Source organism: Chanodichthys erythropterus, chromosome 7 (genome assembly GCF_024489055.1).
Source record: "Chanodichthys erythropterus isolate Z2021 chromosome 7, ASM2448905v1, whole genome shotgun sequence".
Classification (NCBI taxonomy): domain Eukaryota; kingdom Metazoa; phylum Chordata; class Actinopteri; order Cypriniformes; family Xenocyprididae; genus Chanodichthys; species Chanodichthys erythropterus.
This window is the reverse complement of record NC_090227.1, coordinates 13,321,467-13,465,645: the sequence shown is the minus strand read 5'-3', so window position 1 is coordinate 13,465,645 and position 144,179 is coordinate 13,321,467. Positions and strand designations below refer to the sequence as shown.

At 39.0% G+C, this 144,179-nt stretch overlaps 1 long non-coding RNA gene across 2 annotated transcripts; it reads right to left on the bottom strand.

Annotated features, from left to right (window-relative positions):
- Nucleotides 1–137,027: 137,027 nt before the first annotated feature.
- LOC137022620 (uncharacterized) lies at nt 137,028–141,237 on the bottom strand. 2 transcript variants are annotated; one of them, XR_010895411.1, is made up of 4 exons: nt 140,695–141,237; nt 140,436–140,556; nt 139,254–139,333; nt 137,028–137,368 (listed from the first exon to the last, which is right to left on the bottom strand). It is a non-coding gene; the product is annotated as an uncharacterized lncRNA (long non-coding RNA). The 2 variants fall into 2 exon arrangements; XR_010895412.1 differs by lacking the exon at nt 139,254–139,333.
- Between the last annotated feature and the right edge of the window lie 2,942 nt (nt 141,238–144,179).

Sequence of the window (144,179 nt, the reverse complement as noted above, 5' to 3'; positions counted from 1 at the left end):
ACAAGAAGCATAATTGTTTTGGGCTTTGACTAAACTTAAGGTAGTTTTTGTACGTGAAGCCCTGCAAGACCCATATGTAAAAAATAAACTGATGTAGCATTTATGTCACGTTTTTCATCATATTTACAGCAGATTCTCACGATTAAAATGAATCCAACTTCAGCAAAATCCAATAAGTCGATCACGAGATATTCATCACGGAATGACACATAAAACACATACCTTTTGACTCTCCTTGCTACAGAGTTATGAGTCATTATTTTTGTGCATGGCACTCTGAAAACAAAAACAAAAAAAATGCCTACCTTTGTTCCAAATTATGTAACTTTTGATTACTTTATGCTATCAAAAATTTGAATCAGATGCACCTCACATATAGGGTAACATCACCAAAAATTATCCCCCTACCTTATTTCTTTCTTGAAATATTGCATGTCAAATTAGAAAGATATGTAACATTTCCCTTGAACACATTTTTTTTTTTGCCTTTTATTAGCAGTTTCTCAGCATGAGAATGCCCAAATTTATTTAATTTTATTAAAACATTTAAAAAGTTTTCTTTCAAACTATACCATCCTTTTGACTCTCCTTGCTATAGTTTTGAAGTAATGAGTCTTTACTTTTTTTGTATTCCACTCAGAAAAACAACTCTGAAAATGGCTTCAGGGCTTAAGGGGTTAAAATATGTGTTCCGAGTTTGTCACACCACAGAAAAATGTGTTCTTAACCACCAACCAAATTTGAATTATTAAAAAAACGGCAAGTAGGCAAAATAAAATAAGTTACCAAAATATTGAAAAAATAAGCAGTATTCTCTGCTCTCAAGTGCTGAAACCACGGCTACTCTCTTTCAACGAGTAAAACATACTGATGCATATAAACAAAAGAATCACATTAGAGAGTTGCAGAATTTAGTAGAGTCACTGTGGACTACCTACTAATTATAATATAAACACAAAAAGCAATTTACAATCATTGGTGGCATGTACTGCCGACTGTGGCAACAGATGTTGGCGCCGTGAGACGGGAGGATGAAGGCAGGGCCCTGGACGGAAGATAGTCTATACGAACCCATATCATCGGTTGTCAGTGGGTCGGGAGGATGAAGGTCGAGGCAGGAGATAGTCGGTTCAGCCCCATTCACCAATAACAGTGGAGCCAGTTGTCTCTGATGAAAGTTTGTATAACTATCCGGTGTAAAATTATCACTGCAGAGGCGGGAGTTGATAATGATTGTCAGCTCTCCATCAAGATGGCTCTTCACAAAATGAATCCAGGAATTAATTTAGGAGATTTAAATAAGGAGATCGAACTGTTTTGTATATTATCACAACCAGGTAATATGCATTTGCGTGATGAAGGCACAGCTTGCTAGAAAAATGTAGGCTGTATAACTAACAGTAATGACAGTAACTCACAGTTGAGCCACTGATGCTTATACGCTGTAATTATCGTGTTAGGGGCAGGGGCATGCTCAGTGGCTCCAGTGTGTCATCGACAGTTATAAGGCTTGTTCAACTTGATGCAGCGCTGCGCAGACTGATAGGCAGCTGACTTGAAGCAGTGCATGCCAGTAAGAAATTTTGTCCAAAAATTTGGTGCCGACGCCATGTGACTGTGACGTATGGCATCAAAGAACAGCAAGAGCGATTCCAGAGCAGTCGGATGAGTCAGCCAGCACAGCTTCTCAAGAGCAGCTGCACAAGCTCTGATGACGACACAGCTGTTTCACGATTGGCCAGATTCACCGCATGACAACAATTACATGTGTTTTGTGTTTATTCTGAAAACTTTAGTTCCACTAATGCTCACAAATCTGTATTTTTATAACAGGGAAAGCTCTTTTCATGTAGTCACGATGCTATATTGTGTCATGTTTATCAAAATAAAACGGATAAAAAACACTACCCTACTACACTGGTATTTAAATAATATATGCTTATGTTGAACTTTATTCTTGTACAACCAGAAGCTGTAAGCAGTACATAAAGTATTGAATGAAATGTCTCTGAAACATCAGTGTATTAGTCAATTACATTTATTTCACTTAAGCTGTGATAAAGTTTGCAAACGCAGTGCAAGCGTCACTATGAGAAGCAAAAAGTGTTCGACTTCATGTCTCCGTATTCAGCTCCTCCTTGCCTGCATGCGGCTACTCTCGCCAATCGGTTGCATCCAGCCGCAGCCAATGTCAAACACACCTAATATAGTGTTAGGAGAAGGGCCATGCTTGGTGGCTCCAGTGCGTCATAGAGCCCAAAAAATCCTGACATTTTAGTTTAATGGTCTACTCCACAATTCAGTACTACATAGTTCACAGACTTTGTAATGTGTTTCAGCAATACATTCGAAACATTTATAATGCATTTAGAAACAATTCTCAGAATTGACTACACAGACTTTAAAGCTGTAAGAATAAAATATCAGGTAGCCTATATACCTTCGGCGCCTTTCTCTCTATCTCTCTCTCTCTCTCTCTCTCTCTCTCTCTGCTTTTTTTATTCGTTTTTAATGCTCGAATGACAAAAACATTGCCAAGGGATTACATAAATAGCCTACATGAATACCATCAATAGATGGATTCTACATAATTAACAATGCACACACACCTTACATCAATTTGGGAATAGTTACAGTTAAATATAAAAAGGGGTTGAAAGAAAAAGATAACTGAAGGATGGCATTATAAAAAAAAAAAAAAAAAAAAAAAGATGCCTTTTTGTCTGATGCCTTTTAATCTGAGGGTGTTTCATCTGATGCAAAATTGTACCAGACCTGACACCTGACGTTGTTTTTCCTGAGATCCGAAGCCTTTCAGTCTGAGGCGCGATGCCGGTTTGTCCAATGACTGAAGCCTTTTAGTCTGAGGCGTGACGTCTTTTTGTTGTATGAGGATGTTTTAAAATGTACACAGTACATAAGTGTAGATGTCATTATTTTTACAATGTAACAAGTACATTGGGTGTTATGGGAAGTATCCCGGTTCCGGTTGACATAATTTATGCAGCCTAATAATCCTTTAATGTATTTGAATTTGAAGTAGTTCAAACTTGAACATCATGAATGTTCATATACAGTCAGTTTCTCTTTTACAGATCTACACACACTAGCCTCCACCAAAGGGTGTTTTAATGTCTCATTTTCGTTGTAACCCACTCATTGACCCGAACACGGGCCAGCCATTGTTTTTTGTTCAACAGATTGAGATCACTCTCAAGTGAACTTACTTGCTAGCTCTGTGGAACATAAGAGAAAATTATGACAGGGTTACAGAACTGACACAATTCTGTATGTCTAATTCATGACTATTTTCAAAAGGAACCCACAAAACTGGGCTACACTGACATTTGTAAAAGCTTTCACTGCATTTTGCAACCCAAAATATTACTAACATAGTCAGCTAACACGTACAGACTGTGTTATTATTTCAAAGTAAAATTCTGAATATACTGTATTATTTGTAACAGTGCTGTTAGAGTAGAGACTGAAAGATAAACCTACGTAGAGACATATTGGAAGGGGGAGGGTTTTAGTGATACAGACATATAAGAAGAACAGAAGTCCAAGTAGAGTGCCAGAGAAGTCTGAAACTGAAAATAAAACTATCTCAGCTGACTTGTGTGCAAGACTGCGTGGTGAGCAGTGAAAGCACGCCATTGCTTGTCCATTCACCTCCCCTCACCCCCACCCCCATTTTCAGGATCATTGCCTAGAAATAACATGTTTATGCTGTGGTGTACAGATGTGCTCTCTTCTCTCCAAACCCTCACATAGCCATAGCCTGCACTCTCAAAAGCAGGCTTTTCCCATGAGATCCCACTGTGAAGATGATCCATATTGTTGTCATTGTTGTTATCATTGCTATTGTTGTTCCAACAAGATTTCCCATAGCTAGTGCCACCCACCCTAGGCTGGGGTCTCACTTCCTGGGCAGAAAAATGGATGTCCAGACACTCAGGATAATCCATCATGCACTGAAAGCAGAGGTCACACAGGAAATGAATGCAGGTAAGACCTGTCTCCTTTATGGAGATGCTTTCTGCACCCAACAGAAAAAAAAAAAAAAAAAAAAAAACAGGAGGGCTTCAAAATGAGTGTTGAAGTTGTTGGATCTGGAATTGGACTGGGAAGTCCCACTCTGAAATCACAGAAAGTTTTGACATTGCCACAAGGGTGTCCTGTGTCTTTCAGGGAGAGTCAGTTTGAAATGTGCCTTTGTTCTCTAGTTGAAGGACTATAGAGTAGACCTTATCCTTTTCATCTCAAACTGAATTTATTGTCCCTGGAAACACTACAGGCATGTGAAGAGAAAGAGGCAGTTTTTTCTTTATCTTTTTAGCTCTTTTAAACACAAAAAATGTTATATTTAAATATATATATGTTCAAGCTGTTTTTTTTTCAATGAAAGTAGATGGTGATGTAAGCAAAAAAGACAACAAAAGAAACACCAACAAAAAAGCTCAGAATCTCCTGTTACTCACATTTAATCTTTACTCACTCTTTCTGACAAAAAAAAAAAAAATACCCATAAATGTTTTTAAAACATTCAGTTAACACAAGCTGTCTTTTGAAAAAATATGACAACTGTCTGTGATGAACATAAATGAGATGAAGTTTAAAACTGAAACTCTATTCTTTGTTTCAGAAACCTGTTGCATGAAGCTGGTTTCATTCGCTACCGCAGGTAAGTTTGAGATTAGTTTGTTTTTTGGGGGCTCAAAAAGGTGGATTAGTTTTAAGCAGTGTTCACTGCCATGGTAACTTGCGCTACACGACTAACCTGCTATATAAACACACACACACACACACACACACACACACACACACACACACACACACACACACACACACACACACACACACACACACACTATCATTCAAAATTTTGAGATCGGTAAGATTTTTAATGTTTTTAAAAGAAGTTTAGTCTGCTCATCAGTCTGCATTTATTTAATTAAAAATTCAGTAAAAACACTAATATTTTGAAATATTATTACAATTGTCCGGGACAATCACATCACATCACAGTCAACCAATAAAACCTGCTCTGTTTTGTAGAATTCAGTCAAATGTAAAAAGTAAGTGACCTATAGCAGTGTTTCCCAACCACTGTGCTACGGTACACTAGTGTGCCATGACAGGTTGTCAGTTGTGCTGTGGATAATTACCAAATGCCAAAAATAAATAAATAAATAAATAAAACATAAAATAAAATTAATGCTACACAGTTAAGAATATATCGTCGATGTCAGGCAGAATTACACTATATTGCCAAAAGTTTTGGGATGCCTACCTTTACGTGCACATGAACTTTAATGACATCCCATTCTTAATCCATAGGGTTAAATATGGAGTTGGCCTACCCTTTGCATTTATAACAGCCTCAAATTTTTGACCATTCTTTTAGAAGCTCATTTGTGAGGTCAGGCACTGTTGTTGGACGAGAAGGCCTGGCTCGCAGTCTCCATCCTAATTCATCCCAAAGGTGTTCTATCCGGCTGAGGTCAAAACTCTGTGCAGGCCAGTCAAGTTCCTCCACACCAAAGTAGAGGTCTGCGCTGGACAGTTTTTTTTGTCCCGCTCCCGCAAGGTTTTATTTCCGCATGCACCCACTCCTGCCTAAAATTCACTCTGTGTTCACCCGCTATCCATATAGTGACTTTCTTCCAAACCCAATGGGTCCTGCTAAATTTAGATCATTTCCAGAATCTTGCATTTAAACTTCCCCCAAAGAAAGAGAGTGATTGGTGATAACAAATATAAAACGTTGCATAGCATATTGTTATTTGTCTTATGATGCTGTTAACACCCTAAAAAAATGTCAGAGAAAAAATGTCACAAAGAATAATAGGCTAAATATCACAGAGAAAATTAGGTTAAATTAAATAGCCTACAACATGTCCCTCAAAACTATAGGCAAAGCCAAAAATACATAAATGAAAACTGTTGGTTTACTAGCTATACTGCAAAATGAAATATTTTTTTAACATCCACGCAAGAACAGAATAACCTAGAATGAAATCAAATCACAAAAGTTGAATGTTCTCTGAAGGTGCACTCACGCAGACCTCTAATGCAAAGAACATATCTTGCCAGGTTTCTCAGGAAAAGGAACTGGGACTGTGTGAAGGCCACCACTGCAAGTTTTGTTCACTTCAAGTTCAAGCACAGATGCGCTGATGTCAAAGCATCTCGGGAGCAACCAGGTTATTGTCAGACCACCTGCTCCCGCCTAAAGTACATTATAGTTACCGACCGCAATCCGCCTTTCATTCAAAATTTACTCCCGTGCAGCAAGAAATCATATTGGGTCCCTCGAATACAGACCTCTTCACCAAACTCACTCATCCATGTCTTTATGGACCTTGCTTTGTGCATTGGTGCGGAGTCATGTTGAAACAGGATGGGATCATCCCCAAACTGTTCCCACAGTTGGGAGCATGAAATTGTCCAAAATTTCTTGGTATGCTGAAGCATTAAGAGTACCTTTCACTGGAATCAAGGGGCCAAGCCCAACCATTTAGTAGTGAGGAAATTTCACAAATGGACTTGCACAGGTGGCAACCTATCACAGTACCACGTTTGAATTCAGTGAACTCCTGAAAGCGACCCATTCTTTCACAAATGTTTGTAGAAGCAGTCTGCATGCCTAGATGCTTGATTTTATATAACTGTGGCCATAGAAGTGATTGGAGCACCTGAATTCAATGATTTGGAGGGGTGTCCCAATACTTCTGACAATATAGTGTATATTCCCTCATTTTTGTTCACCCTTTAGGCCTTTATTTGGGTTTTACAAATATTTAACGAATGAAAAAGATTTTAAAGAGAGTGTGTCAAAACCTTGTAACTCCATTGGATCCTTAAACTGTCAGCCAAACCTCATAAATCTGCACTACCTCTATCGTGAATGAAGTGCCGCATGCAGTTTGTAGATCTCTGCTGCTCTGCAATGCAAAGGCAAATAAAGATCTGATGTTTGAAAAAAAAAAGTACAATGTTTTGCTCAAGAAACACTATGTCTATAAAGGCTAATGTTTTATGTATTTGAAGAGCAGAGAAGAGTCTTCATCTGATATTTTCCATCTTGTTGTAGCCAATATGCTATGCTATAGAGGATGTAAATTAAATATAGCCTTAATATTAAATAATCAAATTTGATTTGCTATAGAATAAGTAATAGATTAATAAGACCAAAGATTGCCCGTTTTATGTACCCAAAATGAATTATATCTTGTTAAACCATTAAAGACACAACGGCATTAAAGACACAGCACTGGCCAAGATTAAGCTGTTCTCTGCGGTTACATGACCCATGAACGGCCACAGATAGCCTGGAGCTCACATCTCAGAAAACGTCTAAACAAATTGTAAAATAGGTGCTATGATTAAATATAAGTCACATATTTCAGGTCTAAACAACTACATTCTCGCCTAAAAAACTCACAGTTCATGGTACAACAAGTGTAGTATACGCAAAAATTATGGAGGATTTGCTCGACCGCCATGACAGTTGCTTTAAGCAGAGTGATACAAATGGTGAAAAGGTAACCAATCAGATTATATATATGCGAAAGGATGCGTTTTTTTTTTTTTTTAAGAAAAGTATCCATATTTAAAACTTTATAAATTCAAATAACTAGCTTCTGGCAGATGATGTACGCATACTGCGCACGTCGATTCAGGCGGAAGAGTAACCTTTGACCCCACGCAATGACGAATGCGGAGGCACAGAGGAAAGAGCAAAACAAAACACCAGTCACAAATTAGAAGTCTAAAATTAAATTTTAAAGAGAAATATCGGAGGATTTCGATGTAAGAGGAGCATGAGTTTATTACACAGCCCTATTTGTTTGAACTGTGAGAGGCTCCGACATCCTGCGTCATACATTGCGTCACGGGTTACTCATTTGGCGCAAGTCAACTTGCGCATTCTGCGTACGGTCATCTGCCGGAAGCTAGTTATTTGAATTTCTAAAGTTTTAAATATGGATATTTTTTCTTACAAAAACGCATCCTTTCACTTCAGAATGCCTTTATTCACCCTGTGGAGTATTTTTAAATATATCTCAGATTGTGTTCGTCTGAAAGAAGATAGTCATACACATCTAGGATGGCTTGAGGGTGAGTAAATCATGGGATCATTTTCATTTTTGGGTGAATTAAGGCCTAATTCTGGCTTAGGCTAAGCCCTGTCTTACCCCTTTTCCACCAATGTAGTTTGAGTGCTGGTTCAGAGCCAGAGCCTAGTTTCAAATCAGTTCTTTGTCTTTCAACGTCCAAAGCACCAGCTCTGAACCAGGAAAAGTGGTTCATAAGCTAATCGAGCTAATAGCAGCATGACTGTAATCTCCGTCTATACAAATTACAACGACCTGCATGAATGTGTTGGATTTGCCGTGTTTGCATGCCAATGTAGGTTCGCAAAGCCATGAGCATCAATAGTAACGCACCATCCACCATTGTTGATGGAAGGCTTGCGGACCGATTAGCGTGTGACATCGGAGTCCTGCGGTTGTGCTTGTAGAGCATACGACTCCTTGTGCCTTTGGATTGCACTCACGGTGCGTTTATGTCATGCGCTGATCATTCTGCGAGAAGCCGATGCACCTTGAACAAGCTTGGTGTGTTTGACCAAGCTTGGCGTTGCTGTGAAAGATGAGATGAATACATTGACGTATGACCTGACTCCATGCTGGCTCTCTAGCCCGTGGAAAGGCAAACCGGTTCTTATAAGGCTTGTCAGTTGAACCAACCCAGAACCGGCAATAGCACTGGCTCTGAACTAGCACCCAGTTCGTACTGGTAGAAAAGGGGTATCTGTGAAACTGAGCCTTAATGTTTTAGAAATAAAATGTTGATCATTGAATGTTTATTTAAGATCAGTATCAAATGCAAAAATTTGCATTTTTGCTCATATTTTTGCATTTTTGCATGAAAGCAACTCACTTGCTCTTTTGATATTGCTTATTATATCACGTTATGATATAAAAAATCAGCATCTCACAAGTACAAGTACTTTTTTGCAATCATATCTTGAATTTTGTAGGCATTTGTAGTAGACTTGTAAACTTTGTTCAATTGTTTGTTCATGCAACAGGACTCAGGAAGCCACTTTTTTTGTAAATTCTCTTGTCAGATTGTGTCAGAATTGTACGTCGTGTTTGACTGATTTTGTTTAGATGGGCAAGCAATTTAGGAGATGTGTGCCACCGTGCCCCACTTACGGGTGATGACTCACACAATCTATGTGTTGTTTATTTTACGATGGCACCGCTAATGGCAGCCACAGTGCTTAGCTCTCCAGTGTTTGTACTTTTTTTGTTAGTTTTTCCTATTTTTTGTTTTTCAAACATGATCCTTTTTACCAGGGATGAACTGCTGAACATTCGGCAGTACACACCACAAAATCTTTTACCAGATTTCTTTTATTTAGATGTTTTGTTGAATGTTTTAGTCGGCATAGCGGCAGCGCTGTTTAGATACTTCAGGACGCGCAGACAGGTGAAGTGCGCCGGCGCCCTCGTGAAGCTCAGACAGCGCTGATTAACACTAGAACCGCCACGGGGTAAATTTTACCCGTGGCTGTTTTTCAAATGTGCATAACTCATTGACATTTACTAAAATTGTGTAATTTAATTACAATCCCTTGGTGTTAAAGATTGTTTGGATAAAACCAGATCAAAAAACGGGGCATTTATACCTATAAGCGCTGTGCGGGTCAAATTTACCCGCTATATAATGCCTGTATTTTCGCAGTTATTTTCGCGTCCCCTTATGTTTAAACATTGTATATTGCTTGGCAACGCCTTTCACTCACTGAATTAGCAGTCATCGGTTCATAAATAAAGTTCAATCATGACAACTCTCGGAGTGAATTAAATTCAACCAGCATTTATTGGCATGGGGTATGAAGTATACATGGCTTGATTTTGGCATACGAGATCTGCTACGCTAGTGCTGTTGCTGCTGCTACTGCTGCTGCAGTTACTGCTGCTGTTGCTGCTGAGCAAATACAATTTGTTTAGCTTAGTCAAATAAAACAACAAGGAAAAGGCTGCTGCAAGAATGGTAGAACCCCCGTAGCAGATCTCTAAAGGTGGCGCTGGGGAGGAGGAGGGATAACAGCGCTTCACATTGCGCAGTTTCTCGATCGCAGGCTAAGGTACGATATATATGGTTGTGTGGATATGGAATTACTTCCGATTGGCTGATGCCATGGCGTAGAAAGACCCAATCAGCGCTCGGTTAGAGTTTCATGACTGAACTTTGTATTTCAATCATGACAACTCTCGGAGTGAATTAAATTCAACCAGCATTTATTGGCATGGGGTATGAAGTATACATGGCTTGATTTTGGCGTACGAGATCTGCTACGCTGCTGCTGTTGCTGCTGCTACTGCTGCTGCAGTTACTGCTGCTGTTGCTGCTGAGCAAATACAAATTGTTTAGCTTAGTCAAATAAAACAACAAGGAAAAGGCTGCTGCAAGAATGGCCCCTCAAAGCAGTGGACCGCGTGGTCCGTGCTACCCAAGTTAAGAAAGTGGCCGAGTAGCTTCGGCCTGATACCCCCCACACAGCAGATCTGAACGTCAAAATATGTGTACTGCTGCTCCGTAGAGCTATAGGCGCGTATATGACTATCTATGTGATCCTGGACCTGCTCTGCCGAGTGGCTTAACACTATTTAACTTACCTATAAATGTGCATCTGACCTAGTGGCCTAGGCTAGAATGATACTGAGCCATAGCTCATATGCATAAATGACATGCCTATAAAATGTGATTAGTTTTATCTAATGCAGTGTATGGTATGCTTTTTTTTTTTTTTTTTTTGGATGGTGACCGCTCCGAAAACATTTGTCCCTGGTCCCCTGCATCAAACTTAAATCTCGCAGCCGAGATCCTCCCCTCCACTACTTGAATAATTAATACCAGAATGCCCAGCGCCACACGATAATTTAAATCAGAGATGTTTCTTGTCCTTTCAAGTCTTTGAAATTATGTCTGATGTAGCATTTGTGGACTGCCGAATTCCAGTGGCCCATTTCTTTAAGGGTAGTGGATGGTACTCTTGGAATGCTGACATTGCTACACCAATCTGGATGAGTGGTCAGTGTAGACTCTAGGTTTAAGCCACGTGAATGACATGGGTGTTTTAACGAACCAGGCCCTGGTCATCAGTTTCCATGAGCTGTAAGGAAACAGTGGATCTGAGCAGCTGCATCTCCAAATTTGCAGGTATTGTTACATGAAAGAAGAGCAAAATACAGAATTAATGCTAGATAATAAAATGTGACCTGTTAAATCTGTCGTTTTTGAGTGCTTAAATGTAAGACAAACAATTTTATGTATTTATATCATACAAGCTGTGAGAACTGCCTCTAGAAAAGTATGGAATGTGGATCAAGAGCTTTCCTTCTGAGTGGTGAAACATGTAGCGCAGGTGTGTAGGAATAGCTTTGGTTGTTGGGAATGTCTTTACTATGCTGTTCAGTAGACGGTTGCAGGGACTTGGAGAGGCTTGGTGCGCTGGGGTCCAGAGTCAAACCAGGGGTCCGGGATGAAACTGTGAATTGGAGAAGCAGATTTTTATTTTATTTTTTTAATTATTTTTTTAATTTTATATATATATATATATATATATATATATATATATATATATATATATATATATATATATATATATATATATATATATATATATAAATATTTACTGGTAGTTTGCTTAAGCTTGGCTCTAATGCCTTTAAGACTATGTATGCCTGCTACACTAAATACTTAACACCGAATGCCTAAACCTAATGGCTAGGTACAGTCAAAAGGTGCAAATGTGTCAGATTAGAATGTGCATAATTGCTTTAACAAGATGGACGCATTGCAAGCTAAGAGATTGAAAAAAAATCTCCCGGACCACCTGAGCAAATAGTCTGAAGATTTGGCAACCTTTATCATTGGAAAATCGTATAGTCCCATTGAAAGTTTATGTCATTAGAACAGAGATAATGGAGCAATATCCTAGCGTGCTTCAGCTGAACCAGTCCGAACACACTAGGTTGACTGAACTAGCCTTGGAGTGTGTTGGAAGTTGAACAAATAATAAGTTCGGTTAAAAGGTGTATATGCGAGAAGACGCATTATTACTCTGAACATCCTCATGTACTATGTTTAGTCGCTATATATTATATAAAGCTTGCTGCTACTAGATTTGAACGTGTAGCTGCTGATAATGCTTGTATTTACCCCCACGTCAATGCAGACTGTAACACCTTCTTAAAACAAAGGCACTGTTTGATGTTTGTAGAAGGCTAAGCAGTAGATGTGATTGCCCAGCCCCGAATCCAGAATTTCCCAGAATTTAGTGAGGATAAGCAGAAACTACTATGTAGCAAGCACTCCACCAATATACCAAGACTGTGGAACTTTATATTTGATTTAGTTAGTTTAAATCGTATTTAGTATGGAACTCAGTATTTAAATATTTCTATTATATCTATTAGTCTGAGTTTGCGTGCAGGAGAGTTGAATACCATATCGCTATCCCATGTAGTAGTAAATAAATATAATTTAGGGTCAGAGGTGAAAAGCACCAAATCAAAATATGGCAGACTCAATGATGCATCAACATGTACTCCCTCAACATGACAGTCCCCCTAAAATATAATGTTTGTGTGGTTTGTCCAATATGCATACATGACTTGATAGTTTATTCAATTGTTATCCTATTATTCATTATCATAATTTATGATTTAATACCATAAGCAACACTAGCTATTCATAGCAGCATTTAATTCTCAGTATATGCCACCCGCAGTCTGGGAGAGTGCATAACACATGCTAAGATCATTCACACCCAGCACATCAACTGTTCCACCTGCTGCCCTCAGGGAGATGATACCAGGCCATATAAACCAGAACCACCAGACTGTCCTGCAGATTTTAACTCACTGTAATGACTGTAGAATGAATATCTTCAAATTTACATCTGGCCCATCACATTCACCACGCTCCTACATAAATGCAGTAGCTGAGACTGGAGTAGGCTACATGTGCTTGTTGCAGTATATGTTATCTCGTTATTTAGAACAATGACATGAATAACTTGGATTAAAATGACACAAAATGGCTAAAATATGTTTTACACTTAATTTCTTTCACGAGTCACGGCGGTTATCAAATCACTATTAAGGTTTCTCACTTTAGTACATGATAATAGTAAAATGCAGTAGTTCAAATTGCGTATATTGACACAATGTTTATCGCACACACACACACACACAGTTGCTATATCGAACACAAACACGCACACGCACACGCGCGCACACATACACACACAGTCAGTAGCTATATCAAAAACAAATGCTTGGCGCTCATTACAGAAGCATGAACTGAACATATGCTGCAAGATCGTGCAAACACTAGTTTTTACAGTTGGCGCCTATGAGTGCCGCTACATCAGTGGAATGTCCGCACTGCAATGAATCTGCTAGGCCTCTACTCCTGTTAACAAATTATGTGATTGAGCGGTTATTGATTCTGACTGATAATAATAAACACCTCTGAAGACACTCAGACAAACAAACTTCTCCGTGATCGTCAAGCAGATCAGCAACACCCCGCAACTGAACACGCAACGCTCTCCACGTGACCCATATTGCCTAATTACGGCATCAACCGGTAACGTTACTTGCTTCGTTGAAAGTACTGAAGCTACCTTGCACACTTAGGTAAGTGGAATGAAGACCTTTCTGAAGGACAGCAGTGAAATATGATGCTTAAATTGTATCCGACTTGAACGTAACTCTCTGTTCGTCCCGTAGTTATGAAGTAGTGTATATTTCCCAAAAGTGTATGTAACATTAACTGCTCACATTCTTAATATGCTAAGTGAATATGTACATTTTTAAAGAGTAATCGATCATGGTTAGCAGATAATTGAACAATGTCACTTGATTGCGAAACGCACATTTACTTCTGCTAGCGTTCTATGCTGTTGATATCCGCTAATATCTGTTATAGCATGTTGCCGCTGCTTAAATATTAGGAAATGCTGTAGCTTATGTGAAACGGAGTGAAACCCATACACTTAAATTAGCAAACTATTTTCTGTATCCTTACAACATATCTGTTTGCTGCTCCAAATGCGATGCATGTACGCTAGCTGCTAGTGCATATAGTTATCACAGTAGGTTGGGAGCTGACATGATTTGAACCTCATGTATGATACTTCAACAATTGAAAGCATACATCTCAAAGCGTTGTGCAATATCATAAGAAAACCTGTTTACTTATCTTAGATGTTGAAGTTCTGAAAGCATTCTGCTCATAACAGCGCTTCACATTGCGCAGCTTGTCGATCGCAGGCTAGGGTACGATATATATGGTTGCGTGGATATGGAATTACTTCCGATTGGCTGATGCCATGCCGTAGAAAGACCCAATCAGCGCTCGGTTAGAGTTTCATGACTGAACTTTGTATTCACAATGAGTAAAAGTCGGCGATTTATGGATGCCGAAGAGGTAGAAGCCCTAACTGCCATGAATGAAGGAGAGTCTGATGGTGGTGAGATCAGTGACGCGTCCTGGGTCGGCTCAGCATCTGACGGCTCATCTGACAACGATCCAGAGCCTCCGAGAAAAATTAGACTGAGTCTGTTCTTCAGGACAGGATTGCTAATAGTTACAGATCAGCATAAATAAACTTTGGATATAAATAATTAAGGTGAAGCTGCACGCTTGAATTTGTCATCGCATCATACATCCTAAGCAGTGTGGTGAATTATTATTGTTCATTATTGTCTATAGGCTATTTTAGTAATATAAATAACATGGGTTATCTTAATATATGATTAATTATAATATTACACCACCCAAATATGTATTTACTTCCTTCTAATTCTCGTTGTCAGTGCAGACTTGTTTAGCTTGACCGTTATGAAAAGTGATTAGTGTAGCCTGCATAAAAAAAAGCCTTGAACATAAAACAACAGGACAAAAATAGCCTATAGTTGATGTCAAAACATAATCATTTCATAGCTCTAGACACTTCTTTGTGATGACAGTGACATAATACAGTGAAATAATATGTTAGCTATATAAAAACGGGTCTAATGTGCATGGGTAAAATTTACCTGCATGGCGGTTTTAGGTATACAGCGACCCCCAGCGGTTCTAGTGTTAAGAAAGCCACTGCCTAGCATCCATCTGGCAAATCTCGACTCTCTACCCAACAAAACAGACAAACTCCTTCTGCTCTCCCAGACAAATAAGGATTTTTCTAACTCGGCTGCTTTGTGCTTCACGGAAACCTGGCTGAACGACGCCATTCCAGACAGCGTGTTAAGTCTGCCGGGCTTTCAGCTGTTTAGAGCTGTTTAGGATGCAGAATCAACGGGGAAATCACGCGGTGGCAGGATGTGCTTTTACATCAACGAAAAGTGGTGTTCAGATATAACTGTGTTAAGAAGACGTGCTGTCCCAATCTTGAAACACTCTTCATTAACTGCAAACCGTTCTATTTGCCACGGGAGTTTTGCTCTTTCATTCGGGTGAGCGTCTACATTCCTCCGCAAGCGCACGTGAGCTCGGCTTTACAGATATGTACACTGATATGATCACAGAGAGTGACCAACAACACCCAGACTCTGTTCTAATCATTCTCGGAGACTTTAATAAAGCGATTCTCTCACGTGAACTTCCAAAATACAGACAGCATGTTACTTGTCCCACCAGAGACAGTAATACACTGGATCACTGTTACACGGCAATAAAGTATGCATATCAATCTGTCCCACGGACAGCTTTGGGGCTCTCTGATCACTGTTTAGTTCATCTCATACCGACTCATACCGATCTCATACCCTTGAATGGACTGATTGGAGTGTTTTTGAAGCTGCTGCCACCGATCTGGACGAGATCACAGAGACTCTTACATCATATATCAGATTCTGTGAGGATTTGTCCATTCCTACAAACACTCATTTAACTTACAACAATGACAAACCCTGGTTCACTGCAAAACTCAACCAGCTCTGTCAGGCCAAAGAAGATGCTCACAGAAATGGGGAAAGAGTCTTGTACAAACAGGCCAAATACACACTGGAAAAGGAGATCAGAGTGGCAAAGAGGAATTATTTCGATAAGCTTCGGAATCAGTTCTCTTCTAATGACACGGCTTCAGTGTGGAAAGGTCTGAAAGTCATCACCAATTACAAGACACCATCCCCCAGCTCTGTGAAGAATCAACAACTTGCAGACGATCTGAATGAGTTTTATTGTAGTTTTGAAAAAACATCTTTCACACCTCCTGTAACCCCCATCTCCCCCACACCTGCAATTAAGTTCAGTGAAGATGACGTGCGCCGGGTCTTCAGAAAGAACAAGAGAAGAAAGACACCAGGCCCAGACAGCATTTCACCAGCCTGTCTGAAAACCTGCGCTGACCAGCTGGCCCCCATCTTCACACAGATATTCAACAGATCACAGGAGCTGTGTGAAGTCCCCTCCTGCTTCAAACGCTCCACCATCATCCCTGTCCCAAAGAAACCCAAAATTACTGGACTTGACTACCAGTGACTACAGACCTGTGGCTCTAACATCTGTGGCCATGAAATCATTTGAAAGACTGGTTTTGGATTATATGAAGGACATCACTGGACCCTTACTGGACCCCCTGCAGTTTGCTTACCAAGCAAACAGGTCTGTGAATGATGTAGTCAATATGTGACTCCATTATGTTCTGCAGCATCTGGACAGACCAGGGACTTATGTGAGGATCCTGTTTGTGGACTTCAGCTCTGCTTTTAACACCATCATCCCATCACTCCTCCAGCCCAAATTAACTCAGCTCTCCGTGCCCAGCTCTGTCTGTCAGTGGATCACCAGCATCCTGACAGAAAGGCATCAGCTAGTGAGGCTGGGAAAATTCTCATCCAGCACCCGCACCATCAGCACCGGCGCCCTTCATGGCTGTGTTCTCTCCCCACTGCTCTTCTCCCTGTACACCAATGACTGCACCTCTAAAGACCCCTCTGTCAAGCTCCTGAAGTTTGCAGATGACACCACACTGATCGGCCTCATCCAGGACGGTGACGAGTCTGCTTACAGACTGGAGGTTGAACAGCTTGCTGTCTGGTGCAGTCTTAACAACCTGGAGCTCAACACGCTCAAGACAGTGGAAATGATCGTGGACTTCAGGAGAAACCCCCCTGCTCTCACCCCACTCACCATCATGAACAGCACTGTGACTGCAGTGGAGTCATTCAGGTTCCTGGGCACCACAATCTCCCAGGACTTGAATTGGGACAACCACATTGAGTCCATTGTGAAAAAGGCCCAGCAGAGGTTGTATTTCCTTCGCCAGCTGAGGAAGTTCAACCTACCACAGGAGCTGCTGAAACAGTTTTACTCTGCCATCATTGAATCCATCCTCTGCACTTCTATATCTGCCTGCTTCAGCTCAGCTACCAAATCTGACCTCAGAAGACTACAGAGGGTAGTCCAGTCTGCTGAGCGAATCATTGGTACAACCCTCCCCACTCTCCAAGAACTGTACTTATCCACAGTGAGAAAAAGGGCAAAGAAAATCACTCTGGACCCCTCACATCCAGCACACTCCCTCTTTGAACTGTTTCCATCTGGTCGATGCTACAGAGCCCTGAGCACCAGAATGACCAGACACAAGAACAGTTTCTTCCCTCAAGCAATCCATCTCACGAACACTTGACAAACATGGAACACAGAACACACAACACTATAATACATTATTTACTTAAAACACATACTTATTTATATTTCTAATTTGCACACATCATAACTGTACATACAAAGTGTCTATATTATATATATTTTTTGCACTTTGTCTATTTTTGTATATTATTCTTTTATTCTTTTTATTACCTGTGACTTGTCTTGTCGCTGTCACTCTGTTGCACTGTGGAGCTTCTGTCACTAAAACAAATTCCTAGTATGTGTAAACATACCTGGCAATAAAGCTCGTTCTGATTCTGATTTGGGATTGGAGCATGCTCGGAGTTCTTGTTGACTGTTTTCATTGTGAGCGTTCACAATAAGGAGCAATCTTTTTATGAAATGACCTGACTAGAATGAGTTATAGTATTTTTTATTATTTAAAGAAAGTTGTGGGAGAACTTCAGAACCTTCTTGATATTGCCAAGCATACAAAAAAGCATAAAACCCATCTCTCAACATTCCTGTATTCAGCAAGTGGAGAACATTATGATGAAGAGAAGCTCAGCTTGCAAGAGGTACTGTAGGATATCAATAGATCCACACATTTATGTATCATTATGTATGTGTATTGCACATTTATGTATAATTGTTTTTGGTCCATGAGGTGTGGCTGCTCTACCTGTACTACATTGGCTTCAAACAGCTAGAGCCGTGCACTGCTGCAACCCACAAAATGTGAAAGATACTGTTATACTTGTCCCTGACTCCTGAAATCTGCCATAGCATGAAATTCACATTCATTTTTCTCTTCCTTCTGCTGTTGTTTTCATAAAATGGGTTTCACAACAGCATTTGTTGTGTTCATCCTCATTTCACTGCCATAGTCTTTAATGGCTGTTATGTGGACCCAGGGTTTAATTGTAGAAAGCGAAAGGGCCATCCATCACAGGCTTCTTTACAACATTTCTCCTATAGTGTCATCTCCAAGCCACCGGCAGCTTTGTTTTATAAGTGAAACCCATTAACAGCAGCGCTCCATAAAATTCTTGTTAAAACAGAGAGATCTAAAGAGGCGGCATTAAAATAACAGCCCAATCTCCTCAGCAACCACAATATGTGTGTGTGTGTGTGTGTGTGTGTGTGTGTGTGTGTGTGTGTGTGTGTGTGTGTGTGTGTGTGTGAGAGAGAGAACGACAGAGAGAGGAGGAGGAGAGGAGGGGAGGAGAGGAGGAGAGGAGGGGGCAAGATTTTGCTCACCAACCACAGCTGTCCCTTTCTCTGAACTTCACGCATCTGTTGAGGTTGTTAACAACAAAAAAAACTCTATCTGACCCCACCAGTTTCCTGCACATCTGGTCATAGCACTTTATATTCCATATGCAATTATGTTTGCAGAGGTGCTCGCCACTGTTGCTGGCCCAGGGAGTAAGAGTGAGTAAGACTTCTGTTCTGGATTGTAGAAAAAGATAGCAAGGAAACACACTTTCTAGCTCAGGGGTGTCAAACTCATTTCCTGGAGGGCCAGAGTCCTAAAGAGTTTAATTCCAACCCTGTTTCAACACACATACCTGTGGTTTTAAAATAAGCATGAAGGGCTTGATTAGCTGGATCAGGTGCACTTGACCAAGGCTGAATCTACCTTGTACCTTTAAAAAGTACAATTTTTGCACATTTGTCTGAGAGTGTAAGGGCCTGTAAAATGTCTCAGGTTATGACTGTAACACTGGTTCCCTGAGGGAATGCCTGAGGGGAATGAGACGCAGTGTCATGGAGGTAACGCTATGGGGATGCCTTCATCATTACCAGTGTCTGAACATGTGTAACAAACATGCCAATCTTATTGGCAGACAGCAGTCCATGATGTCACAAACAGAATGCCTGCAAAATACGTAATCAACCCTTGTCTGAAGGAGGCATGCAGTCAAACATTGTTTTATTCCCCTCATTGTTTTGAACTCCATGACGCCACACTGAAGTTCCACTTCGAAAGGAAACATATCAGGGAACAACTGTAACCCTGGTTCCCTGAGATGTTTCCTTTCGAAGTGGAACTTCAATGTGGCGACATGGAGTTGACACTATGGGGAACCAGTATCCACTCCTAATGCTGATGGAGTTCCTGCCTCACTAGACTGTAGAAATGCAGACCATAGTGGGCTCAGAATAACCTGACTCTACAAATCAATCAATCAATCAAGGTGCATCAACCCCCAGGGTGCAAAAACAATGTGCCTCATACTCTCGGATTTACAGACAAAGCTAGTCCCAGACTAAAATGCATTTTTGACTTTCGTTTTAACTGAAAGCAACCTGTACTAACAAATCTTACAGTTTTTTCCAATTGCTAACACACAATTTTTCAAACTAGTCTGGTTTTATCAAAACACTTAACACAATTCACAAAACCACACTGCCAAACTGCAAAATACCTCATATATCCTGCAAAATGAAGCACTGCAACCGAAACTACACAGAGCATTATCAAAATCAAACTTTTGCATGAAATGGCACACACTTCATTCATATTACCAGATTTTTGCCTAACCACCTACACACTGTTGGGCATAATGAAAAGCACCCCCATCTTTAGTATGCTTTGCCATAATACTAAAATATGTATCAGATTGTTCACATGCACAGAAATATTTGCAGATACACACACATGCTGTTGCAACATTTTTATTTTTTTTCCTTCACTACAGTAAACAAGTCAGTACAACATAAGCACAGCAGATATATTTACATGGGACTGAACAAAAATATTCTTACAAAAAAAGTAAACTGAAAAAGAAAATTTCTGAAAAAAAATATATTACAGTAAAAAAAAAAAAACAAAAAAAAAGGCAAGAAAAATAATTAGGCAGCATCTTGCCGCACAGCTGGGTCTGGCCACAACGCCTCGTCAACATCACAGGCAATATCTTCCCTTGCCAGACATCGAGGGAAGAAGCGCCTTGAGTGCCTTATCCATCCCTGAATTGCACCCACATCAATCTCATCACATGCCTCTTCCATGGCCTGCACAAGAGGCATGCGCACAAAGGGCTGCCGGTCGTATACCTTCCACCGCCATGCCGAAAAGAATTCTTCTATGGGGTTCAGAAATGGTGAGTATGGTGGGAGGTATTGCACGAGAAATGTTGGGTGGTCAGCAAACCAGTTTTGGACTGGGGCTGCACGATGAAAGCTCACGTTGTCCCATACTACAACGTACCGGTTTCTTTGATGGTCTGCATCATTCATACGCTCTGGTGGTATGAGAATGTTGTGAAGTCTGTCCAGAAATGTGAGAATATGGGCTGTGTTGTATGGTCCAAGTTTGGCATGACGGTGGAGGACACCATGCATATTGGAGATGGCAGCGCACATTGTGATGTTCCCACCACGTTGGCCAGGAACATCTATAATGGCTCTGTGGCCAATGAGGTTTCTCCCCCTTCTTCTGGTCTTTGCTAGGTTGAACCCAGCCTCATCTATAAAGATGAACTCATGTGGGATTGCATGAGCATCCATTTCCAGTACTCCCTGAAAACAAAGAACAAAAATCACTCAATATGGTGTTATCCAGTACACTGGGAAACAATGTTGTGTGTAGTGTACTGCAGTCAATATAGTACTTACATCCACATATGCTCGTCTGAACTCTTTGTTTCTTTGAGAGTTTCTCTCAAACGGCACCTTATAAAGTTGTTTCATTCTGATTTGGTTTCGCTTGAGAATGCGAGCCAATGTGGACAGACTAACTCGTTGAATGTTGTTGAATAAGGTGTTGTCTTGGATGATGTGGCTTTGAATTTCTCGTAATCTGATTTCATTATTTTCCAAAACCAAGTTTACAATGGCAGCTTCCTGTACCCCGGTGAACATTTGGCCCCTTCCTCCACCATGGTGTCGTCCCTCAGTCCTTTAGAAAAAATAAAAAAATATATATAGGGCTTGGACAATGCAGCCTAAATACTTTCCCCCACAGTAGAGTACATTGTACAGGAAACTTGTACAGTTCATGAATGGCTGATGTCATACACTAAGTAAACAGGTGTCACCCAACTGATACACTATGACATGGGGTATACTACATGTGTACTACATGAAATTTTGGTTACATACCTGTTCTCCAGTCTAAAGGTCCGGATGACAGAGGCGACAGTAAAACGGCTCAAGTTTGGCTGCACTCTCTGTCCAGCCTCACGCATTGTCAACCCATGGTTGATGACATGATCTACTAAGGTTGCTCTGATTTCATTTGAAAGTGTTTGTCTTCTTTGGCCATGAACTCCTCTACCTGCTCTACCCCTACCTCTCACTCTTCCTCCCCCTCTTATTCTCAACCTCCCTCTTCCTCTTCCTCTTCCTCTTCCTCTCTCTGCAATGTCTTCCATTGTTGTTGTAAAAAAAAGGTTCTCACCTGTGGTCTTTTCATAGTGCTTACATCCTGATTGAAGTGTTAACAATTAACCACTGAGGTGTTTGGCCAGGTGGCACATGTAATTGGCCAATTAGCTCATGTAGTGTCATTTTGAATGGCAGTGTTTTGAAATGGCAAACATGTGACTTTATGTCAGATTGTTGTGTCTTATGCAGAGAACTGTATTTAGTGAATTTAAAAAGTGCTATTTTGAAATGCAAAATGTGTGTAAAACAGAAAAGGTGTTTAGACTTTTGGAGACTTGAGAAGAAGTTTTGCTCTCTGTGTGTCAGTTTAAATAATTGTGCTGTGCATGTCATTTTAGTGTGTTAGCAATTGGAAAAAACTGTAACTCTCTGAGCTCTGAAAACGTGCCGGCGCATTTTGCAGGATTTTTTTCACATTGCAGAAAAACAGACTTAAAATACTCCGTCATTTCTTGTCATAGAGACATAAGTAATATATCAATTGAAACTATAGAGTGTCTTCTTTTATTTGTGTACACTCAGAGTAAAAACACAATGTTGTGCTTTTTGTAAAATAAAGAAAACTAACATGATGCGTGATCTCTCCTCTCCCTCGGAACAAACTCCAATCTGATAGTTCTCAGAAAATGAACTGTAACTTATGAATACTAATGACAAAAAAAATGACACTTACGTCTGAAGAAACGTTGAAATGTCAGGTTTTAAATCGTGGTGGCCTAAAGGTGCACAGTGAGCACCCTCCGGCTGCAAGTATGAATTAAAAACACAATATCCAGCACTCATAGTGATGACAATAAATATTACTTCTCAGTGTAGAAAATTGACATAAATATATAAGAATCCATCAATATTTCTCCAAATGTGCATGCTTTTAAGCTAAAAGCCGATATGAAATGCCACAGAGGTAACATAATTGTTCAGACACTTTGCATCACAGAAATAAATTTTATTTTAAAGAATATAATAGAATACAAATATTTTAAATTGTAATAATATTTCACAGTATTGCTGTTTATGATGAGCTGAGACATGATTACAGAGTGTTTTTTTTCACAGCCTACCTGACTGAAAGGCCTCATTAATATGCAAGTCATTTCAGGTCATTATTATGCAATTCTTTTGTCTTCTCAGGTGTAAATGGCCCATTATGCATGCAGATTCACACCTCTATGCATACTGTGTTTCTTGACAAAAAGTGTCTTACAAAATTTAAATCTCTCTGTTGTTTTATATGAAAGAGTAGTCAGCATAATTTACAGAATTCTGAAGCAAAAACGCTTGAACACAGATTTAATATACTTATTTTGGCCTTATTTCAGTGACTTAAGTTTTGTTTTTTCAATAACCACGCATAAACATTATTCCTTCAAAAATACAAACATGTACATGTTACAGTACCTATGGTGTATAAAGCACACGACGAGGAGATTATATCAAACAAGTCTTTTACTAGATCATCCAACTGGGGAATACAGGAACCGGACAGGAACATACAAACATACACAAACGACACCCGACCACTAACTGAACAGAAACAGGAACTTAAATAGACAGACTGATGAACTCAAATGACAAACAGCTGTGATGAATCGATTAGTGTCCAAGGATACTGATTGTGGCGGGAAACTAGAACAAAGGAACATGTGACAGATGACAACAAACAAACTGAAAGTCCATGTGACTGTGACATTACGCCCCCTCCCGGAAAGGCACGTCCTCGCGCCGTAGAGAGGGAGGAAGATGACGATGGGATGCCGATGATGATGTTGGAGGTGGTTCAGGAGGCGGATGGCTCACTGGGAGGAGGCGGAATAAAGGAGTCCAGGGTGGTGCAGGAGGTGGTGAAGGGTGGTGGATGGCCTTAAACAGGGGCTGCAGGATGTTGAGCCAGGCCACAGCCAGGATGGTGCCCCACGGCGGCGTTGATGGAGGGAGGAGCCAGGGAAGGTAGAGGTAGACCGCCATGGGGAGGACCGCAGTCAACGACGGCGAGGATGGAGCCCACCGCGTAGTTGACATGCTGAGGTGGTGGAGAGATGGTGAATATCCAAGCGGCCGCGACGAAGCCGCAGTGACGACCTCCGGCGATCGAGGAGGGGATCCGGAGGTCTGAGGACGCGTTGGAGCGACCGAGGGCGGAGACGGAGCCTGAGGTAGGGCGAAGCGAGCCGTAGTGGAAGGGATGGAGGACCAGAGAGCAGCAGATGGTCCGTAAGTCCGCAGCGGAGGCGCAGAGATGTCTGACCCAGGTGGAGCCGACGTTCCGAGGGAGTCCAACGTGGTCGAAAGGCCGATGGTCACTTCCAAGGTCGAAGGTGGAAGGAGCGCAGGCGCAGGAGTCAGGGCGATGGATGGAGGCATCTTGAGACCGTCCAAAGCTGGAGGCGGAGCTTCGGGCTCCTCATGCCCAGGAGGAGATGGATCCCGGCAGGCCCGAGATGGTACCACGCTACTGAGAGGAGGTAGTACTGTGGGACTGACGGGAGACGTAGACTGGATGGCTGTGGACTGGGAAACAGGCTGGAGTTCTCTGCAAAAATCCACATACTGTAGTGAGTCACAGGAGGGTTGGCATTTAAGTGGGAGAGGTGCGCTGGACGGGACCAGCACTACAGGGGACAGAACAGGAGCGAGAAAAATGTCCTCTCCACACTTAGAGTCCAGTAGCGTTTCCACAAAAAAAACTCTCAGTAGCGGGGGGTGGGCGGGGCTCACTTCCAGTACCTCGACGTCCACCAACACTCCCTCGGCGATGGTAGGTTCGGCCGGCTCACACACCTGGTCAGGTTCACACTGCTCGGGCTCCATGGTGATGTTACCCCGATCGCTCTTGTATGCTTGGTTGTGGCGGTATCCGCCGTGCTACCTGCGGTGGGCTCAGGTCGAAAGTCCTCGCCGTCTGGGTGGTTCTGGCTGGGCACTGGCTGGGGAGTGGGGCTGGCGGCAACTCCGACGGTGAACGCTGATCCACAGGACGCCAGCACCCACTCCACATATGACACGAAGCTCCCTCGAGGACCCTCCCCGGACAGCTGTGCTCGTGTGGTGTTGTTGAGTCCAGTGTGCAGGAACGAGCACAGATAGTAGTCTGGGAAGGTGGTCTGATGTGCGAGATCCATATATACTTCTAAATGTCTCTCGAGGGAGCTTTCTCCCTGCTTAAGGCACAGGAGTCGAACGGCAGGGTCCATAGTGAAAGCAGGAGTGAAACACGGAAACAAAAACACTGAACACGAAAACCAAAAAGAAAATACAAATAACAAACACGTCGCTTACTGTTTCGGTCAGGTGTTCTGTTACAGTACCTATGGTGTATAAAGCACACGACGAGGAGATTATATCAAACAAGTCTTTTACTAGATCATCCAACTGGGGAATACAGGAACCGGACAGGAACATACACCAAACATACACAAACGACACCCGACCACTAACTGAACAGAAACAGGAACTTAAATAGACAGACTGATGAACTCAAATGACAAACAGCTGTGATGAATCGATTAGTGTCCATGGATACTGATTGTGGCGGGAAACTAGAACAAAGGAACATGTGACAGATGACAACAAACAAACTGAAAGTCCATGTGACTGTGCAGCACATACATGTTCCTCACATATTATTGTAGCCTAGTTTGTGCTGAATACAGTGTGATGACACTTTTGTCATTTATACGTTTATGAACAACTGAAAAAAGCACAAATGTCAGGGCATGTCAAAACTTCTCCAAGCCCCAAATCAGCCTCAGACTCCAGAGGGTTAAAATATGGCAGAACCATTGTTTTGTCTCAAGGCGCATACAAATAATGTTTTTCTAAGGCATGTTTATAAAACCTACTTAAATGCCCTAATCGAACTAAGGCCTAATCCTGGCTTAATCTAAGCCCTGTCTGTGAAACTGGGCCATAGGCTGCTCAGTGGAGCCACTCACTAAGCTTAACTTCTATAATAGCCAGAGAAGGTGTTTCTGCTTCCATGATCTATTGTAAGAGATGTGCCGGCTTTTACAACCTTCCTCCCTTGCAGGGCAGGTGAAAAACTTCAATACCTCAAGAGCAGCTGTCAAATACCTTGACAAAGCCCTCATTAATTAATTAATGGGTAATTAATGGGTAATTAATGTAAACAGCAATTGGTTATTCTCTGACTCTTGACACTGCAAAAGCATCCTAAGCTACAGTTATGCTCATATTCATACCCCATGCAGAACATGCAACATTTTAATAATTTTGACAGAATAAGAGGGATCATAAAAATTGCATGTTATTTTTATTTATTACTGTCCTGAATAAGCCATTTCATAGAACAGATGTTTACATACACTCCACAAGACAAAAAGTGTCTGTGATTACCTGAATGATCCAGACTGTTTTCATGTTTTGTGATAGATTGTGTGCCACATGTTTGTCCTGACCAGTTAAACCGCCCACTGTTCTTCAGAAGAAAAAAAAAAAAAAAACTCCAGGTCCTGCACATTCTCAGGTTTTCCAGCATTTTCTGCATATTTGACACCATTCCAACAATGACTTTATGATTTTGAGGTCCATCATTTCACACTAAGGACAAGTGATGGACTCATACACAGTTATTACAAAAGGTGAAAACATGTATTGATACTCAAGAAGGAAACAATGCATTAAGAACAGGGGGTGTAAACTTTAACAGGAAGATGATGATGTGTAAATTTTGTTTAATATTTTGTTTAAAGATCATATTTTTTCTCTTTTAGTACTGCTCTTCAAAATATAATACTTCCATGTTTCCCAGAAGACAAAATAATTAAAAATTTAAAAGAAAGTTTACACACCCCAGCTCTTAATGCATTGTTGCATCAAAAAAAAAAAAAAAAAAAAAAATCTGCATTTTTTCCTTCAAGAAATACGATGGAAAACTGATGTTGTTAAAAACAATAAGCAAAGGAAGTCCTATGTTCCTATGTTTGGTGGACCCTTTGTGTTACATACCTTATTAGTATTCTAAAGTATTTAGATTAAGTTACAAAACTTGTATAATCTAATGAAATATGTTTCAAATTACTTTTTAAAGCATGTAATTTTTAATCTGTAGTGAAAAACATTTTAAAAGTAAACTTCCCAGCCCTGCCTAAAACCTCAGACCTACCACTATTTATAAGGGGGAGAATAAAGCACTTGATTTATCAAAAGGGATGCAAATACACAAGGAGCATAGAGCAAAGAAAGCCCTCAGAAAGCCTACATATTTACCATAAATCCATAGGGTAATGTGTTTTATTCTGTGTGCCCCAAGGAAGACACAGGGGAGCTCAGGTCCTACTTAAAGGTAGGTATCCCTTCTTCAAGACTAGGGTTGGGAATCGTGAGAAATTTTCCGGTTCCGGTTCCATTAAAATAATTAAACAACTATTAAAAAAATAGTAGTAAGGAAAAAATGCACAATACTCGACTCAAACAGTCCTTTTTGTGTAAAATTAATTTAACAAACTGTTAATCGCAACAAATTCGCTAACACTTTACAATAAGGTTCATTAGTTAACATTAGTGAACTACATTAACATGAACTAATAATGAACTGCATTTCTACAGCATTCATAATCTTTGTTAATGTTAATTTCAACATTTACATTATTAAAATCAAGAGTTGTATTTGTTAACATTAGTTAATGCACTGTGAAGTAACATGAACAAACTCTGAACGGCTGTATTTTTATTAACATTAACAAAGATTAAAAAATACAGTAACAAAGGTATTACTGATGGTTAGTTCATAAATGAATCTTATAAAGTGTTACCACAAATTAGATAAGATGCTTGAACAAACATGTTAGATTCAGACAGGTGAAACAGAATATTTTTGTAAGTTGGATTCATAAAGACTTGTTTCTGACAGAATGATTCATTGATAGACACATTTTTAACAGTACATTTGTTGCCACCTAGTGGCGTAACAATGCAATCGATACAGTCGTCACTTTCAGAACAGAAGGTAATTTATTACACATAAACATCAGCATTTCTATCTGAATAATAAACTTTTGTATACTTCTGTTATAATTGGAATAGGCCTATTTGTCACACAGAAATACTGTGCTTTTGAAAAGATTGTTTGTGAAGCTGTTTATATACACATTACAACTCTCTTCAGATCAACGGCAGCGTGAACGCAGGTTTGAATGTCGTGATTGTACTTTTGTCAAAGGTTTAATATACAGGGGCGATCATGTGGGTGATGAAATCGAGAACGCGATCTTTTAAAGATTAATCGTGCAGGTTTGGGCATGTCTCTTTCTCTCTCTCTATTGACATCTTGCGTATATGAGTAGCGCTGCGCGAGGGCTTTCAGTGCATTCATTGCTATAATATTCATGATGTGAGACGTCTCTATGAAAGGATACGCTCCCCGCACTTCGACCACCCATCACACCAGAACCGTTTTCGGAACCGAAACTTAGAAATCTTGCACGGTTCCGGTTCTTCTCAAAAAACACTACCGGTTCCGGATGAGAACCGGTTCTCGGTTCCCAACCCTATTCAAGACCCATACATTTTTATATGGGGAGGGAGGTAAACAACACAAGAAGTTGTATGGTGCCTTCATGAAAGTGAAACTGACGTGTAGCCAGGTATGATGTCTTATTCCCAGAATTTGTGCTATGCATTTCACCCATCCAGTTGCACATACACAGCAGTGAGTTTTGAACACACACCCCGTGAACACACACGCCAGCCATTTTTTTTTGCTGCGGCGCCCAGGGAGAGATTGGGCATTAGGTGCCTTGCTCAAGGGCACCTCAGTTGTGGTTAATGAGAGTGGAAGAGAGCCCCCACCAACATTTCCTGCCACTACTGAGACTCGAACCCATGACCGACTTACAAGTCCGACTCTTTAACCATTAAGCCACAACTGCACAACTTCATCTTACTCTTCCAAACTATGGAAGCCCATTCACTATGTTAGCCATAGAGAGAGATTAAAGCAGGGTATATATATAGTATGGATACTATTACCTGGGTTCCCACCCAAGGTTCCCCCTGAGGAGCTTAAATTTTATTTTAAAACCCCCAAAATATTAGAGGGGAGGACAGCCTATCCCTACTTTAATGAATTACCTCCATCCAGCAACACACTTTCTCTAGGGATGTTTTAAAAAGGCAGGAACAATCGTACAATCCCAACCTCCTTGCTCCATTCTATAGAAACTTAGAACAGTCTTTAAAGGTAGCTTGTGAAATGCCGTCTTTGTAGACCAGCTTTCCAGGCCACCAACTTCAAAGAAAAGCAGGGACCGATTAGGCATTGTCCATTTGCTCTCATTACCTACGCTGAAACCATAGGAAGCTCTAAGAATCAGGGAGGAAATAGCTATAAATGTGCATCCTTTGTCAAGGGGAGCTAACCCCACAGTATTTGTTTAGGGAAGGGTGAGAGAGACTGAGAAACATATAGCTCTAGTCTTCAAGTAGCTAGACAAGTCTTCTCCAAGAACCTCCCAGAGACAAGCCAGAAGGCTTAGAGGTGGCAGAAGGTCTGGACTCTGCTTTACGGGGGGATAATTCTCCTGAAAGCAGCAGACTGTACCCTTGTCTCCTTCAATCTCTCCAACACCATGTAGGATTATTCCTGAATGAAGCCCTCTAAATGACCAAAAACTCCACATTCCAAAGATCGAAGAGAATCAACCCATTCCCCAAGCCATTCATGAGCCATAAAATTGCTGAAAGATCCTGTTCTCCAATATCTGCCATTTGGAGACCATTGACTGTAGAGACAGATCAAAAAGACTCTCTCTCACTTTGCTGACTTTAAGAAAACAGATGGATCAGCAAACACCAGGACACAAGGTGTAAATTACCACTGTTATCAGGAAACTCGGACGTGCGACACATCTCGAGGTGAAAGTCACAGCAGGTCAGGTGTGTACTGTTTGGTATGGTTGTGACAGATCAATGCTTTCCAGTATTTTCATGCAAAATTGATTTATGTAAGATGTACAACTTTTGAACCAGCAAAGTTAACCTCTCAAAGTTCTGACCAATTCCAAAAAGTTTGAAAACAAAGGACTGTAAGGACATTATGCTAATTACATACAAGAACAGAGGAATTGGGCGTAGGACCCGCCCAAAACCATATCTGATTGGCTAAAACAATTGGAAAGGCGTTCAAAACTCAATACCTTGCATTGTGTTTTTGCTTTTGCTTTCGTGTGCTTTTCGCCTTGGCCTTGATGCCTTGGCGAGTCGTCGTGGACCAACCATCATCCTGACTGCATGATAAACCTCTTCAAGAACTCACTCAAAACCCTGCAAGAACTGTCGTTGAACTATGTAGACGAGGACACTCTCAAAGTAATTTGTTTCCAGCAACTCCTTGAGACACCGAGAGACACCCACGCAGCAACGCGTAAACCCTGCAACTATTCAACGAAGACTTAATTTCCTGCAAAGCCAATTATTTCCCCACAGCACGTCGTCCTGCAGAAGTCTTGACTGAGCAATGCCGCTTCCTTCAACTCTGTCATGAAAGGAACATGCGCTTACAGGAGCAGCCAACGCAAGTAACACAGGTCTCCTAATTTTCCTGAGCTGGTGCAATATTACTAAGCAAATGAAACTACGGTTGAATTGCTAGTGTATTAATTCTCTCAGGTTATGGTCAAAGAAAATAGTTAAAACTAGACAATGAACCCATTCACCTCCAGACAATAATCATCTGTGGCGACCAGGGCGAGCGAGAGCCATGAGGGAACGGCGCGAGGCCGGTGGCGCGAGTGTTAATGAGCTTCACCTGGGAGGCGCACCGGCCTTGAGTCCCTCACGGAGGAGCTCCAGGAGCATAAAAGGAGGAGCGACTACAGTGAAGGACGAGAGAGGACCAGGCCTGGATATTATTTTATGTTTTATTATGTTTGTGTGGCCGGCAGATGTCCGCGAGGGTCTGCCGGCATTACTTTCGTTTTGTTTGTTTATTTTGAGATTAAAGTTTTGTTGAATGTTCGCCGGTTCCTGCCTCCTTTTTCCCACATCTACTGACCTCGTTACATCATCATATAATCATATAAACAACATAATAATCATTTCCCTGTAACTGAATGAATAAGTGTGTGTGTGTGTGTGTGTGTGTGTGCGTGTGTGTGCGCGTATGTTTTTCGTTCGATTAGTTTGTGCGTAGTAGATTAGTTCAATAAAGTCTTGTTTGATTTTTCAAGCATACAAGTGTTGTTACCAAACTGCTGCCTTAAACTAAAGATTGTGCTACCTTTGCTTATATCAGTAATCATAATTAAAATATTATTACCATTGGCCACAGGATATTTTTATCCAGAATTAGTAAAATACTTTAACGTCAATTTTTCAGTGGACGAATAATTGATAATTAATCGGGTTGATTCTTACAACTGTCTTGACGGAGGTGAGATTGCAAGATTTGGGCATCCAGAAGGAAAGACTTGTCGTTCTCCTTGAATGTTTCGCCAATCATTATTACATATTCTGGGGCTGTATTCACAAAACATCTTAAGGCTAAAAGTAGCTCCTAACTTGCTGATTTAGGAGAAACTCTTAAAAATAATGGGCATGTAAGTCCTAATTTTAGGAGTCCTAAATTTTTGCTCTAAGAGTATTTCACAAAGCATTTTAGCACTAAAACTAGCTCCTAAACCTGTGAAACGTTAGGAGTAGTCAAGAGGACTCCTAAATCACTAAGTGCAAATCACAAACAGTCCTAATCCACTCAAAGACACTGTACACCATTGAGGCAATAGCGATTGAACCTTAGGTGCTGAACCTTTATAATTTATAAATGCAATACACTTTGATTTATAGATCTGAATCTACAATGAGACACCAAAAATAAATATTTAACAAATAAATAAATATTGTCTGATTACCTGTGGCACTGATAATATAAAACTGATATTAGAGTAACAATTACAGATGAATAAAATAAAGCATATTTTGTTACCTTTTGGAGCTTGGAAGGGTTCTGTTTGAGCAGATGTTTTATACCATTATCACTGTCCTCATCAGAGCTCATTTCTCCATCACAACCATGGCAGAGGCATTGTGCTTGGTGGCCATAGAGCTAGGTCTGTGGTACAGAGAAGTTCCGCTACCACCTCAAGTGTTCAAGTCCTTAAGCAGGTCAGCCTGGTAGGATTGCAGCACCCCCAGCCTGGCCCGCTGCCACATACACCATGCCTACAAGCAGCAAGGTGGTTTAGCACGGCGTCAGAGGCAGAGCTGGAGCCTAGAGTGAGCCTCACCCTGTGAGAGATAAACAGCTGGTTCCTCCACAGGGTGTATCTTCACATACCTGTGCTCACCGAATCATGGACTGCTGTTTGTCAGTAAGTTTGTCTTGTTTAGTACATGTGTTCAGACACCGGTGACCAAAGAGCATCAACTTCATGATGCCGCATTGAACTTCCACTTAGAAAGGAAACTACACTCTCTGTGAACTTATATTTTTGGCATTGCCTTCAGTTTTAAGTATAGTGAAATTCTGTAGTTTCTGTCAATATTTCATTTTAACCGGTTAACCCCAGGAGGACGCCAGTGCACTGAAGCCTTCTTTGTTTAAAGTTCAAAGTTTAAAATTTGTTTTAGTTCAAAGTTAGGGTTAGTTTTAATATAAAAGAGTACAATTAACTTTGTTTCAGGAGTTATGAAAATAAAAAGTCGATACCTTTAATATGAAATATGAGCCTCATCTGCATCCATTGACAAAAAACTCCTGTATGATCGTCATGAAAGCACTTGACTAAACAGTGTCCATTTTGCGGGCCTATGAATTGGTGCCTGAGGCCTATAGGCAGCAGTTTTGGAAAGGTAGGTTAAAACCAGGCCAGACCTATGTTGATTTCACTAGGCAACGGGAAATACTTTTTGATAAATGGCTCCGGGCAACAGAAACTTATTCTTTTCAAGAGTTAGAACAGCTAATGGTACTGAAGCAATTCAAAAATAGTCTACCCAAACATCTGGCAGTGCACCTGAATAAGCAGGAGGTAACTGAGGTTCGCACATCAGCAGAAATGGCAGACAATTAAGTCTTAGTGCATCAGGAGCCATGGATTGCAGATAAAAAACTGGTCTCTCCAAGGCAGTTTGAGGAAAGTGTCAAGAGAGAAGGTAAGAGTGAGAGAGGAACTGCAACGCCCCGGGAGTTTAATAGAGCCTAGGGATATCATTTGTCATTATTGTAAAATGCCTGGGCATATCAAGCCCAGGTGCCCTGCCTTACAGTGGGGGAGGGAAAATTGTCCTGTTGCTCTTATACTGGAAGGAGGCTATAGAACGGTGGATGTGTGTGAAGACTCTAAATTAGGGGCAGAATCATTAGTTTATGTGTTTTATCCCTAATGAGGGTTTTGTTTCCATTGCTGAGGGTGAGCTGGAAGAGAGCCCCATAGACCTGGGTAATACCTTGTTCTCCCACTTATTTGGTGGGGTGAGTAGTACAAAGTTCAGTAGGGATGCTCTGGTTGAGGCTCAGAGGAATGATCCACGGTTTGGTCCATTGCGAGAAACTGCAGTTTCTCGGGCCGAGAGCAAGGATATAGCGGAAGGTGTATACTGGAGGGATGGGGTTTTGATGAGAAAATGGCAACCCCTGATCACCCAGCCACAGCAGAGTGGAGTTTGTTGTAGCAAATAGTGGTTCCACAAAGCTTCCATGGAGATATTTTGTGGCTGGCCCATGAGGCACCTATGGCAGGTCATATCAGTATTCGGAAAACCCATAGGAAGATTTTGCAGCATTTTTACTGGCCTAATTTGCATAAAGACGTGGTGGCATATTGTAGGTCATGTCATGTTTGTCAGCTGGTTGGAAAACCCAACCAGAAAATTCAAATTGCCCCTTTGTGTCCTTCTCTGGTGTGTGGGGAGCCTTTTTCTCGGGTTCTGATAGATTGTGTGGGTCCTTTGCCCAAGACAAAGAAGGGACATAAGTACCTTTTCACTATTATGTGACAACTTGCTTTCCTGAAGCAATCCCCTTGAGAAACATTAAGGCTCGAACTGTGTTGGATGCATTGTTGGGTTTCTTTTGTAGATTTGGTTTTTCCTCAGAGGTACAATCAGATCGAGGGTCTAATTTTGTATCTGGGGTGTTCCAAAAAGCTTTGCATGAGCTTGGCATTACTCAGATTGTTTCATTTGCATATCATCCCAGTTCCAGGGGGGCATTGAGAGATGCCATCAAACCATAAAGACAATGATTAAGTTCTACTGTGCTAAGTTTATGGGGGATTGCCTTTGTTGTTGTTTGTTTGCGGGATTCTGTGAATGATTCCACAGGGTTTACACCTTTCAATTTGGTGTTTGGGCATGAGGTGCGGGGTCCCTTAAAGGTTGTGAAAGAGATGTTCCTGAAGTCTTAAACTGAGACCACCTTGTTACAGTATGTGACTACTTTTCAAGAGCGTCTGTGGTCTGCTTGTAAGATCGCAAGGGAGTCATTGCGTAGGGCTCAGACCCGTATGAAGGCCCAATATGATAAAAAGGCAGTGGAACATACCTTTCTGGTGGGAGATCAAGTGCTTGTGTTGACACCAATGCAGGGGGACAGACTCAGTAGTAAGTTTTGTGTACCTTATTCTGTGTTGAGAAAGGTTGGGGACAGAAATTATGTGATTAGTACCCCTGATCATCGGCAGAAACAAGGTTGTGCCATGTCAATCTTTTGAAGCCGTATCATGTAAGGGGAAATGTGGCTGTTGCCGTAATTTCATTTGGTCCCTTTTTCTCCAGATATGTCTGTGGATGTTTCAATGAAGCCATCTAACATTCTTCCCTTATAGGAAGAGGATGTAAAGGTGGAGCCCATTGGTGTTTGTCTTGAGAATTCTGCCTATCTGCAGGATCTTTCCATTTGTCTTCTGAGCAGCAGGCAGAGGTTAAGGGCTTGATAAATGAGTTTCCAGAGTTGTTTAGGGATACCCCTGGCCTTACAACTTTAGCAGTGCAGATGCAGCCCCTATAAAACAACACCGCTATCGGCTGTTGCCTAATAAATTAGGTTTAATGAAGCAAGAAATTTTATATATGGAGAAAATGGGAGATATTGAGCAAGGACAGAGTGAGTGAAGCTCCCCTGTTGTTCTTGTCCAAAGCCTGATGGAACTCTTAGATTTTGTATTGATTATAGAAAAGTTAATCGGGTTAAAAACTGATGCCTTTCCTATACCACAACTAGATGATTGCATTGATCGAATTGACAATGCCCAGGTTATTTCCAAATTAGATCTATTAAAAGGGTATTGGCAGGTGCCATTATTAGAACGGGCGAAAGAAATCTCTGCCTTTGTGACACCTGTCACACTATACTTTTGTAAGGTTCTTCCTTTTGCAATGAAAAACAAACCTGTCACCTTTCAAAGACTAATGAATCTAGTCACTACTGGTCTCCCAAATGTGGTTATGTATATAGATGATATTGTGGTATACAGCGCCTCTTGGTCTGAGGATTTGCAAGGTCTGTTTCAAAGGCTTCCTTAACTCTCTGGAGTCCGTTAACGCGCCGGCGTGTTTTGCAGGATTTTTTTCACATTGCAGCAAAACAGACTTAAAATACTCCGTCATTTCTTGTCATAGAGACACAAGTAATATATCAATTGAAACTATATAATATCTTCTTTTATTTGTGTACACTCGGGTTACAGATGTAACCCCTGTTCCCTGAGTAAGGGAACGAGACGCTACGTCGAATGACGTGATGGGAACCCTCTGCATTTTGTGTTCGTGAAGCACCTCTGTATCCAACCAATGAGGAAACGTGACATCAGAGGCGGGTGACGTCACGGACCAGGAAACTATAAAGCATACCCAGAACAAAGAACGCTAGCTTCTGGAATATGTCTGAAGCAAGACGCTCACAGGTATGCCGGGGGTACGGCAACGTGACGTAGCGTCTCGTTCCCTTACTCAGGGAACAGGGGTTACATCTGTAACCCGAGACGTTCCCTTTCGTGGGAACTATCGACGTTACGTCGAATGACGTGATGGGAACGCTATCCCAACTACGCCGTATCACCAAGTACCTGTCTGTTATCTTGTAGACAGAACTGAGGACCCCGGAGAGGAGCCTACGTCCAGGTTGTAAAACCAATAAATGTGTGCTGGGATGACCATCCAGCAGAACCACATATGTCATTAATGGATACTCCTGACATTAAGGCCTTTGAGGCCGCCATACCCCTAGTCGAGTGAATACGGACAGCTAATGGAGATGGCTGTCCGGCCCCCTCATAAGCAAGTGAGATAACCTCGACCACCCACTTGCTCATTCTCTGCTTAGATGCTGGACCTCCTTTCTAATGAGACCCATAAAACACACAAACAATTGATCTGTTTTGCTCCACAGGGCAGCTCTGTGGACATATGAATCTAAAGCCCTCACTGGGCAGAGCAGATTGAGTTTCTCCTGATCCGAAGTTGTAAATGGAGGAAAATGGAAGGCCTGAAGTACGATGGAACCTGGGACGTTGGTGGGGACCTTAGGCATATAGCCTGGTCTAGTGTGCAGGAATTCCAGGTGCGAGCTGAAAGTGCTTGAAGATCTCCTATTCTTTTAAGAGATGAAATAGCCAGTAGAAATATGGTCTTTAAGGGTGAGGAATTTATCTGAAACTTCCTCTAATGGTTCAAAGGGAGCCTCGGCTAATCCTTCTAATACCACAGCCAAGTCCCAGGCTGGAGTCCTTGTACGTACTGAATGCCTCAGCCTCAGAGTACCACGGAGGAAGCGTATAAAAAAAAAAAGGGGGTCTCGACCTACCGAGGAATCCCCCAGAGGAGTATGGCCAAAATGGCCGCATACACTTCCTCGTGGAGGGAGCTCTGGAGTGGAGTATAGCCTCCACAACCTCAGTTGGGAGAGCAGCATCTATGAGCCTGGCCCCCTCAGAGGCCAGGCCCACAGTCTCCATAGTTCTGGGCGTGGATGAATTATCATGCCGCCCGCTTGAGACAGGAGGTCCTGCCTGAGAGGAAGCTCCATCAGGGAGCCATCTAGAAGTGACACTAGGTCTAAGAACCAGATTTTGGTTGGCAAGTACAGGGTTATCAATATTAGACTGACACCTTCCTGGCGTACTTTCTCCAGAACTCCCGGGAGCAGAGCGAACGGGGAAATGCATACAGACGCAGCCTCGGCCACGTCTGTACCATGGCATCCAGACCCAGTGGTGCTGAATGAGATAGGGAGAACCACAGAGGACACTGGGTTGATTCCCCTGAAGCAAATAAGTCGATTTCAGCTCAACCAAAGTTCTCCAAAGTGAGCTCCACACCTCAGTGTGGAGACTCCATTCCCCGGGCCTCGGCCCCTGCCTTGACAGGGTGTCTGCTCCCACATTTTAATGCCCTCAGGTCTGGGAGGAAGTATTTTACTCCAAGAAATACCGCCATCATTTCCAGCCGATTTAAGTGCCAGGAACTGATGGTCCTCCCAGAGACCCTGAGCTGAACGACCACTCATGATCGCCCCCCAGCCCATGAAGGAAGCATCCGTCGTAAGCATTACGCGACGACGAGAAGTCCCCAACATGGGTTCTGGGGCAGGAACCAAGGCTTTTTCCACATGACCAGAGCACGAAGGCATCGCCGCGTGACTTTTGATCTTGCGAAAAGGATTTCCCCTCGGAGAAACCCCCTTGGTCCTGAGCCACCACTGTAAGAGTCTCATGTGCAGAAGGCCAAAAGTTATCACGTTGGACGCAGCTGCCATAACACCCAACAGTCTCTGAAACTGTTTTACCGTGAGTGACTGGTCATAAGAGACCACCGTAGTGTTGTCTGTATGGACCAACACGTGGTGGCCCCTCAGGTCTGGGAGGAAGTGTTTCAGTTCTAGAGACACCACCATCATCTCCAGCCGATTTATATGCCAGGAGAGCTGATGGTCCTCCCATAGACCCTGAGCCGAGCGACCACTCATGATCGCCCCCCCAACTGCTCGGGGGCCACCACTGTGGGAAGGACCCCATTAAACTGGGGCGGGCGAGACCTGAATTTGTAACCCTTTTATATTGTGAGCAGCACCCATTTTGAAATATTTGGGAGACGTTTCCATTCTGCCTTATTTACAAAGGGAACCAGTCTCTCGAGACTGGCCTCTGGTGTTTTTTGAGCACTTGACTCGGCGCCCTGAAGCGGCGAACCGGCAAGCAACAGCCGAATCTTGATGACCGGCCCTCCTCGGAGGATCGGTGGAGACTGCTGCGCCCTGAAGCACACTGGGTGGTAGGGTTAGCAGAGCGGCTGTAAAAGCCCGACATTTTGCTGGGAGGGGAAACCCTTTCTATAGCCCCTTTTTGCAAAAGCGTTGTTACTTCTTGCTCCATCACCAGAGACTGCTCTGGGGTTATCACCGTAGGAAGCACCCCATTGAACTTGGGCGGTCGTGAACCGAACTGAATTCTGTAGCCCTGTTCTATCATAAGCAGCACCCACTTCGAAACATTTGGGAGATTTTTCCACTCTTCCAAATATTCTACTAAGGAAACCAGTCTCTCGAGACTGGTCTCTGGTGTTTTTTGAGCACTTGACTCGTCTATCTGACGCGGCGCACCGGCAGACAGACGAATCACGTGCTGGCCGACCCTTCTCGAAGGATCGGTGGAAACCGCTGTGCCCTGACTCACGCTTGGTGGCAGGGTTGACAGAACGGTCCCCTGAGGGCACCGAGGAGGACCCGATATCCGAATCCTCCCGGAGGGGGCTGCCCTCGAGAGATCCTGCACTATAAATGTCAGGACCTCTTCTTTGAAGACTTCCGAGAGATAATGACGGTCCACAGATCCGTCCTACCTCCGGACTTTTAAATTCCTCAGAATTTAATGTATTCAATATTTCATTTAATCCTCAAATTAAATGCAGCCAGTTCTTAAATATATTTTTTGAACAGACTGAATATATTTAGAATACAAAAAAGAATTATAGCTCGTAATAATTCGCAAGGTATTTTAGGGAAAGAGAGAAAGGGAACTCCCGTGTACTCAGATCCCTTAATATATACATATATATATACACATACACACACATGCATAATTACGGACACGTGATATATGCGCAGCCTCGGCAAACGCAAGACCCGAGCCGTATTTTCATTCTTGCAGACTTAATCTACGCGCTGCCTCGGCAACGCGAGATCCGAGCCATATATTCTTTAATGAAAACTCAGTCTATGCGCTGCCTCGGCAAGCGCGAGATCTGAGCTATATACTTTAATGAAAACTCAATCCACGCGCAGCCTCGGCAAACGCGAGATTCGAGCTTTGCAATAGACTTTTATTCCCTCGAGAATAAAGCCAACAGGAGTGGAGCTACAAAACTCCCGCTAGTGCATACTTTTCTTCGGGACATTTTTTATGAATGAACACTGTCACTGTCAGTTGTGAGCTGACGTGCACGCTCCACTCTTAGCAAACGACACATAAATCGTGTGTATCCCAACTCGCTTTGTAGTGTAGTTCACGATTGATTTGTTATAAGCGTGTGATTTTGAAACATGATATGTGTGTGTTGACTGTGAGGTGGCGATCCTCAGTTGATATCACAATATCCACCTCCTCAGAGCTGGACATGTGAGTATCGGTGCCTCAACCCGGGGGAAGAAACCGCAGAGCATGCTTCCACCTGGGAGACGGCACTGAACCTGGCAGGTGAAGGCAGAGAAAGGGCGGCGCCCGTCTCTAACCCCTCTGTCAGATCCATTTGTGAACCCCACGAACGGAGCCTCCGCCCTGCCTCAGCAGAAGCGGGACCCGATCCGCGGGTAACACTCGCCATAATAAGTGTCTTTTTTATATATAAATATATGGATTGGTGTGAGATACTCTTGTCCTCAGACGAAGCAGAGATCGTGACTTGTTTATATGTGATAAGACAAACAACACCAAATAAGACACACAAGATACAGAGAGCGCTTGCTGAAGACAACAGAAGCTAGCGTTCTTTGTTCTGGGTATGCTTTATAGTTTCCTGGTCCGTGACGTCACCCGCCTCTGACGTCACGTTTCCTCATTGGTTGGATACAGAGGTGCTTCACGAACACAAAATGCAGAGGGTTCCCATCACGTCATTCAACGTAGCGTCGATAGTTCCCACGAAAGGGAACACAATGTTGTGCTTTTTGTAAAATTAAGAAAACTAACATGATGCGTGATCTCTCGTCTCCCTCTGAACAAAGTCCAATCTGATAGTTCTCAGAAAATGAACTGTAACTTATGAATACTAATGACAAAAATGACACTTATGTCTAAAGAAATGTCAGGTTTTAAACAAACATTCTGTGTTTATGTAATCTGTATGAAAAGAGAGCCATGTCAGAAGTGATTCAGCTCATTATCCGCTAGTGCGGCCATGCCCACAGAGCCAGCGCTATTCAGAGGCAAATTCAGAGGCAATACTTGTTCGCATTGTCTCAATCGTGTATTTATTGTCCTGAAAAGTGTTTATCTGGATGTTAAAGCCATGGTTAGCGATCTCTAGAAGACATGCCATTAGTTCCTGGTTCATTTTCTTCTTTATATGAGTATGTGGCCTGAAGGTGTACATAGCGCCCTCCAGCTGCAAGTATAAATTGAAAACACAGTATCCAGCACTCATAGTGATGACAATAAATATTGAATAAATATTACTCCTCTGTATAGAAAACTGACATAAGCATATGAGAATCCATCAATATTTCTCCAAATGTGCATGCTTTTAAGCTAAAAGCCTATATGAAATGCCATAGAGGTAACATAATTGTTCAGACACTTTGCATCACAGAAATACATGATATTTTAAAGAATATAATAGAATATCATTATTTTAAGTTGAGCTGAGACATGATTACAGAGGGGGTTTTTCACAGCCTACCTGACTGAAAGGCCTCATTAATATGCAAGTCATTTCAGGTCATTATAATGTGATTCTTTTGTCTTCTCAGGTGTAAATGACCCATTATTCATGATGATTCACGCCTCCACGCATATTGTGTTTCTTGACAAAAAGTGACTTACAAAAACTAAATCAATATATTGTTTTATATGAAGGAGTAGGCAGCATAAATTTTACATAATTCTGAAGCAAAAACTCTAGTCTACAACCTCCAATACCCAGAAGTCTTGTCAATACAGATTTAATATACTTTTTTGGCCTTATTTCAGTGACTTAAGTTTTTTGTTTTTTCAATAACCACGCATAAACATTATTCCTTCAAAAACATGTACATACATGTTCCTCACATATTATGGTAGCCTAGTTTGTGCTGAATACAGTGTAAAGACACTTTTGTCATTTATATGTTTATGAACAACTGAAAAAAGCACAAATGTCAGGACATGTCAAAACTTCTTTAAGCCCCAAATCAGCCTCAGACTCCAGAGGGTTAAGTATTTACAACTGCCAGACTGACACTCAAATCTCATATTCTTTACAAGCAGATTAAGATTTCTAGAATGTAGAAGCACGGAAACAATATATAACATTTTCTTTACTTTTTAATTCTATGGAGTCGGGAAACGCACTGGCGTGTTTTGCAGGATTTTTTTCACATTACAGCAAAACAGACTTAAAATACTCCGTCATTTTTTGTCATAGAGACATAAGTAATATATCAATTGAAACTATAGAATATCTTCTTTTATTTGTGTACACTCAGAGTAAAAACAAATGTTGTGCTTTTTGCAAAATAAAGAAAACTAACATGATGTTTGATCTGTCATCTCCCTCTGAATGAAGTCCAATCTGATAGTTTGATAGAACATGAGTTGTGATTCATTTGAAAATCGGATTCAATGAGAAACTCGATGCCAACAATTCTTTTGTGGATTTATCAGGAACAAAGAAAATTGGGCAAAAACTTGTTGCTACTCGCTGCTCTGTGTGAGATACTACTCGTCTGCCTCTTTCCATATCAAAATCAATCACATCTCTGTTAACGGTTTCTGTTCAGATTTGGCAAGAGTTACAGTTAATCCCAGATCATTTACCTGACGCGGACGGTCCAAAATTTAGTTGGCTGCAGTCTGCAGGGGTATGGCCAATCACAAAAGGCGACATTGGCAAAGAAAAAAGTAAAAAAAAGTAAAGTAAAGACAAAATGAAAAAAATGGCTTTTTGAATTTACTCAATTCTTTTTAGGCAAGTTGTTACGCTAATTTAATTTATCTCCATTTTAAACAAAATAAATAGTTAAACTTAGTCAAAAACTATTTTATTCAAAATGGAGATTTTCAGTGCATTATAACTTAGAAATAGATTCTAATGTTGTTTTTATGCCTTTACTCAGACAGGACAGTAGCCTATAGAGCAGACATGAAAGCACTGTAGCAAGAAAGAGAGAGGAGTGGGATCAGCAAAGGACTACAAACGCAGTTGCGCTTTGTGTCAGCGTACAGGGATATTGGGGCCGAGGATTTGAATGGTTTTTAATTAACTAGCCTAATACTTATATTTTTCCTATATTCCTATATTCTTGTGTTCATTCCTTCAGATTAAAAAAACATAGCAGAGAATATGCTATATTTTAAATTGCAAGGTATATGGGTTTTAGGTATATCCTTTTCATGTATTTACATTTTATAGGCTATTCTGTGCATAAAAAGGCCTTGGAAGTTAAATATTTTATTTCAAGATTTTTATACAAATGACATGTTGTCAAAACACATTTACAATGTAATAACACAGCAATACATTTTAATATTCAAAGCAGATTCATAGATGTACATTGTAAAATCAGCAGCTGGATAAAAAGGCTAACCACAATTCTAGGCATGACTTCTAACAATATTAATTAGAGTTTTCAGGCCATTTTGGTATTGTGCATGTTGAAAAATTGACAGCACTTTCAAACAGAGAGCAAATGTCCGGACACTGTGTTGAAAACTGCCTGTCCACAGCTTCTTGGTCCTCTGCCGACTGAAATGGATTCCTCCCAAAAGTTGAAACCCCCCAAAGGCAACTACAAATCCCATGTGCTGCTCCAAGCCTACCTTTGCTTACCAACCAGTAGGCTTGTTGCGATAGACGGTGTTGACGGTGTTACTGGTGTGAAGCCGCAGCACTGGTTACGTTAATTGCCCACCATGACACCTTCTCCATCCTTTTTTTTTGTTTTAAATTATTATTAGTTTAGTATTCGTTCTTTATTAAATATTTATTTAAGGTAGGCTAAGTAAAAAAAAAAAAAGGCCTAGTTCTAGTTCAAAAAGGAACCGTGTAGGCCTATGTCAATTAAAGTCAATTAAAAACTGAGCGCAGCAGCTCAATGCAGCATGTGGAGTTCAACTATAGCAAAGGGTGTACATCAAATTACCAGTCTACAGCATGGTATTTTTATTCACTATGTTAATAAAAATTCTATGTTTAATATTAGAGACTTTTTGTTTTGCTGCTGTCCATTGAAGCAATTGACGCAGAATTGCCAATTGTCGTTAAATTGAAATTGAAAGTAAAATGTTCACAGCCATTTATAGCTAATTCATTGAAAAGCGAAGGAAAGACAGAAAAAGTGAGGATAGCAAGTTAACTGTGACTTATTATAATGTTCATTGTGTTGACATATAATGTTCATTATGTTACTAAAAGTTCTAGGGCTATGTTTAATTTAAGAGATAAAATATGCATGGCCATTTATATGCGAAGGAAAACTAGAAAAAGCCCCCCGACAATGATACCAGTAGGTGTTGTCACATGTCAAATAGGAATAACAGTTTTATTAGCTTATATTTATTATATTTCATATTTGTCTTTTTACAATAGGCTACATATCTTGAAAACAAATGTAACACACACACACACAACAACAACAACAACAACAATTTTGTGTTAAGAAAATGTTGTGCTCTTAAGCGCATTATTGCTGTGCATGAATAACACTGAATATATGAAAATAGCTACTGCGGGGCAAAGGATCGCCTTTTGACAAAACCATAGACTGTAAAAAAGACGAAACTCATCATGGCTATTGCGGCCATGGTGATAGTTGTCCCTGTGTGCCACCTGATGGATAGCCTATTTTTTTTTTGTAATGATTATGTATGGCTGCATAGCCTACTATATACTACAAGGAATATCATGCCTCTGCTAAATGATTGAATTTAGATGCATAAAATGTAAACAAAACATTAAAATTAGAAAAAAAAAAAAAAAAAAAAAATGAGTGCAGTAGCCACTGATCTAAAATAGAAAATAGCCTATCATTAGCTTATATATAGCCTATAGATCGGTGGTAGTAGCCCAAAGGATGTCATGCACTTGGCTACAGATGTAGACGCATTTACAGTTTACATTTTAAAAACACAATGACAGCTTAAAAAAAGACTTAATTAAATTTACTTTTTTAAAATTTACTTTGTTTTTTTAAAATGTTTTTTTTATTATTTTTTTTTAACTATGCACATATTTCTGTGAAATATGCATTAGGTTGCACAGAAGAAAGCCGATATATGACATATGACATATACTGTTATAGCAGCAGAGGACTGTTATTTTGTTGAACGAACTGATGATGACGTCACTGGCTCAGATTTTGATCAATCGACTGAAAGGGGCGTGTAATGACCGCCCACATGTGGAAAACGAGTTTTGCGTCCATTCGTTTTTCCTTTTTTAAACCAGAAATGAAATATGGAAAATGCGGTTTCTTTGTTTTCTATTTTAACACAGATGAATAGAATTAGCAGATACTGAGCTAATTTTATTTATGCAAGCTTATTATTTTGTGAAAAGTAATATAAATGATATACAACTTTTTTTTTAATATATAAAAATGCTAAATTTAATTTCCAGTGTTTTGCGTCATAGCTACACACAGACGCTAAAGCGCCGTCTAGTGCCTTTTCCTCTGGCGTCAATAGAATGACTTGCTTCAAGAGCCTGCCTAAATGACATTGATTCATTTTCATTTATTAAATTACTATTATTATTTTTACATTTATATTTTAACCTAAACATTACATTTCTAAACCTTATAGCCTCTTGTTTAGCACTCTAACATTATTGAGTTCCCACTTGTGGTCTCAATCCTGTCATTTTGCTTTTTACTCTGTTTTATATGAATAAAGGCCAAAACGACATCTATATTACTGTGACTTTTTCGTCTGGCTCTGTTTTATATTGTTTTATATTGACAAACTGTTTGGGATTAGGAATCACTTTATAGCTATGCTGTTCAAATTGAAAATATACCAACATTTGTTATGATGACAAAATTATACCCCAATATGTAATTTTCATGAAGACAAAATTCCCATACCCTTTACTTCAGTGTAGGTTTGACATGAAATATTTCTCAATTCTCATTGCAAGCAATGCGTTAGCCTACAGCTGCATCGCTGGACATTACCGCTTTACGTGGCTTAATCCTACTAAAACAACAACCAGGGAGAACAACCAGGAGAATTTTCACACACATTTTCTTGTCATCAGCAGCATCTAAGGCTAAGACAACGACAACGTAAACAAAGTGGAAGGAAAATATTATGTTTAGCATTTATAACGGTTTTCTATAGGTTTCTATAGCCTAATACTGCTTGTCTGCATATCATTATTGGTAATTTAATATCAGTGTCTTAATGCATTAAGCGTTTACTTTCAAGGAAAATGCTTAACGTGTTATTAATTGTGTTCATGGGCTGCTTATAAGGTGTAGTGAATTTGCTCCTCCAATATCACCTACATTGAGCCATATTAAGCACTTATTTTTCATGTTAAGCGCTTGAATGTGTTGCTTTGCTGGACGCGTTTGCTACCAGTAGCCTATAGCATTGTCCTGGACATGCGGCAGTATCGGACCCCTCTTGAGTGAGAATGGGGTGGAAATCAAGTCAAGTATTATCATGTTTCAGAGACATGGCTCTCGAAAGTGTGGGAGAAACAACAATTTTACAAAAGAAAACTTTTAAATTGTCATTTCTTCGACTTTAATCTGTCCTTTTTTAATTTTGGTTTATAAAGATGCAAAACGTATTTATTTTATGCGCATGACATTTGTGTATTCGGTTTTAATTTAAATGTTGGTATTTACCATAACATTTAAAAATACACCAACCGTTAGTTTTTTTTTTTTTTTCACGTGGTTAAAAAACAAAAAAGGAATGGACACAGAAGTACACGGACCATACATGGACCGTGACAGAATGTAGGCTTGTCAAGTGACGGGAGGCATGCGACAAAAGTTCCAAAATCTCAACTTTATGCAATTGAGGAGCGAATTTCGCGAGCTCACATCACCATCTCAAGTGCAGGCAAGACAGACACAGGACATAGTTCTGGAGCAATTTCACTGATTTGACTGTACATACATGGATATAATAAAATGATGCATGGAAAAGAAACTGTCAGCAGTCTTGTGAGTTTGATTCATACATTTTATGTTGTTAATTATATGATGCTGTGAGCAGTTTAGCACTGCTGCAGTTCATATCAATGTTTCCTCTAAGCCACACGCATGCGCGACTGTGCAGAAAGAATAATTGCCGCACAGAGGACAGACTCAGACATGAAATGATGTGTGGGGAAATCCATTTGATTGTAGTTTAAATGAGAAATAATTGCAGTGCTCTGGTTAACCGCTATAGAGTTATTGTCACTATAGAGTAAGAACCGGTGAATAGAAAGAGAACGATGTGAGTGTGCCTGATCAGATGCGGTAAGAATACTGTCATGTTTCCAGACTAGATTCAAACTAGGACTAGATTGCCGATTTTAAAACACTGCTTCAGGAAGCTTCGGAGCATAATGAATCAGTGTGTCAAATCATGATTCGGATCACATGTCAAACCGTCAAACTGCTGAAATCACGTGACTTTGGCGCTCCGAACAGCTGATTCGACATGCTGATTCATTATACTCCGAAGCTTCCTGAAGCAGTGTTTTGAAATCGGCCATCACTATATAAGTTGTTATTTTGTTTTTTTTGACGCACCAAAAATATTCTTGTCACTTTATAATATTAATATTGAACCACTGTAATCACATTAACTGATTTACATATGTTTTTATTACCTTTATGGATCTTGAGAGAGGGAATGTCATTGCTCCCTATGGAGGCTTCACGCAGCCATCAGATTTCAACAAAAATATCTTAATTTGTGTTCTGAAGATTAACGAAGGTCTTACGGGTGTGGAACGGCATGAGGGTGAGTTATAAATGACAGAATTTTCATTTTTGGGTGAACTAACCCTTTAATACGCATCAGACTCAGTGTGCAAGGACTCTGTGCGTGACAAATTTTTAGGATCACAAATACGAAAAAACGCATTTGAAAAATTCTGACTCAGTGTGCAAAGGCCTTAACTCTCGTATTAGAAGTGAATCAAACTGATGCTCATGATCCCATGATTTATTCACCCTTAAGCTATCCTAGGTGTACAGGGTTTCCGAGGTCTTAAATTTCATTTAGTCAGGTCTAAATTTTTTTTTTTTACCCATTTCCAGAAATGCTACCTGCTGAAAGTTATTACAAAGTAGCGAGTCGTAGTTCTTTCTGGGGGATATTGGTGTTGGTACGTATGCGGTGATAAAACTACAAATCCCGTGATAATTGCAAAACCTGCCCGCGAAATACGTCTGTGTCTCTTCAGAGTTTGTTAAAGTTAGGCTACGTGTAGAAAATGGGAAAGTGTACTTTCAACGAGGCATGGCTAGATCACAGCGATTTCTGCTGTTGGTTACAAGCGGTACCCAGCTCCAGGTACGAGGCTCACTGCAAACTTTGCAAAAAAAATAAAAAAATAAAATATCATTTAGGGACTCTGGGTGTGAAGAGTCACACACCAGAGCGGAGAAACACAAGCTAGCCGCAAAATATCTTCAGCGGACTTGGCCAATTAGCCTCTTCACTGCCATCATCCTTCTCAATGCCTGGTCCCTCCGGTCTCCAGCGCAATATCATCGCAGCTCCCTCGAACAACCTTCGGGGTACTTTTGGATCGACTGACACATCAAAAGCTGAAGTGCTTTGGATACTACACACGGTGACTAAACACCACTCATTTAATAGCAACAGTGATATTAGCAATCTCTTCCAAGTGATGTTCCCTGATTCAGTAATCGTGAAGACGTTCTTCTGCGGGCCCAACAAGATCGCTTATGTGGCGAGATTTGGATTGGGGGAGTTTATAAACAGGGAATTGATTCGTACACTTACCGGGCCGTATGTCGTAATGTTCGACGAAAGCCTAAATCAGACCACCAAGACCAAGCAGCTTGACGTCCACGTTCGTTTCTGGAACAATGGAATTGTTAAGTCGAGGTACCTGGGCTCACAGTTCATGGGACATGGGACAGTGCGGGACCCACACACACACACACATCAGATAACCCATGTTAGATAGATAGATATTCTATCCCGAAGTAAGTATCTATCTATCTAACATGGATTATCTGGTGTGTGTGTGTGCTATATTGGTTGTTACATGGGTTGGAGTAGCCTGTTCAATCTCTATTAGGCTATTAATATGCTGTTTTGTAATGTAAATAAATATGAGATGAAATCTATTCTATTTGATGGCAGGTTTGTTTTAGCCTATTTTCATTTTGGGCCTAAGGTTTTGGGTATTTGGCACGTTGTTGGGTGTGGAAGGTTACTAATGTGATTGCTTTATCTGTAAATTAAATTAATGCTTTTTCAATGACTGAATTCATTGAAATAAAATTATTTTTTCAGAATTTCTCTGATTTGAATATTTTTTGGTAATGCGTCGTGTAGGTCTTAAATTTCAATCTTTATGGTCTTAAAATGTCTTAAAAAGGTCTTAAATGTGACTTACTGAAACCTACTTACTGAAATCTTCTTTCAGACGAACACAATTGGAGATATATTTAAAAATATCCATTTAAAAATATATAATATATATAAAATATATAATATTTTAAATACTATATTTAAAATATATATTTTTCTTACAAAAATGCATCCTTTCATTTCAAAAGACCTTTATTAACCGTCTGGAGCTGTATGGATTACTTTGATTATGGATGGATGCATTTTTTTTAAACGTGGCCTCCCATTCACAACCATTATAAACCTTGGAGGACTAAAGATATTTTTAAATATATTTCAGATTGTGTTCGTCTGAAAGAAGAGGGTTATATACACCTAGGATGGCTTGAGGGTGAGTAAATCATTGGGTAATTTTAATTTTTAGGTGAACTATCCCTTTAATCATAAACAATGGATCAAACCCTTAGTTGATAGAAAACATTTATAGTGAGCATTGAGAACCTGTTGAACCTGATCTAAACCAGGTTGTATTTGTTTGTTTTTGCCAACTATTAATTACTCTGAAACTCAAATTTTGTTCAACTAGTTTTGTGTAACAGGCCACTGGTTAGGTGATGCTGTGTTTCCTAGCATACTGTTACAGATTTTGAAAGCAAAAGATGAGGTTTACAGCCAACTGTTAATTTACCCATTTAAGCTGCTAAACCTGCTTGCTGGAATAACACCTTGGTGTTAAGATTTTAGTTTAATCAAACTGTTCTCTCTCGGGTAGGCAGGATTATTTGGGGGTTGAAGAGCTACAAGCCCCCTGTCCTGGGCCAAGTAGTGTAGGACTGATAAGACTAATAGTCTTCTTTTGAGGACCCTGCTCTTCTCTCTCCTTATTAGTCATTTATCACACCTGCCAGCCTTTCTGAACCATAATTACTCTGGCCTTATCCTTTTTGTGCTGTCATGTCTAAGAGAAAGAGGGAGTGGGAGAGAGAGAGGAGAAGGGGGGAGGGGGGAGAGAGGGGGAGAGAGGGGGGAGAGAGGGGGGGGGGGGAGGGGGAGAGGGGAAGAGAGGGGGGGGAGAGGAGAGGGGGGGAGAAAGGGGGGGAGGAGAGGGGGGGAGAAAGGGGGGGGCATTAGAGAACAGACAATCATTAATTCTTGTTTTCTTTGTGTGTTCTTTGGAACCTTCTTTGTGTTCTTTCGCCCTGGCCTCATCCTTGCACACCCGTTACAGGAACGACATGAGGGTGAGTACTTAATGACAGAAATTTCATTTTTGGGTGAACTGAACTAACCCTTTAATATAAAATGATAACATTTCGCTCTGTTCTGTGTGACTTTGCTGCAAACTTGTTTTGAAGGATTACATAATGTTAAACAAACCTTAAAATTAATAGCATTTCTGTAATCATTTAACCATCATGTCATATTTTGTTTGCCATGAACACCAAATACATTTTCTCAATATATTCCTATGCAGTGAATTGGGATAAGATTTTCAGCGATTAATAACTTGAATTGAGCTGGGAACCTCATACTAAACTATCATATACCACCAGAGAGACTGTGACTGCAACACGTCATCATTTGGACTACTTTTGGTACTTGTTTTTGACATTTTTTGTAATAAATAAATTATTGTGACTACACTTGTCTGTTATGATTAGCAGCTCAAAATATATATTTTAATCTGGTCCCACTTCATATTAGGTGGTCTTAACTACTATGTACTTACATAAAAAAAAATAAGCTAATTTAAAGTGGAATCGTTTGATAATAGTCACATCAGGATTGGGTAGTAGTTACATAAATCTTTAATCATCTCACCTTTTTCACTTTCACTTAGTCTGTCCAGAGAACAGCTAGCAGCAGGTGCAGTGTATGGGTATGAGGCATCTGTAAAACAAAATTAGCATAGTTCTAATAACCATATACCAAAGCAAATATTATGATATTGTTAAATTGTTAAAATACTGAACTATTATGAAGGTTACACCATGTAATTAGGTTACATCAAGTTGAACATTACATTAAGGTAAGGTCTGCATGTAACTACATGATAGCATGTACAAAATATATTTCAGAGGATTCATTTCTAAGTTACCAACCTGGGTTACTTTCACGACCCACAGACTGCTCGGCGACCTCATTCTCCTCTTCTATGAAAATAATAGTTATGTAGCTAAATGTGTAGCGAAGTAATGATAATGGAGAGTGACTGAAATGATTAAGCTATTATCAAGTCAATACTAACTACAGGATGATGCACATCTTTCTTTTGTATCTAAAACAGGTAGAGAATGGGGTCTTTTTGTCTTCCTCCTCTGCAACATTGGAATGTGGAGAATCAAAATCGCGTAGAGGTTAAATATAGGCTTTCTAAATTTTCTTGCTTGTGTCTGTCTTGGTACAGTTGATTCAACACAATATGACTCAATAAGACTCAATCGACTTTTTATATTACAGTCAATAATAAATATGTATTTTTATAACTCTAATCGTCCATACCTTCAATCTGTCAGCCGGTGAAGTTTAAAAAGAAGAAGAAGAAGAAAAAAAACAAAAAACAAAAAAAAAACACCAACTACAGCTCTGACTGCACCATAGATATATACACTAGATGTTGCCTTGGGGTTCTAAGCATGCGTCAAAACCACCGCCATCTTGGAACAGGGGTCTTGTCATAGGAATTAGCTAGGTAACGCTGCTATCTCCACCTGTACTTTGAATTCATGGATGATGCCGGACTTTTGTGCTGCGTATGGATGTTCAAACGAAAGAAATCTAAAAACCAGACAGCAAGGGATTTCATTTCACAAGTGAGAATGTGTTTTATGATTTGAATGTTATGAAATTATATTTCTGGTTATGTTGGTTTGTTTCAGTCCGTGGACAGTCCCAGTCCTACTGCTGCCACTCGACCTGCCACGGCTATACCCGCCTGCCCCACGACCTGCCACAGATAAACGCGCCTGTCAGTCGACCTGCCACAGCTATACTCGCCTGCCCCGCGACCTGCCATGGCTATACCCGCCTGCCCCTGACCTGCCACGGATAAACGCGCCTGCCCCCCGACCTGTTTGCGGGCACACCATCTATGCTTAAAATGTATTGCGCGTATACATGAGGTTGCGTGGTAGGTGTTAAGTATCGGTAGAAATGTTTTTAAAATTCATAAAAAATAAATAAAATGTTTACTGCAAACTTAACCTGGTTCTTGTTATACATGTTCCCAATTAAGTACACCTGTGGTGACTATCATGTTGTTTTACTGTTTTATTCTTTAATAATTATATGTCAAAGTCATAAACTACCTCACTATACAGACATATTTTAAAAATTCATAAAAATATGAAATCAAATTGTTTTCTACAAACTCCACCTGATTCTTGTTCTAGATCTCCCCAAGTGGTGATTTTCATGTTGTTTGATTCTTTAATAATTATATATAAGTAGCGATAGTTCATTCGAAGTTTACTCAAGTGGAAGAATGTTACTAATAAACGTAGGCCTACTAGCACTATGCATTATATTTTTTAAAAAGTAGATTATCTTAATATCAAAACCTTAAATTTTCTCTGGACTCAATGATAAATACATGTCTGACCATTGGAACGAACCCCCCCAAAAAACCTAGAAAATCGCATTCATGACGGTTTATGGTGATTATATTTCTGTTAGACCCTTGCCTACATTGACGCTGATGCATTAAAGAGGAAGGCTCCCCTGTCCCAAGATGGCGGCTCTATTGACACATTCGTTCCAATGAACTGCAGTAGCCAAGGCGACATCTAGTGTATGTGACTGCACATGCACGTGTCTCGGAGGGGCAAATGCAGACCTCTGATTGGGTGTTTCACAAGCGTATTTCAACTTTATTAAAATAAAAGAAAATAAAACACTTAAGGTCACAAATGGTAATTTAGTGATGCGTGCATTCTTTTGCTTCATTGATTAGTATCATTTATAAAAGCCATTGGCTTATGTACCTGGGCAGGCGTCATTTCCCTGAAGTGGTTTGGCTTTTGTTGTCCTGCTGAATGTGACTGTGGGTCAGTAAAGGTTGGTTAATCCAGCTTGTAAACTTTTTTTTTTTTCTATTCATCTTTCCAAATCAGTTTGATCTATTTTGTGTATAAGCTATTTTGCTTCCATTTTTGTAGTTTCTGTTAATCTTTTGTATTTGGTTTTGTCATAGACTGTAAAAAAAAAAAGATTGACGCCGCTTCCTTCCATTGTATTGAACTGAAGCCAAAATGGACGCTGATGGGCGCTGACACGTTACGCAAAATAGTCAAAAAAAAAAAAAGTTTGGAGCCTGGGCATGCGCAGAAAGAATCGCCAGTGGAGCCCGGAGGTGGAGTCGTGGTATCAAACTTCTGCCCAGACGACTGTGTCATCATTTATGTATTTTAAATAGGCTATATAAATTGTACACAATTTAAAATTCTACCTATAAAATAATAGGCCATTCTGTTTCTAGAGCAATAATATTTTTGAAACAGAAAATTCAGTAGATAAACTCAATATAATATGCCACTAAAAACAACTCAAAAATGTCAGAAACGGTCCTGCTATCATTAGTTTTATCCTGCTAATTATTATTTTATACCCTGCCAGATAACGATCACCTGCCTTTTTTTTCCGTCATGGCTAACGTTAGGTGTGTTATCTTAACTATTAACGTTTAGTTTATGAAGCCCACATTTAACTTTACAGAGAAAAGCTCAGATATCCGTCAGATCCTTTAGGTCAGTTAGTACAGTTTACTGCTGAAAAGCTCATTTTGTTGGTGTGAAATAACACAGAAATTGAAAATTAATAGTTAGTTATATATCTTGAATCTCCCCTCGAAGCCCCGGCAGTCCTCAGAGAAGCTGTCAATCAACTGTGAATCACGACGACATGCCCCGTTTCTATAGCACCAAATTGCAAGCTAAAATCAAACTTATCACAAAAATGAACAATTGAATATAAATCGGCGTGATAACTATCTTAAATGACTAAAACCATCTTTCGGAAAATTTTATTTGAAGCATAATTTATTTTTATGTTTTAACTTAAGTCTCATTCATCTGCATTGAGAGGGCGGGGTTAATGACCTGTACTGCATCCAGCCTCCAGGGGGGCAATCAAAGAGCCCACAGCTTCACTTTTCAGGACATATGAGGCACACCCGGGTTTTGTATTGAGTTTTTGTATTTGAGTCTGAGATGTATTCATTTTTTGAATTGGTTGGATTTATTTTTGTTGTTGTTCTGCCTGATTTATTTATTTATTTTCCCCAATTTGAGTTTTTGAATTGGGTTATCTACTTTTCTTGATATTGTGAAATTGTTTTGTTTGGTTATCTTTTATTCTGTTTGATATTGAGTTAAAGTGAATTGTTTAATATTCATGTAGGTTGTGGTCTAGAACAATTTGTATTAACCTTTTTTGTGCGTGCGTGTGTATGTGTTTGAGAGTTTTCTCTAGGAGCTGCTGGCCTCTATTGACCAGGGTCGACGATTTCCTCTCTAGATGGTGGTGGTGTTTCTCCATTGTGCTGTGGTCTTTGGCGTGCACTGGATTCTTTATTTTGGTATGTGAGTGTGATGTGCAGATTAAGAGCCATTTATTAATGGAGAGTCTTCCCCTATAATTTAGGCCGCAGCTCCATGACATCTTGAGTGATCGAAGACTGTGTTAGTCTTTTTGAGAGTTGATGTCTTCATTTTATTGATTTTATGCTACTCTAATAAAAGATTTGTTTGATACCTATGTCTCCACGTTTTGCTTGACACTGGGTAGGGGACCTGTGCAAAGTCTTCTGAGATTCTTTGGGTGAAATTCCCAAAGTGGCGTAATCAAGCATTCTTTAACTTTATAATTTTTTGGATTTTGTTTACATTAAATTAATTTACTGAAATTCAGCTGGGCCACTCCTAGGCCCCCGGTCACATAAGCAATAGTTTATTGAGCCTTTTCTTTTAACAGTTTTACATTATTTACTGTGCACCTGTAGAACAATTCATAGTGCTCTCTGTTGTGATCTAACAGACACCCAGGAGAAAGATAACATGATTTAAAAACTGCAATAAATGTCAGCAAGATAAAGTCCTTTTATACAAAACCATAACCCTTTCTCTACAGGTAAAGTGTAATAATAGAAACATTGAATCATCTTGGAGAGTTTTATCCTGTCGTAACCGAACGTGACTCGCAGTTTGAATACTGAATGGAGAATGATTGACAGCCTCAGTGGGGTGAAGCATTTACGTGAACTAGAATTTAAATATTCATATCTCACATTAAATTATGGAATGACTTTAGAAAATGTATTTATTTATTAGAAGGATAGCCCCTTGAGATGCGACATCTCATTTTCGAAGGGGTCCTAAACAAAAAAACAACCATATCAAACCTAACAGATATTCAAAAAACAAACATGCTCAACTAGACCCTCACACCCACAACAATATTACAACTATCATATATATATATATATATATATATATATATATATATATATATATATATATATATATATATATAAGCATGTAGATACACGTACACAATCATCTAATCAACATAAGAAAACTTAAAAACAAGCAATTTTAAGATTGGAAAATAAAAAAAAGCTATAAAATGAAGTAACAGATCTCAAAGACTGAGGGAGATTGTTCCAATCAGAAGGGGCTTTATACTGAAAAGACCTTCATCCAGTTTTACTAAAAATTCTGGGAACAAAAAAGAAAGGAAATTGTTCATGTCTTAGTGAATAAGATGATCTATATGGAATCAAATATTGTTTCAAATATGAAGGACAATCAAAGAGAACACATTTAAAAAGAAACAGAAACCAATGAAATTGTCTTCTTGGTTTAGGGTGTAACCAATTAAGTATTTCATACATATGACAGTGATGAGTATGATATGGACATCTTGACACAAATCTACACAAAGAATTATAAACTATGTTAAGACCATGTTAAGACCATGTATAATATAGTGCACAAAACATTTATGGATCTTTAAAAAATTTTTGTGCCTTTTGTGGGGCTTGGTTATATGCATAATATCAGATTTGGATCGGTCTCGTCTGACCAATACCTGCTCCAGCAAAAATTGCAGTATCACGTATCCCTATCCGTAACCAATTGCTTAGCAAGAGTAGTTCTTTCCATGGTACTATTTGTGAATAGGAATTGCTTGTGAAGTGATTAGAGTTGTGATACTGAACCATATTTACTGTGGCAAAGATCTTCTGATTTCTGTATCAGAGAATTTTATTTTAGCATGTGCTGTAATAATTAGTTATAGCCTCTTGCTACCAACATTATAGTAAAGGATTGGTTCACCTTGTAAGTCTACAACAGCATTTTAGAGTTTCTTTGTGAAACCAGTCATTATAATTTTATTATAACTTTATTCACAAAAGAATACAGATAACATATCAAATGTTGAAAGTGAGACATTTTGAAATATCATGCCAAATATTGGCTCATTTTGGATTTCATGAGAGCTACACATTCCAAAAAAGTTGGGACAGGTAGCAATAAGAGGCCGGAAAAGTTAAATGTATATAAGGAACAGCTGGAGGACCAATTTGCAACTTATTAGGTCAATTGGCAACATGATTAGGTATAAAAAGAGCCTCTCAGAGTGGCAGTGTCTCTCAGAAGTCAAGATGGGCAGAGGATCACCAATTCCCCCAATGCTGCAGCGAAAAATAGTGGAGCAATATCAGAAAGGAGTTTCTCAGAGAAACATTGCAAAGAGTTAGAAGTTATCATCATCTACAGTGCATAATATCATCCAAAGATTCAGAGAATCTAGAACAATCTCTGTGCATAAGGGGCAAGGACATACTGGAAAACCATACTGGATGCCTGTGATCTTTGGGCCCTTAGACGGCACTGCATCACAAACAGGAATGCTACTGTAATGGAAATCACAACATGGGCTCAGGAATACTTCCAGAAAAAACTGTTGGTGAACACAATCCACCGTGCCATTCGCTGTTGCCAGCTAAAACTCTATAGGTCAAAAAAAAAAAAAAAGCAATATCTAAACATGATCCAGAAGCACAGGCATTTTCTTTGGGCTAAGGCTCATTTAAAATGGACTGTGGCAAAGTGGAAAACTGTTCTGTGGTCAGACGAATCAAAATTTGAAGTTCTTTTTGGGAAACTGGGACGCCATGTCATCCGGACTAAAGAGGACAAGGACAACCCAAGTTGTTATCAGTGATCAGTTCAGAAGCCTGCATCTCTTATGGTATAGGGTTGCATGAGTGCCTGTAGCATGGGAAGCTTACACATCTGGAAAGGCACCATCAATGCTGAAAGGAATATCTAAGTTCTAGAACAACATATGCTCCCATGCAGACGTTGTCTCTTTCAGGGAAGACCTTGCATTTTCCAACATGACAATGCCAGACCACATACTGCATCAATTACAACATCATGGCTGCGTAGAAGAAGGATCTGGGTACTGAAATGGCCAGCCTGCAGTCCAGATCTTTCACCCATAGAAAACATTTGGCGCATCATAAAGAGGAAGATGCGACAAAGAAGACCTAAGACAGTTGAGCAACTAGAAGCCTGTATTATACAAGAATGGGACAACATTCCTATTCCTAAACTTGAGCAACTTGTCTCCTCAGTCCCCAGATGTTTGCAGACTGCTATAAAAAGAAGAGGGGATGCCACACAGTGGTAAACATGGCCTTGTTCCAACTTTTTTGAGATGTGTTGATGCCATGTCATCTATGTTGTATTCTGAATAATATATTGAAATTTGAAACTTCCACATCATTGCATTCTGTTTTTATTCACAATTTTTACAGTGTCCCAACTGTTTTGGAATCGGGTTTGTACTTGTATATACACACAAGTATATATAATAAATAAATTGGCTGATGTGACAGTTGAAGCAGTGAGCTAGACCTTAAAGGGTGCTCCACTTATCAAGCTTCTTTCCAGCCTAGTACTAAATTGGCTGGTCCAACCAAATCAGGACATCAAAAAGTTTTGGATTTGCAGTTTCAGGAACTCATAAATGACTTGGCTGACTTGTGAATGGATAATTTGAAGCCAAGAGATGAAATATGTAGATTGTCTTCAGAGAAGACAAAAGAAGATATTCAGAAGATATTTTGAAGATGGGGTGCTAAGCTTATAGTCGTCTCCGTTTCCAAATTCACTTATTGCAGAACTTTCTTGTTTGTCTCTTTAGGGCTTCAGAGTCTTGAGAGAGAGCAACTTCACAACTCTGTAGAGTTAGACTTGGCTTGATCTTTGAAACGGGACTGGAACAGGAACTGGAGCCTGGAACCAGGACATGAAACTGCAGCAACTCAACTGGAACAATTCTCTGTCTTAGAGAAGAGCCTTTTAATCTGTACCGAGAAGGAGGGAGATGCAAATTGGCGCCTTTCAGATCCAGTGTTTTGATTGGCTGATGCTGTCAGAGGTGGCCACTGGATGGCTCCTCTCTTGCATGAGGTTCAGTTGCATAGTTTAAAGTTCATGTTTAGAACAATGTCTTTAAGGTTTTTTTCTATGCATGATTCACTTTCCAAACCAATTTTAGATTAACCTAAGCATCGTGCCGAAAACATAAAGACCAAACATTGAGTTATTTTGAACTTTTACCTATGCATTAATGTATAAACCTTAATAGGTAAGTTTGTATATTTTGCATGTACACAAACAACAATTATATACAGTTATGTTAATAGAAAATGGTCAGGGTGATTGTCTTTGCAGGCTGATCTGCTAGTCCATCTATTTCTTTGTTTGTGGATCTTCTCTTGGAGGTGTGCTTTTCACAGGGTCCTGTGCTTTTCATAATGGCAGATGAAAGAGGACTAGTGATGTAATGGGGAGTGTCTGCCCTCATGTCTGCCTGCTGATCACTACAACTGAAAGTCAGGGAGCAGAGCTTAGAGGTGTGAAAACTGACATGGCCAATCTGCAAACAGAGCTGGCCCATACCCAAAGTTAATTGTCAGTACAGACAGAGAAGTTAAATTCTCTAAGTTAGAGTGAAACTAGGACAAAAGCTGAGCTAAGGTCAGCTTTGCTCAAAATTTCTGAGCTGCAAAAGCAAGAAATTGAGCATAAAGACAGAATGAGTGAACGAGTCAGGCAGCCCCTTCACAGTCAACATGAACAACAAATTGTGCACCCCCACTTATTTGGTTCAGCAGTAAGGGACCCCCTGTTGTCTAGCTTTGAACAGAAAAAGCATTATCAGGGCAGTAGTGATGTCACAGCCTCTAGCGGCCTAATCGTAAGTGCTGACCCTAGTCATTACCAAGGATCTGTGAATCTGTGAGACAACTTATACTTTTGTACTCACCCCAGGGGCAGCCAATCAGACTTTGAAAGTGGAAAGTGAAGGAAACGGTGAGCTGTTGTTTTGCAGCCTATTCCCCATCCTTCTGAATTCCCATGTCTGGCGGTCCCAAACCCAGTGTTCCCAGAGGTGCCCAATTCAGTGATTCTAGCCTCACATAGCCACAGCGACTGTCCCAGAGCCCGCTTTAGAGGAAGCTGTCCCTGAGCCCGCTGCAGAGAGTGCAGTCCCTGAACCCACCGCAGAGAATGCAGTCCCTGAACCCACTGCAGAGTGCAGTTTTTGAGTCCGCTGCAGATAGTGTTCCTGAACCCGCTGCAGGGAAAGCAGTTCCTGAGCATGATCTAGGTGATGCTGTTTCTGAACCAGTATTGGCTCCAGTCCCTGACCACAGCCCAGTGTCTGTTCCAGCCCCTGACCATAGTTTACTAATGGGTTCAGCCACTGAGCACAGTACAGAGTTCTGTATTGAGCCCGTTCTGGCCCCAGAGTCTATATTGGAGCCTACTCTAACCCCTGAATCTGCTACAGACACCAAGTCCATAACAGTCAAGCAGTCCCTTGTGTCTAATAGTACTTCTAATCAAATTTCTGTCCCTCCCTTTGTGTTTCCTGGCCAGATTGGAAGTCCAAGTTTTATTCTGCGCCTGCCTTCTCTCCCTCCATCCCAGTTGGTACCTCCTTGGACTTATTTGGCAAGTGTGGATGCTGGGAGGTCTACCCTGACAGCTCTGTCTGTCTTGTCTTTGTTTAACCCTAAAAAGGGCAGGACCATAAAGAGACATCAGAAAATTAATTTATTTCTATTTTCCATCTTCTTAGGACACAAGTAATACACAATTCCATGATTTAAAAAAAAAAAAACATGACTTTTATTTTTGATTTTAACGTTTGTATCACCCATGTCATGTTGCCCGTTTGGGGGTATAAATCCATTTAAAACAGAATGCTTGTTTGTCAATGCGTGTTACAGCATTTTAGCCACATTTTTAGAAACATTTATTCTCTCATAACTTGAACTAAACATTCTTTGTAAAATTCTGTTGATTAGTAAGTATGTAAAAAAAGTATTAATTATCAATCAGAGGACAGAAGCCATGAAGTAGATTGGTCGTATTGATAATTTATAGGGCCTAGAAATGTGCATATTAAATATTATACAGCATTGTTTTGTCACAGACACACCAAGCTCCACCATCAGCCAATCACAGTGCACCCAATCACCAGAGTACTGATCACAGTCACCTGCACCTCATCAGCACCTCATCACCCACAGTATAAAGAACACTTACACACACCACTCCAGTGTCCGGTCTCGTTTGCATCTAGACCTGTATGCTTACCTCAAGGACTCCCAGCGATCTACTTGCCTGTCTCCAGCGTCTCCTGTTATCTGTGTGTGAGTGTTCTCTGTCTCCAACGTCAAGTCTCTCCAGCGTCTTTCAAGATCTCCACTTCTACAACCACAAAAGGACAGTATCACTTATCTGCACTTCATTCATCATTGCTTTGAGTTATATTCACCTGCACTGTTTCACTCTGCTGTTGTCAATAAACATCCCTGTTTGTGAATTCCTGTCTCCGACCCTTCTGTATTGTAACGTACAATATATTCATAAATATGCATTATACTTATTGTTCAACAGAATTTTACAAAGAATGTTTAAGTTATGAGAGAAAATCTGGCTATAATGTTGTAATATGCATTGCCAAACAAGCATTCTGTTTTCAGTTGATTTATACCCCCAAATGGGCAACATGATCTGGGTGATACAAACATTTACAGACAAATTATGAAAAAAGTAAAAATTTAATTCATAAAATTTCAACATAAATGTAATAAGCTAACACTGAACAACTTTTTAAACATCTAAGTCCCCTCCAAATATTGTAAATATGTGAAATATATCAACTTTTACCAGAAGGTTAGTAGCTTTCCCACTACAGGTGGTCATGCTGTTTTTAAATGCTGCCTGTAAGGTAAACAAAAAATTTATGAACAAAGTCAATATATCTAAATATTCACAACAAACACCCTTTCAACATGAAACCAAGAAAGGAGACCTTAACTTTCTCTGCCTCACCCCACAGCCCCTCAAATGTTTGTATTGCCCATGTCACGTCGCCCCTTTTAGGTGTAGCGTTGCCACATAAGGGAAAGTCTAATTATAGTTTTAATTGCCAATAATAAGGCATTGACTATTATATGTTAATGGTAACACTTTACAATAACAGTACATGAATAACATGAACTAATCATGAACTAATGAAGAGTGATACTTAACTACGACAGGAGTCATTAGGATTCAAACATGAAAACAGAAGCCTTAACTATGCGTTAATATATGTTTGATAATTAATGCATTAATTAACATTTAGGGTAAACTAAATCAAACATTCTCTATAAGAAGGAATAATAAATATTTGGACTTTGAAATAAATGTAAACAATTTATTATTGTCAGAATTTAAACTACTGACAGCAGCAGCTTCATTATAAACATTAATGAAAGGCACATGATTAGTTTGTCATTTTCATTGATCCTCATCAAACATATAAAATACTAAATACACTAATAATTTATCTTAAAAGGTCTTAATATGTTTTGTGACATTATTTCCAACCAAACTAAACTACTGTGCTTTACAGCAGTTCCTGAGGAATCGGTTCCCAAAAAATAACCAAACAGGAAACATGAACTAAGGGAGTGTTTGCTGGGATCAGATTCAGAAGTTCACTCTTCATCCAGACGCAGGCCATGATCATACTGTACCTCCATTCTCTTACTTTTTGAAAAGTCACACATCATATATACTTATATAGTTATATACTATATACATATACTTATATAGTTGTGTTAGTACATGTGTATTTGATAGTAAGTTAATGATAATCATGAGCTGAATTTGGTAAGTAGTTAACAGTGAATTAATTATGATGTGCCCCCTCAAGTAGTCATGATATAAGTATACATTAACAAACCATTAGTTGATGTTAGTATATGGTTAGTTAATAATGAATTAAGTATGATGTGCCCCCTCAGGTAAAGTCATGACGTAAGTATACATTAACAAACCATTAGTTGATATTAGTATATGGTTAGTTAATAATGAGTTAATTATGATTGTGCGCCTCAAGTAAAGTCATGACACAAAGCACTTACAAATCATTAACTAATATATGAATAAACACTAAGAGTACCATCCTTATTCCTTTACACCTGGTATGAAAAAACAAAAATAAAAAGAATTTGTATTTTATTTTTATTTATATAATTAAACATATATGGACTTGAAAGCAAGCCATAAACATACCTGTAAAGACATACATAAGGCACATTTACATGTAAAATCGCACGTTTCCACAAGCTAATGCTAATCAAAGCATATACATTTAAACGACAAAAATACAAATACAGTTAATAACTGCACATAACCTCCTGAAAATCCCAATAAAACATAGATGTAAATATGTCTTTAATTATTAATTCGGTTTACCAAAGCAGTCAACATTTATTAGTTAAAATGCCACAACACAACAAATGCGCCAAGAGAACACCTAGCGTGCGCCACTAATGAGTGTCCCACCAGAAACAAACCCTACATACGTTAGTTCCGGGAATAAACTATGACTATTTAGCTATGACTAAATATAAATGAGCTATAAAATTCAGAAAACGGTTTAGATTTTATTTTATTTTATTTTTTTTTTATTAGTGGTAGTTAGTCTATTTTCCACATTTGATTAGACAGATCTATGTAATTAATGGCTAAATAATCATGTGCCATTCCAATTATTTGTCACAAAGCTGCAGATGGCAGATAATGATATTACAGTGTAAATTATGACAGTATTAAATCATGTTTAATTCAAATTCAGAGTACTTCTTGTTTACTCTTATGGAGCCTAATTTATTTAGTTTACCCCTAAATGTTAATTAATGCATTAATTATCAAACATGTATTAACGCGTAGTTAAGGCTGCTGTTTTCCTATGACTCCGATCGAAGTTAAGGATCACTCTTCATTAGTTCATGATTAGTTAATATCTTAACTAATCATGAGTTCATGTAGAGGTAACTATTAATTTAGGTATTAGTCCATGATTATTCATGTACTGTTATTGTAAAGTGTTACCTATGCTAATATCTTTCCTCTGTGTACTGTTTTCTCCATAGACAATAAAAGAAATGGACACAGCGACCCCATTGGAACTCAACTGAGTCAAGTGAAGCCCATTTTTAGCGATTTTTAGCACTTCCATTTCTGACGCGCAGACTCACACTAAGCTTGATGACGTCCGCAACCTGTCTGACAGATGTAAATCTTCTAGTAGCTGTGCATGCAAACTGCCATCGTTAATCTTGCAGAGACGGCGAGCTTGAGCGGGGAGCTCTTTGGCGTGAGTGAGCAGGAGTAAGTATTCTGATTAATTATTTTGTATAGTATTTTAATATGTAACGCCAGTACGCCATATTAAGATAATCTCCCCGATTGCCTGCGAGCTTCTCCTCCTGTCTGTACGGTAATTTCTCTACTGTGCGACAGAGAGTCGAGTGGTTATGACGCAATCGTTAGCTTATTTTTACATAAGCCCTTTATACATTGTCGTGTATCTTTGTAAATAAATAATGGACAAATGTAGTCTTTAAATGCCTCAGATGTAAAGTTATTCACTGTCAAAGTGACGCCAAAATGAATGGGAGTCAATGGGGATGCTAACGCAAGTGAAGTTCTGCTACAAGATGGCGGCACCCGGCCGACTTCAACTTCCGGTCGACTTCCTTGGGCACTGATTTTCTCCCTTATGTATTGCCTGATTTATATTCCCGCGAGATTCCGCTTCCGCGAGATTCTCCTCACACTCTTTCGTCTCGTGATGTTACGTAATCTCAGCGGGATGTTTACAATGTTTTTTCCCATATAAGGAACCGGCATGCCGGCGTTCCGCAGTGCGTCTTTTTCATTCATATATATCTAAATCTTTTTTCCCTGCTTCATTTCCTGACTGTTTTTTGCTGTGTTGATTTTTTGCCGTCTCTTGTGGAGTATATTATTTTTTTTCCACGGATTACTCGCCCCAGAGGACTTTAAACAGTTGGACTGTTACTGTAGGATACTGCTCTCGGACTTGCTGTTTCCCCGGTGAGACTGCTCCTATATAAACTTTTTTACGTGCTGGACTCTAGAGACTTTTCAGACATGCACACATACGCACACACACACACACACACACACACACACACACACACACACACACACACACACACATTTATACACATTTTTCACCTTGGATGTTTAACGTGGTTTTTGTATGTACACGGACTGAATTGTAAATACACTTGGGTTTACTGATGAACATCTGTCTCCCGTTTTATTCTTTTTTTTGTTTTGTGCTGTTTAAGTGACACAAACATTCCCCTTATTTAGTGTATCCTCCTGGCATACTAACTAGAGTGTTACATAGGGTTAATGTTTGTTGTTTGTTTAGGGTTAATGCTTGTTTTGTGTTTGAGCACAGGGCTTTGTCTTTGTTTGCATTGGCCATGTGCTACTCTTTTTCTGCCTCCTTGTTTCCTTTTACCACGTCCTCTCATTTAGTCCTTATCTAGTCCTCATTAACTTGAGTGTGCTCACATGTTTCTCATGTATTCCTTCCCCTTATATTGTGCTCGTTTTCCTCATGTTCTCAGCTGGTTCACTGCATGTGTCGTGATGTGCAACTGTGTGTTATGTTGTGCTCAATTGTTTATTTGTTTTGCTTTATGGGATTCGTTGTACATGTGTTCTCTTGTTTGTTTTAGTTCTGTCTGCATGCTGAGATCCCCTGGCTGTTATTCTCTCTCTGCCTAGCAGTTTAGTCAGTGCAGGATTTAAGAAAACATCTCAGGTTATTTATGTAACCATGGTTCCCTGAGAACAGGGAACAAGACACTGTGTTTGACACGCTTTGTGAAACGCCTCCTCGTGAACCTGTGTCTGAAATCAATTATCAAATCACGACAATCCTATTGGACGGTGACAGTTGGAGAGTCGGAGAGATCTGTGACAAAATCGATGGCAATGTGAGACCAAGGACACTGTGGAATGGGTAATGGTTGTAGTAGACCAGCAGGAACTTGGTGTGATGACTTCGTTCGTGGTTTGGCAGACTGTACAATTGCGAATGAAGGTTATGATGTCAGATTGTAGAGAGGGCCACCAGAATCGGTTGTTGGTGATTTGGACAGTAGCTGCAATACCCGGATGACCTGAGCTGAGTGAATTGTGTAGCCATTGTATGACTCACTTACGCGTGGAGACAGAACTGGTGCTGATAATGATAGTGATAGTGGGAGATAGAATGGGTTCATTGTTGGGAGGTGATAGTGCAGACTCGAATTGTCTGGAGAGAGCATCAGCGATGTTCTTGGACCCGGGTCGGTAAGTTACTGTAAATTGAAATCTGGTGAAGAATGCCCATCTTGCTTGGCTGGGGTTGAGTGTCTTTGCTGATATTATAGATTCTGATGATCAGTTAGTACAGTGAAAGGGTGTTTACCTCCCTCCAACCAATGCCGCCACTGTTCGAATGCTGCTTTCATGGCAAGAAGTTCTCGATCCCCACATCGTAGTTCTGCTCGGTAGGGGTGAGTTTTCTGGAGTAGAATGCGCAAGGAAAGAGCTTAGGCAGGTTGCCTTGTCAATTGGGATAGTATTGCTCCAATACAGGTGCTGGATGTGTCAACTTCCACTAAGAAATTTCGTTTGGGGTCAGGGTGATGTAAGATAGGTGCGGTAGTGAACAGTTCTTACAGCTTCTGAAAAGCTCCCTCTGACGCTGGTGACCAGGATAGTTGAGTGCCTCCCTTCTTGAGTATGGATGTGAGAGGTGAAGCGAGTCCACGAAGTTAGCGGCGGCTCCAGATTCAATCATGGCTGTGGCATTGACAGTTTGGCAGGAATTTTAATATTAGGAGAGGGATGTGATGAACTCACCACAGTGGTGTTTCTGGTTACTGGTCGAGTGGGACATGATGCTCTCAGATGACCGGGTTGACCACAATGGAGGCAGAGTCTTTGCTGCACACGTTGCTTTCTCTCTTCACAGGACGCAGTGAGTGAATTAAGTTGTCGATGCGTATAGCCAGATTAATGAAATGAGTCAGAGTCTTTCCTTCGTCACGGCAGGTAAGTTCTGACTGAAGTTCCATGTTTAAACCTTTACGGAACAATAATTTAATTGTGTCATCCACCCAAGTTGTCTGAGCCTCCAGCATTCGAAATGTGAGAGCATATTCAGCTGCCATCTGTTTGCCTTGGCGTAGAGCCAGCAGTAACTCTCTGGCCTTCTTTCCCCCTTCAGAGTGCTCGAAAATCTCACAAAAACGTTGAGGAATTCATTGAATGATGTGAACTTTGGACGGCTGTCACTCCACACCACAGTGGCCCATTCTAAAGCATTACCCGTTAACAAGGAGCACATGAATGCGATGCAACTCTCGTCAGTGGAGCGGGTTGTTAAGACACAAACAATGAGCATTGCAGGAGGAACCCCTTGCATCTTGCTGGTGAGCCATCATATTTTTCAGGAAATGCTAGACGAGGGTTTGAAGTGGAGTGCGTTATAGACGCAAAGGTGGCAGATGAAGTGACTAATGGCGGACTTACGTCAGCGGTGGACAGTCGCATGCTCTGTAGCATCTTTACCCGCTCCTCTGTAACAGCAGTAAAACGGGTAAGTTGTTGTTGGTGGGTGGCTAGAAAGCTGGCTTGTGTAGATACCTCAGTGGACAGACGATAGATGGCCGCTGGATCTTGGTCTGGCGAAGTCTTCTGTAATGAGGAGTCAGACTTGATGGGATCCATGTGCAGCCTTATTAAAACAATCACAGTCGAACAGGCAGAGGTCAAACACCAGCAAAAACAATATCCAAGACAGAGCAGAATCGTAAACAGGCAAAGGGTCAGGGCAGGTGGCAGACAAGGCAGGGTAATCCAGATATCCAGGCAGGGAATGAACAGGGCAGGCAGCAAACAATCACGATGAGAATAAACTAGTGATGGGACGGTTGATACCGGGGCTCTGATGCTCCGACTCAAAGCACTATTGTATCACACACTGTACCGATGCTTGTATTGGAAAGACAATACCATGTCAAGTCAAGTCACCTTTATTTATATAGTGCTTTTTCCAATGCAGATTGTGTCAAAGCAGCTTTACAGTGATAACTGGTATATAATTTTGGCTGCACAACAGCGTTTAAAAGAAAATGGTGTCAATGCAGACAGATCAAAGCACTGTTGAATATCAAATGTATGGTATGGATGGTTTGTTGAGGAGCTGTGACACTGGCTGTCGTGTCGATGAGGCCTTCACAGTGGATGATCTAGTTGACTCAATCTCTGCTGACACTTCAGGGCTGTGTTGTGGTCGTGTCAAGGCGCAGGTCCTCAATGAGACTGAAGATCTGCGCCTTGACACGACCACAACCCATGTAATTGATGACGTTTGAAGCTTCGAACATCATGCAGTATCAGAAAATCAGGAAAGCTCATTTGACTCATTTCGTGTGTTTGAGTTCGTCGAGGTAAGATCTCCGTGGGTGAAAACATGAACACACTGGATAGCCGCTTAAATAGTACAAAATCAGGCACTAACACTGTTTTTCATGTTTGATACTGTAAAACTGCTTGATTTTAAAGGTGTCCTAGATTTAAAAATTTAATTTACCTCAGCATAATTAAATAACAAGAGTTCAGTACATGGAAATGACATAAAGTGAGTTTCAAACTCCATTGTTTCCTCCTTCTTATATAAATCTCATTTGTTTAAAAGACCTCTGAAGAACAGGCGAATCTCAACATAACACAGACTGTTATGTAACAGTCGGGTGTACGCCTCCAATATTTGCATATGCCAGCCTATGTTCCCAACATTATGAAAGGCATTAGACAAGGGCAGCCAGTATTAACGTCTGGATGTGCACTGCAGAATCATCAGACTAGGTAAGCAAGCAAGAACAATAGCGAAAAATGGCAGATGGAACAATAATAACTGACATGATCCATGATTACTTGATATTTTTAGTGATATTTGTAAATTGTAGGGGTGTGACGAGACGTGATGTTGCCATGACAGAGTGGTTAGGATGATTAGGAAAGAATATGCCACTGCTACATATACATTACGCCTCCACTGTCGTTTTGCTTTGTATTTAAATAAAAAACATTTAATTCAGTTGGATAACGGACGTCGCCGCTCCATATTTACAGAGTTACGCGCGACCGTTGAAAGTGAAAGTAAACATAAGCGCGCATTCAAACGCGATCTCATTATCCCGCATTTTGAAAGCGGCTCCCTGATGAATACAGATATCTCTCAATATGAAAGCTATTTTAGGCTGGGCAGTGTAGTTGTAACCATCTCTCAGCTCTGTATCAAAGAAAAATGTGGTCTTATTTGCATGACTGACATGAAAACGAATAATAGTTTTCTCTTAATCTTATTAAGCACAAACAGTAAGGTTTCATTTGTTAACATTAGTTAATGCACTGTAAACTATGAACTAAAAATTAATGACTATTTTTATTAACTAACATATATGTTAGTTAATAAAATAAACAAATATTAATAAATACTGTAGCAAATATATTGCTCATTGTTAGTTGATGTTGGTTAATACATTAATGTTAATAAATGAGACCTTATTGTAAAGTGTTAACATTTTTATTTATACTGTTTTTATTTCTATGATCAGTTTGTGGAAAGGAGTTCAGTTAGGAGGTCAAAAGTTGTAGAAGCTCATAAATCATATACAGTAAGATCTGAAGAGACTGAAATCATACAGAAGAGAAGTCAGTCAGTTGAGTTAGTGGCAAAACCTTTTACAGTGCTTGAGTATTGTTGTCTTTTACTGCATATGATAATTCACACTCAGAAAGTAGAACTGAAATGACATTCATTACAAGATGATTAGTTAAAACATTTCAAATACACCTGCAGAATATTTTTTCTAGTCATGATTTCACCATTGAGGATTTCTTAAAAATAGTGTGTAAAAATCTTGTCTCGTCATACCCATGTTGTTATGATCAGATGCTTTTCTGATGCTTTCTGTTATAAATGCTTGCTGTTTTCTCATTTTTGTTGTGTTTATTTTGTTACTGAGAAGAAAGTGTACAGCGCATATTTACATATTCATCTAACCATCACTCTCAGCAGTGTGGGTGGCGTCAGATGTTCTTTACAGCTGGTCACGCATTTCGAACCCCTAAACGAAGAACGAAAAAGAACTTCATTTGAAGTATACCGGGGCCTTTAGAATATGCTTTAATCATGGCCGGAGGACCGCATATCAATCACAGAGTATCCCACCAGCAAAAAGAATGCAACAGTTTATATAGGATAGGAGCATGGTAAAGCATTCTACATTATGATTGGTTCTTCATATGTCAAACCCTTCTGTTACTAGGTAAAGAAAGATCTGCCCAGTTCATGTGTTTATTAGTTGGTTACTCAATATCATGGGACTATTATATTTAGATAGTTGTCTAGCTGTCCCTCAGTTTAATTTTCCCTTTTCTTATATTTGGACATGATTCAGACACACACTGACTTAGGCCCAAAGTTTGAGGACATTTAGGTTTAAAAAGCATATAAATGTTATTCCTGCAAGGAAAAGGAAATGTTAGTTATGATTAATTAAAAAATTCCATCACAGCCATAAGGACCAAAGAGAGATCCCAAGATGATCAAGATGGCTGCTGGTGGGAGAGGTGTGCTAACAGCTCTCCTGCTATACACTCTAATTGTGGGTCTCATACCATCTAATGTTGACCTCAAACTTGCTTTTGGTGCCATAACCCTATTTATTTAGGTTAAATGTAACAAAGACAACGGAAACATCGTCTGGTATTGTTTAAAGCCTTTTGAAGCTACATTGAAACTGTCATTTGGACCTTGAACTGTCTGGTGCCCATTCAAGCCCATTATAAGGAGAAAAATCCTGGAATGTTTTCATCAAAAAACTTAATTTCTTTTCGACTGAAGAAAGAAGGACATGGACATCTTGGATGACACGGGGGTGAGTAAATTATCAGCAAAAGTTTATTTAAAAGTGAACTAATCCTTTAATGTTGTATGTAAACTGTGTTTGAGAGAGCGAGAGAGAGAGAGAGAGAGAGAGAGAGAGAGAGAGAGGTGTTCAGAGAGGAGTCTGTTGGATGTTAAGCTGTTATTTGTTTTATGGACTCAATGTTGAAAATTTAAAACATTTCAAACACTGTTGGCAGAAGTGAAAAATAAATAATTTTATGAAGTTACAATTTTGTTTGATTCCATGATGTATTTTACTGAACATGAGTATTTACAATGCAAATCCAAATTATTTTAATTTACTGACAGTTACTTATATCTTGTCTTTTCACTTTATTAAGATTAGATTCTGCAGGTAAAATTACAATAATAAGGTGACTTGACTTGACCTACTACAGGACTTGACTTAACATAGCTTGTGTCTTGACTTGACTTGACTTGCCCAAGAAAAAAATACTTGGGACTTACTTGAGACTTGAAGGTTAAGACTTGAGACTTACTTGAGACTTGCTCATGTGTGACTTGGTCCCATCTCTGCAAATGTCATTTGTCCTTGTCGTAATGTACAGGCCTCCCTCTGCAGATAACAGTTTTTATGAAAACTTTGAGAAGCTGCTAAAAGAAAGCAACCTTGATAAAGAACTTATCATTATGGGGGATTTTAACATCAACTGGGAGGACAAATCCTCTAGAAAAAAGCTCAAACAAATCACTGGCAGGTTTGATCTAACACAAATTGTACGTGGGCCAACAAGAATAACTAACTCTACCAAGACACAAATTGATCTCATATTTACCAATAGACCTGAAAGAATTGCAAAATTATTTAATATGTTGACAGGTTTATCAGATCACAATCTTATTCTTGTCACAAGTAATCTTGCCAAAAAAAAACGTTTTCATCCTTGTACTAGAGGAAAAAATCACAATTCCTAAAAATAATTATCAAAACTTTGCAGCTGCAGCTAACCAAGTTCAATGGGATGACATTTTATCTTTAGCAGATTGTGAAAAAGACAGCAAAATATTTCTAAAAACACTTGAGAGAACTATTAAAGAATTCTCACAAAAAATAAGGTACAAACAATGCAAAAATACTGTACCCTGGATAAATCCAGACATCATAAAAATAATGAAAGATCGAGACCAAGCCTTAAAAATAGCAAATAAAACTAAATCAACTCATGATAGAGGACGTTTCACCATGTTGAGAAATAAAGTTGAAAGATCATTAAGAAAAGCAAAGGCAGACTTCTTTCTCACTATAATCCAATGGAAATACAAAAATAATATGGAACCAGTTAAGAAAAATGATAGGTGATCGCCCCAAAGAACAAAACATTCCAGAAATTAAAATAAATGCAAAATTGACAAATAATCTTCCGGTTATAGCAGAAGCATTTAATCACCATTTTATTGATTCTGTGGCTAACATAGCGAACTGTTTTACACCAGAGAATATATACACTCCGTCAATAGACAAAAGTCAATTTGTTTTTAGTTTAATTAATGTCACAGAATCAGAGGTATCACAGACCATTAAATCACTCAGACCATCAAAAAGCAAAGATATTTTTGATATGGATACGGTAATGCTCAAGGCACTAAGTACATCTGTCACATCCGCCATCAACAAAATAATCAACATGTCTATTTCACAAAATATTTTCCCAAGCATGTGGAAACCAGCTATTGTTGCTCCAATTTTCAAAAGTGGAGATCCTCATTCCATGTCAAACTACAGACCGTTCAGTATATTGCCTACAGTGTCTAAGATTGCAGTGTCTAAGATGTTTTCACTTTATATTAATGACCTTCCGTTCGTCTGTCCTGATGTTTTTGTACAAATGTATGCTGATGACACTGTAGTATATGTTCATGGTAAGAATATTTCTCAGGTGGCCGAGAAGCTCACTAAAGCCATGGATAATATTACAGCTTGGTTAAAACAATCCTGCCTGCAGCTGAATATATCAAAAACAGCAATGTTTTTCACAAAGTCCAATAAAAACTTCAGTGTTGAGCCAAATATTTTCGTTTCTGGGGAAAGGATCGTGTCAGAATACAAATATCTGGGGGTTTTGATTGATTCAAAGTTGTCATTTACATCACATGTAAAAAGGGGCTATAATCGTATCAAATTTAACCTCATGAATTTTAGACACATTCGACATCAAATGTCCACACAGGCAGCAAAAATGTATATGCATTCTATGATCTTATCACATATCACGTACTGTCTACCCATCTGGTCACAAGCTGGTGTTACATCTCTGAATCCTCTGCAGTCACTTTACAAACAAACTGCTAAAATTCTGGATAAGAAACCAATTATTTCTCATCATTGTCCAATATTACAAAAACACAGATTACTCAGTTGGGAAAACATGGTCAAATACTCAAATCTATGTCTTCTATACAAAATTATTAATGGTTTATCATCTCCTCCACTCCACCAGTTTGTTAACATCCGTACAGCTGATCACAGCAGAACCAGAGGTGCAGCGCGGGGAGATTGTGTCATTCCCTTTAGAAAAAGTGTATTTTGTCAAACTTCTTTTTCTGTTCACGCTGCTACTGAATGGAACCGCATTCCCTTAATCATTTGAAATCAAAACACATATTGTATATTTAAGAACCATTTAAAGAAATGGCTTCTTGAATTTCAGATCTGTCAACATTAACACATTTCTAGACCTGCTCCATCTTCTGCTGCCTTGTGTGTGTGTGTATATGTTATGTTTTGTCAGATGTTTGTTGATTGTTGGTTTGCTGTATTTCGATTGTACTTTTTAACATAATAGGACTTGTTAAATGTATTGTAATTTTTTTTATTGTTATATGTTTTCTTATGCCTCGTTTCCACTGAGCGGTACGGTACGGTTCGCATTTTTTTTCTGCTTCCATTGTCAAAAGTTGTGAATGGTACCCTAATTCCGAACCGTACCGTACCACTTTTTTGGGACCCTTTCATTGGGGTACCAAGCACAACAGCACCGTACCAAAAAGGTGGAGCTACACTCTGCAGAACGTTGATTGGTTGACAGAGAATCGTCACTTGCGCGTGCTACAAGGGGAATGACGACACAAGAGGCGCCACACACAAATGTGGTTCAGACAACGCGTGCATTGATTATCTTCACTTCATGTAGGTTATATAACAAAACAAAATATAAAACACAACCCTGCCTCTTTTTGTTTTTATTTAAAAAATATGAAACCTATTAATGTGTGGTTCAAGCAATATGTGCATATGTACTCTGATTATCTTCACTGTTTGTAGCCTATAATAAAATGAAATAAGACAAAACAACCTTCTCTTTTTGTTAAACGTCAGTTTTAAATATCAATAATAACCATTATAAATAAAATATGAGAAGCTATACAATAAGAAATAAAGACGAGCAAACAATTCAGTCAAACGTACAGCGCACTACAACGGTAAAGTTAAATAAATATATAAAGTTATAAAACTTCATTTTCCCCTCGGCCAAAACGATTTGCCCGGGAACAAATTATAAATTCATGAGACCAAAGATTGCCCGTTATACACGAGATGAATGATATCTTATTTTTAACCATCACAGAGACATCAGAGCCAGCGGCGAATGTCAGAAGGACTAGCCGAGGTACAGCTGCTCTCGGCTGGGTACATTAGCACCAAGCGCCCGGTGATCGCCTGGATCTCACAACTCCGACAACGTCAGATCAAATTTTCAAATAGGCGCTATCTTTATAAATTAACCACAGATTTGAGATTTAAACAACTACATTCTCGCCAGAAAAACTTTTAAAACTACATTTCATGACACAGTAAAATAGTTTTTAAATTACGTGGGGTTTCTCCTCCGCTTGCTGGTAGGTGCTGCGGCATGGACGTCTGAACTTTGCAATCTTGGTATTCCGAAACGCCGAATGCAAAACTCGTCTTCTTTTTGTGACAGACAGCCTCAAGCCGAGAACCAAGAACAAGATCTGCTGTAGTATGTCCTCCATTGTTGTTTACTATATCGTTTTCTTCTTTGCACGAGAATGACGTCGATCACTATTTTCCGGCTACACCACGCCTATCAAGTAAGGGTACTGTTTGTGGTGGAAATGCAAGCCTGATCAAGGTGTACCGCTCCGAACCGTACCGAACTGTACCGAACCGAACCGTACCGCTCAGTGGAAACGAGGCATTACTGTCTTTTAGGGTGACTTTTAACATCTGTCCTGGGACTGCAGATGAAAAATAGCCTTCTGGTTAACTCTGGCATATTGGCAGAAATGTTTATTAATATGCACTGTCCCTGTAATAAATAAATAAATGGTAAAATGGTACGAAATGAGGGCGAGGAGGATTTAATCTTCTCACACCCATAAGTAATTTAATGATCAGGTCATGCTTCCCCAGTGACTTACCGTCTACTGCAGTGGTTTTCAAACTGGGGGTCGCGGAATGATTTCAAGGGGTCGTGAGTTGGTTTGAAAAAATTCTGTATTTTCTGATTACAAAAAATATTTTTCAATATTAAAAAATTAAGATTACAAATAAATATTTTTTGATTTCTAAAGACAGAATTGATTAGAAGGCGTCACTGTGCGGCGATTGATCACTTGTTATCAATATTGCACGCAACTGCACGTGGAAACTGCAACTGCAAGAATGGATACATTTGTAATTCGCAAGGTTAAAAATGTTGAGGAAATTGTGGACAGTCTGCCTGAATCATCTTCATTACAAGGTCCAAACACAAACATCTTGACAATGAATGAGAAAATTGATTAATTTGTGAAAAAGCTGTAAAGATGGGCTGAGTTGAACAAGGTAATGTGGAGATGTTTCCTGAGCTGGATGAACATCTGGAGTCTTGGCAACCTGAAAACACACATCACTGGTCATCTCCATGGCCTTTTGGAACAATTCCATAAGTATTTTCCAAAAGAGACGCAACCAGAACTGTATGACTGGATGCGGCAACCGTTCACTGAAACTAGGACTAATCTCCCCACAAAACTGGAAGATGCTTTGCTGGAGCTGTCCAGTGATCGGACATTAAAAACTTTATTTTCCAGTTCCACACTGCCTGAATTTTGGATCGCAGATAGCAGAAGAATACAGAGAGTTATCCGGCGTGGCAATGGATGTACTGCTTCCGTTTGGCTCTACTTATTTGTGCGAGCAGACTTTTTCCGCTGTTACATACATGAAAAATAAATACAGATCACATCTTGATGTTGAGGATGAGCTGCGAGTAGCCGTATCCAACATCAGGCCGCAGATTACGCTTTTGTGCAACGAAAAACAAGTGCACCCATGCCACTGAAAGGTAAGCCTAAATACAGTAAATATTATGGAAGTTTGTTTCCGCCACGTAAGAAAATATTTGAAAAGATAATTGCGATTTTTTTTTTTATCTAAAAATTGCAAGTTTACATCTCGCTATTCTGACTTGTTTTCTCATAATTGTGAAATACAAACTTGCAGTGTGAGTTATAAAGTTATAAATGATATAAAGTCGCAATTACCTTTTTTTTTTTTTATTCTGTGGTGGAAACAAGCTTCCATAGGATGTGGATTGAAAACAACTTTTTTTTTGTTCATTGTTTGTGTATTCTGTGGTAGTGGGTCGCGAGTTCTCGGCGATGTTAGTTTAGAGGGGTCGCTGGCTAAAAAGTTTGAGAACCACTGGTTGGTGTCATGATGTGTGGCGACAGCAACAACATACACCTCCAGAGTGGAGGGAGACAGCCTTCACTGCAACCCTTCCTGCAGGAAAGAAAGCACGACCCTGATCCGGCATCTCTGGGGGCCATCTCAAAGAGAACACCACTCAAAGAACAGGTTCCACTTCAAAGCGTAGGCATGCCTGTAGAGGCTCTTGCTGAAGTGAGGGTGTCAGATCCTTCCTCAGAGGAAACTGCCAAGGAGGGCGGTCACAAGGAGCAATAGTTCTTGGAACCAGGTCCAGTTGGGCCAGTAGTTTGCAAAAAGCAAGACCTGCTCCTTGTTCTCCCTGACCTTGCACAGTGTTCGTGCGAGAAGTCTCACTGGGGAAAACACATACTTGCATAGGCCCTGAGGACAGCTGTGCGCCAGCGCATCCATACAGAGGGTCACCTCAGACAGAGAATAGAACAACTGTCAGTGGGATGCATCCGGAGAAGCAAACAGGCCTACCTGAGCACCCCCGAAGCATCTCCAGAACAGCTGGAGTGTCTTGGGGCACAGGGACTGACTCATAAGGCATAACGTCCCAACGTGTGGTCTGAGTGTGTGCGATGCAACACTTACCTGGTTCCATGGTTGGGCAGTGGGTGCGTGAGAAGGCATCGCGTCCTCGAACCGCACACTGCAGCCGATAGAAGAGGGGGATGTGAATGGCAAGGCACAGTGTGCCTTGCCATTCACATCCCCCTCTTCAGTGTCATCCCTGCCCTCTTGAGACCCAGAGATAAAGTAAACAGTTCCTCACTGCACTAACTGTAAAGCCAGTGGCAGAACAAAGATTCACCACCCGGCCCTCCTCCGGTTAAGCTGGCCATGCCGGAGCGTTCTTTTTTTTTTTTTTTTGCCACAGGGGACGGACAGCCTTGGACTGAGAGGCAGACTGAGAGGCAGCCCGCAAAGGCCTGGTAGCATGTCTGGACATGCTTTTCACAGCCTCAGCCTGCTTTTGGACTGCAGAGAACCGCTGGGCACAGTCCTTGACAGTGACAGGGCCTGCGCTATGACTTTCATCACGGTCAGTCACCGTGCACAGTTCCTGCATCAACTCTGGCTCAGAACTAGAGTTGAGAGTTAGAGTTGCAGGTGGCCATCCCATGCAGGGCAGAGGCGGCCTGTCCATCAGCATTGTAAGCTTTAGCAACCGGAGCTGCTGTTATCTTGCAGGTGCTGGGCTGACATTGCAAATGACACCGCCCGCAGTCAGCACTTTGCGGGCATGCACTGCAACAGTCTGCCTGGGGAGTCCCCACAATCCCTCCACCATCGAGGGTAGTGAGAGAAAGAAAAAAAAAAAAACAACAGTCCGCCTGGGGAGTCCCCACAATCCCTACACCATCGAGGGTAGTGAGAGAGAAAGAAAAAAAACAACAGATTTTGGCACATTTGGCATTCCATACTGACACAAATGTGCCGCCATACTGCCTAATATCTTCGCATGCATCCAGAAAGAAAGGCACAGGGTGGGCCAAGGCAATTTATGTGTTACACTGAGTCCCCAGAAACCAATCATCCAATCCAAGCATACATCTAGAGAGCTGAAAGATGTACAGAGTTGCCGTGACAACCTGCGCTGTCAGCTGACAGCTCGAAGGCTAAGAAGTGTGTGCCTTACGAGAAAGGCGAGACACGACTAGCATAAACGACCGCATCTAGAAACATTCGGGTGAAATTACGTCTTTACAAAGACGCACCCGTGCTGCTCTTTTAGGGTAATAATGCTCTTTTCAAGTGAAGCGCACAAGGGAAGGTCACAGCAAGACTGTCTTTATCTGTAATCTGCAGGGTGCAAAGGCTCTCTTGTGCACTGGCTCGTTTAGTTTACACTGAAAGGTACCAATTCGTTGCAATGTTCCGACGTGACATTGGATGTGATCAACTGAAAGGGAACATACAATCATGTACAAATAATTAACTTTTAATACCAATACTTTTCACACAGTACAAAAATAATTTATATATATATATATATATATATATATATATATATATATATATATATATATATATATATATATATATTATTATTTTACATTCCATAAAAAATAAATATCTGAATTTATGATTTATAAAAATATTTTTAACCACTATTTTTAAGACTGTCCCTTCCCCTCTAGTTTTCATATTTGGTTTTCAAAAGAAATGACATAGCAATAGATGCAATAGATTCTTCATTTGTGATGTGGTCCCAAACTATAAAACACACTCTAATTCTTTCTGTGTGTTTTTATGTGTGTTTTAGAGATTGAATTCAAATCAAATATTAACATTACTGCCAAAACTACTTCTGAATACAATGTCTACTTCATAAAGTATGGAAAAAATATAGTTCTAGATTACCAGAGTTGGGTATAACGCGTTACAAATGTAATTTATGTAATTTGATTACAGTTACTGATGTCAATAAAATTACGTTACTTGCGTTACAAGAAAAAAAAAAATAGGTAAAGTGCATTTCTAAAAGAAATCACATTTGGCGCGGATGCGTCATTATGAATCACCAGAGAACGCGTGGAGGAGGATACCTATGGCGGGCCGGAAGGTCCAAAAATATGGCTACCGACTTGTCGCGGGAATTCACTATACAATTGCCAGTAGCCAATGAATTTACCACTGATAGGCCGGCGGTGCATCTGTATACACACTCTCCTCACGCAGCCGGCGACTCACTTTCCTCACGCAGCTGACCACTGACTCTCCTCAGCTGGTAACTCACTCTCCTCAGCTGGTAACTCACTCTCCTCACGCAGCGAACGACTCACTTTCCCTCACGCAGCTGACCACTGACTCTCATACAAGCTCACTTTCCGCAGCCGGCGACTCACTTTCCACAGCCGGCGAGTCACTTTCCGCAGCCGGCGAGTCACTTTCCTCACGCAGCAATTGACTCTCCTCACGTTTCTTTTCAAATACTGTGATGGTGCAATAATAACTAACTACATCCAGTAAAGTTTATAATTTTTTGTGTTGTAATTGTAATTTATTCTGAAGCAATATTCCCATCAGTGTTCTGTAAACTTTTGTTAAGATGTAAACTGTTAATCATCAGATTTGTATATGCTCCCTTAAAGGATAGGTCAATCAAAAATAAAAATTCTGTCATCCTTGCCTTACCTTCTAGTTGTTCCGAACCTGTATGAGTTTCTTTCTTCTGTTGAAATAAAAATATATTTTGAATGTCAGTAAACAGACAGCTGACTGTAGCATCAACGATCTTCAAAATATCCTTTTTAGTTCAACAGAAGAAAGAAACTCATAGGTTTGGAACAACTAGAGTGTAAGTCAATGATGACAGAATTATCATTTAGGTTTAACTATCCCTTGAAATTGATTGTCGTGGTATTCTTATTTTTACCTTTATAAAAAAGGTAATTTCCCCTTACCTTGGCTATCAATCTCATGTTAATTAGAATAACTCATTGTAGGGCTTTTACCATTATTTTTAGATACAAGATACATTTTTGATTTGCAGTTGTCACGCTTAAACACTGGTTCTGCAGATTTTTTTGACATTTCACAATTGCATTGTTTTTGTAACACATTAGTTTAATGTATCTTTAGTTAAAGTTATATATTTTATCAACATTTGAACTTTGCAAAAAGGGAAATGTCACTTTTTCAGAATATTGTATATTAAAGATAATTTGTAAAATCCACAAAAGCTTTTTAGATCTTTATTGTAAAATTGTTAAACAGTGTTATTCATGCTTGTTTTGCACATTCATATTCAATTTTATACATGCATCTAAATGCCACTTCTGATGCATATTTCCTCTGCCGTGGAAAAAATAATGGTAAAAGCCCTACAGTGAGTTAGGGGAAAATTACCTTTTTTATAAAGGTAAAAAAAAAAAAAAAAAAAAAAAATGAAATGACAAAACCTATAATTCTGTCATGATTGACTTAACTTGTTCCAAACCTATATGAGTTTCTTTCTTCTGTTGAACTAAAAATGATAATATTTTGAAGAATGTCAGTAACCAGACAGTTGATGTTAACCAGTGACTTAGTATTTTTTTTTCCTACTATGAAAGTCACTCGCTACAGTCAGCTGTCTGTTTACTGACATTCAAAATATATTTTTAGTTGAACAGAAGAAAGAAACTCATACAGGTTCGGAACAACTAGACTTTTTATTTTTGATTGACCTATCCCTTTAAGGGAGCGTATACAAATCTGATGATTTACAGTTTACATCTTAACAGTAGCCTAACAGTTTACAGAACACTGATGGGAATATTGCTTCAGAATAAATTACAACACAAAAAATGATAAACTTTTATTTGTAAAAAATGAATACTTTAATTCATCATACATTAAAGTGATGAAAAGTGAGTGAAGACATTTGAAATGTTACAAAATATTTATTGCACCATCACAGTATTTGAAAAGAAACGTGAGGAGAGTCAATTGGCTGTGGAAAGCGAGTCACCGGCTGCGGAAAGTGAGTCGTTCACTGTGTGAGGAAAGTGAGTCGCCGGCTGCGGAAAGTGAGTCGTTCACTGTGTGAGGAAAGTGAGTCGCCGGCTGCGGAAAGTGAGTCGCCGGCTGAGGAGAGTCAGTGGTCAGCTGCATGAGGAAAGTGAGTCACCGGCTGCGTGAGGAGAGTGAGTTGCCAGCTGAGGAGTGTGTACAGATGCACCGCCGGCCTATCAGTGGTAAATTCATTGGCTACTGGCAATTGTATAGTGAATTCCCGCGACAAGTCGGTAGCCATATTTTTGGACCTTCCGGCCCGCCATAGATACCCGCTCCCAAGACGAGAGCGGTCCAACCTCGCCTAAACAAGCTAGATTGGATTTTTGTTCAGCATTGGAAGGGAAGGTAACATCTGAACAATACCGTTTTCAAATGTTATTATGTTTTCAGCAATTTTTTTCCTGTCTTTAATGCAGTTACATACAAACATAAACACAACGCTACACACAGCAAGGAATGTTTAAGCTGTGTCCGAAACTGCTCACTCGTTCACTGACTCACTAATCCCTATATAGTGTATATTTGAGGGCACTATATCTGCAAACAGTGAACGACATGAAGTGAGTGAATTCAGACGCTGACGTAGCCTATAACTGTGCGTTGGAGAGCTGGAGCTGTCAGAGAAACGTCTAAACATGTGATAAAACTACTTTTATCCTACATGTTACTTTATAAAATGATATTAATAACAATCTTAATGACTTTATTTTTTAATCATACATACCTGCCAGCTTTGTAGTTTCATCGATTTTTTCATGCTTAATATGGGTTCATAATCATTAAATACTATAAAAAAAAAAATGCAAACAAAAATAAACATTAACAAGTGTACAACATTTCATATTTATTAGTTTTAATAAAGTTATTTTTAGTTTGTTAGAATCTCACGCTCACAGATGACGTGGTCGTTGAGCGCCCTCAGGCGACTGTTACACATTAGGATGAATAAGCTATAGATGATTAACGAATATTTTTTAAGTCAAGTTGCTGTTTTCATGTAATATTTTTCAGTCAATATTAAATTACAGAAAGAACAATGAGTTTCAGTTTGTGGTGTATTTTTGTAGATTTCAAAGTAACTTGAATGTAAAGTAATTAGTAATCTGATTACTTTTTAATTGCAGTAATCAGTAATGTAATCAAATTACAATTTTAATGTAGTAATTTGTAGTGGATTACTTTTTTTGAGTAACTTACCCAACACTGCAGATCACTCAAACCATATATGGAAAACGAAGAGTCCATATGGTCACCGGTGGAGTCTGAATGTCATCTAGTGAAAAAGTTTGGTACTGTGCACAAAAAAAAAAAATCTTACTGAAAGTTATTTTTTGACATATAAACCAAACATTTGGCAGAAAACTTGTTCAGATATTTAGCTTTGATTTTCTTGAAGTTTTTAGTGTTGAACATATTTTGTGAAATATATATTATATAAAATATAAACATATTTAACATTTTCATAAACTTAAACTTATATAACTTTTTTAAACTTTACTTTTACAACTTTTTTTTACTTCTGCAATAATCTGTGAACTATTCCCTTTAAAAAGATACCAAACTTAAAGGTACAATATGTAATAATTTTGTCCGCTAGAGGTTGCTAAAAGCCTATTCAAAACAAAGGCGTAGCTTGAAGACGCCAAGTTTTAGAGCGGAATATTGGGACATGTGGTCTCCATCTCAACAGACGGTGCAAAATATAGGGATTGGAGTTGGGAAGAACTCATGTTCATGATTGAGATTATTAATGTTATTGTAGTATGAAGCAGAGCAGGGCCGAGTGTTGCACCAGCGGCCTCGTTCAGCTCCCACGATTGCGCAACACATGCCTCATATGAGCAGCAGAACTTTTATTATGACACAGTCGCCAGCGCCGCTTCTGCTTTTCCAGTCATGAGTATGAGGTAACGCAACTCTGTTTATTATTAGATACATTTGAGTGTGTTGAAAATGTAATAACGGTACTCTGTGCATTCGCTCGGCGACTGCTGTGAGACACAGATGTCTTGAGTTGATAAATGGCATGCAATTCATTTTAAAACATATTGTATGATGGAGAAAATTATGTATTACTGTTAATAAAAATAAAGCTGCATCTGATTATGCTATGTTAGCTATTTGATAAAATAGTGTTTTTCTCTCAGGCATGGTAAAGCATGGTACTCGCAAAAAATCAAGAAAATTGAACAATAAGACTAAATGTGTTGAGCTGTATAACAACAATTTGTTTTCTGTCTATTAATATATCAAAACAGATGTTCCCTTGTCAGTGAGGCATTATATGCTTTATGTGTTTTATGTTGTTGAGAAGTGGTTAAAGTTTAGTGGCCAGGGCGGGCTTTAATCGATGATGGACAGGCTATCTGCTGTTACGTAACCACCCACGTCATCAAAGAGCACTTGGGTTGAATTGGTTTGGTTTTCACCAACGATGACTGCAGCTGGAGAAGTAAGATGTTTAGATTCCGCTATCACGTCTGTAATAAAAGAAATCGACAGCGCATTAATTTTAAAAGACGAACAAAGAACTGCAATCAAGGCATTTGTCGATGGGAAAGATGTTTGCCATCCTTCCAACGGGATTCGGCAAAAGTTTAAGTACAAGTTCAACATACGTCACTTACTGCGTTGCTCTGATTGGTTGTAGGTCTATCCAATTGAGTGCAGAGTTTTTTTTTTTTTTACTGGTTCGGTTAAGACACGCCCCATAATTCAAGTGCAATTGAGCAGTATCAGACTCACATTCTGCCTAGAATATGAATATGACGAAGTCAGGCTAATGATCACCAATGCAGAGATCAAAATCCAATCAACAATTGATGCATAGAACAAAGTCTCTCTCTCTCTTTTTTTTTTTTTTTTTTTACGATAATCCATTATTGGAATGTTCATGTCATATTATGCTGAATAAAAGGTCTGTTGCTACTTCTGTTTCGTCGCTACTTAAAGGCAAATCAATAAAACAGTACATTAATATCTATCTATATCTATCTATCTATCTATCTATCTATCTATATATATATATATATATATATATATATATATATATATATATATATATATATATAATATTTATACAACAGTTCTGTCTGGTTCTTGAATCTGATTGGCTGATAGCCATGCAATATTTCAGTGATAACAGCACTCCTACCTTTTCACCATTTGTATCACTCCGCTTGAAGTGACCGTCATGGCGGATGAGCAAATCCAACGCAATTTTTGCGAATACTACATTTGTTGTACCACAAACTGTAGTTTTAAGAGCTTTTTAGGCAAGAATGTAGTTGTTTGGACCTGAAATATGTGACTCGTATTTAATCATAGCGCCTATTTTACAATTTGTTTTGATGTTTTCGCAGATGCGAGCTCCAGGCCGTCAACGGCCGTTCAGGGGTCATGCACACGCCGACAACCGCTTCATCTCGGCCAGTGATTTGGGGATTTGCCGCTGGTTCTTATTGTGGTTAAACATGAGACATAATTCAATTTTAGTACGTAAAACGGGCAATCTTTTGTCTTATTAATCTATTATTTGTTCCAGAGCAAGTCGAATTGTTGCTATGTTAAATATGATAATATTTAACTTACATCCTTTATATAGCATAGCGTATTGGCTACAACTAGACGGGAAATATCAGACAAAGACTCTTCTCCACTCTTCAAATACACAAAACATTAGCCTTTATGTTTTTTGAGTAAAGAAAACGCTTTACCTTTTTTTTTCAAACATCAGGGGCCGTATTCACAAAACATCTTAAGGCTAAAAGTAGCTCCTAAATCGCTGATTTAGGAGAAACTCTTAAAAACAGTGTCAGTCCTAATTTTAGAGAGTATTTCACAAAGCATTTTAGCACTAAAATTATCTCATAAGTCTGTGAAACATTAGGAGTAGTCAAGAGGACTCCTAAGTCACTAAGACCAAATCACAAACAATCCTAATCCACCCAAAGACACTGTACACCATTGAGGCAATAGCGATAGAGCCTTGAGTGCTGAACCTTTTCTTCATAAATGCAATACATTTTGTTTTATAGATTTAAATCTATGATGAGACGCCAAAAAAAAAAAAAAAAAAAAAAAACCTTTAACAAATAAATGAATATTGTCTGATTACCTCTGGCAATGGTTTTCATGAGTTCACACTTACAAATGATTGAATAGAGTAAAAAAAAAAAATATATATATATATATATATATATATATAAGCGTATTTGGTGTGCTGTCCAAGGGGATCAAAGTTCTCCCCGTATCCCCAGCCGAGAGTGAGGGTTGGAGGAGGGACGCAGAAAACTGTTGAAGTAACTATAGGCGAGTCGGCTCTCATCTGTGTGTATATTCCTCCCAAACTTTGTTTATAAAACATCATTTGTCGCTTGAATTCTGCATTCTGTTGAGATGCAGATACCCAAGAGGTGGACAATTAACTGTATGTACTAGTTTAATTAGTGACACTTAGTCTACATTTTAAAACCTGTATAGCAACAATATGGTAACATTTTATTTTGACTTTTTATTAAAAAATATTTATTTGAATAGGGCAACATTTGTATTTTAAAACCTTTATTTTAAAACCTTTATTTTAATATGGCAACATGACTCCTCATTCTACACAGAATAAGAATCTTTGAACAACCCATTAATATAGACAATGATTAATTGACCAATTAATATAGACAGCCACTTGATTTTATTCCTGAATGAATCGGCGCTTTGAACGAATCGACAAATAAATAAATGACTTCTTCTTTAACACAATGACTTACCTCCACCTAGTGGCGATATTACTTTCATAATCCAAGTATTATTTCATCTTGTCATTTCATATTTCTGAATAAAAATGTTGTTTAAAATATTAATCTCATTATATTATACAGTTGTAATTAATGTGTATATGTATTTACTGTAAGATGCTACATCTGAAAGCATCTCTGCAGTTGACTGATAATTGGTATCAGCCTAGTGTCATATTATTCTAATTTATTTGACTACATTTAAGAATTTAACATTATAGAATGCATAAATATTTAATAAGATTAGGAAAGAAATTATATATATATATATATATATATATATATATATATAAACCTGAAAATCATTTGTCCCATTTAAGTTAATTTCTGACACTGGTAGATGGCATTAAATATGAAAACCTTTCATCTCTGGTTTATTGTAAGTCTTATTTCAGGGTTTTATTCATATAACTCAAACAAGTTCACCGTAAAATCGTTATGTCAAATTCATATTTCACTAAAGTCAATCACTGAAACATTAGATAATGGCATTATGATATCCATCTGTTGACTGAATAAAAATAATAATAATAGAACTATAATAGATGTGCTGTGAACATTAACTACGATGGTGGTCAGCAATAATAAAACAGGCAGTGTGTCAAAGGTGTTGGTTATTACGTAGTTGTGAGTGCAGGTGCGAAGTAAATTATTATATCTGATATAATAATATTTTTGAGCTGAACGCGTTTTTATGGACACACAGAAGAAAGCCTCTACAGGCTTTGCCTCGATTTGTGTCTCAAGTCATTTGTTAGTCTGGCTGTTTGAGAGATAGATATCAAGAGATAGAGATTGAGATTAAATGTAAATTTAAAAGTGATTATATAGTTGCAATAAACACGTTAAATCCATCGCAGCGAAGGACTATTATTCTGCTGAGCTGAAAAGTGGAAGAACTGATGACGGCACAGTGTAATGTTTGGTTGACCAATCAGCAGAAAGGGGCATTTTATTCCCGCCCACATGTTGAGATCAAATATTCAAATTGTTTATTCATTTTCTACCCCTGAATGAAAAACGAAAAATCAAGCCGAATTCTTGTTTTTCGTTTTGTTTGAAAAAAATGAAAAAAAAGGTGCCGTTTTTCATTTTCCGATTTCATTATTAAATCAAAAAACGACTGACCAAAAGATACACTGACCGTTTTACTTTAGCGCTCCTCCTCTCCATCTCTCAGTCATAGCAGACGAACGGTTGCAGAGGAGTGGTTTTCGTGTTTTCAGCCCAAGCTGTCGAACTGACGTCATCAGAGAAGGAATTCCATTCCAGACCAGAAGTAACTTTTCAGATTTTTGATTAAAGAATACTGCGACAAATTTTTTTTTTCTGTGTTTTAACTTGCACGGATTAATTGTTTACCATAAGACTAATAATATGCACTAACAAAGTAAATAAGGTCAATTTTGATTTCATGTTACTTTCATGTGTATTTCATGTGTTCATGTGTGTAAAACCCACATACAGGAGTAAAGGGTGACCTATATCATTTTTTAAAATTAAAATAAAACAAAAATTAGGAAATATAGAGCTACGAGGTGTAGCATTTATTTTATTTTATTTTATTTATTTTTTGGTAATTATCCACGGCACACTTGACAACCGTCACAGGCACACTAGTGCTTTACGTTTGACTATACAATTGTGTTTATTTGTTGTTCAATAAATATTATTTTATATAAATATGTCCATTAGTGTGTAATATGGATTGAGTGAAAGTTACAGTAATACGCCATTAGATGGCAGCAGTACTTTACAAGTGAATGAGTCAGTGAGTCACAAGAGACTTTTAAATTGAAAGGAACTTTTGCAAAGGAAGTTGTTTTAGCGCTGTGGTGTTATGGATGTTATGGAAAATTCCCATAGCTGTAAAAAGGACAAATCCAAGATTGCTTTCCTCAGCGGACATTCAACCGGCTTTTATAATGGATGTTATATTATGGACATCGACTTGAATGAATGTAATGCAATTTATCAGACAGGTAATGGCCTACTCTCTCAGGTGATCTCTCTCTCAATACTGTACAAAATTCAATGAGTTTCAATGGAGGGACTCAACGTTCCTTCGTTACTAGTTCTAAAGTGACGGTGAATTAGTAACGGAGGTTTGGTCTCAACTGTCAACTTGAGATTTGAATCCATGGTGGAAGGAAGTAGTGCAGCACAAAAGAGGTTTTTAAAGACACTCCGTTGTGGTTTTTATTTATTTACACACTCGTGCCGTGCGTTATGGCTGTATATCAGCACGGCTGTGATTTGTCCGTAGGTAATTTGGCCATAGGTAATTGCTCATATCTATATATCTATATATCTATCTATCTATCTATCTATATATATATATATATATATATATATATATGTATAATGTGTGTGTGTGTGTGTGTAAATTAAAAATGTAAAAAAGTGCCAAAATCATATACTATATATATATATATATATATATATATATATATATATATATATATATATATATATATATATATGTATATGTATATGTATGTATATGAATATATATGTATATGAATATATATGTATATGAATATATGTATATGTATGTATATGTATATGTATGTATATGAATATATATATATATATGAATATATATATATATATATATATATATATATATATATATATATATATATATATATATATATATATATATATATATATTGTGACGGCTAAGGCCACATTTATTAAGTGGATTATTTCAATGGTTCTAGTTGTTTGGTTTTTTTGTTTTTTTTTAAATGTTTTTGTAAGTAATTGATTTGATTTCCTTGCTTGTTTATATATTTTCTATGTGTTTATTGTTACTATTCTATTGTTATTGTTTACCATTGTGTAATATTTACCCAAACCATTTTTGTTGTTAACGGATACATGCTCTTTATGCGCGCATAACAACATCAAAGAGTGATTAGTCATTGCTAGAGTGCACGCTAGTGATTGAATAACACAAAGACAAAGATATGGGTTTGAGGTTGATTCTTTATTAAATTGTTTTTGAATTGTCTTACCTGGAGTTTCGCCTGGTTCCGTGACTGCAGCATGGAACAAAGGCTATCAAAAGAGCGCGGCATTTCCTCATGTCCTTTATTCTTCGCTGGGAATTATGGGAAATGTAGTTTTTTTTTTTTTTTTTTTTTTTTGTTACCATATGGGTTTGGGATTGCTTGATTTAAATGTATTTTTGTAAAGTTTATTTGTATTTTCATTGCTTTATGGTAAATGTTATTTCATGTTCATGGAGTTTCTATATATACTGAATTTTTGTTTTGGTTTGATTTACTGAATTAAGACCTCCCTTTAATTTAAAATGGTTTAGTCCGGCCTGTTAAAAGGGTGGAATTTTCTAGGGTTGGGTCAGTTCTGGTGAGGGATCCCATGAGTAACATCTGAAGTCCAGAACTCCGCTTTGTGATTTATTAATTTGTTGTTTTTTTTTTTTTCCAGTGATTTATTTTATTCATTTTTCCCCTGTTTGCACCTGTGAGTTGTGTGTAGCAATAAAATTAAGAGAAGCTTCTAAGAGTGCCTCCTGAATATTTTCGGAAGAACCCTGACAACATGGTGGCAGCGGTGGGATGGTGTCCAGAAGGAGGTCACTGTTAGAGAGTCAAGAATGGTGCCCAAGAAAGCGGTGCACGCTGTTGCTCCTGCTGACGTCGTGATCGTACCCTAGGAGGGAGAGGAGGCGACAGGTGCAGCTGGGCAGGTGTCTGATCATGAGGCGGAGAGCGACGTGCTGGAGCTTAAATGGATGTTTCAACGGTTTATGCAAGATCAGCAAGACCGAGATGCACGTCAAGCACAAGAGGAAGCTCAACAAGAGACGAGATGGAAATCTCTTCAGCATAAGTTCCGTCTTCTTCAAGGTGAAGTCAGCCAGCGAATTTCGTTGGAAGATCTGCGAGGCAGGGGAGCCGACGAGCCAGAGGAATTGCCGGGAGCTTCTGTTGGCTCCCGCAGTATGAGCCATGGATATGCGCTGCAGGAACCAAAGCTGCAACAATTGTGTGAGTCCGATGACATCGAGCATTATTTAACCACGTTTGAACGGATTGCTGAGGTGTGTAGATGGCCAAGGGAAGATTGGGCCATTAGACTCATTCCGTTACTGACTGGCAAGGCACGCAGCGCATACGTGGGCATGGATGTTGCAGATGCAGTTGACTACGCACAGGTAAAGGAGGCTATCTTGAAGAAGTATTCCATCAACCATGAAAAGTATCGACAGAGATTTCGTGCTATGGATGTGCTGGAAGAAGAGACCCCTAAAGAGCTGTATGTTCATTTGAAAGACTTGTATACGAAATGGGTGAGACCGGCAGAGAGAACGAAACAGGAGATCGGAGAGATTATTATCCTTGAACAATTCCTGCGGATGCTTAGTCCAGAATTGCAGACATGGATCAAAGAACACGGCCCGGCTACAGCTGAGGAGGCGGCGCGACTAGCTGATGTCTTCGTGGCAGCGCGTCGTAGAGCTGAGCCCTGGAGTTTCTCTTGCTGGAAGACCACGCGAGATAGATCTTCCCGACGGCCAAGTTCAGCAATCCAAGGAAGCAGGGCTACAAACGAGGCAAGTGTGAATCGAACTGAGAACTTTGGTGCCTCTGTTTTAGAGACCATTAAGTGTTACAAATGTGGTCAATTAGGTCATAAAAAGCCAATGTGCCCGCAGCTGACGAAAACACTTACTAATGTGTGTTATGTGCCTCGAGAGACCGTACCTGAACCTGCTGATCTCCCCGTTCCAAATCAAGTGATAAGAACTGTTGAGTTGAATGGGAAAAGAGTCACTGCCTTATTAGATACAGGTTGCACGCAAACCCTTGTAAAATCAGAACTGGTACCTGAATTATGTGCTAGTAGTGATGCTCCGGTAATAGTGAGATGTGTTCACGGAGAGGTGCAACAGTATTCTGTCACTGATGTGTATATGGGTATAGCGGGGCAAACCTATTTGATGAAGGTGGGACTTGTACAGAATCTACCATATTCAGTGATCTTAGGACATGATTTCCCGGCTCTAATGGATCTGTTACCTTTCCGGGATATTTGTAATGTAGTTCTCACGCGGGCTCAAAGCAAACAGAATGAAAGTGAAGATGAAAACCCATTGGTGTCTTTGCCCTTTTATGATTCTGACCTGTCTGTGAATAAGTGTAAAGTGAAGAAATCTAGGAGGGAAAGAAAACAGGAAAAATTGAAAAGAACCATAGGGCAGGTTAGAGAACTAAACGAACCTGAAAACCTGTTGAACCCCGATCAAATGCTAATACCTGAAGATTTGAGGCAGCTGCAGAAAGAGGATGCTGAAATTTCAAAATTGTATTCTCAGGTAGTAGAGGCAGCGGGAAAAGGGTCGAATGAATTCATGTCTCAAGGAAGATCTTTTTGTGTAGTGAATGACTTGTTGTATCGTAAAACTGGGGATAAATTACAAGTGGTCTCACCCGTTAGTGTACGTAATACTGTGATGACGTTGGGGCATTCCATCCTGTGGGCAGGACATTTGGGGAGGCGGAAGACGAATTCTAGAATTTGTAAGCATTTTTACTGGTTGGGTATGTCCAAAGACATTGCTGAATTCTGTAAGGCTTGCCCTGAATGTCAATACAGTGAAATTCGCAAACCCCGCAAAGTACCGTTAATTCCATTACCAGTCATTGATATTCCCTTTCAGCAGCTGGGAATGGATATAGTAGGTCCGCTGGAACGAAGTAAGACTGGCTATAAGTATATGCTAGTCATTTGTGATTATGCGACGCAGTTTCCAGAGGTGTTTCCCTTAAAAAACATCAAAGCTAAGGCTATCGCTTCTTGTCTGGTCCAATTCTTCTCAAGGGTAGGTATTCCGAAAGAAATACTGACCGATAGAGGAACGAATTTCACATTTAAATTTCTGCAACAGGTGTATCAGCTGTTGGGAATAAAAGGGTTAAAGACATCTCCCTATCATCCTGAGACGGACGGGCTCGTAGAGCGGTTTAATCAAACTTTGGTGCAAATGCTTCGCAAATTTGTGAATGAGGTAGGGACCGACTGGGATCAGTGGCTCCCATACCTCATGTTTGCATACAGGGAAGTTCCGCAGGCGTCAACCGGGTTTTCGCCTTTCCAGCTGATGTATGGCCACGAAGTGCAGGGACCATTGTCTCTGGTGAGAGAATTGTGGGAGGGAAATTCGGGGACGTCAACTAAAACAAATGTAATTGATTATGTGTTAGCTATGAGACACAAATTGCAACAAATGTCCGAGTTCGCTTCTGCACATTTGAAGGAAACTCAGAAAAAACAGAAGATGTGGTATGATAGAAAGGCAAAAATACGATCTTTCGAGCCGGGTCAAAAAGTCCTTGTGATGCTTCCTACCTCCGAAAATAAACTTCTGGGTAAATGGCAAGGACCGTTTGAAGTAACTAAAAAAATAGGGACAACTACATATGAGATTGCGACCCCAGGACAGGCACGATCACATCGGGTGTTGCATATTAATCTGTTGAAGGAATGGTACCCACAGAGCGAGAGCGCAGTCGTTAATTTAATCAGACTGGTTATGGATGAGGAGGAGGCAGAAGAACAATACTTGCCTGGTAACGTTAGTCCGTATTCGCCGCCCGTTGACCTTAACCATCTTCCGGTAGAACAGCGAGCTCAGCTTCAGCCATTGTGTGATTCTGAGTTGTTTAAAAATCAGCCAGGTTACACCGAGCTTATAAAGCATAGAATTGTGCTCAAAGAAAATGCTCAACCGAAACGAATGAGTTATCGTATCCCTGAACGATTGCAAACAGCTTTTGAAGATGAGGTAAAATTGATGCAGCAAATGGGTATAGTGGAACCATCAAAGAGTGAATGGTGTAATCCGGTGGTATTAGTGCCAAAGAAAGACAATACCCTTCTGTATCGATTTTCGTTATTTAAATTCCGTCTCTAAATTCGATTCGTATCCTATGCCTCGTATTGAGGAATTAATTGAAAAACTCGGCAAAGCCAAATTTATCAGTACCATTGATTTAAGTAAAGGGTACTGGCAGTTGCCTTTGGACTTAGAGTCGCGAGAGCTGACCGCGTTCCGTACACCACGGGGGTTAATGCATTTTCGGGTATTACCGTTCGGGCTGCACGGAGCACCCCCGACCTTTCAAAGATTAATGGATACTGTATTAAATGGTTTAGCAGAATTTGCGGCGGCTTATTTGGACGATGTCGTGATATTTAGCACTTCGTGAGAGAGTCACCTTCAACATCTTCAAACAGTCTTTAAACGAATTAAAGACGCTGGTCTAACCATTAACCCCACAAAATATTCTTTGGTTAAAACCGAGACTGAGTATTTGGGGTACGTATTAGGGAATGGAGTAATTAAGCCGCAAGTGCAGAAAGTGCGCGCTATTCAATTGTGTCCACTCCCAGCCACAAAGAAACAAATTCGCTCGTTCCTTGGCTTAGTTGGCTGATATCGGAAGTTTATTCCCCACTTCTCGACTATCGCAGCGCCGTTAACGGATTTAATTAAAAAGATTAAGCCCAATACCGTGCAGTGGACCGTACCTGCTGAAAAAAGCTTTCTTTGAGTTAAAGGGGATGCTGAGTAAAGAACCCATTTTGCATAGTCCTGATTTTGCAAACTCGTTTGAATTACAAACAGATGCGTCGGAGTTGGGGTTAGGAGCGGTCCTGATGCAGGAGGAAAACGGTGAACGGCATGATCCTGTGCTGTATCTAAGTCGGAAATTGTTTCCCAGAGAAACGAGGTACTCTGTAGTGGAGAAGGAATGTCTGGCCTTAAAATGGGCTCTTGACTCGCTGAAATTTTATTTGCTCGGCCGAGATTTCGTTATCGAAACTGATAATAAAGCGCTGAAATGGTTATACAGAATGAAGGATACAAATTCCCGCTTGACAAGATGGTTTTTGTCGATACAACCTTTTCGCTTTACAGTGAAGCATCGACCGGGTATAGAAAATATTGCAGTGGATTTTCTTTCTCGCTCACCGTGCGAGAATGCTTAGGTAGGGGGAAATGTGATGGCTAAGGTCACATTTATTAAATGGATTATTTCAATGGTTCTAGTTGTTTGTTTTTTTGTTGTTGTTTTTTTTTATGTTTTTGTAAGTAATTGATTTGATTTCCTTGCTTGTTTATATATTTTCTATGTGTTTATTTTGTTTGTGTAATATTTACCCAAACCATTTTTGTTGTTAACGGATACATGCTCTTTATGCGCGCATAACAACATCAAAGAGTGATTAGTCATTGCTAGAGTGCATGCTAGTGATTGAATAACACAAAGACAAAGATAAGGGTTTGAGGTTGATTCTTTATTAAATTGTTTTTGAATTGTCTTACCTGGAGTTTCGCCTGGTTCCGTGACTGCAGCATGGAACAAAGGCTATCAAAAGAGCGCGGCATTTCCTCATGTCCTTTATTCTTCGCTGGGAATTATGGGAAATGTAGTTTTTTTTTTTTTTTTTATATAGAATGGTATTTCTTTACCATATGGGTTTGGGATTGCTTGATTTAAATGTATTTTTGTAAAGTTTATTTGTATTTTCATTGCTTTATGGTAAATGTTATTTCATGTTCATGGAGTTTCTATATATACTGAATTTTTGTTTTGGTTTGATTTACTGGATTAAGACCTCCCTTTAATTTAAAATGGTTTAGTCCGGCCAGTTAAAAGGGTGGAATTTTCTAGGGTTGGGTCAGTTCTGGTGAGGGATCCCATGAGTAACATCTGAAGTCCAGAACTCCGCTTTGTGATTTATTATTATTATTTTTTATTTTTTCCAGTGATTTATTTTATTCATTTTTCCCCTGTTTGCACCTGTGAGTTGTGTGTAGCAATAAAATTAAGAGAAGCTTCTAAGAGTGCCTCCTGAATATTTTTGGAAGAACCCTGACATATGAGTAATAATATATATGTGTGTGTGTGTGATTTTTGGCACTTTCCATTTGAAACTCTTTTTAATTAAAAAGAAGGCCACAGTATAAAGATTTTATTGTAGAGTTTAAACCCTGTAAGAGCAGTATCTTCCTCTATCTTCACTGTGACCTTGACAGAGAGATAAAGAAGTGAAGAGATATGATCAGCAGTGCTTTCTGGGTCTCTAAAGAACTCTGTGTCCTCAGAATTAAGACTAAGAAACAGCGAACCATCCTGTCTTCTCAAATGCACAGTATAGACACATGTGGCCCACCTCAGTCTTATATATATATATATATATTTATTTATTTATTTTATTATTTTTTTTCTTGACAGCCAATATTACAACAAATACATGTTGTTTAACGTCATATTTTTTACTGCCATCTCTCTCTCTCTCTCTCTCTCTCTCTCTCTCTCTCTCTCATTGCCTCTCTCTCCCTGAGTGAATTTATTACAATCTTGAGCAGACATCTCATGCTTGAGTGCGTCTGCCTTGTATATGTGACAGAATCATTTTCAATACTGCATCAAGACTGACAGTAGTTTAACCTCATGTGTAGGGAATGTGTATTGTGTACCTTGCTGAATATGTGTAGGAGATTTTATCATCTATGGCATTATAGCTGCAATGGCTAAACGAAAAGAGGAGAAATTTACTTCTACAACATCTTAAGAAAAAGGTTGACTTTCAAACAAGAATGGCTAAAAGAAATAGTTCAAATGGATACAAGTGATGGTCCTTGTCAATCAGTTAAATCAGACATATTCAGCTACTGGGATTTTCTGTGTGAACACACTACTTGCACTATTTATAATTAAAAAAAGTCATAGAATAGTGCAGAAGTACGCAAATTGGGACGCACCTTATGTCGTTCGTTTCCTCAAAATAAAAAAGTCGTGGCCACCAGAAAAATCTGCTCTGCCTCCGGGTGGCGCCATAAATTCTACTGTCAATCAGCGGATCCTGAGTGGATCCATGTCGGATCCGCGGACGTGCACGCGCACGCGACTTTACTGTAACGGTTGTATCAATTTGCGGGTCCCAAACGGTCTGCGATCCACCTTCGTTGCGGATCCGTCACTGCGCGCAAATGGATGCTGTCCGGGATGGATGCTGTCCGGGAGCCACGAAACAGCTGTGTCGTCACCAGAACTCGTGCAGCTCCTCTTGAGATGCTGCGCCAGCTGACTCAGATGGCTGCTCTCGAATCGCTCTTGCGGTACTTTGAAATCATATGTCACAGTCACATGCCTTCAGCAGCAGCTCAAGTCGGACAAAAGTACTAACCGGAATGCACTGCTTCAAGTCAGCCGTCGATCGGTCTGCGCAGCGCCGCATGCGCTCGAACACACCTAATATCTCATGGCCACAATATATTATCATGTTCCCACGAGTTTATGTCATGGCCACGACAAAACTAACTGAACCGAACATGTCCCCTCCCGGTCACCGTGGGTCTTAAACAATCTGTCATTTTCTAAATAAAAAATAGAAATGAACATGCTTTATAAGCACAAATGATTGCCTCGCAAGTGCTTCTGCCAGACCGTCTTTCGTATACTTCAAAAAGCTTATGCTGTATGTCCTACACCTTCCCTATTCAATTTACGTAAAAAAAAAAGGAACTGGCGCTGTTTCTTCTTCTTTCATTTACAAGGCAGAAATAAACACTACTGCTGCTGCAGCAAAAGTTTAAGAGTTTGAGAGTGACACAGTATATTCATATTAATTCAAGTGCAAAGTTTAATATTTATTGTCAATTCATATAATAAATAATTCATAGGCTATATTATACAAATTATAAATTATACTTATTTATAATTTATAATATAGCCTATGCATAAAGTTACTTATATGTATAGTTAAATAAATTTAACCCAAATGATGTCTTTCACTACCCTCCTCCTCCTCATACATTTTTTTTAAAGTTAGACATCAACCTTCTTAGTATTCCTCAATCAATTCATTATAAACAATATAACAAAAAAAAAAAAAAAATCATAAAATTATAAAAGAATGCCTGTTTTCCCATTCATTTTTTTTGTAAAAATTGTATAGGGTCACTAACGACCTGAGGTGTGCATCAGTGTATGTATTTTTTATTTTTTTTTCCTGCACAACAATAATCGAATCTTTGATAACGGAATAAGTGCAATTCACCTTTATTCCACAAGGTGGCAATGTCTGATACACAATGATGAAGTGATGTTTCATTCAGACAGAAAACAAAAGAATAGGAAGTCTCATCAGCAAAACTTGAAATGGCTCAACAATTTACTGCAGAGCAAGTAAAGCTATCAGCAATCAAAATATTGATTTTAAAGATGTTAAAAATGATAGTTTTGAGAATATGTTTGAGATTGTGAATGGGCTCATATTCATGATCTCAAACATATTCTCAAAACTATCATTTGCTGAATGTGCTGGGAAATCAGCTCTGACGAAGACAGTGATGATGGCATTAAACTGCTCATCTGCTCAAAATGAACCCTTCTAAGCTCCAAAAGGTAACAAAATATGCTTTATTTTATTCTTCTGTAATTGTTATTCTAACATCATTGTCACTGTAATTAACACAATTATTATTATTTAATTAACTCATAGTAAAGGAATTGTTAACTGGTTATTATGAGTAAATAGTTCTCACTTTAGATTAAGTCACAGTGTAATGAAATTCATTTTATGAACTCTACTAATAAAAGAGAATATAAAAGCTAGTGGATGTGACCTCATTACTATAGCGGAAAGAACAATGCCCAGAAACAAAACTCCATGAAAACAGTCATCATGACATTACTAAACACACAAGCCGTTTCTCAGTATGCGTTCTTGCCTGTACTCATGTTCTTATGGACTTGTGAAACATCATCAGTTGCTGCCCAAGTACTGTTCCAATTTTAAGTTCACATCTAGACAAATTAACCATCTGGGGCCTGAGGTGTTTTCTGGGCCCTGGAGGTGTTTTGACATGCCATGACAATAATATGTGAGTAGCATGTATGAAAAAGTTTGTAGTTTTGAGAAAATGTAATTTATGTGTGGTTTGTGGGAAAAAAAAAAAAAAAAACATACTGAATACACTGTAAAAAACCTACGGAAGCCCTGAACCGCATGGTGTAAAAAAAAAAAAAAAAAAAACTCGGTAGGGAGGAAAAAAAAAAAAAATTGAAAAGTTATCTCGTTATTTCAACATAATAAGTCGTTATAACAACATTATATCTCATTATTTCAACATAATAAGTCGTTATAACAACATATCTCGTTATTTCAACATAAGTTGTTATAACGACATAATATCTCGTTATTTCAAGATATTTAGTCGCTATAACGACATAATATCTCGTTATTTCAAGATATTGAGTCGTTATAACGACATATCTCGTTATTTCAACATAATAAGTCGTTATAACGACATAAGTCGTTATTTCAACATAATAACTCTTCATTATCTATCAAGTATGATAAAGGACGTGCATTTGACAACGTCCTCAGTGGCGTAACACTAAAGTATTGGACCGCCAGTCTAGCTTTTACTGCGATCGCCGCGGTTTCGAATCCGCCTTTTGCCGAGTTTGTTCTTCTCTAGTTTCACATCACATATCAAAAAAGGCATTTATTTTCAAAAGGAAATTAAAACAATGTTATAAAAGTGCAAATAACCTGCCTAGCGAGTGTTTAATAACATTAAAAGTAGGTATTGGGCAGGGTTAGCAGCATGTTCGATATTACCCACTAGAGGGCAGAATAAGACGGGGAATCAATTAAAGAATGCAATAGTTATGTTGAACTACTGTTACAATTTGGTGCTCCAAAATCCCAGAGGTTTATCATGGGAATTTGCGTTCATCCCAGGCTAACCTTTATTGAGGTTAAATTTATTAGACCATAGTAAATAAAACAATTTACAGTGCAAATGTCAGGGGTGTCAAACTTACAGCCCGGTGTCCAATCTGATTTGAACTATGATAAAACATAGAGATGCACTAGTCCAGGGGCCAAAAATGTTTTTAAGCGGGTTTTTTTTATTATTATTATTCTGGGCTTGCAAACAAACTGCTTTGTAATATTTTCCCAAAATTTCATCTGTGTATTTACGAAGTATGTAAGCAGGACTTAAACACGCTGAATACGGACACAAAGAGAACAGACCCGCCAGCAGAGGAACTACTGTACCATGCACAAGCTCATTGTTCGGGAAAAATAGGGAGAATAATATAAATATTACAGTGGGATTGATATGAATATATCTCCGAAGGCAGCTGTTTTAAGAAAAGTTTTGATGGCTTTTCCTCTTATCTCCATATAAAGTAGTAATATTCATTCCGTCCGTCTACTGATTTTGTTTTATGTAGCATAATTTCACAAAGCTAAAGTCAGACCAGACCTAGTTTTTGCTGTTAATCATGAAATTATTCAGTAATTTAAATTAAAAACAACTGCTCATGTGCATAACATCTTTGACTATGATAAAAAATGCCTCTAATATCCAAATGCCAGTGTTTGCCTCTAATATCAAAGAGATATTTGTTTAAGGCCAGTTTGGCCTGTGAAAAAATAAACAACAAATAAATTTGCTTTAAAAAAAATCTGCAACCAGTATCAGAATCTGGCCATGATAAAAAAAATAGTAAATAATCATAAAAATCGAATAGTCTTTTCACTGTAAAGAAAAAACAAAAAAAACAATGCAGTTTTCTTAAAAATTAATTTGTTGATGTTTAATATTAATGCAACTATCTGCACACTAAGGTTATTATAAGAAGAAGGCAATTCGGCCCACATATGGTTCATTTCTTTCCAGTCCGTCCCTCAAACTAAAATGAGTTTGACACCCCTACTGTAGATGCTATTTACACTAAGTGAAAATACTGATACATTCTATTTATACTAAATGACAATAGCAGCATTTTCACGATATTCTATTTATACTAGGTGAAATAGCAATATATTCTATTGACACCATGTAAAAGCAGCCTATCAGTTCTTTGCAAGAAGTGTAAATAGTATTTAGATGCTGTAGGCTAGTATTGGCAGATAATAATATCAGAGTGATTATATTTATTAAAATTATTAAATGGATGCTGCATTATTGGGAGAATAAAACCCCTCCACTTTCCACCAACCCCATACTCAATGAACACTTTTAATATTATTAAACACTTGTTCACATTTTATTTCCACTTTTTGAACATTATTTTCATTTTACTGAAAATGTATATGATGAGAAAATAGGAGTGAGCTCTATTATTGGGTAAGCTCGGCAAAATGCTGATTCGACCCCACAGCGATGGCTGTAAAAGCCAAATCTGAAACCCTACATGTTATTGTTACGCCACTGAATACATCAAATTACAACTGTCCCTTTTTAAACTTGAGTGGCCCAACCAGACACTGGAGCTATACTGTAAAGAGTGTTTGTCAACAAGGGACGCTATTAGCACTTACTGTAAATAGACAATCCGTGTCCTATTGTTTCAATATATTAGCACCTATTTTGATTTTTATATCTTTAGAAAATATTACACAACAGTTTGTTTGCAAGCCCAGAATAATAATAATAATAAAAAAAAAAAAAAAAAAAAAACGCTTAAAAACATTTTTGGCCCCTGGACTAGTGCATCTCTATGTTTTATCATAGTTCAAATCAGATTGGACACCGGGCTGTAAGTTTGACACCCCTGACATTTGCACTGTAAATTGTTTTATTTACTATGGTCTAATAAATTTAACCTCAATAAAGGTTAGCCTGGGATGAACGCAAATTCCCATGATAAACCTCTGGGATTTTGGAGCACCAAATTGTAACAGTAGTTCAACATAACTATTGCATTCTTTAATTGATTCCCTGTCTTATTCTGCCCTCTAGTGGGTAATATCGAACATGCTGCTAACCCTGCCCAATACCTACTTTTAATGTTATTACACACTCGTTAGGCAGGTTATTTGCACTTTTATAACATTGTTTTAATTGCTTTTGAAAATAAATGCCTTTTTTGATATGTGATGTGAAACTAGAGAAGAACGAACTCGGCAAAAGGCGGATTCGATACCGCGGTGATCGCAGTAAAAGCTAGACTGGCGGTCCAATACTTTAACGTTACGCCACTGAGGACGTTGTCACATGCACGTCCTTTATCATAATTGATAGATAATGAAGAATTATTATGTTGAAATAACGACTTATTATGTTGAAATAACGACTTATTATGTTGAAATAACGAGATATTATGTCGTTGTAACGACTTAATATCTTGAAATAACGAGATATTATGTCGTTATAACGACTTATGTTGAAATAACGAGATATTATGTCGTTGTAACGACTTAATATCTTGAAATAACGAGATATTATGTCGTTATAACAACTTAATATCTTGAAATAACGAGATATTATGTCGTTATAACGACTTATGTTGAAATAACGAGATATTATGTCGTTGTAACGACTTAATATCTTGAAATAACGAGATATTATGTCGTTATAACGACTTAATATCTTGAAATAACGAGATATGTCGTTATAACGACTTATTATGTTGAAACGAGATATTATGTCGTTATATAGACTTAATATCTTGAAATAACGATATATTATGTCGTTTTAACGGCTTATGTTGAAATAACGAGATATGTCGTTATAACGACTTAATATCTTGAAATAACGAGATATTATGTAGTTATAACGAGTTATTATGTTGAAATAACAAGATATTATGTTGAAATAACGAGATAACTTTTTGATTTTTTTTTTTTTTTTTTTCCCTCCCTACCAAGTTTTTTTTTTTTTTTTTTTTTTTTTTTTCACCATGCGGTTCAGGGCTTCCGTAAAAAACAACTTATAGAATCTACTCAATAAAATTGAGGTAACAATTTGCACTCACTTTGTTTGGGTAGATCCTATCTTATATATTTGAGTAAAGTATACCTAAATTTAACAGCCATGGTAAACTAAAAAAAAATAGGTACGGTCTACCTAATATTTCTCATTACATCACATAACTAATTACTTATAAAAATTGAGTAATATTAACCCTATTGTAAGCAAGCAACAGTTCATCTACTAAATTATTATTAAAAATAATTAGCCAAAAGGAAAAATTAAACATTACTTATTCAGGGAAGGTTGAATTTATATAAAAATGGTCAGACGCAGGAGATTGCATCAATTGCTTTTTTTTTTTATTGATCAAATAACATTTTGTATTTTTAAACATTTAAAACTAATTAAAGTAAGTACAAAATATCCATTACAATAAATTTCAAGTGAAATACAACATCATAATGTAACATAAATCATTTTGAACATATTCCATTCAAAATTTAGATGTCAAAACATACATTAGAAGCAAGACTCAAATACTGTTTCTTCATGTTATCATTTCAAACAATATGTGTTTAGATTTAATGTGTGGCTACAATACTTGCAACTTTAGAAAATAAAAGGAGACTAAAATGAGAGGAGAAACTGATCTCATTTACCTCAAAAGACTAGCATTCTATATTGATACAAACATTTAAACTTAATTTAAAACTAATTAAAGGGTTAGTTCACCCAAAAATGAAAATTCTGTTATTTATTACTTACCCTCATGCCGTTTCACACTCGTAAGACCTTCGTTGATCTTCGGAACACAAATTAAGATATTTTAGTTGAAATCCAATGGCTCAGTGAGGCCTTCAAAGGGAGCAATGACATTTCCTCTCTCAAGATCCATTAATGTACTAAAAACATATTTAAATCAGTTCATGTGAGTACAGTGGTTCAATATTAATATTATAAAGCGACGAGAATATTTTTGGTGCAGCAAAAAAACAAAATAACGACTTATTTAGTGATGGCCGATTTCAAAACACTGCTTCAGGAAGCTTCGGAGCGTTATGACTCAGTGTATCGAATCATGAATCGGATCACGAGTCAAACCCGGCAAACGGCTGAAATCACGTGACTTTGGTGTCTATTGTCTACTTTGAACACACTGATTCAGAAAGCATTGGAGCATTGTGAAGCAGTGTTTTGAAATCGGTCATCACTATATAAGTCGTTATTTAGTTTTTTCGGCACACCAAAAATATTCTTGTGGCTTTATAATATTAATATTGAACAACTGTACTCACATGAACTGATTTAGATATGTTTTTAGTACATTAATGGATGTTGAGAGAGGAAATGTCATTGCTCCCTATAGAGGCCTCACGGTGCCATCGGATTTCAACTAAAATACCTTAATTAGTGTTCCGAAGATTAACAAAGGTCTTACTGGAGTGGAACGACATGAGGGTGAGTAATAAATGACATAATTTTCATTTTTGGGTGAACTAACCCTTTAAGTGCAAAAATGTACAGACAGCTCATTCCACATCTGGTGGGTCCTCCTCAACTGCGGGATTGTGAATAACCACCAACTTCATTATTTCATTTGTGTGGCCTTCAAGTTCATCCTCTTGTTGAAAAAAACAAACAAACAAAAATATGTTTTTATGTTAGTTCAAGCAAATTAGCATGCTGTTTGATTAGTTGTTTTCTTGGTTGATGCCAATTGTTTGATCACAAGCAGGATTTCTGTATTAATCAGCACTTCAATATAAATGGGTAACAAATAAAAATCAAAACCTAAATTCTTCAAAACCCAAATTCTTCACCTGAGTATCCCATAATGAAACAATTATTAATTTAACAATTATTATTATTATTAATTAAATAAACAATTTTGCAGCATCCAATTTAGACAAACGGAAGCTGAAAGGGATAGTTCACCCAAAAATTATGTTTATCTGTTTACCCCCAAGGCATACAAGATGTAGGTGACTTTGTTTCTTCAGTAGAACACAAATGATGATTTTTAACTCCAACCGTTGCCGTCTGTCAGTCAAATAATGCGAGTGAATGGGAACACCAACAATAAAAGTCAAAAAAACATGCACAGACAAATCCAAATTAATTTATATATTTTTATAATTTTTACCCCTAAAATACTACTATATCCAACTGTGTTCAGCATTCGGTTAGTGATGTCTGATCGCGCTCTGACAGCAGCAGTGATGTCTCGCTTTCATTGAAGTATATGCGCAAGACATCACTGCCGTAGTCAGTGCGCAAGCTGCATGATGATAAACTTCCTCCAATTTATAAAATATTAATTCAGTTAACAATCTTTCATGATTGTTCTTTATTGTCAAGGTGAGATTCCTGACTGGTGCCCCGAAATATTGGAAGGAATCATCTGACTCAATATTGATATTAATACAAAATATTAATATTAATATTTAAGACCAAAAATCACTACATTTGTGGTGCCCTCCTGTGCGACTAATCCAAAATCACTACATTTTTGGTGCCCCGTGTGAGGCGAACTTAGATTGAAATGAGCCTTTTGTTTTTTCAATACAACTGAAAACACAGAAAGATAAGAAGAGTAAAGCTTTAAAAGGAAACCAAGTTTCAGATCAGCTTACCAGCTCCGACACCAGAATCTATTATCAGTTTGTGGTTCCCTCCAGACCTGATTGATAGTTTTCTGCACTCACATTTACAGTACTGTTTACGGATAGGATTTGTTTGGCAAGTACAGAGTTTGGCTAGTCTGTGGATCATTGTGTGTTGGCAAAGATCTGGTCATTTTTCCTGTATCAGGAACAGGTAGCATTGGCAGACTTTAACTCTTGAGTAGTGGCCATTTAATTGCTATTAAGTATAGCATAGGGCATATGTACCTAGTAAGCCTATAATATTGCTTTATTGTTTCTTTGTGAAACTTGTCGGAAGAGGTCAAAACCCACTGACTACCTAAAAGCTAGCAATAACAAAAAATTTCCTTTGTTAGGAAAACATAGCCTCGGCAAACACTGTAACTTGTGAGCATTTGCCATATTGTTCCTAAGCATAGCATAGGGCGTATGTACCTAATAAGTCTATAATATTGCATTGTTGTTTCTTTGTGAAACCTGTTGGAAGAGGTCAACACCCACCGACGATTCAAAGCTAGCATCGTACCCTTTGCTTCTTTGTGTGACCCGTTGTAACAGGGGTTATCTATACTTTTAAAGGCAGCTGAGTGTAACATAGCATAACCAAATGGCTGAATTAACCACGCCTGAACAGCTGGTAGTAGACCTTACCAGTGGCGTTAATCCAGGGTACGTAGAAACACTTCATGGTCTGGACTATGATGAAATTAGCCAGAAAACAGAAGAGCTGGTATCTGAAACAGCAACCAAAGCCCCAAAGGGTGACAAGCTGATTAAACTGCTCTCTAGTTTAGCGTTAAACTGGGCTGCCCAGCTAGCGCAAGCTGTTGATAAAGTAAACATTGCCCGGGATCATATAAAAGATAGAGATTTGAGGATAGAGAACCTTAAGAGTGAGATTGCTGAGCTGCGTAAAGAAAATGACCGGCTAAGGGCTGAAGCTGATAGTCCGTCAGCAGAAAAAGAGGACTTGCAATGTATTGTCCATGATCAGGAAGCTGAAGCTAGAAAGCTAAATGATAAGTACCTAGAAGCTAAAAAAGAGCTCAGGGAACTTAAGGAAGGACACTCACGTCCCCCTTCTGTAGTAGACCACCAAGATGTGGATACTGCCACTCTGCAAAGAGAGCTGGCACAAACTTGGCAAGAATTATCTGCCAAGGCAGATGAGTTAAATGCTGTGAAAACAAGCAAAACTGAAGTAAAGGCAGAATTAAGAGCTGCATTGTCTGAAATTTCTAGTTTGAGATCTGACCTAGGAGAGAAGGCTTTATGCTGATACTCGTGAACAAGCGGAAATGTTTAAGCAACAGCTACATGATTCCAAATGTGTCCAAGCCCAGCTTAGGGAAGAGTTAGGCAGAGAAATTGACAAGTTGAGAGACTGGACTGGCCAAGCAAACCTGATGTTGCTGAGCGAAGATTTGAGGAAATAGGGAGAAGGTTGAAAGAATTGGATATAGAGGGAGATACCCGTTATGAGCTGCCCGAACCACAAAGTGTGCATTCCAGCCCTTTTGGTTCAATGGCCAGGGACCCCCTGTATGATAATCTAGCACGGGGAAGGAGCTACCAGCATAGTAGCGAACCCGTAATTACTGGCCGCTGAGCCACAGATGCTAGCCCTTATCAGTTCCATGAAGCAGCGTTTGATTCTCCAGCCTGGGGAAGACCTGCTCACCTGTCTTATGAACCTCCAAGCTCATTGTTAGCTAGAGATAGCCGACTGCGTCAACTTAGGGAATTGGCACGAGGCATTGAAGTTTTTAACCCTGATTCCCCTGGTAGCAACATAGAGTTATATCTTAAAGATGTTAACTATGCTCTGTCCTACATCCCAGAAGCCACTATGGCAGATAAGCTTCTCCTCCTGAGAAAGACAACCTCACGGTCTGTCCATGGCTTTATGGAACGTCAGAATCCTGCTGTTGCTGAAAACTATTATGAAATGTGTAGGGCTCTGAGAGCTGAATACACAATGTATCAGAATCCATCTGCCTCTCGTCTTTCCACTTTGCAGATCAGACAAAACCGCTATGAAACACCAAGAGAATATTATGAGCGTTTATGTAGAGTATACTTTGCTGGCACTGACTCCCCTAGGGCGGAGGAAGATGTAATGTTTAAAAGCCTGTTTATAAGTAACCTGCATCCAGCCATCAAGAAACCCCTTTCACTTCTTGTTGATGTTGATCGCATGTCTGCAGCAGAGTTAAGACAGCTTGCCTGGGAGAATGAGAAGGTGAGCACAGACAAAAGTGACAGAGAACTCTTGTGTTACAAGGATCAGAGCTCCCTCAGCCAAGAAGTGAGTTTGCTGGTAGCCGTGGCTACTCTTCTCAGTCAAAGCCTAATGACTTCAAACAGGGTGTCAAAGGCCTTAAACCCTCACGTGACAGAGAATTCAAAAGCAGTAGACATGTACTGCATGGAGAAAGGCTCAGGAGACCTGGGGATAATCCCAAATGGTTTAGCCAGCAAAGCAAGGCAAGTGAAAGTGAAAAAGCAGAAAGGGATCAGGTGAACTTAGCAAAAATGCATCGTATGCTAGTTGAGGTTCTGAAGGATCGAGAGTCCACAGAGAAATCCTCCAAGAAAGATAGGGACCCGCCAACAAAAGCATGACTAGACCAGGACTCCTCTCCACCTCCATCCAGCGTGTACCTCATTGGATGGGGGGAAGAGCCAGAAGGTAGGGGGGAAACCTTTCAGCAGGCTGTTAAACCTCAGTCAGCAGAAGCACCCCAAGAAAACTGGCCTCCCACACAGGTGCTGGTGAAAAGAGATGCATTCTTATGTACTCTGGAACCGTGCAATACAGATGTGTATTGTCCACAGGTGGTAGGTGACATCCAGGTTAACAACATGGATGTCAAGGATACTGTTGTTGTTTTTCTGTCAGAGAAGTCAGCCATAAACAAACAGTTGTACCAACTACTGCTCAAGCCACCTCTGATAGAAAAGAAACAGAAATTGTGGCTTACCAGTGGCCTTCTGGCATTCCCATTTAAGAGTGTTGGAATCTGCTCTGTCTCTCTCAAACTAGGTCGTAAGCAATTCACCCATTGCATGCTTGAGGTACCTGACCCGGAGCCCTCAGTATGCATCGGCTCTGATGTATTAGTAAGGTTAGAAGCCCAGTTAGACACTGTCCACCGGATGTTGTTGTCCCATGCAGACATTGGTTTAAATGTGCTGTCCGGTAATGCTAGTCAGATGATGTCTAATCAAACCATTCCCCAAGCTTGTCAGTTGGTGAACAAATTTGATGTAGTGGTACCCGCACAGACAGCAGGTGTCCCAGTCAAATTGGTCTTCATAAAGGGCCAAGATCTACAAAATGCTAAACTCGCAATTTCCCAGCCCTCTGTCCAACTCCGTGATATAGGTCTCTCAGTTAGGGGCAACACCCAACTTGAGATTAATAACTGCGCATCATATCTGTTTGTACATAATCTCACAAGATATGATATTCCCATTCCCACTTACCCTCCTTTAGGGTACTTGATCAACAGATCTTTTCATGACTTTGAATTAACAGTTCCGGTCATAGGAGAGCTCCCAGATCTGCCAAGAAATTAAGATGATTGCCATCATACCACATCCATCTTGGGATGGGGGGGACAGTGTGTAGACTTCAGGAGTGAGAGTGAAATGATGGTGTATGCCGTGGTGGCTCAAGAGCCACACACTGCACCAAATGGTGAACTATCTCATGTACAAATGGCCACTGCATTGATACTAGAATGTTTGCTTTCTAGAGAAGTAAGTCCTGCTTTGGACAGCTTGGTAGAGAACAGGATCCCTCCATACTTAGTACCTGTGGAACTGGTGGAGAGAATCTTGAGACAGGCTACAATGGGAACCACCCAAATGCAACAAGCACACTTGGCCTATGATTTGGGTAGCGCCATGTCAATCCATGTAGACCCAGAAGCTGGTGAAACTGGTTTCCGGTTAAACCTTCTAATTTTTGATGTTAGGAACATACAACATGTAGGCCATTCCCCTAATTATTTCCATCACTACACACAACATAGACTAATCAGCAGCATGCCCTTGCTAACGCTGCTATGCAGTCCTTTAGAATTCCCCACTGTGTAGATTAGCTCCTCTTTTGATTCTTTATTTTAGAGTAGTCTTTAGATTTCAGTTTCTTTTACCTGATATAATTCTTGTCAGTCCTACCATAGGTGGATTAGAGCTACCTTTATAGTTATCAAGTCCTATAGTAGCTATTACAAAGTTTTACCGAAATGCCAATGTTCAAAGGATTAGGTGTGGTATGTTGTTTCCCTATTTGTTCCACTTTAGTACACCTGACGGATCAACGACTTTGGCCTCGACCCGCCAGGGTAGGGGGGAATGTAGTGAACAACAGACGTGATGGCACCAGAGCTTCACAACAGACATTCTTTTGCCCCACTTTGATTAATCAAAAGAATGTGATCGGACCCTCAACGTCAAGTAAACGACTATTGTAATCAGGACTGCCAAAGGTGGAAGACAGGAAAGATGACATCAACGGCCCATTGATGATATGCTAATCTCATCACGAGTTGCCTTTGTTCACTTAGTTCAAGGTGCGGATGACCATGGACTCCTAGGGCTGCCAAACCGGTTCTGGCTAGAGCACAGCAAGAACAAAGAAATGCTCTGAAAGGAAGACATTTTCTAAACATATTGGCTTGAAATCACCAAAAATGGACAGGAATACTGTAAGGAACATGTCCTATGTGCCCTTGTACTCATCCAGGAAACTGTGCACACACAGTAGAAACCACACCTTGAATAAAAGCCAATGCAACTACACCCACTGAGACAGAAGTGTGATACCTCAACCAATTCACATCGAGTTTGGACTCTACGAGTTCAGAACACTGCCACAAGGACTTTGAGAAAGGTTTGAAAAAGAAATAAAGCATTTCCAAGGTCCTAAAGACGTTGTCTTATTTAACTGTGTATTTTGGAACAATACAACAAGTTTCACAGGATGAAAGGTGGGCGTGTTAAGGGACGGACACCTGGAATGAAAGTTTTCCCAAGTGAACAGACCTTTGTTCTGAGTTTCTGACCTGACGAGGGAAGAACAACAGCACGACCAAGGTGAGACTCTTGCGAGTAAACCTTTCACCGCACGGATCAAGCAGCCAAAGTGCTTCTGCAGAGGACTTTGACTCCTGACCTGCATAACCCAAGTACCTCCAACCTACAGAAGGTCCTACAGACTGACCACCATCTGATCTACAGTTCTCTGGATTACACAAAGACCTCCAGCACTCAGAGCAGCTCTGCAGCTGTTGGAAAGCAATCCAGTCTCCCACTGCACACGGAAGGATACCAGTGGACAACGTTTCCCATTCCCGGACTGATCACCCGACCAAATGAAACGTAAATATAAGCTAACCAAACCTTTTCCAAAAGCCTTGGCATTAGGTTGTTGCTAAATGAGATTGCTATTTGTGTAGAGACTGTTTGTCTAGGGTCAGCGTACACGGATAGATACATTAGACACGTTATCTGTATTCAGAGTAAATGCGTATTTACTTATTTTCAATACAAGCATCCAGAAAGACCAAATTGACTCCCTCATAGACTGCTAATTACCCATTCATTGCTTCGTCCAATCCGTTGCTCATCTACTTGGCATTCAGTTTTGTTAACATCCATTTGTGTTGTAGTTTGTAGTTTCTGTTTGATTATTGATTCAATTTTCTTAGTAGTTTACTCATTTTTCCTTAGTAGTTTAGTCATTTTCCTTCGTAGTATTTAGTGAGTGTGATATTTTACTCTTGTATATCTTTTTGTTAATAAATTCATTCATAAACAAGCTCGCCCGAATCTCACTAAATCCTTCAGATTGGTCAGATGATAAACTTCCTCCAATTTATAAAATATTAATTCAGTTAACAATCTTTCATGATTGTTCTTTATTGTCAAGGTGAGATTCCTGACTGGTGCCCCGAAATATTGAAAGGAATCATCTGACTCAATATTGATATTAATACAAAATATTAATATTAATATTTAAGACCAAAAATCACTACATTTGTGGTGCCCTCCTGTGAGACTAATCCAAAATCACTACACATGATTTGTATTGTTTGTGCTTATTCTATATACTTGGAATTGTCTCTATTTGATATGTTTGGATTTATTGTACAGGTTGAATCTGTGTAAGGGTACTATGAACTTGTATTGCAATTCATGAATGTGTGATATATGTGACCTGTGCTGGCAAAATGAGCAAATTTTCAATAAATAAGTTAGTTAATTTCACAATCTCTATAAAAAAAATAAAATAAAATAAAAAAACTCAGCAAAGTCAATTGAAAAATAAAAAAATATTATAAGTATTTAAAGTTTTCTGAAGGTTCCAAAACAAAATCACTTAGCAACCATACCTTAAATTCCCTGTTAATAACACCTAATTTGGTGCACACACCTTGTCAAAACAAAATATCTACAAGAAAATAAGAAAAATATAGATTCAACTTTTTTTCAATATTTTACTTCAGAATTTTGAAGTACTGTAATTCTGTTTATATGTGTATATCAGGAATATGTGCTTTCTGAGGAGTTTTTGTGTGCATGCTTCGGATCTGTCAGTCAGCGCGAGTAAGATCGATTTGTTTACATCAGCATGAGTTTGAAAATCACATTTCATTTGTTCAGACTCTTGCCATCCAAAACTTGCTATGAATATTCACAAAGTTAGAATGCTGCGCTATAAAACGATACCAAACTTTTGTTAAAGGGATACTCCACCGTTTTTTCATATTAATTATGTTATTCCCTTAACTAAGACGAGTTGATACATACCTCTCTCGTCTCAGTGCGTGCACTAAATCGCTCTGTCTTGCGGCGAAACTTTGTTAGCACTTAGCTTAGCCCAGTTCATTCAATAGGGGCCAAGCAGAGAAGCTACCAAACACCTCCACGTTTTCCCTATTTAAATACAGTTACTTGAGTAGTGTAACTCGACCTAGGACGGTGACACAAAACAAAACGTTGCGCTTTTCTAAGCGTGTAAAATGAATAACTATATTGTATGGCGGAATACCATAGCAAGTGCTCGGGAGCACTTTGACTTGGCGCAGTAATATCTTCACTCGTGAAAAGTCCTCTCACCGGCCCCCGCGAGACGAGAGAGGTATGTATCAACTCGTCTTAGTAAAGGGAATAACATAGTTTAATATGAAAAAACGGTGGAGTATCCCTTTAAGGGGAAGTGCGAGCGGTGAAATGAGCAGAGAAAAACAATATTGTGGCGACCAGGGCCGGTGGCGTGAGAGTTAATGAGCCTCACCTGGGAGGCACACCGGCCTTGTGTCTCTCACGGAGGAGCTCCGGGAGCATAAAAGAAGGTGCAACGACAGTGAAGGATTAGAGAGGACCAGGCCTGGACTTTATTTTATGTTTTATTATGTTTGTGTGGCCAGCAGACGTCCGCAAGGGTCTGCCGGCATTACTTTCATTTTGTTATTTGTTTATTTTGAATTAAATTTTTGTTGAATGTTCGCCGGTTCCCGCTTCCTTCTTCCCATATTTACGAACTGTGTTACATTGGGGCCGAAACCCCGGAGGAAGGAGGGACATGCTGTCAGAGAGCCCTTGCTGCTGAGGGGGATCGCGGTGCTGCGGAGTTCGGGCAGCGTGGGAGTGAAGACCGCGAGAGGCTGCCCGAGGCGGTGATACTGGAGCCTTGTGAAAGGTGGGACGGAGACCCGGATGCCGTGTTCCTGGGACGAGGTGGGGTGGCTGCCGTCCATGAGGGAGCGGAGGAGTCGCCACCGTCCGCCGTGGGCCGGAGCCTGCTGCCATCCGCCATGAAGGGGAGGAGCAGGGGACGGGGGACTCTCTGCCGGCTGCCCTCAGCCGGAGGAGCCATCGCCGGCCGCCAGTTAATGAGCCCTACCTGGGACGTGCACCGGCCTTGAGTCTCTAAGTTTTGTTGAATGTTCGCTGGTTCCCGCCTCCTTCTTCCCGTATTTTAAGCTAATTTTAGATGTCCAATTGCTATTTGAAGCATTTACATTGCTAAAAGAGGGCTTAATGAACTCATTTTTGTGAAAACCTCAAATTTGACCAAAATCAATATTTTTGACTTGTTTTGCCTATAGCGTGTTATTTGCCCATGCATATTCTGACTCATTTTGCCAGCACGGGTCACATATGTTGTTTTACCTGCTCTGGTTTGTGAAGTGTCATTTGAATTGATAAGAAAAAAAAGAAAGTAAAGAAAAAGAAGCAGGATGTTATAGGGATCATGTAAATTGATAAGGACATTTATTAGATTCCTTTGGGATTGTTTAATTTATCAGTACTGATATTTGTCTGGATAATATACCAGACTGGCACCCCTTTTGGTTAAATCATTAAATCATCACAACATATTAAATCATCACAACAGATAATGGGAATTTTTGATTAGGCATTAATTGCATTCATATTCAGTGTTCCTTAAAATGATTACAAATACATTAAGCATACACACACACACACACATGTTGGCATAGGTTATTTACAGAAACTCGCCATAGGCATAATGGTTGTTATACAGTATAAACTGTATATTCTATCCCCTTAAGGTGGGCGTACACGGTGCGAATTCGGATGGTCGTAAGATAGTATGGCCACGCACACGTCACGAGTGAGTTTATCTGAAAATCGTACGGACGAGGTGATATACGACACGATTTTACGACCTGCCGATTTCCGAAGCAATCGCACGAAGTTCCGCGCCAAAAAAAAAAAAAACATGGAGTCAGAGAAAAAGATTGCTTTTTTTGTGGCAGCAATGGCTTGCGAAGGAATAAAAAAAGAAAAGAAAAAGAAGGGCATGGCAAAGAGTTTGGCTGAAGAGCAGAGAAAAACATGGACTTTCTGGTCTCCAAAAACAGCTTGAGGTAAGTCTATCTGTGTGCGCATGCTTTGATGTGGTCATGGAAGATATGGGAAAGTATATAAAGATTGCATTAGGAGCAGCAGTGCCAAAGAGAGACTGTCAGTGACATTAAGGTTTCTGGCCACAGGTAAGTCATATATAATATACATAATATATATTTATATATTTAAGAGAGAGTGAAAGAAATGTGCTGTATAAATGAATTAGCATTGAATCGCCCATTTAAAGACAAATGTTCTCTACTCATGTTTATTTATTGTAGGCCAGTCTTTTAAGTCACTTGGCTTTCAGTTTCGCATGGGAAGCACAACCATTGGCAAAATTGTGGAAGAAACTTGTGAAGCCTTACACCACACTTTGAAGGAGGATTATTTGAAGGTTTGCAATCATATGCAAAAAAGAAAATTTATAATATTCATAAGTATTGCCAGATTATTTTGACTATTTTGACAAATGAAAGAGCACTTCAATTTTATATATATATATATATATATATATATATATATATATATATATATATATATATATATATATAATATTTCCTATTACACTGTATGGAACCTTTCCCTTAAAATAAGTGTAACAGTCTACAACCGTAGTTAACATTTTAAGTTAACATGAACTAACAATAAAAAACACTTTAACATAACATACATTAAGTTTTGTTGATATTAGTTTTAAGATTTACCGTGACATTAAAATCCAGAGTTGTATTTGTCAACATTTATGCACTATGATCTAACACACACCAAAAAAATTATAATTTCATTTTTAGTAACGTTAAGAAATGTTAACAAACGCTTTAAAAAAGGTTCACTGTTAGTTCATGTTAGCCAATGCATTATCTAATGTTAACAAAACATTATATTAAGCATTGTCATTTACACTAATGTTACATTTCGCAGGATGTGCTTCTAGGGGATCATACTGATTTTTAAGTAGCATCTCAATTGAGCTGTGCATTCTTAATGTGGTATTGTCATGTTAACAGACACCAACTTCTGAAGAACAGTGGTGGAAAATTGCTGAACAGTTTGACATGAAGTGGCAATTTCCTCATTGCCTTGGGTCAATCGATGGAAAACATCTTCATTCAACCCCAAACCAATAGCGGCAGCACATTCTACAACTACAAGTCCAGGTTCAAGGGGAGTTCAAGGCAGAGTTTCAGACGCAGGTTTATTTGCACAGTCTGATTTGCGAGCTGCCTTGGATGACAGAAAATTAAACCTTCCTCCTGCTGAGGCTCTACCAAACACCAACATCATCATGCCATATTGTTTTGTGGGAGATGAAGCTTACCCACTGAGAAATGACCTGCTGAAGCCTTACCCTCACAGACGACTACAGCCTGAACAACGCATTTTCAACTATAGGCTATCCCGTGCAAGACGTGTTGTGGAAAATGCTTTCGGAATTCTAGCAAACCGCCTCAGGGTGTTCCGCACAACCATCTGCCTTAATCCTGACAAAGCAGTTACAGTCACTTTGGCTGCACTGTGCCTTCACAATTTCTTACGTCACAAGCAATCAGATGCCTACCTTCCACCTGGATACACTGACTGGGAGGATGAGAACCATCAGCTCCACAATGGGGCATGGAGACAAGAGAGAACCCTGCAGTCAGTTAACATGGGAGGAGGGAAAAATGGAATGTGGATGCTGCGGATGGTGGATTAGGAATGTATGTAGGATGGACAGAAAAGTAACTTCCAGACATGGGGAAGCCTGGATGAGTTTGCATAGGATGCACAGAAATTTCACTTTCTTGAGCATCATAAATCTGAGACATTATAGCTCTTTTTAATCTCAGTACTAGGGCAGGGTTTTTAATTCGCCCAAGTTCCTCCCCAACCTGTTTCCCAAATGAATACTCCCCTTTTTCCTCTCTATTAGAAATTTGGTCTGCAACCTTATTGAGTATTGCAAGTTTTTGTTGCTCGATGTTGTCATTTTTCTGAAGCCAGTACTTGGCTCGACGTGTGTCACAAGAACTCTGCTCTAAGCCAGGTGACAGATCAGTGTCATTTTCCATATCACTGTCTGCTCCTCCTTGAGCACTAGTGTCATCTTCAAGCTGTAAAATGCAACAATTAAAATGTAAACCAGGAAAATGACAACTGCCTTCCCATTTCACACTGTCCACCTGTTACCCTCATCTATATATCTTTATCCCTTGCCATTTTTTTTTTTTTTTGCCTCCCATTTTTCTCTCTCCCTAGTAAATCTACTTATTTCCAAACTACTTTGACTTGCTCTCTGCAAGACAAAGGGCTTCAGGAACTGCAAGTGTTGTAATATCCACTTCTGCCTTGGTGTTGGCTGTTTAAAGCCACTACCACTTGCTTTTTCCTTTTATAAGTTTTCCAAATTGTGTCCTGAGCGTGGCCATTCTTGATCTTAAATTCAGAAGCAGCCTCCATGGTCGCATCATGGCAGACATGAAACTCAGGGGTTGAAACAGAGTGTGTAGCAGGCTGGTGAGATGAAATAGACGTTGACTGAATCAGACCTTGCTTGAGAGCTTGAGAGCAGACTTGGAAGCAGACTCATGGACTGAATCAGGCTTTGAAGCAGATTTTGATCTGGAGCAGACTTTGAAGCAGGCTCTTGGGCTGATGCAGTTGTTATTGGGACCACCTCTTGAGACCCCTTGACTTGGGACAGTTACCGGAATACCAGCAGCAAGCACCAACATAAGCGGTGCATCTTCCAGACTTGACACCAGTGCACCTAAGAACTGCCTTAGAGGCTTTGTAAGCAACGTTCATGAAGACTGGGAACCCTGGCATGACATCCATGATGGCTGAAGACTCTAGCATAACACTCTTAATGGCTGGAGACTCTGGCGTGCTGATCATCTTGGCTAAAGGCTCTGGCATGGTAACCATCTTGGCCGATGATGCTGGTGTGGCAGCCATCTTGACTGATTACTCTGGCGTGGCAGCCATCTTGGCTGAGGGCTTAGGTGTGACAGCCATCTTGGCTGAGGACACAATCGGAGAGGCCATCTTATCTGAAGACACAGGCAGAGTGGCCATCTTGTGAAGAGGCTCTTGAGCGGCAGCCATGTTGTGAAGAAACACAGGCTTGGCAGGCATGACATGAACAAGCTCTGGCTTAGCAGTCATGACGTGAACAGGCCCTGGCGTGGCAGCCATGACGTGAACAGTCTCTGGCTTGGCAGGCATGACGTGAACAGGCCCTGGTGTGGCATGTATGAGGTGAACAGGCCCTGGTGTGGCAGGCATGATGTTCTCGGGGGTAGCAGGTACTGCAGGATTGCGGGGTTCCTCATCCACATATCCTACAGTAAATGAGGAACCGTTAAAAAAGTATTTCGTATTTTTTTTGGGGAAAAAAAAGCTTACAGACTTAAGCCTTGTCTGTGAAACCGGCATGGTTGGGGAGTAACAAAATACATGTAACAGCGTTACGTATTTAAAATACAAAATTTGAGTAACTGTATTTCGTTACAGTTACATTTTAAATAGATGGTAATCAAATTACAGTTACTTTCAAAAAGCATTTTAGATTACCAAAAGGATTACTTTGAATTTTTATGTCATTTATTTCATTTAATAGACTATTAACGTAATTGCTGTTTGAGTATTTTTAACCAACGAGCCAATGTTGATGATTCTCCGACTCTGTCTGTTAAAAAAAAAAAAAAAAAAACGAGTGCGCAGCCTGTTCAGCAACCTGCAGAGTGCAGACATGAGATCGCACGCAAGAATGGATGGGAAAACAGGGCATAACGCATTTCTCTAGTGGAAATTCAAAGACAGTTTTACTTATAAACATGAAAAAGGACGTACAGTAATAACAGTAAAACTTCCATCGGCTTCAAAGGATTCAACATCTAATCTGAAAAAAAAAAACAAAAAAAAAAACATCTTGAGGTAGGCCTAAGCTGTTCTTGGTCTTTGAAAATGTTATTTTCCCATTTACTCGTACGTTGAGCTTTATATGGTTATCATTAGCCTACGTTTAATATTTAAGAATTTATCAGGTCTTTGAAAAATAACACAATCCTCATAGAATTAACATCCACATGCGTTAAATAATGTTTTATAAAGCCAATTTCTTGGTGTACTTTACAGACAAACTTTAAATCTTAATAACTAATTCCAAATGTTTAGGTAGGCTATATGCCGCGTACTCGAGTTCATGATCAAAAATAGAGATGCAGTAGTCCACTGGTCATTAATCCAAAGGTTTTTTAGTTTTATTTTGGTCTATCTTTATTCCGGGCTTGCAAACAAACTGCTTTGTAATAATTTCCCAAAATTTCAGGAAATATTTACTAAGCCTGTCAACAGGACGTTAACACAGGCACACGCTGAATATGGACACAAAGAGGAGAACAGACACGCCAGCAGAAAAAATACTGCACCATGCACAAGCTCACTGTTCGCCAAATATAGGAAGAATAATATAAATATTGAACTGGGGTTGATATGAATGTATCTCTGAAGGGAATTGTCTTAAGAAAAGTTTTGGTGGCTTTTCCTCTTATCTCCAGTGCAGCGCTACATTGTGTATAGCTGTAACCATGGAAACGCTATATCACTGCTGTTCCATAAGCGCCACCTACTGTCAGAGAGTGAATTTACATTTCATTCATTCTGTCTGCTGATTGTGTTTTGTTATGTAGCATAATTTCACAAAGCTAAAGTCAGACCATGCTGTTTTTGCTGTTAATCTTGAAATTATACCATCATTTAAATGAAAAACTGATCATGCTCATGTTCATAACATCTTTGTTGGGACTGTGATAAAAATCCAGTGTTTGCCTCTAATATCAAAGAGCTACACATATTTTTTGAACAAATAAACAACAAATAAATTTGCAACCAGTATCAGAATCAGCCAATTTGCTTCTATTGGCCATGAAAAATCAAAATAGGTGCATCACTAATAATAATTAAAAAAAAAAAAAAAAAAAAAAAAAAAGGATTATTTAAAAAAATCTCATATTTTTTTTCTTTGCTGTTTGTTGTTTATATGGTTAATATTAATGCAGCTATCAGTGCAATAAGGTTAGATATTAGTACAAACATATTTATACTAGTTCTCACAAAGTGATCATGTTTTTTCCAAACCTGTAAAATGTGGTGGTGGAGAGATGCAAAAAACTGTAGGCGAGTCAACTTTGAATATAGGCCTTCTCTCGAGATTATTGGGTAGATCATTTCACTTCATTTTCCTTATAAACATTCTAAATGTTACAAACTTTAATAAAACAATTTAAACCACTGTGTCATCTCGACTCTATACGCCTATAACACAACCTATATTATAAACAATATTTTATTTATTTAATATTTTGTAATCCCTCTGATGCACATCTTTACAAATATAAAAATATAATTTAGGAATGATATATCAATAGCAATTATATATGGATGTGATGTTAAAAGAAACAAATATTTTCTTAATTTGTTTATCAAGATATTGAAATTCTTTACCAACCTTCTTTATGTCTAATAAATTGCAGATATACATTTTGTAACTGATGTTAAAAATAGAATATAGTGGAAAACCAACCACCTCTACCTGGTGGTTAGATGTCATTTTTAATTACAGGTTGTAAACTTAAAACTGAACATCAAGTTAATATTTTAATATATTAGTATTTCAAAGTATTACAAAGTATTTAGATTAAGTTACTAAACTTGAGTAATGTAACAAAATACATTACAGATTACCTTTTAAAGCATGTATTTTGTAATCTGTAGTGAAATACATTCTAAAAGTAACCTTCCCAACCCTGGAAACCGGGGAATAATTACATAAATTAGTCTTAATATAAAAAAATGAATAAACATTTAAAAATTCATCCCATCCAGGTAACAGCTGCAGAATTGGCTAAAAGGTGATTACTGGTTCCAGACAGAATGACCTTTTAAGGCACACAGACATAGTTCTTTAGAAATAAAATAATCAGTTTCTTGATTCCACACACTCAAACTGTCCATCATGGTAAATCAGTTCTTTCAATTTTCTGGGATGAAAAGTTCTAACATTACCAGTAAATTAGAGCTTTGATGCTCTCTGTGAACAAAGCATGATTACTGGCATTAATAGCTACATGGTCTCTATGCCCTAATGCATGAAGTCTGCATTGGTCCAATCATAATGTTCTGAAATCATAAAAATCATTACATTCTATACACTAGACCAAGAGTGCCCAATCCTGGGTAGCATTTCCCAAAAACATTGTAAGCCTAAGATGAAACCAATGGAGCTACGATCAACTTAAGCTTATGATGCTTTTGGGAAACGCTACCCTGGTCCTGGAGATCTAACTACTTGAAAAGTTCAGATCCAAACCTGATCAAACACACCTGTCTGTAATTATCAAGTGCTACTGAAGATCTTAATTAGCTGGTTTAATTGTGTTCGGTCAGGGTTGGAGCTGAACTTTGCAGGAAGGTAGATCTCCAGGAACAGGATTGTTCCTGGAGATCAGGAACAGGATGTCTGCACTAGGCAGACATCTTTGACCATTGCACCTTTTCAGCATTTCATGCATTAGCTCCACCTTTTTAAAAATGTTTCTCCAGACCTTGCCTTTTCCATTCATCAGCGATGTGGCTATGCAGTTACTGTTCTAATTTGCAGTGTCAGTGTCATTGATTGGACAAATGCAGCATGCAGTGTTGACATAAAATGTGTGTTTGACTTTGGCTGATCTTACTAATCTGTGGGACTTGCTGCTTGCAGTCAAGGGAGGAGCTGAAATAATTATTATTATTATTATTATTATTATTATTACTATTTTATTATTATTATTAATCTAAATGCAGGTTTCAATGAAATGTCAAAGCTTCAGCAACTGACTTAAGATTTTAAGCAATCTTTACACAGCTGTTTTTATACAACCATAGAAGACAAATAAATTACAACTCTTTTGAAATTAGATTTAAATTCAATGTTCAAGTTCAATGAAAATGTGTGGAGTTCTTTTTGTTTTAATTTAGGGTGACACCATAAAACAATTATCCTATCCCATATAACACTGAATAGACATTTGTAACTTTTGGAATAATGTACTGCTATGTTGTACAAGGTTAGAATAGATGAGATGGCAAGCTAAAACAGAAACAAGACAAGAACTGAGAGCCGCAAGAAACACAGAGAACAGGAACACAAACCATCCACATACAATGACTGACAAAGAACAAAGGAAAATGGCTATATATATACACAAGGGCTAATAGATTAACAAGACACTGGGAACAATTAGGACTAATCAACAGGGAAAACTACAATGGATTACTAAAGATGGCACAAGGGACAGGAAACAGGAAGTATAGCAAAAATCCAAACAAAGTTATATTGATTATGTCAGGCTTATTTACTATTTCATTCCTGAAACATGCTATATACGTTTTAATGGCTGCACTTTTATCACATTTTAGATATGCAAAGGTGCCTGTTGTGATATGCACTTAATGTTTCTATGCACTAGATGGCGCCCTAGTTCACTCCGCTGTATGTTGTGTTTGAGTAACAAAAGAAGTCTTGAGTTCCTAGTAAACAAAGTGAGTTGACATGGCAATCGTCTCAGCGTATGATTCATGTTATATAAAAAGGGATAAATATAACATATTGGCGACGAGGACTATATTGAACTCATAATTTAATGCGACGGTGGAGATCTGGCTACTGAATATAGCTGATCTGACGAACGTAGTGAACTCTTGGAACAACAACCCTGGCTGTGTTTATCGGTCATATGGATGCCTTTGATGAGTCCGCCGAACAGTGGTCTACCTATGTAGAAAGGTTTGAACAATTTGTTTCTGCAAATGACATTGCAAATGAGAAACGAGTTGCGGTGTTGCTGAGTGTAATGGGTTCATCTACATACGGACTGCTGCAAAGCTTAATTGCTCCGGATAGACCTGGTGCGAAGACATACAACGACATTGTGACTGTTTTAAAAGAGCACTTCTCTCCGAAACCGATTGTAATTGCTGAGACATTGCAACAGGAGACAGAAACAGTAGCACAGTATGTCGCAGTTTTGAAAAAGCTGAGTGAACACTGCGAATTTGGGACGCATCTGCAAGATGCATTAAGAGATCGCTTTGTGTGAGTCAATGTAGAAACAGTTACCGACGGAAGCGGCTCTCACATTCCAGAAGGCAGTGGAGATTGCAGTGTCTATGGAAACGGCTGCGAGGGAATCTCAACAGTTAAGTGGCTCTTTGAAAGTGAATGCACTGTCCTTGCAAGAGAAAGAAGGATGCAAGTGCTACCTGTAGGGACTCGTTCGACAGACGTTACCAAATGGCTTTATCAGCCAGAGGCATGATTGAACAAAGCTTCATTTGGTCCAAAAGATCCATTTCCTGACAGGAAAAACCTAGCTTTTACAGGAGTGATGACGTGACTTCTTTTAACAAAGGACTCTGTCTAAAGGACTTCTTTGCTCATCAGCAATAAACTAATCAGAACCCATCACGTGGATCTGATCACATTAAATCTATTGATTCTCTCACAAAACCCTCTTGTATTATCGGACGGAACAGGAAAACACCCATCAACGGATTTAAAGACAAATCTGTCCTATCAATACCTCCCTTGTGTGGCCGTCCATCGTGACCCAGTCACCCATGACTCCGGTCAAAGTTAAACTATGCTGAAGAACTCAATCTTGAATCTCAAAAGGGACAATTGTCGATTACTTAAAGTATTAACTATATCCAGAATAACATTTGCTATGATGTGATTACTAATATGTTGGAGTCAATGCTTTATATGTTTGTAGTCCTGTATGCATCGTCTTTCTCTTATAATCATTGTTTTAATTAGGTCAGTCTAGTAATATGTGTGCAAGAAGTGTGTCGTGTTTGAGCTCTAAATGCAGAAGTTATAATTCTCTGTAATTCTGTGTGAATGAAACATTGAAATTCAGTATCAGGAAAATATTAAGAAACTTTATAAAGTTGTTAATAAAACAGGAGAATTTTCTGCAGATATCACGCGATGTGATCAATAGACAATAGACGAGGCGTGTCTAATCTCCGTAGCAACGTCTCATTGGAGGATCGCATCTGAAGGATGGAGCCAGAATTGCTCCTTTAAAACTACGCTGTCCGAACAAGTCAAGGCAGTGGAGAAATATGAAATAAGCTGGAAGTCAGAAATCGGTCAGAAGCAGCCGAAGCACCGCTACTTTGACCACGGCGGAAAAGTCGCATGGGTCATTGAGAACTGATTGACCGGGGCTGATTTTCCATCTAACAGTCGTCGATTTCAACTACGAGCCACGCCGCTGATCAACAGCCGTCACATCCAGACTCCAAAACCCTCTGTGAAATATCTGACCAAAGTCTCCCAAGAAGAGAGCCGCTCAAGCCAGACGCTCAGATCAGTGCGCTGCACCGCAACATCCTTCAAAGCTTCCGCGCAACCCACAGGGCTTTCCCGAGAAGACGTCACCTGAAAGACAGCCAATCCAGAACGGGATTCCGCTGTACACGAGTCACGGAACAACCCGACTACCTCAGCTGTCAGAGCAAACGCAGGTACAAGCAAGCTTCTCTCTCTCTTGCTGGAAACTGGTGAAACTCCTTTAAACCTAAAGAATCAAGCCAAAGCTCTGCTTTTGTGATTTTCTTCCGGTTATAAGTTAAGTTAGCACTGAACTTGGGACTTTTCATAACTCATCAACTCCGCGAATGTGTGTGCATGTGTGTATGTGTGTATGTGTGTGTGTGTTTAGTCTTAGTTTCCTGTAATCATTAGAAGTAGTCAATAAATCTTGTTTTGATTTTCACATATGCGAGTTTCTTGTATTGTGTACCAAATTACTGCCTTAAACTCAAAAGATCCTAAAAGTTACCTCTTGCTTATAATATAATAATTACAATAATAACAATAATCATAATAAAATATTGTTACTGTTGGCCACAGAATAATATTTTATCCAGAATTGGTAAAATACTCTAACCTCAATTTTCACTGGACGAATAATTGATGAAGTGTTAAATATTAATTCTGAATCATTTACAGTGAATCATTTACAGTTGATTCAATTCTTATTCCCTGTAACAATTAAATTGAGCTAATAAATAGGCTAGCCCCTACATACCGTTGTGGAAGAACTAACCACAACGAGAAAGACTGTTACTATAAAGAGCTGCAGTGCCACAACTGTGGTAGAAAAGGACACATTTCCAGTGTGTGTAGAAATAAAGGGAAGTACACTACTGAATGTAAAAAGCTGAAGTCAAAGAGGATAAAAAATGTCCAACAGAAAAAAAAAGTGCATCAAATGGATGTGAAAGACTCATCAGGTGATGATACTACAGATACAGAGCTTACACTTCACGTGATGACTAGGAAGGAGGAATTGTCACACATCTTTCTAAAGCCAAAAGTAGAGGGGGAAATTTTGGAAATGGAATTAGATACTGGAGCTGCTGTCTCTTTAAATTCAAGAGAACTTTACAATGCACGATTAGCTCATAAACCACTGTGCACAACAGACGTGATCCTGAAAACATATACTGGGGAGGTGGTGTCTCCACTAGGGGTCATAGAAGTCAAAGTGAAAATGAACAAACAAAAAGCGAAATTACCACTTTATGTTGTGGAAGGAACTGCCCCACCACTATTCGGCAGAGAGTGGCTCAAGAAAATCAAGCTGAACTGGCTTGAAATTAAGAATGTGAGAAAGGATGCACTCGAGACAGTGCTAGCAAAATACAAAAATGTATTCAGGAAAGGACTGGGCTTGCTAAAAGGTATTGAAGCCACTGTGTCACTCAAGCCACAGTCTCAGCCACGATTTTGCCAAGCGCGCAATGTTCCCTATGCCTTGAAGCCAAAGGTTGAGGCCGAAATATATCGTCTAGTGGATCTAGGGGTCATCTCCCCTGTGACATGCAGCGAATGGGCAACGCCGATCGTGCCAGTTGTAAAAAGGAATGGAGATGTGAGGATTTATGGAGATTTTAAGGTAACAGTGAATCCGGCCCTCTGTGTTGAGCGGTACCCAATTCCTTGAATAGAGGATTTATTTGCATCATTAGCAGGGGGCCAACGCTTCACCAAATTAGATCTCTCAAATGCATACCTACAAGTACCTGTGGCAGAAAGCTCACGTAAGTGCCTCACAATCACCACTTCAAAGGGGCTGTTCTGTTACAATCGTTTACCATTTGGTATTGCTTCGGCCCCTGCAATCTTTCAAAGGGTCATGGATCAGATTTTACAAGGCCTTCCCAATGTTCATTGCTATCTAGACGATATATTAGTGACTGGGTCAAATGACGAGCAACATCTCAAGAATGTAGACGCAGTCCTCGGTCGTCTGAATGAGTTTGGGCTATGTGTCCAACATGAGAAATGTGAATTCTTTAAAGATTCACTGGAGTATTTAGGGCACATCATAGATGCTCAGGGTCTTCATAAGTCACCAGAAAAGGTCAGGGCAATCGTGGATGCGCCTGCACCAAAGGACGTCAGTCAACTTCGTTCATTTTTGGGAATTATAAACTATTACAGTCGATTCATCCCAAACCTCGCATCAGTGTTAGCACCCCTTAATGCTCTTCTGTGCAAAGGAAAGCAGTGGCTGTGGTCTCATGAGTGTGAGGATGCATTCGGCAAGGCAAAAAAATTGTTGCTGTCACAGAGCGTTTTGACACATTACAATCCACATGATGCATCGCCATACGGTGTTGGAGCCATCATCTCACACATACTCCCAGACGGGCTGGAAAGGCCAATAGCCTTTGCCTCGAGAACACTGAGCAAAGCAGAGCAAAACTATGCTCAAATTGAAAGGGAGGCACTTGGAATTGTCTTTGGAGTAAGGAAATTCTACCAATATCTGTATGGGCGAAAGTTTACATTGCTCACAGACCACCGCCCGCTGACAACAATCTTCAGTCCAACAAAAGCCATTCCATCCATGGCTGCAGCTCGGATGCAGCGCTGGGCTTTGTTGTTGGCAGCCTATGATTACGATATCCAGTATAGAGACGGTGCACACCACTGTAATGCAGATGGGTTATCACGACTACCTCTGCCAACCGTATCTCAAGTAAAGCTGGATATGGTGGAGTTACTTCAAGTAAAGCATCTTGATTCCTTACCAGTGCTGTGTTCAGATGTTTGTAAAGAAACAAGATCTGACTCCACTATGTCACAAGTAATGGAGATGGTGGCAACTGGACGTTTTTCACAAGTCACAGATACAAACAATGTGCTTGCTCTGTATGTGAACAGGAAGGATGAACTGACTATGCAACAGGGTTGCCTCATGTGGGGTTGGAGAGCGGTCATCCCACCTAAGCTGAGATCCAGGGTACTGGCAGAGCTGCACACTGGACATCCGGGTGTCGTAAGGATGAAGGCAGTTGTTCGTAGTTATGTCTGGTGGCCTGGTATCGATGCTCAAATTGAACAATTGTCAAAAAAGGTGAAGTCACCTTGGCAACGCATACATGTGGACTTTGCAGGTCCATTTGAAGGACACATGTACTTAGTAGTGGTGGATGCTCAATCCAAGTGGCCCGAGGTGTTTGTGATGGAATCAACTACATCTACCAAGACCATTCAGGTACTGAAGGGACTGTTTAGTCGTTATGGACTCCCAGAAGTGCTCGTTAGTGACAACGGGCCTCAGTTCACTTCGGATGAGTTCAAGACATTTCTCAAGGCTAATGGAGTGACACATACACATTCAGCACCTTTTCACCCAGCTACAAACGGCTTGGCTGAGCGCTTGGTTCAGACATTTAAGCGCGCACTACGTTGTTCTAAGGGGTCAACTTCAATTCAACACAGGCTGGACACCTTTCTACTGGCGTACAGAAACACCCCACACGCCACCACAAAGGAATCGCCTGCCATGTTGTTTCTGCACCGCAGATTGCGATCTCGTTTAGATATGTTGAAACCCAATGTTGCCTCTGTGGTTGAAAAAGCACAAAGCAAACTGTGCCAGCAACGTCAAGTGCATGCTAAAGACAGAACATTTGCTGTGGGTGACAAAGTACTAGTTCGTGATTATCGGAGGGGAAAGAAGTGGACACCTGGTGTTGTTTCAGCAAAGACAGGCCCTGTATCATACACTGTCGATGTGGGACTTTCAGTTCACTGGAGGCGTCATGTTGATCAGATGTTGGCAAGTCTAACTGCCTGTGAAAATGGAGATGAGATTGGACCAGAGGTCAGTGATGTTCCTGAGGGGAATCTGACAGATTCTTGTGAACATCCTTTGTCAGTAGAAACATCACTTCCTAGTTTCGGTCTTGTCCAGACTGGAATGGCACAGCCTGTGGATTCATTCCCAAATGAATCAGTGGAGGTGTTACGCACTCCACACAAAGAGACTAAGAGATACCCTGAACGTACCATTAAGCCCCCAGTACGGTTTAGCCCATAAGGTTCACCTAGGTGGTATAAGTGGATTCTTTTGTTTACATTTTGACAGTCATGGTACTAAGTCCAGTTAAAAGAATAAGCACAACAGTTCATCTAATGATTATAGTGTCCAATCACAGTTGTTCTACATTTCTGGTATTACTAGAAGTATTGTATTACGCAGGTGTATAATTGTGTCATGTAATTAATATAGACATAAAAAGAAGAAGAAAAGATACACCTTTTCGTTCATGTTAGTGTATGTAACATTGTTAATGAAGCAAGTACAACAACATTATGTGGGGAGGAATATGTGATATATGCACTTAATGTTTCTATGCACTAGAGGGCGCCCTAGTTCGCTCCGCTGTATGTTGTGTTTGAGTAACAAAATAAGGCTGCGTCCGAAAACCTAGGTAGCTGTCTTGCTGCCTTGTAATCTTATAAGAGAATGACTTGTACGGCAGCATTTGTGCATGAAGCTACCTCATGAAATTGATTTCGGACAGACTTCTGAGGCAGCGTAACAGTTTAATGATCTACAGCAATATAGCGCGAGCTTTGGTGAGAACTAAACAAATATTTAATTACTACAGTAGTAATTTCTCGATAGAAATGATATCAAAATTGAAATATGTTGATCAAAATTGTACATTTATACACAAACTGAGCAGCAAACGCAACTTTCGGACGCCATCTTTATTTTTCTAGCTCAACTGTCACAGAATGGAAAGCACAGGATTGTGGGATATCAAAGGCAGCTAAGGATACATCTATGCTTCCTTCAAAAATCGATCTGAGGAAGGTATCTCATGAGCGAGGAAGTGAAGCTAACATTGGATTCGGACATGCCTTGATGCCTTACTACCTTGAAATGTGTCCTCAGAAGGCAGCATTTTACAGTTTTCGGACGCAGCCGAAGTCTTGAGTTCCCAGTAAACAAAGTGAGTTGACACGGCAATTGTCTCAGCGTATGATTCATGTTATCTAAAAAGGGATAAATATAACACCTGTGAAGAGGACATAATCTAAATGTAATTTCACATGTTAAGCGTCAATCAAATGTACATGAATTGGTAACACTTTACAATAACAGTACATGAATAACCATGAACTAATACCTGAGTTAATAGTTACTTCAACATGAACTCATGATTAGTTAAGATATGAACTAATGAAGAGTGATCCTTAACTACGACAGGAGTCATAGGGATTCATGCATGAAAACAGCAGCCTTAACTACGTGTTAATACCTGTTTGTTAATTAATGCATTAATTAACATTTAGGGTAAACTAAATCAAACAGTCTCTATAAGAAGGAATAATACATATTTGGACTTTGAAATAAATTTAAACAATTTATTCTTGTCAGAATTTAAACTATTGACATCCGCAGCTTCATTATAAACATTCCTGAAAGGCACAGGATTAGTTTGCCATTATTTTCACTTATCCTCCTTATCAAACATATAAAATACTAAATACACTATTTATCTTAAAAGGTCTTAATCTGTTTTGTGATATTCTTTCCTATCAAACTAAACTACTGTGACTTACATCAGTTCCTGAGGAATCGGTTCCCAAAAAAATAACCAAACAGGAAACATGAACTAAGGTCAGGGAGCGTTTGCTGGGATCAGATTCAGAAGTTCTCTCTCCATCCAGACGCAGGCCGTGATCATACTGTACCTCTATTCTCTGACTTTTTGAAAAGTCACACAACATCACTTAACTGGGCTGAATACTTATATAGTTGTGTTAGTACAAGTGTATTTGATAGTAAGTTAATGATAATAATGAGCTGAATTTGGTAAGTTGTTAACAGTGAATTAATTATGATTGTGCCCCCTCAAGTAAAGTCATGACATTAGTATACATTAACAAACCATTAGTTGATGTTAGTATATGGTTAGTTAATAATGAGTTAATTATGATTGTGCCCCCTCAAGTAAAGTCATGACATAAGTATACATTAACAAACCATTAGTTGATGTTAGTATATGGTTAGTTAATAATGAGTTAATTATGATTGTGCCCCCTCAAGTAAAGTCATGACATGATGCACATATCACACATCATTAACTAATATATGAATTAACACTATAGAGTGCCATCCTTATTCCTTTACACCCCGGTACGAAAAAACTAAAAAAAAAAGGTATTTGTATTTTATTTTTTATTTATATAATTAAACATATATGGACTTGAAAGCAAGCCATAAACATACCTGTAAAGACACACATAAGGCACATTTACATGTAAAATAGCGCGTCCACAAGCTAATGCTAATCAAAGCATATACATTTAAACGACAAAAATACAAATGCAGTTAATAACTGCACATAACCTCCTGAAAACCCCAATAAAACATACATGTAAATATGTCTTTAATTGTTAATTCGGCTTACCAAAGCAGTCAACATTTATTAGTTTAAAATGCCAGCAACACAACAAACGCGACAAGAGAACACCTAGCGTGCGCCACTAATGAGTGTCCCGCCAGAAACAAACCCTACATACTTTAGTTCCGGGAATAAACTAGGCCTATGACTATTTAGCTATGACTAAATGTAAATGAACTATAAAATCAGAAAACAGTTTAGATCAAATTAAATTTATTAGTGGTAGTTAGTCTATTTTCCACATTTGATTAGACAGATCTATGTAATTAATGGCTAAATAATCATGTGCCATTGCAATTATTTGTCACAAAGCTGCAGATGGCAGATTATGATATTACAGTGTAAATTATGACAGTATTAAATCGCATTTAATTCAAATTCAGAGTACTTCTTGTTTACTCTTATGGAGGCTGATTTATTTAGTTTACCCCTAAATGTTAATTAATGCATTAATTAACAAACATGTATTAATGCATAGTTAAGGCTGCTGTTTTCATGCATGAATCCCTATGACTCCTGTCGTAGTTAAGGATCACTCTTCATTAGTTCATATCTTAACTAATCATGAGTTCATGTTGAAGTAACTATTAATTTAGGTATTAGTTCATGGTTATTCATGTACTGTTATTGTAAAGTGTTACCCATGAATTGACCTGCTGATTGTCTCTTATTGGGGTTACCTTGAAATTAGTGGTTATAAGGATCAGTATAATTGCACAGGTGGTCTTAGATGACACTGTCCCAATGCTGTGCATTCCAATATTTGGACACTTTCATTGTTTTTAATTCAGTGTATGAAATCCTTTGAGGGCTCTTCTGTCTCTCTTCACACTACTGTGGCTGCCCTGCACTGCTTCATACATATGGCGGCACACCTGCTCACCAGACCTGCTTGTTTACAGGCAATGTCCAAGTATCCCATATGTAAATTCTAAATAATTAGTTTCCTAATCCTTTCATTAAAAGTGGCCATACATTGCTGCCCCACAGATAAGTGTGTAATCCTTGGGTGAAATGGCTAATCTCTTCATATTATAAAATTAATCAAATGTGAGATTGCTTGATCAGGTTACATGGAGAAGGCTGTTCAGGGCAATTATGAAAGCAATTTACAGTCTTTTTAGCAGCATTGAAGTTAAGAACAATTATATAAATAAAGCAAAAAGTCATGAAAGGCCCTGCAGTAGAGTTATTTACCAGGTGTTTAAAAAGTTTTTGTAAGCCTCTCACACCTTGCAACTGTCCGTCATATATTTATTTGCCAAACCACGGTAATTTCAACTAAATATTAACTAAACACTGGATTTTCAAAAGTATGTGATGTTTTCCAGCTCCATTGTTGCAGTAAACTTGCACAACATTCTTGAATGAATAATTTATTACATGGATGCTGTTATTGTAGAGACATCAACTTTACATTTTCACACCCCTAAACATAATGCAGAGCGAAACGAACTGTGATTGGTTGCACTACATGTCAAACAGAAGTCAAGAGGACTGGGTCATCAGTAAGGTTCATACTGAATTTGGTCCTCTGAATTTGGCTGAAGACTTCCGGCAACAAGAGCGACAGTGACCATTGGTGAGAGAATGTAGGTGAGTCTTCAGCCCTCCGCTGAAAATGAATGGGACCATGCCATCTTTGTCGTTGCGTGTCACTGGCGGTGTGAATGGGGCTTCAGGCATGTCCTGGAGTCACGCAACAAAAGTTAAGAAATTTTAACAAATTTCACAAGCATTAACCAATAGGAGAGAAGAATGTCATGTCTCAGTTCGTTAATCTGGTTAATGATCTAAAACACTGGTCAATGCTTAAATTACAACACTTTCCAACAAGAGAATGCTACTTTTAATTCTATTAAGTCTAATTAGAATGATCATTAATTATTTTGAGTCATATTAAAATGGTATTTTTTTTTTTCTGGCAATATATATATATATATATATATATACATATATGAAGAGTTTGGTTCCAAAACGCGATAAACGCCATTTTCAAAAAAATTGAGTTTCCGCCAAAATCAGTATTGTATCTGGTCGGTATTGAAAAGTCATTTATTAATTTTGCGCAAAATGCGATATCCGTTGTGTTATTCTGTCATGTTTTCTCCCTTTCTTTCCAAAACGCGACAAACGCCAGTCTCACTTCTCTGCAGAACGCGATATATCCGCTCAACCAATCACAGCGCACCATTCCATGCACTGTAAACAGTAATGGCGGCGCTCTGAATACACCCCGCATCCTTTATCTACTTTGTACTTTGTGATCAACAAAAACAGAAAAATTAATAATTTCGATGAACATTGCTGAACCTGTGGTGCTTTCTGCGGTGGGGAAGAAACGCAAGCCATCGAAATCATTTACGTGAGGAGATTAAGAAGGCGAGGCACTCGAGTCGGGAGGAGGAAAAATGCCGGCTGTTGCTTGTTTCACGACAGCATCAAACTTCTATCACGCTCCCTAAACTGAACTGTTTATTTTAACCATGCGGTGACGCCAGATACGCCTTGATCGGTAATGACAAACAGAGACATAATTCATTTATAAGATTAACAAGATGACTCGTTGAATTCATTTTGGGAGCGACGAATGAATGTATTTTTAGTCAAATGCATGTACATACGATTAGTATTGACAAAGTTCAGAGGCTGTCATATATGTGAATTAACTTACTTTCAATATGAAAAATAACTTTTATATTGATGGATTAATTGCATTTTGAAAAAAAAAAAAAATCAAAACAAAAAAACGTGTCATGCATTTATTGCATTTTGGGGAAAAAATAATAAATTTTTATAATAAACCTTTGAAAATCAAAATCTAGATTTGAATTTTTAATGTTTTTATAACCAAAAGATGCTATGTGAAAGTTTGAAACAGAAAAGAGTGGTTTTCATTTTGCCAATTTCTTGGTAAAGAAAACACCTTTTTACTCAAATTAATCAAAATGGATTTATAGCGTTTTGGAACCAAACTCTTCATATATATATATATATATATATATATATATATATATATATATATATATATATATATATATATATATATACACTCACGCCCGAAGCTGTCTTATCTAGTTACATATTTAAAACGTATGTTTTCAAAAATTCAAGTTTTCTCTATAGGTATGTATAATTTACATTGTAGAACAATATATCAAAGTATAGTCAAGTTATGTTTACCACACGCTTTATTTTCAAAAATAAATAAATAAATAAACAAACAAACAAAAAAACTCAGGAAAATCTTGAACAAACCAGCGGCATTCTGATGTCATTTTAAGGCCAGTACAATTGGCCCAACAATGGTTTCCCATAGGGTGGGAAAGGTTCCAATTAATCTGACTCCATTTTATTATGACCTTGAATTTAGGTTAGAATGACAGTTGATTATTTGTATTATACATTTGTATAATAGTTAGCTACACATTTGATTATTCTGTTTAACTCTTTATTGAAATTACACCTGTTCATCCAGATTCCTATAATGCGTTGAGTCTTGCACCGGCCGGGAACACGATCACCTACTCACAAACTCGTCAGTCTTGGTCATTAGACAGAGGCATTTGACTGATACCTTTAGATGCCGCATCATGAAACAATCCAATGATTCATTTTCGTAATCTTCATGACTCACACATGCATGTGACACCACCATTACAGCTAGCTTGGATAATGGAAAAGCTTATACATTCAGCAGCTGAATTTTTTATTTATTTATTTTTTTACTTTGACAATTGACAAAATCAAATGTAAGTTGTGGCATTATTTTATGCTAGCGTTACATGGCTTGCCCATGCACATCCCTTTGATCCCAATAAACATTATACCCAACTATATAACTATATTATCAGAAGTTTTTTTAGATATCAACAACAACAATAACAACAACAATTCTTACAGCCTTATGTGAATTTGTTTGACAACATACATCATGAAATAATTGTACCTGGGTGATAGGTGAGTTGAAACTACAATTAGCATCAAGCTGCAATTTATGAGATTAATACTATGCTTTTACTCAAAACTTACTGTAAACCACCATTGAGTGTTTGTAATAACTTCCGGTTGTGATCTAATGTGGATTTTCAGGCTTTCGATGAGTGCACATGTGTATGCAAAGCCTACAAAATCTTAACAATTGTCAAACTTTAAAAAATAAGTTGACAGAGCCCACTGCTATGAACACTACAATGCAGATCAAAATCTTTCTAGATGCTGGCAGTGTGCAAAGCTAGAAAGGAGAGCATATCAATACAAAATACAGGGTTCGACATTAAGCCTTGTCATGTGCTTGTCCTCCCATGTCCGAGCAAAAAAGTTGCTTGTCTGGAAAAAATTTGATTTTTTTTTTTTTGGTGTAAATATAATTTATTCTGAAGCTATATTCTCAACAGTGTTCCATCAGCTTTTGCATATTTATATCTGCATATTTGTGTTTTCCCCTTATCTTGTTACATGCTTCATCTTTTATTTCAAATTTTTTACATTTGATCAATAAATTCATTAAGAAAAATAAGTGTTACAAATCAAATTAAATATTTTACACTGAAAAATTATAACTGCATTAAATAATGTTATGATGTTCTTTAAATATTTTTTAATATACAAATAAGAAATGTTGGGAAAAGTAGGTGGTGAATGACTGTCCTAGTCATTCATTCAAACGATTAGTTCAAATGGCTGATTCATTCAAGAATGAGGCAGGTGTTTTGGAATGGGCCATTGAATCTTTGACTCAAACGATTCATTCAAAATGCTGAATCATTCAGTAATAAAACGCAGCTGAGTGTCATTGTGAGAGATCCGCTATGGTTCTGCTGTGCTCTTTATTTGGAACTATTTTCACTGCTGAAATACAACAAAAGTAATGTCAGTAATGCTTCTAAAATGTAAGTAACTTTATTAACTTGTACTGAATTTACTTAATTAACTTATTATTGAATGTATAAAAGTAGTGTCACATTTTCAATCGTGATTCCTATAACCCGGAAAACAGCACTTTTGGTTGTGTAATGTTATGTAACTGTATCATATGTTATAAATATAAAAAACCTCCACATTTTGAATTTTTACAGCAGCATGTTTTCTTTGTGCTGCACTCATTTGTTTTGATTTCTCCTTGAGAGGCTGCACAAGCCTCAACCTTGTAACCTTGTTACTGTCAGCACATTATACATTATATACTAGCTATTTTTGCTATTGATGTTTTAATCAGGACAAGTAAAACTCTCTTTTTCTTGACCCTTCAAAAAATTAAGCGTTAATGTCGAGCCCTGATAAGCCTATGTGCCGGGGCTCAGCCCCGGACTGCTCCAGACTGCCCCGGCCCAATTTAACCCCTGGTTATATTGATAATCACAAGCTTATTTGGTATCGATACCTGTAAAAAAACAATATATAGATTAAAATTATATTAATACAAAATATGGGTTTTTGCATCACTTTCAAATGTTTTCTGTACTTTCGTTTAATGTTTGTGCTAAAACATGCCTGACATATTTTAGCTGCCCCGTACACATGATGACTGTAAGAAATGAACGTGCAGTCATGCACAGACGAGATGCACACTTCTGCATTCAACAGAAAGAATGGCAAAAAGGAAATGTATGGTGTGGTGCTACTTTTCAACTGCAGAAAAATATACAGTAAGGTGCAATTTTTGTGACAAAAATTTGTACATCGCAATAAAAAAGTAGCCTCTTTAAACATTTAAAAATAACACATCCTGAAAGTTATAAGGAGACAAAAACAAGCTTACCACTCTCCTGCGCCACCCTCTGTTCGACAAAAGACATTGCAGGAGAGTTTCAGGGAGGCAAAGACTATCCAGTTACAGATAGCACCATTATTACTTATTACCTCTAATAAGAATGTTATGCTTTTGACATGTCAGACTGGCTCCTCTCTCTCTCTCACACAAAACATTTGTTAATCAAAGTTAAAAGTTGATTTAAACTAACATTCACTAATACATGTACTAATTAAAATCCAAAGTTCTATTTCTTAATATTTTTTCATTGGACCAGAGCTAACATGATCCGTTATATTTTTATTACCTAATACCTACTGTTATCAAAGATTAAAATATACTGTAACAAATGCATTGCTCATCGGTCATAAAAGCTGGTTAATACATTAACGTTATTTGATGAACAGATTTAAACGCAAACGTGCATGCACCACACGCGAAAACAGTGCTCACTGGATCGACATGAAGTCGTCAAGTCACCTTTATTTATATAGCGCTTTTAACAATACAGATTGTGTCAAAGCTCTTAACAGTATCAAATTGGAGGATAGAGTGTCAGTAATGTATAATAATAATAATACCAACCTCGAGAAATTCTTTATACAGATCCCAGATAGCAAAATTGATATGGCCCAGATCTGGCGCAAATTTGACACTTTCCTTTGGCCCACTTTTGGCAGGAATGATGGCACTTGGGCGGTCCGCTCCTGTTTTCCAGATTTGGACCACAAGCAAGCCACAATAATGCCGCATGTCAGCCATGAACAAAACAAATGAAGCAGAACTGGCCCACATCTGGGCAACAGTTCATTTTGATTCTGGCCCAGATCCAACAACCTTGCTGTTGCCCAGATGTGGGCCAGTTCTGCTATATTCGTTTTGGTTATGGCTGACATGCAGCATTGGTATGGCTTGCTTGTGGCCCAGATCTGGCGCAAGTTTGACACTTTTCTTTTGGCTGACTTTTGGCAGGAATGATGGCACTTGGGCGGTCCGCTCCTGTTTTCCAGATTTGGACCACAAGCAAGCCACAATAATGCCGCATGTCAGCCATAAACAAAACGAATGAAGCAGAACTGGCCCACATCTGGGCAACAGTTCATTTTGATTGTGACCCAGATCCAACAACCTTGCTGTTGCCCAGATGTGAGCCAGTTCTGCTATATTCGTTTTGGTTATGGCTGACATGCGGCATTGGTATGGCTTGCTTGTGGCCCAGATCTGGTGCAAGTTTGACACTTTTCATTTGGCTGACTTTTGGCAGGAATGATGGCACTTGGGCGGTCCGCTCCCGTTTTCCAGATTAGGGCCACAAGCAAGCCACAGTAATGCCGCATGTCAGCCATAAACAAAACGAATGAAGCAGAACTGGCCCACATCTGGGCAACAGTTCATTTTGATTGTGACCCAGATCCAACAACCTTGCTGTTGCCCAGATGTGGGCCAGTTCTGCTATATTCGTTTTGGTTATGGCTGATATGCGGCATTGGTATGGCTTGCTTGTGGCCCAGATCTGGCGCAAGTTTGACACTTTTCATTTGGCTGACTTTTGGCAGGAATGATGGCACTTGGGCGGTCCGCTCCCGTTTTCCAGATTAGGGCCACAAGCAAGCCACAGTAATGCCGCATGTTAGCCATAAACAAAACGAATGAAGCAGAACTGGCCCACATCTGGGCAACAGTTCATTTGAATTCTGGCCCAGATCCATCACCTTGCTGTTACCCAGATGTGGGCCAATTCTGCTTTATTCGATTAGTTTATGGCTGACAAGCGGCATTGGTATGGATTGCTTGTGGCCCAAATCTGGCCAACAGGAGTGGACTGCCCAAGTGCCATCATTCCATGCGGTATGTGGGCCAGAGCGAGGTTTTGGATCTGGGCCAGAATTAAAATGAACTGTTGCCCAGATGTGCGCCAGTTCTGCTTCATTTGTTTTGTTCATGGCTGACATGCGGCATAACTGTGGCTTGCTTGTGGCCCTAATCTGGCAAACAGGAGCGGACCGCCCAAGTGCCATTATTCCTGCCAAATGTGAGCCACATGAAAGTGTCAAGTGTGCAACAGATCCAACCCCTTTGCTCTGGCCCACATACCACATGGAATGATGGCACTTAGGCGGACCACTCCTGTTGGCCAGATTTGGGCCACAAGCAAGCCATACCAATGCCGCATGTCAGCCATAAGCAATACAAATAAAGCATAACTGGCCCTAATCTGGGCAACAGTTCATTTTAATTCTGGCCCAGATCCAACACCTCGCTCTGGCCCACATACTGCGTTGAATGATGGCATGATGAGCGGTCCACTCCTGTTTGAAAGATCTGGGCCACAATAAAGCCACAATCATACCACACGTAAGCCAATAACAAACCAAATAATAAACCAGAACTGACACTAATGTGGGCCACAGTATATTTTTATTTTAACCCTAGTGGATTAAAATAAAAATCCTCATGTGGCCCACATGCTGCCTAGAATGGTGACATTTTGACAACGCATTACTGTTTACCAGATCAGGCTATTTCAAAAGTCAAGTCACCTTTAATTTAACACTTTATAGACTGTTTCAAAGCAGCTTTACAGGTATAAACAGGAGAATGATTCAATTATTCCAGTTCAATTCTGCTGTAAAGCAGCTCTAAAAGAAATAGTGTCATTGTTCAGCTGAAGTCAGTATGTTTTAATTCAGTTCTGTTCAATAGCTGTATAAAGTTAATCAATTATGAAATCAGTTCAATTTGTTATAAAGCAGCTCTGCAAAAAACAGTGATGTCATCGTCCAGCTCAGTTCAGTTCTCATATGATAGTGTCAGTGCAATCAAATCAATATTATTGCTGAATATTAAGTGTCCCAAACTTAGCAAGCCAAAGGCAACAGGGGTAAGGAACCCAAAATCCATCAGGTTACAAAAATGGACTATAAAAAAAAAAACCTTGGGAGAAACCAGGCTCAGTCAGGGACCAGTTCTCCTCTGGCCAATGAACGAATATGGTGTGATGTGATTCAGGCAGCAACACAAGTCAGATTGTGGATTGGTATAATCTAGAATATTTCATATGGTTCCATCAGTTTGAAGATCAAGATACAACACGCCGGCATAGAGTTGAACCTAGCCGTAGGGGTCTGTGCAGAGGACTTGTCTGGTTCTTGTGGTCTTTGCTGAGGATCTTTGCAGATGGCTGTCAACGAAGTTCTCACAGGGGATCTGTCTGGCTTGTCTAGTTGACATGGTCTTCGTTGACATTTAGGCTTGCGTCGTGGTCATGCCAAGATGCAGGTCCACCATCTGATCTGGATTTGGAGGGGATCCAGCTGACTATGGTAACCTCGGGATAAGGAAGAGACAGACAAAATGTTGACTGAGTTTTGAACTCACACCAAAACTCCCATTATAATCAACAAACCTCTTATTTACATTGTGTTTGCACTGTTAGTTATGATGACCGTATTTGTTAGTGAGCAGAATTTGAGTTTCAATGATGAGATCACTGCTTACATACACTCAACATGACTGTGATCAGCTACAATGCTCATTCAAAGTTGCAACCTTTCATGCCACTATCTAAATATAATGCAATAGATCTAAATGTAATGTTATAGTCAAGTTTTTAATAATACATATTATTATGTAATAATGTCACAGTTAATCTCTAAAATAAAAACAACATAAAGAAACAACATAAAGAGTATATTTTAAATACTTTTTAATGGCATGTTTTTATGAAATAAGGACAGTCTCACTGAAACTAAAGCCACGTTCGTGCACCGTCTGCATGACATAATGTTCGTCATCTGGAGGGCTCATGGACGTCTGCATACCTCGTCCATGTGCAGGCCAAATTTCAAGACTGTGTGGTGGATGGTGGATGCACTATTTTTATTCTCTGATCCTACCCAGCGAAGTCCCGTTGATGGCACGATTCGTGAATTAAATTGTACTGCATGTGTTGAACTCGGTCATCCACGCACATCTGTAGTTGAGTACACTTTGAAAGATGCGCAGACAAGACTGCATGTGAGATGCGTCTGGCCGCGGAAAGTGAAGTATACCCGGGTCTTAATACAGCTACTGATGTCCACTTTCTCACAACTCATTTACTTTTCAATTAAGACTTCATTTCAAGACGTCATAAAATCAAAATTGACCTTACTTACTTTGTTAGTGCATATTACTAGTCTTGTGGTGAACAATTAATCCGTGCAAGTTAATACACCGAAAAAAATTGTTTGTCGTGGTAATCTTTAATCAAAATCTGAAATGTTACTTCTGGTCTGAAATGGTGTTCCTTCTCTGATAAAATAAAACCACTCCCCCCCCAACCCTTAGTCTGCTATGAGCGAGAGACGGAGAGGAGGAGCGTTAAATTAAAACTCTGCCCTCTATTCAATATTCTGTTTCGCTTGGAAATATGTCACAACACTGGAGAAAAGACGTTTGCACTTCCGGTTCACGGGGACTTTAACTCATTTAAGGCTGCTCCATTGGTGATATTTAACAAAACTGACATTTTTGACATTATCATGTGTGTTATTGTTTCTTCAAGCATGACAGAGAACTCGATACTGGTGGGCCGTCCATGCTCACTATACTGGTGCATGTCTTTCTGTGCGTCGTGTGTGTGACAGGACATTCACAGACAGTGCGTTCTCTTTTTCTCTTTTGGTGCGCTTAAATGGTTTAAAAGCATTCGCAGAAATAAGAGCGTAATCATATATTGTAATGCTAGCCAAAGGATGAAACAAACAAAACAAAAAAAACATATGCTGCATTAACTGTGTTAAATATTTTAATGCGTTAAACTGGAAAAAGCACTAAGTATTTCAGTTGATTTATTCTTTCCAAGCTGATTTGTGGCACATGGAGAGGCAACAGCAATACAGCTATTTGATTTGCGCTCATTTCATTCATAGAGTTTACATTTATTCACTTAACACACTCATTATTGCACAGTGATTTTGGAGGATTAAATATAATATCATTATATCATTATCCAGCAAACACGAGGAGTAACTGTGTGCTGTGTGTAACTGCGGACACCCACGAACCGTACCCGAGTCCGCTTAAAAAGGGTGGTCTGGGGTGCGGTTCAAGTGAACTCAGGTACAGTTCGCTTCTGATATAAATGCAAACGCACCAAGCTGCGGAAGTGAACCGCTATTAATGCCGTATTATTTGATAAAAATGTGTGTTTGTGTGTGTGTTTCACTCACTTTCCCGACGAGCGTGACTGACGTGCTGCAAACAGAGAGCTGTAGCATAACTTTTCTCATTTCTGCTCGCCTTCAGCATTCTACATTCGTGGGAGATAGATGCAAGTTCCGTTATGAACAAAACCTACGGTTCAAAAACAAAAATGGTGAGGAGAGCAACGTTATGCATTTTGCCGACTTCTCCTGTGCCATCGTTATTAAGCAACGTAGTCAACAGCTGCTGGTTTGATGACGAAAACGAACCGTGGTTCGGACCCAAATAATATAATGTGAACACAGTCCAGTGGCCGCAGGGAGAGGGGAGAGCAATTGAACTCGCGTTCGGTCCAGGCAATCGAACCAAGTGTGAAAGCACCCTTAGATGCATTTTAAAAACCAACCTGTTTAACACGAAATACTATTCTTCTCATTTGTTTTACTATATTTATGGTCCACAAAATAAATAAAGGAATAAATTAAGACAGTTAGGATAGCCTACCGTTATCAGCATGTTATGCTGAAATTTGTCTCTTGAGAATAGTTTGCACTTTGCTTTTTGTGTGATATACATTAGCTCACTTTCTGGCTCACACGGTGTATTTGACCAATTAGACACGCAAACAGAGGCTTCAATGCTTGTCCGTCTTACACTCAGAGTATGCGCATAGAAACATCCTGCCAGTATTTAATTTATTTTTAATATCAACCACGTCCTGCTCTTTACTTTCTCATTCATTCATGTTTCTTTATTAATAATGCCAATAGCCCTGCCCACTGAAAGCTGCGTGGACTGTCACACAAATACGAATATGACACATTTATAGGACATAAAGGTCTATGCAGTAAACGAAAGTAACTGGTGAAATGTTTCGAAATGTCCCTTGGCACAGCAGAGCACCAGTTTTAATAAAAGGATATGTTTAAGTTCAGCCACTATTTTACATACTTTAACATTTTCGCAGATGTTCAAGAAATTCTTTTCGCCGATACTACAAACAAGCCGCAGCCGCATGAATCTGATGAGTTCAGGAGCTCTTGGTTACCATAGAAACGGTGCGGTGATGGCGGTGATGACCTCAACATCGCGGTAGGCATCTCATTACTGCGGTATTGCGGTTATCGTAGCTCTAATTCAAGCATTCAACATCCTCGTAGTATAATACAAATTAATACACAGCAAAATAGACAGTGTAACTGACTTACAGGTTTCTTAGACAGTCCATCTTCATTCCTCTTTTTCTCTTCTCACTCTGTCTCACATGCAAGTTGAAGTCATCTTTTGATGCAGGATTCTTCTTAATCTGTTGCTGTGAGCCTGATGTTTCTGACAAGTAATAAAACTAGTTAGTGCAGTATAATGTACAATGAATACATAGATGAATGTCCAATTGAATTATAGTCATAATTTTATTTTACTGTTATGCCATAATAAAGCATAAGTAAAAACACTTGTCTACAGTACCGTGCTGAACCGACTGCAGGTTGGGAAACAGTGAGTGAAAGGGAATTCATGCTGGTCAATGCTGGTTTTTACAGCAGGAGGATCTACATTGAGGAGACAGACAATGTATCACTTCAGTATTATTGACCACTGGATTTACAGTTTAACTGGGCTACATGGGACTTAACTGTATATCATGTTACTTAAGTAAAACCAAACTAACGTTAACTGAATGTATGCCGTCACGTGACGTGAATGAACGAAAGAGACTCGGTTCAAAAGACTCGGAGGTGAACTAATCAACGTTATTCACGAGATATTACATAAAATAGTTAAAAACAATGAACTAATCAGTCTTGATCTACTGGCCATATCATAAGAAATATGTAAACAGCGCGAACATAGCAAATTACTATGTCCGGTCACTTAATCATTGTAGCCTACACAAACTACAAATCTTCTACATAAACATTCATATTTTTTTTAAAAATAAAATCCTGAAAATCCAGAGATAGCAAAAGTTGAAATGACTAAGTAACTTAAATTCAAATAGCCTTACCTATGTGTTTGCTTGCTAACGATTTAAGTAATCATTAGCTAACTTTAATATCACATAAATACTCCAATCAAATATAACGAAGCAATCGCCAACAACATAAAAACATTGTTTAAATCCATTATTTTTTATGAAGTCTTACCTTGACTTTACTTTGTGCAGTTTTCAACCGTCAATTCTCCAGCCGATCCTCTCTGCTGTTTAGGCGCCTTTTCCGCGCGCCTACTTTTAAATTTAAAGGGCCGGAAATAGGAATTCGAACCAGTTTGAATTCTATTAAATAATGATCTCTAATAAAGTTAGCTGAAGCCTATAACATGATAATAATAATGAAATAAAAATACAAAATGTTTGAAAAGTTAATAGCCTAATATCAAATCAAATAATATCAAAAAACAATGTTCTCATTGCAGTTTTATGCTGTGCTGATTTACCCATTCATAATTTAATTTATCAATTAATAATATGACAGGCTATTTTTACTAATAAAAAAGTCATTTATAAATCTAAATGTCAATATTCAGTTAAAATGTAAGACAAAATAAATATTTTTATTAATGTTTGTTTTGTAATGTTTTATTTATTAGTTTATTCATTCATTCATTTATGTACTTATTACAATATCAGGGTCACTTAAGCTGTTTATAAAATGACACTGCCTGCTTACATTGTTAATCCTGCATTTAATTCAACCAATCATATTTGAGTGACAAGTTTACAGTTTATGTCAAGTTTATGCATACAACCAGGGTTTTGTGCCGGTTATCATTTACTTTAAGGATAATGGGTTGGGTTAGGTTTAGGGTAGCATTAGGACTAACTTGTCCTTGGGATATTGTTACAAGTTCAACAAAACATGGACAGTGGAATATGTTCTGCTTGAAACCATGGCAAAGATTTTAACATACAGCAGCTCAAAATGTCACTCTACTAAATATATGTTCCAAGACCATAGTTCACTAATTTTAACTATGTTGTACACATTTCTCAATCAGACAATTTACTTACAGTACATGTACAGCATAACTGACTGTAAGAGCTGTAATAGTGCACATCTGTGTTTCTGCTCTACAGTACAGACACACATACATGCTGTGTTTTCATGTTTTATGGGGACCATGCAGAGACATAATGGTTTTTATACTGTACAAACTGCATAACCTATCCCTCTACATTAAACCTACCCATCACAGAAAACTTTCTACAATTTACATTTTCCAAAAACATCATTTATTATTACCCCCCTTCCCCATTTATTGTACATCCCCCCTCCCCTAGCCCTAAACCTACCCACCACACACAACTTTCTGCATGTTTTGAATTAAAAAAAGAAAAAAGTTTTGTATGTTTTTAACCCATTTGGTTGTAATGCAAATGTCATTATAGATATTTGTGTCCTCACAAACCACATATACCTGTACACACAAACACACCAATAAAGTTATGTTAAAAAAAACCTGAAATATCTGCCTTCTCCAGATTAGCCTGTACAATTAAGTGTTGCATCCTACATCAAATATCCCTGAAAAGTATTAATGATATATTTTCAGCTCCATTTTTAGCTATACATTTAAATTAACCAGTTTTAAAAGGTGCTCCATACAAAGCCAGAAGTAGCCTAGTTTTTTTATGATATTTAGAGCATATTTGCTGTGTCAACTGTACCAAATATTTACCAACATTGGACCTAATTGTTATGAACTATTAACATGCTTACTGTTCCATTTTGAGCTTACACCCTGGTTGGCCAGTGCTGACTGTGCCATACATATGCCAAATATGGTCCAAAGTTGGAGTAATGGAGTACAGTTGGAGTTCACATTCAGAATCGCCAGTGATTACACTCTGTCATCTTTGCCAAAACTGGTCCAGATATGTTTTAAGATATCTGGGCCACATTTGCTGCATTATATGTGGGCCAGTTTAGGCTTACATCCTGGTTAGCCAGTGCTGACTGTGCCGTACATTAGGCAAATGTGGTCCAAAGTTGAAATAATGTATCTGGGCCATATTTGTTATGCCATCTGTGGGCCACTTTAGGTTCACATTCAGAATTGCCAGTGACTACTGTCCCACAATTTTGCCAAAACTGGCCCAGATAAGATTAAAGATAACTGGGCCACATTTGCTGCATTATATGTGGGCCAGTTTAGGCTTACATCCTGGTTAGCCAGTGCTGACTGTGCCGTACATTAGCCAAATGTGGTCCAAAGTTGAAATAATGTATCTGGGCCATATTTATTATGCCATTTGTGGGCCACTTAAGGTTCACATTCAGATTTCCCAGTTATTACTGTCCCACAATTTAGCCAAAACTGGCCCAGATATGTTTTAAGATAACTGGGCCACATTTGCTGCATTATATGTGGGCCAGTTTAGGCTTACATCCTGGTTAGCCAGTGCTGACTGTGCCGTACATTAGCCAAATGTGGTCCAAAGTTGAAATAATGTATCTGGCCCATAGTTGTTATGCCATTTGTGGCCCACTTTAGGTTCACATTCAGAATCGTCAGTGATTACACTCCGTAATCTTTGCCAAAACTGGCCCAGATATGTTTTAAGAATAACTGGGCCACATTTGCTGCATTATATGTGGGCCAGTTTAGGCTTACACTCTGGTTAGCCAGTGCTGACTGTGCCGTACATTAACCAAATGTGGTCCAAAGTTGAAGTAATGTATCTGGCCCATAGTTGTTATGCCATTTGTGGGCCACTTTAGGTTCACATTCAGAATCGCCAGTGATTACACTCCGTCATCTTTGCCAAAACTGGCCCAGATATGTTTTAAGCTAACTGGGCCACATTTGCTGCATTATATGGGGGCCAGTTTAGGCTTACATCCTGGTTAGCCAGTGCTGACTGTGCCGTACATTAGCCAAATGTGGTCCAAAGTTGAAATAATGTATCTGGCCCATAGTTGTTATGCCATTTGTGGGCCACTTTAGGTTCA